The sequence below is a fragment of the Macaca thibetana genome, chromosome 3 (genome assembly GCF_024542745.1).
Source record: "Macaca thibetana thibetana isolate TM-01 chromosome 3, ASM2454274v1, whole genome shotgun sequence".
In the NCBI taxonomy this organism is placed as follows: domain Eukaryota; kingdom Metazoa; phylum Chordata; class Mammalia; order Primates; family Cercopithecidae; genus Macaca; species Macaca thibetana.
Window position 1 is genome coordinate 182,969,079 of NC_065580.1, and position 141,336 is coordinate 183,110,414.

Genomic DNA, 141,336 nt, shown 5'->3' on the forward strand with positions numbered 1-141,336 from the left:
GAAAGCTCCTAAGAAGGACTGATAATTCTGTATAATGATTCTGTATTTATCAACTGCTATTTGTCCTTCAGAAAGCTGCAGGATTATAATATAACAATTCTCAGACACATGTAAAACATATATTGCTCTTTTCTATTTCTCACTGCAAAAACAAATTCTGGAAAGTGTTTTAAACATCATGGTAGCAGACCAGATGATGAGTCAGAACACGAACATTGTCTTTGCATAGAGAAAACTGTAGAATAAAGTAAGATGATATGTTGAACACTGAATATCTAGTTATGTCCATCATCACTGCACTCTGGGATATGAATATAGCTGCCTTGGATTTGCTAGGAAGAATTTTAACTCACTGTTCCTACTGTATCACATTGTAGCAACATATCCTTCACAATCTGAATATGCTAGTTAGATAATGGACTTAAAAATTGAGGAAATGAGGTATAGTCCTCTTCTAATCCTGTTTTCTACAGGGTAAAGAAATATTAAAATAGATTCTTGCACAAATAACTTGAATTAAAGGATGATATCAATTATTTGATTCAATGGATAAACACAGGCATGGAGATATGGAGAGCTGAACATACTGTAGCATGTCCTTTTGTTAACATTGCAAGCTGTTAAACCATGCTGCTGTGTTAAGTCTTTTCTCATTCTTGGGGAACAAAGCTTTGCTTTTCAGTGTTTGTATTGACAGAATATTGGTCTATTTCCATGTGCGCTCTCATAAGTACAAATAGAACTCTTGAAATAAATGTGCCATAATTCTTGTGGTCTAGAGGGAAAATCATATTTACTAAGCATTTACATGGTACTTAGGACAATCTTAGTACTTTAGCCCCAACATGGGGATAAATCATTGTTTCCCACTTTACATGTAAAATTATGCAAATTGTATTGGTCCATGATTCTGTACTTAATATGGGATGGATATAGATTTCAGGTATATTCCATTTCTTGAAGAAATATTAAAGGACCTGTTATATAGGGAATTTAGAACTACTAGCATATGGTAATTTCTGGAAAAGTTCTAAGTAGCCATATAGGTCAAATTAAATGTATATGTACCTGCAATCAGATTACTTATCATTACACACTTGACTTAAGTATTAATAAACAATGAATCTTCAGGTGAGTGTTAAGAAGAATTAATACTCAGTTTATTTGATTTAAAGGTACCAAATAGCCCTCAAAAGTTATGGTGACAGGGCTGGCCAACATAGTGAAACCCTGTCTCTACTAAAAATACAAAAATTAGCTGGGTTTCATGGTGCATGCCTGTATTCCCAGCTACTCAGGAGGCTGAGGCAGGAGAATCGCTTGAGCCTGGGGGGCGGAGGTTGGAGTGAGCCGAGATTGCGCCACTGCACTCCAGCCTGGGTGACAGAGGAGACTCTGTCTCAAAAAAAAAAAAAAAAAAGCTATGGTGACAGAAAAGATTAGTTTACTTTCAGGATATTAGGCTGCCATTAAGATAAGTCATCAGCACTAATGTGATTTTTATGAAATGTTTATTTTTTATGTTTAAATAAATTGTGTCCTAGCATGTCTTTATATGATTTTCCTAGTTAAAAAAATGAAAATTACAGAAAATATCAGTAGTTTAAATTTACTTTTGAGATAATTTGAAAACAAAATCAATCTTTGTATGGCATTTTCCCCCCACCTGCTTGGTTTGATTTTTGTTTATTTTATAACTCACGAATAAAAGTGTTATTTAATAACTTCTTGTCATTTTAAGAACATGACTGTAATTAATTTGCTTCACTCAGCTTCTAAGATAACCACTAGTAGAAACAGAAGAAAATAAAACTCAGCCATGGTAGTATCTTGTCTGAGTCTGGGAGAATTTTCTGCAGACTGCCTGGCTGATGGAAGTAAGTGGCCAATGAGTTCAGCTGTGGGAAACAGCAAGTCATCTGTAGGGGAACCCACCCTCAATATTTCAATGTAGGTTCTTTCTATTTTTCCTAAGTGTCTGCCAGTCTGAGAAATAAAGAGAAAGAGTACAAAGAGAGGAATTTTACAGCTGGACCGCCAGGGGTGACATCACATATTGGTAGATCCATGATGCCCACCTGAGCCGCAAAACCAGCAAGTTTTCATTAGGGATTCCAAAAGGGGAGGGGATGTACGAGCAGTGAGTAGGTCACAAAGATCACATGCTTCAAAGGGCAAAAGGCAGAGCAAAGATCACATGCTTCTGAGGAAACAGGGCAAGGTCAAAATCAGGAACTCCTCATAAGGGTCCAGCAAAGATCACAAGGCAAAGGGCAAAATTAGAATTACTGAAGAGGGTCTATGTTCAGCTGTGCACGTATTGTCTTGATAAACATCTTAAATAACAGAAAACAGGGTTCAAGAGCAGAGAATCGGTCTGACCTCAAATTTACCAGGGCGAGATTTTTTTCCCCACCCTAATAAGCCTGGGAGTACTGCAGGAGACCAGGGCATATCTCAGTCCTTATCTCAACCACATAGGAGAGCCACTCCCAGAGCAGCCATTTATAGACCTCCCCCCAGGAATGCAATTCTTTTCTTGGGGACTTAATATTTAATATTCCTTGCTAGGAGAAGAATTTAGCAATATCTCTCCTACTTGCATGTCTATTTATAGGCTCTCTGCAAGAAGAAAAATATGGCTCTTTTTGCCCGACCCCACAGGCAGTCAGACCTTATAGTTATCTTCCCTTGTTCCCTAAAATCACTGTTATTCTGTTCTTTTTCAAGGTGCACTGATTTTATATTGGTCAGACACACATGTTTTACCATCAGATTTCATATTGTTCAAGCACATGTTTTACAATCAATTTGTACAGTTAACACAATCATCACAGGGTCCTGAGGTGATGTACATCCTCAGCTTATGAAGATAACAGGATTAAGAGATTAAAGTAAGACAGGCATAAGAAATTATAAGAGTATTTTAAGAGAAGTGATAAATGTCCATGAAATCTTCACAATTTATGTTTCATCACCACAGCTCCAGCTGCTCCCTCCATTCGGGGTCCCTGACTTCCCACAACAGCCATCCTCTCTTGATTCTCTGCCACTTTATTCCTGTTTCTAAATTCAAATATCTTTATTGAATAGTCACCTTGACAGCCATTTATCTACTGCGTAGATGCTACTTTGTCATGTCAACATCCAAATTTTAAGTGAACTTTTTCTACATTAAATTAAAGACCAAAATTCCTATTGCACAAATGGGATGGAACCAAGGGCTATCTAAAAGTAAACTGGTGGTGGTAGCTTACTATTTTCTGCAAGATGTAATGTCTACAGGTAAAGCACGAGAAACAGGGAGGGGGTCAGGAAGACCTTCTCTCATGGTGCACACTGGGGATTTTACAGATCCATGTGTGTTCTCTGGTAGGAATGTTAAAATGCCAGAGGTGAACATAGAAAGAGCTCATTTAATTTCTGCAGAACCCAAACAGATAAAAGCCTTCACAGCAATGAAAGAGCATATGAACTCAGCCCATGGTCCACACATATCCCTCTGATTCCAGGTAAGAATAGGATTTGTACCCCAGTTGAAATGCAATGGACATAAACTCACTCCTCACTTCATGTAACTGGATAAACACTGCATCTGGGAGAGTTCTCCTCATTTAGGAATGAGTGTACTTATAAAAGAGGGAATATTAAAATGTATTATACAGCAACAGAGAACAAATCATGATGTTTCAGAAAAGAGGCAAACTCCAAAAATATTTACTTTAAGAAATGTAGTAATGAGCATGTTTATTATTCTCTTCAGGACACAAGATGCTTCAACATTAATTAAATACGAGAAGAAGACTACAAGGAAAGAACAAGTTAGTATGAAAGTGAATACGATGTAATTTAAAAAGAGATGGATGAGAAAAAAAGTGTTTCTGTATACCCCATAAGTGGAAAAAAAGGCCAATTTAGAAGAATAAAATGTATTTCAGGTAAAATAAATGAGAAGAATGTCACATTTTAAATATTCTATAAATAAGATGGCAATAGTATTGATAGGGTTTGGATCTGTGTCCCTACCCAAATCTCAGGTTGGATTGTAATCCCCACTGTTGGAGGTGGGGCCTGGTGGGAGGGGATTGGATCATGAGCGTGATTTCTTCTGAATGGTTTAGCAACATCCTCCCTTGATATTCTATAGTGAGTTCTCAGGCGATCTGGTTGTTTAAAAGTGTGTAGTACCTCCCTGCTCTCTCTCTCTTCCTCCTGCTCCTGCCATATGAGGTGCTGGCTCCTGCTTCACCTTCTGCCATGATTGTAAGTTTCCTAAGGCCTCCCCAGAAGCTGAGCAGTTGCCAGCATCCTGCTTTCTCTACAGCCTTTGGAACCATTAGCCATTACACCTATTTTCTTTATATATTACTCAGTTTTTGATACTTATTTATAGCAGTGTGAGGACAAACTAATACAAGTGTTGAGAAAAATTCTAAAATTATCAAGGTAGAATAATTAATTTGATATAAAGAATAAAAGAATATTCATACTGGCTTCAGACTTCATCTTTGGGACATTTTTTCTTATATATCCATTGATAGTTTTTTTTTTTCTTTTGTAAATCACTGGTTAATGTTACTTGCTATTTTTAAAACTAAAAGTTTTTAGTTACATAACTGACTCATATATGATGGTTCTTATTTAAAAGTTCAAACAATACTGAATTATAGAGGGAAAAATAAGTCTTTTATCTGTGCAGCACTCATAATAATCATAATTCTTTAGATCAAAGCTAATCACTTTCAAATAATATAATGGGAGTACTAACATGAATCCTTCTGAATCCTTTAACTCTTGGAGATGTATGTTGTTGGATAATACACATACCAATCAACAATTTGCACAAAGATGTCTAGTATAGTATTATACACAGAGGTGAAAAATATTCAAATTTCTGAAAATAAAGTAGTAAAACAATTTTATGAAATGTGGTTTCTTTAGGCTGCCTTAGCCAAGGGTTTAAAACATGATCATATCAGCTCTCACAATCTCTATCTTGTTCTTGTCTATATCTGGTAGTGGAAAAATAGGAGGTGGTCAGCGAAGAATGGGATTCTTGAAATTTAAATATGGAGAAGTTGCATTTTTTATTGATGGGGCCAAATCATTACATACAATGATGAAAGTGAATGTATTAGGTCGGGTAAGAGGTGAAATCACTAGAGAAAAGTTTAGGAAATCAAAGGTCCAGTAATTTGGAAGGATCAACTAGGTCTTACACTTGAAATCACTGAGAATTTTGGCAGGAACAGTGTTGAAAAGACTGACAGTGAGCCAGGTGTTACATTCAAGACATGAGAGCACTATGAATGGTATCATAAGGAGGCATGGCTGGTGATAGTAACATATCACAATGGTGGGGAAGAAGGAGCATGATCTGGAAGTAGCAATGTTGAGCAAAGAGGTAACTATCCCTCCTCCAGGCCAAGTTGTATGAGGAGGGTAGAAGAGAAAACAATTACTACTCAAGAAAGCTGCCAGGGAACAAGTGTCTTTAGGAGAGAATCTAGTTTCAGACTAGGAAGGTAAGAAAACAAGTTAAGGCCACAGAGGATTTTGCTGTTGAATGACTGCGAGTTCTTAAAACGCAGCAGAAAAGCTCCGAAATGGGAAGGGGTGGGATATGAATCTGTGTAGGGATGTTCATATACATAATGGTGCCTATGGTATGGGAAATGAAAGACGACCTGTGTTTTTAGTAGCGATTGAGGTAAATAAAGACAAACAGCATAATAAGATTGATCTTAATGGTCTTAAGGAAAATATTGAGGAAGCAGCTTTGAGTACAGGGGTTGGAGTTGGGAGAAGAGAGAGTGGTGAGTCTCTCACCAGAACACGGAGATATGGAGCTCTCCTTGACCCCTGCTGAAGAAAGCATGGAGACCAAAGAAAGGAATGTCTTGTCATTACACACCTGTCCCTATGGAAGGAACTCCCACGTAATCCAAATGAAAGGTTTTTAGTGAGATAAACAGTGCTTTTGTAATTTTACTTCACCTGAGAAGATTAAACTAGGTTTGAAGCTTTCCGGGTTATGTGGCTTGTGGTAGCTGGGGTCTAGGTGTGAGGGAAGAAGTCCAAGAAGTAGCTACCCAGATGGCAACCTGAGAGGAAACCAAAAGCCAACAATAAGCAGAAGTTGTGAATTCTTCGAACAGCTTTAATGTAAATTATTTCCTATGACTTGTTCAGACTAAGTTTTAAACATATGGGTTTACGGATATAGCATATGATTAAATGGAATTTTTATGTTTAAAATGAAATGAGAGGCATACAAATTTATAGAATAAGTATTAAAGCTCTATAATTTTACTCGCCCTTTAAATACAGAGAGGGATAGATGTCTATGTAGATATAAACCTCCCAGTGAACAGATACGTATCAAAGAGATTAAAGGCAGGTCAATTTACAGAAAAGCATTTACATTGTTTAGAGAGCATATAGAAAGTTATTAGAGTTGGTTAATGGAACACGACAAATCAGTTCTTTCCTTTCATATTACTGATTTTTAAAAGCAAATAAAACTAATCTGATTGCATTAAAATTCTGAATGTTGGGCTTGGCAGAAATACTATATGCTGATGAAGCTTAGAAGGGGATGAAGAAAATACTCCTTTCTCTACTCCCATATCTACCTGAGTTCTGAAGGTAAGAGAAATACAGAAAAAGAGTGTAGACGGAGGCCAAAACACAATTATTGCTGATAAAGCTTGGGAGGGGGATATATGTGGGTACGAGATACAAATGACTTCCAATTATTGGATTCCAAAGTTTAAAAAGCTTACTAACCCAGTAAGAATAGTGCTGGTAAGATTTACAGTACGGGGAACAAAGAGTACCTACATCTTGAGGCCAACTCACTGCCAGGAAGGCCAAGGAAAGGGGAAGTGCTTTGCCTTTGCCATAATAGAATGATAAGGATGGCTTTTTTTCCATATCAGCAGCTGAAGCCCGGGATGTCTCACATTGAGATATAATTTCAGTTATCTATTTCACTGTAGTAAATTACCCCAAGCCTTATTTATTTATACAAACAAAAAATTATTATATCTCATGATTTGCTCCCTGTGATGTTGATGGGCATCCTGTGGTAATATGGAGCTGGTGGGCTGATTCAGAGGTCCAAAACAGGTTCGCTCACAGGCCTAGCCATAGCAAGAATTGTTGGAAGGCTGGGCTTACCTGGGCTCTTTTCCCTGTCCATGTAGTCTTAGAACTTCTCCACATGGTCCTTCTAGCAAGATAATTGTACTTCTTATGTGAAGACTCAAAACTACAAAGGCAAGTATTCCAAGATACAAAATAAAAATGTTCATCTCTTAAGTCCTGGGCCCAGGGACTGACGTAACATTATTTTGGCTGTGTTTTATTTGCTAAAGCAGTCAAAGGGCCCATTTAGGTTCCAGGGGAAGGCATGTATACCCCATAAGTACATGAGATGAATGTCAAAGAATTTATGGTCATCTTTAATGGGCCATTGCCTTCCCTATGACCATACACAAAATACATTCCAACCCTTCCCATGAGCCTTGTGAAGTTCTCATTGCATTATAGCACCATGCTTAGGCCAGGTTTCAAGGGGCTATCATCTAATTCAGATCCAGGTATGGATGAGGTGTTCTGGCCAGTTGGCCCTGGTTCCTCTGTATCTCATAAGCTGTGAACTAAAAAGACTCTTTCTACCTCCACACAATGGTGAGATGAAGAAAGGTAAGTGCAGTAGAAGCTCCAGTTCAAAAGTGAAGGGAATGCAGATGCACTGGCTGTTATTGGTCATTAGTAATTCTGACATTCAGGGTTGGGAAGAGGTCTGCTTCCTGCAAATGATTCCCCTTGTTTCTTGCTCCTGCCTTCTGTGCTATTGGTTCTGACCTCTGGGTCCTCATCCACATAGAATGGCCATGTTTTGCAATCCAATAGCTCAACTGAACAGCTGAGCCATACCCCTGTCACATGTCCAGTGAGGGGGATCAGGGAACTCTCCTGTTTAATCCTTACAGTTTTTGAGGTCTCAACAAAGGGATTTATAGCAACCACATACTTGTGATTTTTATCCTCAGTTTCTTTTAGTGTGCTGGATTTTATATTTGCTGAAGTTGTTTCTTTTCTTTTGGAGAATCTTTTGCTTGCAATAACTGGGGATGAAAAAACGTTTTCTTTTCAACCCAGCAATTTCTGGGCCCTTTATATTTCTTCTAAATTCCTAAAATACAAATTAAAATGGAACAGTTTCTCTCTTTCTTTCCTAGCCTCTCTCCCCCAACCAATGTTGTACTTAATTACAGGAAGCTAGAAAAAGCCTGGTGGCATTTTTCTCATTCTGTCTGCAAAGCTCTCCAACTAAATAAAAAAATTTGCTAGATATCCTATTTAATTTCCGTATTACAACAGGGAGCTTTGTGACCAAACTTTCCAATAACCATATCCTCAATGTTTTTAGCATCCTCATTGTCTCATGAAGCCCCTTCCAGCTTTAACGGTCTTCTCAAGTCCTTTTCATCTTCTTGCTATCTTCTCCCAGAGCCAATGTGTTTTGGGTTTTTATTGTGGTAACACCTTTATTTCAGGCACCCAATTTTATAGGTTGCAACCAGGGAAGAAGACTTACCGTGAGTGATGAGGAATCAGGATTTAATATAGGGTAGACAAATCATAGAAGAATGTTACCGCTGCATTTGGTGGTCCGCCTGAAGTTTCTGTAGATCAGTAGGGCCAGAAGTGGAAACACACACACACACACACACACACACACACACACACAAACACACACACACACGTGTGATTGGAGTGACCTAGGACAAACTGGAAACCATACCCACTTCTCAAAATATCCAACCATAATGATGTAAGTGATTTGTAGGCGTAGCTGCTGTGTTTACTACAGAACTGTACACATGCCTGCTTCAGGACTCAGAAAAGCTAAACTGGGAGATCCAGGGGATGTGGAGGAGCTGTGGGCTTGCCTGCTGCCCCACACCAACAATGTGAGCCAGCAGACCAGTAACAAAGTTCTTTGCGCTGCAACACTGCCTGATGCCGTACACACAACTATAAAACCCAATGGTGGCTGCTTTGGGGCCGTGTTCCAATTACCATTTCTCATATGGGTGGTCCTGGCCTGAAATTACAGAGAAGATAATTCTGGAAAACGTAGCACTAGCCTAGCTATATTCACACAGTACAAAATCGCTGAAAATGTATGTGATTTCTTAGAGACAAATTAATTCATCCCTAAGTCTAAATTTGTTTCTGTTCTTTTTAAAAGCATATATATTTATGGGGTGCAACATGATGTTTTGATATATGTACACATTGTGGAATGATTAAATCAAGCCACGTAACATATCCATCACCACATGTACCTATATTTTGTGCTGAAAACACTTAAAATCTACTCTGTAAGCAATTTTCAAGTATTCAGTACGTTAGTATTAACTGTAGTCATCATGTTGTACAATAGATCTTGAGTGAAGATCTTAACTGAAACTGTGTATGTACAATTTGACCAATCTTTTTTCATTTCTCCTCTATACCCCCATCACTGTGACCCCTGGTAACCCCCATCCTACTCTTCACTTCTGAGTTTAACTTTTAGATTCCACACAGAAGTGAGATCATGCAGTATTTTTCTTTCTGTGCCTGGTTTATTTCATTTAATATAGTGTCTTCCAGGCTCATCCATGTTGTTTTAAATAGCATTTCTTTCTATGTTATGGTTGAATAACATTCCATTGTGCATGTGTGTGTGAGTACATATATACCACATTTTCTTTGTTCATTCAGCCATTCATGGACGCTAAGGTTGATTCCATATTTTGGCTACATTTTTTTCAAATGTTCAGAGCGAATAGGATGCTCATGAATCTCACAGCACTGACCCGCCAATTCAGTCAAAAGCCAATTCCTAGTTGTGAGGGTTGTTATTACAGAACCCAGTATTTAGCATTACCAAGTCTATTGCAAGAAACTTGGCTGTAAATAAGTGAGAAAGAGTAGATGGAAAGTAACCTGGTTTCAGCTCTGACAGAATGTTAGGGCTGTTTAATACCAGGTAATCAGTGCTCATTGTATAGATACATAAATTGAAAAATTTAAAGTCATTTAAGGATGTTTCCTAGTAGAAAAATTATTCTGATGAACATATTTACCACATTTTGGGGGAAAATTCACCTAAACATATTCTCTTACTTTTCTGTAAGTGTCATTTGAAACATTGCTACTATCTTACAAAGACTAGACATTTGCAAAGGTGGATGTCTGTCTTTGCAATCCAGAAAATGCTCTTAATTTTCATTTTCTGAAATTTCATTGCTGCACTAAAGTGAGCTTTGTCAAGGAATGTTTCTTCCATAAGTACAAAGGCATTTTTAGCCTGCAGCCTCTACCCTTTGTTATAGATTTGCTTAGGCCTTATCTTAGTCAATTCAGGCTGCTATAACAAATATGCCACAATTCTGGCTGGCTTTAACAGTAAACATTTACTTCTTACAGTTCTGAAGGCTGGGGAATCCAAGATCAAGGTGCTGATAGATCTGGTATCTGGTGAGGGCCTACTTCCTGGTTTGCAGATGATAACCTTATATTTTCACATGGTGGAGATCAGAAAGAGAGAAGAAATAAGCTCTCTTGTGTCTTTTCTTTTAAGGACAGTAATCTCATTCATGGAAGCTCCATTCTCATGACTTAATGACTTTCCAAAGGCCTCACCTCCAAATACCATGACACTGAGTATAAGGCTTCAACATATTAATTTTGTGGGGACACAAACACTCAGTCTATAGCACACCTACAAAACTTTCCGGCCTTCATGTTTGTTTCAGCTAGGAAAAACTTCCTCAGCAGATTTCTCAGTTGAAGCTGGATTGCTGTTTCTGGTGTTCATAAATCTAGCAGCCTAGAGAGAACAGATAACTCTGCCACATGCTACAGTTCCTCCTCCATTTCAAGTACACATTCACTTAAGACACAGTGGGTATATACATGTCTACCTGTAATAATTATACCACCTTGACTCTCTCCAATAAGACTTGGTATTTCCATTCTTTAGCCAGAGGCCATGTTGTATGAATTCTAGAGCAGGCTCTTCCTGGTTTCTAGATGCCACAGAGTCACAGAATAAAGCTCTCTACGTAGTAAAATACTTTTTTAACGTAAAGATGTTCAAAGACTATGGGATGTATAGCCCTTTTTTCAGTATTATGTATCAATACCACTTGAAATAGGATTGGTCCATTTTTATAATTGGTAAAGAATATGCATAATGAAACAAATTTCCATGTTACAAGAGCTATCGGTTGAACAAAGATGAGAGAGAGAAGAAAAAAGTGAGAAAAGAAAAAAGAAGAGTGATTTGGATTGTTCATTTTCCTTTATTATTTATTTCTGATGATATATTTACATAAATGTTCAAAAGTATGGATGTTGTTTTATCCTCTTCACCCTGAAGTCTACTGAAAACTAGTAAAATTGGTAAAAGTGTGAATTATATTGTCACAAAGGGCAATCTTTTCATATATATTTTTAAATGAATTGCCAGCACTGTAGATCTTTCACCTCACATTAGAAAAGAGGGGACAGGAATTCAATGCAAAGTTAACTCTTCAAAGTGATTATTTTGTCAGGTTCTTTATAAAATTATTGGTAAGAAGTTATTGAATTTAAAGTATTTTACATCAATGAAATAAAACAAGGAGAAAAACACATTTTAACTGCAACAAAATTTTATTAGTTTAAATGTTTTATGGAAATGAAAAAGCCTATGGAAACAGTACATTATTTGGAAGCTAGAGTAATTAAAACAATGCAGTCTTGTTGTAAAGCCAGAGGGTTGAATGGATTAGAATAAAAAACACCGAAACACAAACAAGTAAGGATTTACTATACAACTGAAAGATCTCTTTAACCAATTGGAGAATAAATGAGGATAGGCCCTTAACTTACACCACACAAAAACATTAATTCTAGGTAGATTAAACATTTACATGTGAAAGATGAAATAACATGCCAGAGGAAAAGCTAGAAATAGTCACATAATTTAATAATAAAAAGCCTTCCTGAGAAAGATCAAACAAGGCATACACCAAAATAGAGAAAACAGAAAACAGACTTAGACTTGAGTACACACTGTAAATTCTCCAGCTCAAAGATATCTGAACAAAACAGAAAGCAAATGACAAACAGGAAAACTGTACCTGCAAAAATTATAGATGCCAATAATTGTTGCTCTTTCTATATAAGGACCTCTTAAAAGTAATTAAGAAAAACATGAGCCCCTAATAGGAAGAATGGACCAAGAATTTAATTCACATGAATCAGGAAATGATTAATAAACAAGAAAAAAATCAACCTTATTTTCCTCAGAAAATTTCCATTATTTTATAATAAGGCATATGAAAATGTAAATATCAACAAAGTAGCACACTTATTAGATTGGTGATTAGCAAATATTAAAGACGTTAAATATCCAGTGAGGGTAAAACTGTTGGAAAATATCTCATAAACAGCTGGTAGAAATGTAAATTACCATAATCATTCTGAAGAGAAAACCCAGAAAAGCACTATTAAGCAACTTCCTCTAAGTAAAAGATTAGAAGTGACGGAATTGAGATTTTAACAGAGAGATCTCTACCAGCTAGATTTATGATTTTTACTTTACAAAAAATATTTGTATTAAAGAGTGTATTACTTAGGATCCAAATCAAATACCTAAGCAAAAAGAGGGAACGAATTGTAAAACTACGAGGTCTAAGGAAGTCTCAGATGCCTTTATTATTTTCTTTTTTCCTGCTTTCTCTGAATATCAATGTTAATATATTCTGTAAAGGACTTTATGTTTCATTTATCCACAAGATGAAAATATGGCTACAGACAGCTCTTAGATTTACATTTTCTGAATACAGCCACTCATTCTCTTTCTCTTTTGTGTTTTCCAGCAGAATCAACCATGATTGGCCCACTTTGGATTGAGCACCAACACTGACGTATCACTTTTGGCTAGAAGAGGAAGATTGCAAGGAAGACTAGTCTGATGTGGGTCATGTATGCTTAGCTACTTTAGAAATATGTGACCTAAAGAAGTTGTGTCCTTTAATCAAAATGGTTGTTATAATGTCGATCATGGTGAGAGAGGGATTGGTTTGTAAATGAGATTATTTAATGTGAAGCAATCCATAATAGATGTGCAGATATAATCAGATTTCTGAACTTCAAAATGAAAGACTAGTCCCTGAACCATGCTGAATTCAGCAATTCCAACTTGTCAGGTGTCTTGTCAGGCAACTGCTAGGCTCTTAATACAGTCACTCCTCAATTTCAGATTTCTTTAAGCAAGTTTGCTTAAAGTTTGATTCAATAAAAATGGAATCAAGCAAAAACAAAAAGGTGAAGTATTTAAAAATAGTTAAGACGGTGACATTTCATTGTCATTCATCTTTGTAAAATGTAGGTTATTTTTGCATTCAAAATGTATTTGCATTGTTTTGCTTTGGTATGGTACTTCTTTTCCTAGGCACACAATCACTTCATTCGTTTTGTAAAAAAGTTTCCTGTGTCTATATTTTCTAAATAGTGCATATTATATCAAGAAAACACATTTTCTAAATAGTGAATATTATTGAAACTTGGGGAAATAAAGAGCTAAAGTAGGATAATTTAGGTGGTCAAAGAATAAAAATGCAGTTTTATCATAAAATGGTTCTCTTGCACAGAATATTGTAGGAAAGCCTCCATTTCATTTTCCTGAAGTAAGTTTAATAGATCTGATATTTACACTAAGCTAAGGCAGAATATTTACATAGAGCTTCATCCTTAGTCTAGTAGGCCCAGGATTATATCTAGGAGACTAGTGACAATGAAATCAGTTCTAGCAAGGGCTAATCATCATTTCTGCTAAGCAAATTTTCATTTGAAATCACTTTCCAGTTATTGTAGACCCTGCAGGTAAATCTTTAGTACCGCCAATGTGGTAATAAATATTAAGGGCGCTGGAACGAGTTCCACAAGATTTGTATTCCAGTTTTTCTTTGATGAAAAAAGATGTGTGTTTTGGGCAATTGAACTGCAATTTCCTCATCTCTACGGTGTTATTCTCAAGGCTAATATTTGGAATGCAATAGCCTGAATAAATAGTAGTTACTGTGATTATTAACCTCTTACAGCTTAGTCCCTCATTCATTCACTTTCCTACTCCCAAAATCTAGTAATAAATGTTACTCAATTACTCAGCAGTAAGCAAAGAAAACTTGATTAATATTATTTTCATACTATTGCCTGAAAATTTAGTTCTTTGACACAGTTCAGTGAATTCATCTTTAATGTTCTTCAGAAAAGTACACTATGGTATCCTGCATACATTTTTTTCATGTGGTTCTCAATTACTCCTAGGGTACAGTGGATCAGAATGACTGGCTAAGTTCTACTTGGATGGACTTGGTGAGGGGGAAGAAGCTAGTGTGTAGGTGGCTGGATATTCTCTGGGTAGAAGGTGGAGGTGGACCCAGTTTGCTGGAAAAAGAGGTCTGAGATTTTCATCAAAGTAATGGCCTGTAACTTCCCCTCTTCCATTTTCATGTAAAATTCACAGGCCGATCTTTTGGAGCTTCTTATATTGTTATTTTCTGAATGTGATATTTATTTTAATCAGGTTTTACTTGTATGCATTTATTTGAAAGCTGGAAATTGCAGCAAATGGCTGTTCTGATTTGCATCTTCATTAAGAAAAACAAATTATAGCTCCACAGATCCACAGTTTGAAAAAGAGATCCATTAATTTTTTGTGTCCATGGTTTCAAACACTTGTTTCTTATAATCAGATGTCCTGTAAGATGGGTCCCTTTGGAATCACCACTTGTCTTACAACAGGACCCAGCATAAACTTCTTACCATCCTACAGATGGGTTAAAGAATAGACTTCACTGGAGAAGTTTAGAGCAAGACAAGATAAGGCACAGTTTCCCATTCTCCATTTATTCCCTCAGAGAAGCTTGCTGAAGCTGTGTGCTTGTGGGTTTGTGTGCTATTGCAGAGGCCACTACTGCCTTGAACGTGAAGACCCTGGGCACATGGGAAGTTTCAGTCCCCACTTCTTGTGGGTAGAACTGTGGAAGCCTCTTGTTCCATTGGAAATCGGGCTTGGATTTTACTTTCCTGGCTAGTAGAAGTGGGAGAAAATCCTCATTTCAGCTATTTCTTTGTCAAGAGCAGATACCTGGGTTATTTTCAGAAAGTCTTGCTCCTTGCAAAAAGCTGACAGTTTATTTTCCTTAGAGACTCACTCATCTGTTAAAAAAAGTAATGATAGCAGCCAAATTTCTTATATTACTTTAAAGTATGTCATATTTCTTCAGATTTTTCTTTTTTTTTTTTTTTTTTTGAGACAGAGTCTTGCTCTGTCGCCCAGGCTGAAGTGCAGTGGTGCGATCTCGGCTCACTGCAAGCTCTGCCTCCTGGGTTCACGCCATTCTCCTGCCTCAGCCTCCCGAGTAGCTGGGACTACGGGTGCCGCCACCACACCGGCTAGTTTTTTGTAATTTTTAGTAGAGACAGGGTTTCACCGTGTTAGCCAGGATGGTCTCGATCTCCTGACCTCGTGATCCGCCCGTCTCGGCCTCCCAAAGTGCTGGGATTACAGGCATGAGCCACCGTGCCCGGCCAGATTTTTCTTACTTAAATTTTATTTAGTTGGCTTTCACATTTCAAAATGTCTTTAACCATATCTTACTTAAATTCCTTGAATTCCCCCAATATTATTTTCCATGTTTGTGTTATGCCTTTTATTTTTCTGCCTCTAAACTGGTCATTTAAATAATCTCACTCCGGATGTTTCAAAATACCACTAATTTGTCTACATTCAAGTTTAATGTGACCACCTGCATAAAACTTACTTTGTTACCTCAGGTGGAAATAGAATCTGCTTTACTGGAACCCCTTACTGAGTGCAGTATGTATACTATGTAGAAGGCTGGCATCTCATTCTATGAACTCAGCTAAGGTAAAACCTTCTTTACTTCAACTTACTTTCTGCTTCAAACTCCCGTTCCAATGGCTGAGGTGGGAATAAATTAAGTCAGTTGGAATATTCACTTCTTTCACCAAGACTGCATCCTCTGCAGGATTACGTAAAATCAGAATATAATTACTTATTTTGGTGTAATAAGCCTTCAAGCAGGCATCCAGGAAAACAAACAAAAGAAAAACAAATTCAAAATTGCTGAAGTTGTACTTTTTGAAATCTAAAGATTTTACTTCTTTATATCCTAATGCAATAGTCCATGATCCAATATTTATATTTAATATTAAAAGTAATAAAATTATAAAAGAAAACATAATTGATATTTTGCCTTAATTTTTGATTATAGAAGAGTTTTCCAAGCATAATTATAAAAACCCAGAAACCATAAAAAACACTGATGTTTCACTACATATTCATTGTATGAAAATTAAACTCTTCTGTTCTTGAAAGAAAACAAAAAGCAAACTGGAAAATTTTGTGAAACATACACAAAGAACAAACAGTTAATTTTCTTAAGACCTTAATAAAAAGGATTTTAAAAACAAGTGAATAAGTACACAGAACTTCCTTTTAAACATGACATATGAAAACCAGACAGTTTCAACTCCTCTTCCTCCAAAAATCCAATTACAACAAATATAAAGAATTTTTTAAAAACTATAAAATCACAGGGAATGAAAAAATAAACCACAAGATATTAGAACTTCTTTAGCTCTTTGATTAAACAAACCTACCAAAAATCTTTCTTGATCATTTATCCTGTTTGAGTTATGGTACTACTTCTCTGCACCACTTCACAACAAGACATTTGAGTAAGTTACCTCCTTTTCGCAGTCTTCCCCTTATTTACTTCTATTCTCACTTAAATAACTCCAATCATGCTGTTGTCAGAATCAAGACATTCAAAATGTCTTAGATCAAGGATCATGGCTAAATTTAATGGTCAATTCTCTTTTTTTTTTTTTTGAGACTGATTTTTCACTCTGTTGCCCAGGCTGGAGTGCAGTGACACAATCTCGGCTCACTGCAACATCCATCTCCTGGGTTGAAGTGATTCTCCTACCTCAGCCTCCCAAGTAGCTGAGAATACAGGCAAGACCCAGCACGCCCAGATAATTTCTATATTTTTTTGTAGAGATAGAGTTTCACCATGCTGGCCAGGCTGGCCTTGAACTCCTGAGCTGAAGTGACCCACCCACCTCAGCTTCCCAAAGTTCTGGGATTATAGGCATGAGACACTGCACCTGGCCAATGATCAATTTTGCGTCCTTACCCCACCTGACTTGTCAATAGAATATGACACAACTCACCGTTTCTTCCTCCTTAAAACATTTTTTCATTTGGTTTCACAGACATCGCATCCTGTTTGTCATTATACCTTGCTGGCTGTTCCTCATCTCCTTGAGGTACAAATACTGACTGGTAAGACCCAGGGCAATCCTTGGACTCATTTCCTTTCTCTCTTCACTCATGTCTTAGGCAATTTCATCCAGTCTCTAGGTTTTAACTACCATGAATATGAAAATAATTCTAATGCCTATATCTTCAACCTAGGCCTCTCCCCTGAATTCCAGACTTGTGTATACAAACTCCTATCTCCTATTAGATGCCTAATATGCAAATTAGAATGAACATGTCCAAAACTCTGCTCCTGATTTTTCTCCAAAATCTGCTCCTACATTGTTTCCTCCATATCAATAAGTAACTTCATTCTTCCAGTTGCTCTGACCAAAAACCTTGGAATCATTGTTGACGCCATTTATTCTACCTTTTGATCCAAGCAATTATCTTTTCTTGGCTGGCTAACTTCAGTGGTCTCAATATTTCTATCCTTGTCACACTCTAACTCTCCACTCCCATTCACAAAGCACCCTCACTAAGAATATATGTCAAAGTCCATATAATAACTTCTAAGGTCCCTTAGTCAACTTCCTGCACCACATTGGCTTCCTTCACTTTCTCCCAGGAATGCTTCCTCCATGGACCTTCGTCTGCTGTTTATTCTGCTTGGAATGCTTTTCCCTCAGCTATCCATACGGCTTACTCTCTCTCCTGCTTTGGCTCTTTAATCCTTAAACCTTTCCCTGCATTATTTCCTCAGCAGGTATGTTATTAAAATATAACTTTATATTTTATTTATCTTGATTATTCTATCTTCCTGATAGAACATAAGTTCCATGAGAGCAGGGATTTTTATCTTTTTTTTTTTTTTTTTCTCGTACTGCCATATCCCGAGCCCCTATATTCTCAAGGTGACAGAGTGGTAACTAGCAAGTGGCAAGTCATTTTACTTGTACAGGCTTAAAACTTGATGCCACCTTTCTAAGGAAAGATGAAGTGCAAAACTGAAGATATGAGAAAGGCTGAGAGTGTGTACAGAAAGCTGTCGAACTCCTAGATTACTTCCTGTATTCTTTACAGTCAGGTGATTCCCTCTTTTCTGCCCTGGACTTATTTTCTTAAGTAATGAAGCTTGTCTTGCACTCTCATTGTGCTCTATGTTTACCTATATTATGTTATAGCATTAACCTGATGTCATCTATCTTTCCATCAATACCAGTAGACCAGTAGCTTCTCGAATGTTGGGACCATATGTTTTCAGTAATGTAGCCTCAGCACTAAAATTAGTGTTCAGAATTACATTCATTCATTGTTGATTGATTTGCTTAATGGATATTGTAAGCAGGAAATAAAGAGAAACTGAACAAGGTCACAATGAGGAGCTAATGACCTCCTAGAAATGTACTTGGGAAGTTAACTAGAATAACTCAGGATTCTGATTGACAAGTTCTGATTGCAGAATGAGTCTGCATTGTTTTCCTTGTGATTAACCTCAGAGGTTGGAATAAAGTCAATGAAGACGTAGTCAGCTTGGGGTATGTGGCTGGGGTGAGGGTTATTTTCCTATCCAGGATGTTACTCTTCTCATATGAAAATAGAAGCAAAAACAGTATTAGGATTCAAATAGTGTGTTGGACTGATCAACACTATTCACTTAGAGAATGTTTTGATTATGTTTCCCAAACAAGGTAAAGTAGTTGAGCCAACTATTGTTAGATTCAGATTCCTTGCAGTAAAACTTGTTATAAAGGTTTGGGATCAATCTTTCTGAATTTTTAACACAGAGAGTACATTAATTTGCATCTTTATATACTGGTTATATTATCTAATTACAATGTAAGTATGTATGTGTTTTTGTCAATCTGCATATAACCTGTTGGTATGAAGATGGTATTAGAAGCTCAAAAGAAAATTTTACCAGGAACCAGATAAGAGATTGCTTGCCTTTGCTTGCTATGGTAGGTTCTGCATGTACATGAGGTAATTTTTGTAGGTTGGGAATGATTGATTGTGAATAAATAAACTTAGCCCACAGCTGGGGCATTTTGTGACTTTTTAGAACTCATTTTGACCAGGCAAAATAGAATCTTCACCAACTACCTCAACAAATGTCAGGGCAAATTGGAAAAACCGTACTCACTGAACTTACCTGGGCTTGAGGTGTGGAAGCAAATAGTATCCTTTGTTAAACAAACAAACAAACAAACAAAGCTTTTTGAGTTCTGTAAAGTAAAATAAGGCAGAGATTTATATATTAGTGCTCATTTTCCCCAAAATCAAGCCTGGGCTATTAGTTGACTTTTCTTAATGAGGATTAAATTAATGAGAGACGGACTTATGTCTGAAGTTACTGGCTTTACTAGGATGAATAGAAATAGAGATAGAATGTGGAAACTGTAAAGGATCTGAACTTTGACCACACACAAGAGCAGTGGAGATGATACTCCATTAGTTCTTTATGAATCTATATTCCAGGAGCCAACAGTACTACTGTAACCTTACCTTCCTAAGGAGAGGGAAGATGAGGAATCCAACAGCCAAACCATCCTACAAGAACAGCCATTTAAACATGTGCCCTGAACCATATCCACCATGAGAAATATGCCCAGCCCTTAAGCAAGTACATGGAGATGGACTGAAGCAACTGGTGTCACGTCTATCTTTTTATTCTGTTAACATTCCCAGTAAATGGGCCCATTTCCATTTATTTGAGTGACTAACATCAAGAGTGCTTCATTTTGTTGGAAGCATGTAAGTGGTCCAGGAAGGACTGAAACAGCTCTCTGAAGGTCATTGAAGCAAGGTCACTAGACTTGAACAAATGGTCAATACTGAAACATTGGCTAAAACTGAGTAAATAAGTAAATATTTAGGGAGAAAAATTAGCAATGGAAAATGTTGAATTTGCAGTGCTAATGAGATACCCAAGTGGGTATGTTCAGAAGGCAATGGAGAAAAAGATGTGAACATAGTGTTAGAAGTTTTTTCACCTGGATAATGCTAATAAAAATGTAATAATTCTGAACTCTTTTTCTCTCTTTAAACTCTAAACAGGTAACAAGAAATGTTATATCAGAATTTTATAATAATCATGCTACAACAAATTGCTTATAAAAACTTCGTTTAATGCTGAGATTTCAAAGGTGATACCCTTGTATAAACAGGTACACATTTGAAACAATAACTCAGGATTAGTCACTTCATCAAATTTCAAGGGATTGTTTGGCACACATATCTTTTTGACCAATTTTAATGTTTCTCTTGTTTTACCACTGCTTGATGCATTGCAGAAACTCATTTAAAAATAAATTAGTGAATATGAGAATATACAAAACGTCTGATTTTGTATATTCTCAAATTCCAAGCTTCTTCTAGTAGCAGCAGTAGATTGGATTTATACGTAACTAAAAATAAATAGATTTCAAGACTGAGGAATTAAAATCAGAAGATTTAAATGATTTTTAATTATGTAGCATTGAGAAAACTGGTAAGTTAAAATTTCATAGGATTGTAGTAGTTTAAAAGTTTAAGGGAAGTTTTATATATATTTTTATCAACAAAAGACATCATGCTAAATAGGTGAATCTCCTAGCCATCTGGTTGGTTCAAGTTGGTTGAGTTGTTAAAGTTGATATCTAGATACTCCTGCCTATGCTGGAAGGAGTTACAAGAATTTTTTTTCAGTTCTAACGTTTTAGTTCATGTAACAATATTTCAAAATAATTTTCTTAGACATATGTTTTCCTTAACTGCTAAAGACATTCCTTAATACATATTTCCTAAAATGCCAATCACAGTGAAATAATTTAGGGCTAAGGTAAACTTCAGAAGAACTAAAGGAAAGGCTGAGGGGAAGTTAATATGTTGTGTAAGATTTATTATTTTCTAATTACTCAGAAACATATTTTTCCCTTTAGCATGATTCTAAGTTGCAAAAATGTGAATTTTAAAAGAAAAAATCTTGTATTTTCCAACCTAAATTTTCAAAAACATGAATTATAGATAAAGCTACTGTATTAGTCTGTTCTTACACTGCTATGAAGAAATGCCTGAGACTGGGTAATTTATAAAAGAAAGAGGTTTAATTGACTCACTGTTCTGCCCTGCTGGGGAGGCCTCAGGAAACTTACGATGATGGTGGAAGGCAAAGAAGAAGCAGGCACCTTCTTCCCAAGGCAGCACGATGGAGTGAATACCAGCAGGGACATGCCAGATGCTTACAAAACCATCAGATCTCCTGAGACTCATTCGTTATCATGAGAACAGCATGGGGGAAACCATCCCCATGATCCAATTACCTCCACCTGGTCCTGTCCTTGATATGTACGGATAATGGAGATTACAATTCAACGTGAGATTTGGATGGGGACACAGACCCAAACTATATCATTCTGCCCTTGGACCTCACAAATTTCATGTCCTCACATTTCAGAATACAACCATGCCCTTCCAACAGTCCCCCAAAGTCTTAACTCATTCCAGCATTAACCCAAAGTTCCAGTCCAAAGTCTCATCTGAGACAAAGCAAGACCCTTCCACCTATGAGCCTGTAAAATCAAAAGCAACTTAGTTACTTCCTAGATACAATGAGGATACAGGCATTGGGTAAATACATTCATTCCAAATGAGAGAGATTGGCCAAAATAAAGAGGCTACAGGACCCATGCAGGTCTGAAATCCTATAGGGCAGTCATTAAACCTTAAAGTTCCAAAATGATCTCCTTTGACTCCACGTCTCACATCCAAGTCATGCTGATGCAAGAGGTGGGCTCCCATGACCTTGGGCAGCTCTGCCCCTGTGACTTTTCAGGATACAGCCCCCTTCCTGGCTGCTTTCACAGGTTGGTGTTGAGTGTCTGCAGCTTTTCAGGTGCATGGCACCAGCTGTCGGTGGACATACCATTCTGGGGTTTGAGGGACAGTAGCCCTCTTCTCATATCTCCACTAGGCAGTGTCCCAGTGAAGACTCCTGTGGGGCTCCAACCCCACATTTCCTTTCTGCAATGCCCTAGCAGAGGTTGTCCATTAGGGCTCTGACCCTGCAGTAAACTTCTGCCTGGACATCCAGGTGTTTCCATACATCCTCTGAAATATAGGAGGAGGTCCCCACACTTCAATTCTTGACTTCTGTGCACCCACACGCTCAACACCACATGGAAGCTGCCAGGGCTTGGGGCTTGCAGCCTCTGAAGTGATGGCCTGAGCTGTATGTTGATCCCTTTTAGTCACAGCTAGAATGTAGGGCACCAAGTCCTGAGACTGCGCAAAGCAGCAAGGCCCTGGAACTGGCCCATGGAACCATTTTTTTCCTCCTAGGTGTCTGGGCCTGTGATGGGAGGGGCTGCCATGAAGACCTCTGACATCCCTTGGAGACATTTTCCCATTGTCATGGTGATTAACATTTGGCTCATTACTTATGCAGATTTCTGCAGTTGGCTTGAATTTCTCTTCAGAAATGTTTTTTTTTTCTTTTCTGTCTCATCCTCAGGCCACAAATGTTCAAATGTTCCAAACTTTTATGCTCTGCTTCTCTTTTAAACAATTCCAAACAATATCTTTGTGAATGCATAAAACTGAATGCTTTTAAGAGCACCCAAGTCACATCTTAGAATGCTTTGCTGCTTAGAAATTTCTTTCACCAAATACTCTTAATTCATCTCTCTCAGTTCAAAATTCCACAGATCTCTATCTATAGAGAGCATGGACAAAATATCACCAGTCTCTTTACTACAGCACAGGAAGAGTGACCTTTACTCCAGTTTCCAACAAGTTCCTCATCTCCACCTGAGACCACCTCAGCCTGGACTTCATTGCCCATATCACTCTCAGCATTGTGGTCAAAAGCTATGCCACAAGTCTCTATGAAGTTTCACGTCTTCCCACATCTTCCTGTCTTCTGAGCCCTCCAAGTCTCTAAGGAGTTCCAAACTTTCCCACATTTTCCTGTCATTTTTCTGAGTCTTTCAAACTGTTCCAACCACTGCCTGTTACCCAGTTCCAAAGTCTCTTCCCCATTTTCCAGTATCCTTATAGCAGTGTCCCACTCCCAGTACCAAATAACTGTATTTGATACAAATAAATACCTGATACTGGGTAACTAATAAAGGAAATAGGTTTAATTGACTCACAATTCAGCACTGCTGGGGAGGCCTTCAGGAAACCTATAATAATGGTAGAAGGCAAAGGAGAAGCAGGCACCTTCTTCCCAAGGCAGCAGGACGGAGTGCCAGCAGGGGAAATGCCAGATGCTTATGAAACCATGAGATCTCATGACACTCACTCATTATTTCAAGAACAGCATGAGGGAAACTGCCCCCATGATCCAATTACCTCCACCTGGTCCTGCCCTTGACATGAGGGAATAATGGGGATTACAAGTCAAGGTCAGATTTGCGTGTGGACACAGAGCCAAACCGTATCAGCTACAAAAGGAAAATTGTTTTGCATTTTGATTAGCTAGAAATAGACTAATATTTATGTTTCAAACATCACTATATTATATATTTATAACCAAGATTAAAATTCAGTTACTCCCTTCATTAAAAACATATCTTTTTTTTTTAAATAATAAATATCTGTAAAATGCTAGGCAACATGCAAAAGAAACATCCAAGCATGGCTTTTACTATTGAATTGGGTGGTTAATTCCCAACTGAGTTGCATGACTCCTTCAATTAGCTTTAGTAAATACATATTTTCATCACTCTAGTTTGTAATGAGCTATAAACAAAAATGCTCAAATAAACAACACATTTTATTTTTCTTTTAAAATAAATAAACCAAAAATAGGAAACTTGATTTAGACAATAAGTATTACATATCATACATTAATAAAATATTATTCTATTTACTTGCTCATTTTCATGATTTATATATGTTAATATATCATCTCAAACCTTGCTAGCAAAAGAGGTGAATAATACACACTGACATAGCCAACTTATTTTAATGACATACAATTAATACATGAGAAGAGGCAGGTATCCCTATAAATACACAATTGTATAAAAAGGGAATGATCCAAAAGTTGGTTTCATGAGAATTATCTTTCCTTTGGTATCATTATCATATGTCCTCGCTTTATAAAATAAGCCTGAAGAAGAGTATGGCTCAGAAACATCTTTAGATACTAAAAGAAAGGGGTACTAATGTCTTATTACATCCTCATTAGGAACAATATGCAATCCTTAAATATCTGCACGACTTTCTTTCAGGAAATCCACCACTCCACATTGAATCCCAGCCTATTTGCAGTTGTGTGTTGGTTACAGGGTATAATTAAAGGGAGCGTGGTGCTTTATCAATGTGTTCAATAAGTGACTTTTGATTAACAGTTTGGTGAAATGTCATCATTGGTACTAATAAAATGACAATAGTCTATTTATTGCCAATGGGTCAAAAATATCATGACAAATACAAAAAGTGGTACATTACATTATTTTTAGAAAGCTTTTGTCATTCAAGGCAAAAATTGAACAGCAACCAGAGATAAGTCTTATTATTATATATTTCAAAAGACAAGATAGCCATGACATTGGTTATTTGATGGAATAACATCTTATTTTTTTCATAAGAGAACTAAGATCAGTATAGGTAAGTTTCATTTGTAGGTAATACTAGTATCTTTTCTTCTTCTTAGACTTTCGGAACTTTTGGCTACATTCATTGCCTCTGTTGTTGTCTGTGCTACTATCACTATCACTTGTTTGCTTTTGCCTCTTTCGTTTATTCATCTGATAAAAGTCAGAGTCACTTGGTTGTTGGTGTGTCCATTTATATGAGGTGAGTCCAGCCTCAAGATCGGGAACATGATTCAGTGAGGAAGACACGGATGCACTACTAGGAAGTGGAGCTGTCATCTGATAAAGGTCAGAGTCACCTGGTTGTTGGTGAGTCCATTTATATGAGCTGGGTCCAGCCTCAAGATCTGGAACATGATTCAGTGAGGAAGACACAGATGCACTATTAGGAAGTGGAGCTGTCATCTCATAGTAAGGAAGCTGCAGCACTGGATTATACGCATGCCACTGCTGTGAAAACAAAAGACATTCATCTACCAAAGCAAATCCAAAAGGTTAAGGAAAAAAGTTAACAGTTTACATGTATTATACAATAGCCATGAATAAACTAAACTGTGTTTTGGTATAAGAAAGACAGTGATCTCTCATAGTAGAAAGGTAGGTGTTTCATTAAAGGGCCAATATAAAGAGTTGAGGTTGTGTATAGCTCACTACAATACAGATTAGTGCTATCCAATGGAAATAGTATTTTGTTTGTTTGTTTGTTTGTTTTGAGACAGGGTCTCACTTTGTTGCCCAGGCTAGAGTGCAGTGGCGTAATCTTGGCTCACTGCAACCTCCACCTCCTGAGTTCAAGCAATTCTTCTATCTCAGTCTCCCAAGAAGCTGGGACTACAGGCGCACACCACCACACCCAGCTAATTTTTGTATTTTTAGTGGAGACAGCATTTCACCATATTGGTCAGGCTGGTCTTGATCTCCCGACCTCAGGTGATCCACACACCTCGGCCTCCTAAAGTGCTGGGATCACAGGCATGAGCCACTGTGCCCAGCCCTCATGTAGTTTTAAATCTAATAACTGCAATACAAAAGTAAAAAGAAACAGGTGAAATTAAACAATGTATTTTATTATCCCAATATATCAATTTAAATGATATAATTTTAATATGTAAATAACATAAACTTAATGAGATATTTCACTGTTTCTTCACATGAAGTCTTCAAAATATGAGGCATATTTTATACTTACAGCATATCGCAATCTGAATGCTAAATTTTTCTTGAAAATACCTGATCTGAATTTAGATTACATCAAATTTAGAGTTGAAAAAAATATACTCACATGCCCAAGTTGTTTCAAATATACCTAAAAGTTTTCTGAAAACTGAACCAAGTAGCGGTTTTAAATTTTAATTTAAATTAATTAAAATTAAATAAAATTTTAAAACTGAGCTTCCTAGGTGCACATGTGGCTAACTGCCCCCATATTGTACAGCATAGTTATTTATTGTTTAGACAGAGAGATACTTCCTTTAAAAACAAACAAGCTCTTAACTCAAATTTCTAACTATTCAAAGCAGATTAAAGATTAATAGAGATACCATGAACTTGGGTCTCTCTCCTACCCCATCTCTACCAAAAGATAAAAAATGCTCAGATGAAGACATTTAGAGTTTCAGATGAGAACTGATTGCTTACTAATGTTTTACCATAATTAAGAAAAGGTTTTTTTTTGTTGTTTTTTTGTTTTTTTGTTTTTACCAGAAGTTTAAAAGTATCATTTTACAGGAAAATTTTTTTCCGTTTAAAAATTGAAGATGGATATTTAACAAATCTCAACCTCCTGTATACGTTGGGTATTTGCAAAAAATAACAGTATGTGAGTCAGAAGACCTGGGTTAGTCCTACACCTGTCACTAACAAGCTGAAAATCTTGGGACTGTTGATTAACAACCCTGGACTTCAATTTCTTATTTATGAGGAATTGAAAAAAATAAGTTCCCCTTTCACAATGAAGTCCATAATTAAGATTTCTGGGTCAAAACCAATTTTTGGTAGTCTCTGGAAATAATTTAGTTTACTTGACCAATTGAGAACCTTCATATAGTTTTGTCTTTAATTAAAAAGAGAAATTTACTTTCAAAATCCATGTCCAAAAGCAATCTATTTGGGACTGATGATATCATATAAAAATACTTCACTAAGTGAAATTATTGAAATTATTCAATTCTGCAAACATCTTTTTTTTTTTCTCTCTCTCTTTTTTTTGAGACAGAGTCTTGCTTTATTGGCCAGGCTGGAGCACAATCTTGGCTCACTGCAACCTCCACCTTCTAGGTTCAAGCAATCATGTCTGAGCCTCCCAAGTAGCTGGGGTTACAGGTGTGCACCACCCTACCTGGTTACTTTTTTCTATTTTTATGATGGAGAGGGTTTCACTGTGTTGGCCAGGCTGGTCTTGACCTCTTGACCTCAACTGATCCTGCCCTGGCCTCCCAAAGTGCTGTGATTACTGGTGTGAACTACCACGTCCAGCCACTGCAAACGCCTTTTAAAATAGTCATTTACATTAGAACTCTCTACTCAAATTTCACTTGGACTGCAGTGTGTCGTCACTGCCATCCACCCCTTTTCTGTTGACACCGTGGCCATTTGCTAAGGCGTTAGAAGTGAAATTTAGGATGATTGTGTTAGGGCAGGACAGCACTGGAGGACAGTGCTGGGACATCTTGTGCCTTCATCCCAGTTTAGATTTGGGCACCGTATGTTACAAACAGTCTTCATGTTCTTCATAGTTTGTATCATATTATACACTGAATAAAATGCATATTAAGCTTACCATCTTCTGAAAGGGAAAATATTCTTGAGGTAAAGAAGTATTATGAATTGGTAAACACTGCATGGGAAAGGAAGATCTGCCCACCACCATTTCTTCATTCCTTTGAGGACATGAAAGAAGAAGTAATAAAATCTTAAAATTCCTCTTACAAATGTCATTTTCTCTTAAGAAAAATGTAAGTTCTTCATAATTACAAAGATAGAGAAGGCAAGCTTATCGGACAGCATTCAGTTAAAGAGTAATTAATTACCTTAAACACATACACAAATAATCAGTTATTATTACTGATAACACAGTGACACAGCAATAAATCAATTACTAAATATTGAAGCCTTGATACTTAGAGTCAAATCTGGCTTTCCGATAGAAAATTGCTGGACAGTATTCTATTTATATAAAGATGAATAATACTTAGATATTGAAAGAGCAAAGCAAGTTGTTAGTATTTACAAAGGGTACACTTCAATCTTTTCCAGATATAAAAAAAATTTAAGAAGCCAGGAATTTTCATCAGTTTTTTAAAATGTAACTTAATTTTTTAAAATTTTACCTTAAGTTCTGGGATACATGTGCAGAACATACAGGTTTGTTACATAGGTATACGTGTGCCATGGTGATTTGCTGCATCTAATGACCTGTCTTCTAAGTTCCCTCCCCTCACCCTCATTTATTTATTTATTTATTTATTTATTTTTTTTTTGAGACGGAGTCTCGCTCTGTCGCCCAGCCCAGGCTGGAGTGCAGTGGTGCGATCTCGGCTCACTGCAAGCTCCGCCTCCCGGGTTCACGCCATTCTCCTGCCTCAGCCTCCCGAGTAGCTGGGACTACAGGCGCCCACAACCGCGCCCAGCTAATTTTTTGTATTTTTAGTAGAGACGGGGTTTCACCGTGGTCTCGATCTCCTGACCTTGTGATCCGCCCGCCTCGGCCTCCCAAAGTGCTGGGATTACAGTCATTTATTTTTAAAGATACCTTTACTGTTTAACTATAAAAATTATGCTCTTTCCTAAACCGACTGCTAATGCTAACATGAACACATTTGCTGATGTCTTCCACACATTAATTAATGAAACACCTAATTTAAAAACTGTACCAAAGTTTCATGTATACATTTATAAATGTTATATGTGCTTCTATGGAGAGGTTACAAATGCTAGCCAGATTCTATGGCTACTCTTAAATAGTCTACTTGTTAATTTTAATGCTAATATTAGTAATTCTTAGGATAGGAAGTGTACCATGAAGAAGGCTAAAATTAGCACAGGAAGGTGGAGACAAAGATGAGTCAAGGAGAATGACAGGAAGCAGTCAGATGGCTAGGCAGAACCCCATTTACAAGTGGTGAGAGCACTACTACAGAAAGGCAGCAGAAGCAAAAACTCCATTAAGAAAAGAATTAGGTGTCTGTTGTTACAGGAGAGTAAACTGGATAAGCACTGGGTCCTCTGAATTGCTGGTCAGAAGGTACCCGATAACCTTCAAAAAGAGCAGCTTCTATATAACAATGAGTTTGAGGCAAGAATGGGAAGAAAGGATGTGAAGGATGAAAGATTTTTCAGTAACAGAAAGAGAAAAATATAACAGCCTGTTAAGGAGAGAGTGCTCAGGAAGACCAGAACGCATGTGGGGAAAGTGACGGCAAGGAACAAGATGAAAGGTAGAGTGAGGTTACCGAGTGGGGAAGATATGACTCAGTAGCAGAAGTGGTGATATTAGCACCATGATGAAAACAGCTGCAGATAAAACCACTGTCTTTCCTCAGGGGATGCAAAGTTGTCTGCATAGGGGAACCGCATGTAAATTTGGAAGTCTGATGGGCTGACATGTCTCCCCAAAATTTAAGTCCTAAACCCCAGTATTTCAGAATGTTACCTTATTTGGAAAAAGGGTCATTGCAGGTATCGTTAGTTAAGATGAGGTCATATTGGAACAGGATGGGTCCCTAATCCAGTATGAGTGGTATCCTGATAAAAAAGGGAAATTTGAAGACAGACTGTTTTAGTCCATTTTCTGTTGTTACAACACAATACCTGTTTGTTATAACAAACTGGTATCATATAACAAACAGGTACTCTGTTTGTTATGAAGAAAAGAGGTTTATTTCGGCTCGTGGTTCTTCAGGCTGCAGAGTCCAAGATCAGGTAGCTTCTGGTGAAGGTGGCTATGGTTAGCTTCCGGTAAGCTATACTATGTCATAATATGGCAGAAGTCCTCACAGGCAGGAGGAGCTCACGAGAGATGGCCAAACTGGCTTTTACGACAGATCTACTTGTGATAACAAACCCATTTCCTCAATAACCAATTAATCCAATAATCCATGAATGAATTAAAATATACATGAGGGCAGAGCCTTCATGACCCAGTCACCTCCCAAAGGTCCCCTGTCTCCACACTGCGGCACTGGGGACCAAAATTTCAACATATGAACTTTTGAGGGCCACATTCAAACTACAGTACAGATGCCCACAGGAAGAATGCCATGTGATAAAGGTGATCTCTTGGCAATGCTTCTACAAGCTGAAAAACACCAACGACTGACATCAAACCACCAGAAGCTGAGGGAGAGGCATGACACAGATGATTTCTGATAGCTCTCATAAGGAAACAATGCTGCTGACACCTTTATCTTGGATGTCTAGCCTTCAGAACTATGAGACAATGAACAGCTATTGCTCAAGTACTCTGTCATACTTTGTTACAGCAGCCCTAGCAAACGAATACAGGAAATATTCATAAAAGCAGAAGGTACAAGAAACAACAAGAAGTATAAAAATCCATTTCCAAGGAAGAGCAAAGACTGTTAAAAAAGCACCATTTTTCTCTGTAAATCACTTTGGGGACATGATAACCCATTTTTTTATCCTTTCTTTATAATATCAGAAATATTAGAAGAATAAAGTATTATTAATGAAATGTCATATCCAATATATACACATAACTCAGGTTGTCTACTCTAGAAGTTGTGATGACTTAGGGTGAGTGTACCAAACATAACTAGAAAATATCAGAGTTTTCCTGCTACATTCTAGTGCCCATCTAGTCTTTTCTCTTCCGTCTAAATCTTACCAATAGCTTGTTCCTTTCTAACTCCCAAGGAAGACGAGATCTCTTTTCCCACTTGGTACTAGTAGAAGAAAGAAGCTCTTACATTATATACGTGGTTCGACACACGAGTCTATATAGTGCTTCCCCCACCAAAGTAATACATCCCCCTTTATGCCAACATTTGCGGAACGTTGTATGCTCAGTCTTTTAAGCACCTTGCATTAATTATAAAATTCAATTCTCACAGTAACCTTTTAAAGTTTTATCCTCATTTTACAGATGGGGAACAGAGTGGTAAAATAACATATCCAGTTCTTGTCTGAATTTGCATCTTGCCTCTGCTACTTTATTAACAGTGTTAACGGACTGTTAATAAACTGTTAACTGACGTTAATAAAGTGGCAGAGCCAACACGCAAATTTAGGCAATCCAATTTCACCACCTCCTTTCCTAACTTCTGATTTCACTGATGTAGAAAAGTTGGGGTGAATGAAGACAAGGAGCACACTGTTTTATCTGGGGTGCAATACTGCTCTGAAAGGTAACCCTGCATATTTGACAGTCCCGAGGGGCCACTCTCCTATGTTCAGAGGGTTGATATAACACAAAGGGATAAAAGGGTCAGCTATTGTTAGTTTACTTGAGAATATTCACTTCTGCCAAAGAAGACAAGAAAAAAAGCAGTATGGACGATATACATGTCTAATGTCTATCATAGACTGTAAACAAGCTAGTAGAGCAATACTTCTCTCTATATATATAATATCTATATAGAGGTATGTAGATCTATATCTCTACTCTGAATAGAGTATATCTATTCCTCTCCTCTATATATAGATATAGATATCTACATCATACATCTATATGATGTATCAGAACATAATATACCCTGACCTATTCTATCAGCCCGTGTAAGTTAACCGGACAGTACCAGAGAGCATGATGAAGCCAAACATTAAAAAAAGAAGAAGAAATGCAAAGAGAATGCAAAGAGAAGCACTTTCCCTTTGCAAGAATGCATTGTTTTTGTTATTCATATTTGTTTTTAGCATAGCAAGAGAAATTTAAAAACCAACAAGTGATACATGAAAAAGCCTGACCCACTTAGAGAGGCTACAGAAGTACTGCAGTCAGGAAGGGGAGGCTGATACAGCAGAGAGAAACAGGGCATGTGTTTATTAGTGTAACCACAACTCAGCTAGTTGGTCCTTCTGCCTGCTTGCACCTTTTCCTAAGTGTGCTAAGTTATCCAATATCTTTCTTCTTGCTTTTCATTGTTTTTAGAATGGATGTAAAAAAAAAGTGTAATTTGAACATTTTCATTTAGTGTGGGAGCCTTTCAGTTTCATGACCTCTGGGATAGCTTGCCAGATAGTGTACGTGGAGGCTACGATTGCATCAATAACTCAGGCTATACAAAATTCTAGAAGAGTTTGAAAATTAACACAGAGACGTTATTTCAAAGAGTAAAATAATTAATTGAATGGCTTAATGCCAGAAGGCTTAGTTTCAAAGCCAGGACTTTATCATCCTGTAACCTTAAGAACTGGTTAACTTTTGCAACTCCATTTACTCAAATGTGAAGCATAAATAACAGTATCTCTATGATCCATGATGAAACCTTGTATGTTTAAATGATTTAACAGCTATGAAAAGCATGTGGAAAACTATTTAAAAAAAACTACAAATATAAGTCTCTATCCCCTACTACTGAAAATATTAAGACTGAACTTTAAATGAAAATATTTTCTATCACTTTTCATGGGCTCAGAAAAACAAATATTCCTTAATTTTATCCTATGCCTAAAAAGTAAGGTTTTACAATAGCCCAAAATATATAAAAACTCCTCTTAGCATAAGAACATATTTGCTTCACCTTTAATGAGGAATATTTTTAAAATTACCTGTAGCTGTATGAATTTATCTTAACACAGCTCTCAAAACTTTGGTTAACTGGTTCAGAAGAGTGAGAACTCCCTTTAAAAGAAACAGAGTAACAGGTTACTTCACGGTGCATTTTTCTTTTTTTTGAGTTCTAATATTAAACCATAAAATGACTCAAAATATTTTAGGACATAGTAGTGATTTAAAAATTCTATACTCAGAGAAGATATATGCATATCTGACCTCTCAAATCATATTTACAGATTGTTTATAGTACTATGTATCAATGAATTAAAATCAAGCTTTGTCTAAATCAATGACTGTAAATAAGAATGACACTGACATTGGACTTTGTAAGATACATGATGGTTTGTTCTAGACACCTGTAAACTAAAAATGGCAAATAAACAAATGTTATTTGCTTCCAGTTACAAGGCAGGAGTTTAACCCTCATGGACAAAAGCCAATTCAACCTTATACATGATGTGACAGAACATAATATACCCTGGCCTATTCTACAGACATTAAAAAGTAATGGCAAAGCCTCACTTACTTTTGCACCAACCTAATACCAGGCTGTGTAAGTTAACCAGAAAGTACCAGAGAGCATGATGCAACCATGTATTAAAAAAAAAAGAAAGAAAGAAAGAAAGGAAGAAAAAAAGAAAAAAAATGCAAAAAGATGCACTTTCGCTTTGCAAGAAAGCATTGTTTTTGTTATTACTATTTGTTTGCTTTTAGTATAGCAAGAGGAATTTAAAAACCAACAAGTGATAGATCAGTAAGCCTGAACCACTTAGAGGAGGCAGCATACATATTGCAAGAATTAACAGATGGCCTCTGTTAGTCTCCTGAAACATGAAAGGGCTGGAGTAATGTTATAACATTCTCTGGGCAGCTAAATCACGAATGATCTGTTCCTGACATGTGTGCAGGAGAAGGTGCTGAAGTCATTCATGTCAGGAAGTTTTTTCCACCACTAGGAAGGGTAACTCTACAGTTGCCTTTCGCCACTTTGCTCTTACAGGGGCTTAAAATCCTGGGCAACATGTATAGAAAGGTTTCCCCAGATGGACTAATGCCCTCTCTCTATCTTCCAAAGAGTACGGATTCAATACCATACATTAGCAGTGACAAGATTAGTAAATACTCTTGCTATATAAATGCTACAGTTGTGTGACCCCAGTTCATTTAGATTTGATCAATTTATAAGGGCCAATAGCAACCATCATAGCTATATGCTGGCTGATATTAAAATGAGTATCTTACATTTTATTTTTAGAAAAGATGCTATAGGTTTGTCAAGACTAATTAACTATATAACATTATGAATTAGACATGTGTTCTGAGAAAATTTAACAGCGACCAGATGGTACTTTTATTTTTTATTTTTATTTTTTGGTCTTCCACTATATAGGAAACAAATTGCTTACACCTCTGAGAATAGTACCAACCACAAAACACTTTGAAGATTAATCAGTGACAGGACCTACCAAATCGATACTGCACATTAATTGGTCTTCCATATAAACGAATTCCATTCAGCAAAGCTATGGCATAAGACACCGATTCTGGGTGTTTAAAGCAGACAAATCCAAAAGACTTCGGCTTTCCTTCTCTGTCTTTGCATATAGTCACTTTGGTTAGTGGCCCCGCCTATAAGAAACTTAAAAATTATTTTCTCATAAATCCAAAGATTTTTTTCATACTCAAATAATTCAACTTTAGACTAAAGAAATGTGTTAGCAATATCTTTATGTGGCTCTGCTGATAATGTATCTTTCTAATAATAAATATTACACTTCCTCACACTTTCTTTGTATTTTCTGGCTCACTGGGGAAACATGCATGGTGTTAAGAACAGGAAATTCTAGGTATTAGTTTCAAACTGTAAAAGAAATGGTAGACTATCCTTCTGTGAGGCTTAATAAACCAATTTAGAAAACACATAAATCTAAGATTAAAATACTACTTTGTCTCCATATATATTCACAGTGTTGAATTCAAAAATTAACTGAAATGAGAAATTCAATTTTGGTTGAGTTATCCTCAAAAAAGCTGGCAATGTTATATCATAGTTTAAATTTTCTGTCATGAAGATTACATATCTTTACAAGAATAAATAAATTTATTACGCATTTTGATTTGGAAACTCCATTTGGTAAATTTCCAAAGGAAAAATGTTTAAATATGTTTAAGACTTTTAAGTATATTGCATTATTTGTAAGTGTGAGAAATTAGAGACTCTAAATCTAACAACTGGAGATATTATTTCATGGTGTGTTATTAAAATGGAATAAAATATAAACTATAAATATTCAGATTATATTGACAGAAAAACCTATAATATGCAATGAAGATTTAAAAACACAGAGCCAAATATCATAGAAAATTGTTAATTACAACTAACAAAAAATTACATCACAGCCATGATAATGACGGGAGGAGGCACTTACAAATACAAAAACTGATTTAATGCTGAATGGTTCAGACTTTAATGACTGATTATTTTTCTCTGTAGAGTTGCATACATTAAAAAATTGCTTTTACTCTCAAGAAAAATATTAATGATCATATTTAAAATAATTCTGTGTGTTAAGATTTAGTCTTTTCCTTTCATTCTCTGTGCTCTCCCAGGGATTAGCTTCCCTTCCCATCTGGCTTTAAGGACCACCTCATCAACAAATCTACTTTTCCCGCTATGTCTCTTTCATGGAGACATCTCCTGGAGACATCTATGTTTTTGTACTTCAATCTCAACATATTTGAAACTGAATTCATTATGTTTTCTCCAAATCTCAACTCTAGTATTAAAAGTGCAATGATAATAAATCTGATTTTCTCATTTCCAATCAGAAATTGGAAAGAAAACAGTAAAAGGATAAATATACTGTAATACAAACAAAACTAATAAAATTGGTGATTTTTATACTGATATTAAATAGATGTAATCAGTATGGGACAGAATATGCTTACATGATTTGAATTTTGACATAAATTTAGATAATCCAAAGCATTTTTAAAGATAAAATTCAACATGAAGACTTATAGCAACAATCACATTATCTTATAGTATTTTTTAAACCACAATGAAATACATAGTGTGATAGTTGTCAAGTTTTGCTGGGTGTTGGAAGCCTAAAGTGGAAAAGAAATTCCACTTTGGCAATTCCTTTCAATATCTAGACAAAAATAAGAACTTATGCTTCTTACCTGATCTATTAAATAAAATTTACATTTTGCTTAGGTGGAAGAAGGAAATTATAAAAAATGAGAAGATAATATATAGTCTTGTGGATCCACACAACTGATATTGATCGAGTCCTGATTAACTAAAAATAATGGTTATTGGATAATGCAATCCCACCCTAGTCTTCCACTTTCCTTTTTTTTGAGGCTCAGAGTGAAAGAAGTCTTCTGGAGAAAAACAACTCTAAGTTTACTTTATATTTCTTTCGGTTTTTGGTTTTTTTTTTTTTTAACTTAATATAGTAAGTTTTAAATGATACTGAATGAAAAAACTGACATGGATTAGAGCTGATAAAAAAGGAGACACATTTACAAAGATGAATTAAAAGGATGAACCTGAAAGTCTTAAAATCAAAAATAGTTTTCAAATAATAAAAAAAAAATTTACGTCCAGGAAAGGAAACTGCATTTCTGGAAAGAACCCTCTCTACCAAATTGTATCTATAATCAAAAGAGGGTTGCTTTAGTTGTTTAGAGACAAAAGTAAGTCCTTTCACAACCAAATAACCCGTATGACCCATTCAATCCTGAAAATTTAGTTCTGCAAACGACTCCCTCGGAACCTTCTCTTATTCTGATAGGAGGAAGTAACTATTGATTTCTCTTGATGTTAGTCTTATCACTAATAACAGCAGTACCACTAGCAGTAGTAGCGGTAGCAAACAGTGAGTTATTATGGCTATCATAATGAGTATATGAGTGATAAATGAATATATAATGAGTGATAAATGAATATATCACTCGTAAATGAGTTAAAATGACTATCAGCTGTAGCCATTTTACCATTAGGCCATCTATTCCGACAGCCACATTATACTGCAGATCCTATTACTCTCTTTTGACATATAAGGAAACTGAGGCACTGAGGAATTCATTGACAGGCTCAAAGTCACACTGCTGACCTCAGAACTCGCACTCGGAACCACTTTTCTATCTATGTCCCCTTCACTTTTTATCTGTAATTTTAAGTTCTCCCTTTTAGGAAGATGAAAGGGTGTCTCTTCAATTTGTATTCCCAGCACCCTCCTTAGTATTTGGTAATTCCCGATCATTACACGGTTAGCGGAATGGCTGAATGACGGTATCTTTCTGGCAAGTGAGACCTAGCTGTATAGGACAATACGGTAAGTGAGCGTGTATACAGGACACAGCAGGCTTAATCCTAGAGGTACGAGGTCTCAAAGTTTCTGAAGGTCCTCTTGGCATAAATGAAAGGGCCTTGGCCAGGGAACCAACTGATCACAGTCACGGTAAGTTGGCTGCAAATCATCTCAAATCTCACTTCTCATGCTGGAATAAAAATACTCTCCGCATAAAAGGACTTGAAGGAAGAAGCAAGGTGTAAAAGGAAACATTATAAAAGCGACCTCTCTCCTTTTGCGGGATGTCAGCGTGCTTACTACTAGACGAACAGTGACCAGGCGGTTTTCGGTTCTGCCTGAGCACACCCGAGGCCCAGGCAGCCTCTTGAAAGCCCTTAATCAGAAACCGGGGTTGAGGGAACCCCGTCCCTGCCCACCCCCAGGACTCTGCAGCGGGAATGGGGACGGCGGAACGCTCCATCACTTCACTCCCCAGCCGCTCACCTGGAGACAGGTGCGCCAAAGCGAAACCAAATTAAAACCCCTGCTCAGGATAGGGCGGAAGGGGGCCGGGCTCCGGGTGGTCCAGGTGCGCGCTATGCTTCCGGCCCGACGGGCTCCGCCCCTCCGCCGCCCCTTCCCGGAGGACGGTACCTGAAGGAACAGCTCGTACAGAATCTCTTCCCGAACTCGGGCCTCTAAATTCCCCACAAACACGGTCCTGTCGGCCTCCTCCTGAGCAGGGAACATCCTCCGGTCTCGGCCGTAGAATGAAGTAGGAGCTGAGACCCCGCCCCTTCTCCGGCTTTACGGCTCCGCCTGGGTGAGGGGGCGCGGCCGGCGCCGGGAGCGCGCGCCGGGGCGAGGCGAGGTCTCAGGTCCACGCCCCCAGCGGACGTGGGGAACCGCCCACCGTACGGCTCCCTCGCCTGCCGTAGGGCTGGTTGGTGGGAGAGTGGGTGAGAGTAAGAAAGATGAATGCAGAAAGGGCCTTACCCTTTAGCTCCTGGGGTGGCTTCCTTTTTTTCTGGCACATTAATTGGTTTTGGATTTATTCAGTCAACATTTTAAATACAATGACTGTAGAGATTATTTAAATTGTAATAACTTCATTGCAGAAGCTCCCAGGCGAATGCAGGGAGATTCATTTCTTGGTGTCCGAAGAATGAAGGAACAAATCACGAAGATATTAAATTATAAATAATTTTTGAAAGAATCGATGTTTGCATGGATGTGGATACAACAGAAAACTAGAATTAAAGTTTATTTTCCTAGGAAGTGCTCCCTAGATGAGTTTTTGAAACTGGTCACAGAGGTTTTAAGTGGACTCCAAAAGGAACTTGAGAAAGCGAATACCAAGGGATATACTGGTGAGACTGAGCAAGTTTTGTGTCTAAGCCAGTTTTTGAGGATGGCAGCTGGGGCTGTGCTTTGTTTCAGGGCTATACTTTGTATGTGGTGTACCAGGCTAGAGGCTTAGTTCTTTCTTGGGGATAATTTTGTTTTTAATAAAAGTCTTAAGAACAATAAAATTACAAGAAAGGAGAGAGAAACCTTAGAATCTCAGTACTTTGATAAATCAACTGCCAACTGTTAACTTGGTTTCCTTTCTGAAGCTACCATACGTCTACATAGGACCTTGAGATCATCCCATGAATATCATATAGGTAATCAAAACATTATTTGACCTTTAGTTTCGCATCGTGATAAAATTTCATTTTGAATTGAGGAAGCATGCTTTTATCTGGTCGATGGACCAACAAAAGTCATCTTTTCTAATGAAAAGGTACACATTTTAGGAAATCCTAATTTCTAATTGATCTCTGACATTACATAGTTTTATTACTTTGAACAAGTGATTTCTCTTTGGAATTCGGATTCTGTTTCTTAAGGAATGGATTGAACTAAATATAGTTACTTCATTTAATAGGTATTTTCTGAATGCTTAGTTCATGGAAAACAAAGGTAAATATAAAAATCTGACCTCCTAAAGCTTATATTGTGGGAAAGACAGCCTTTCTACCCTCACAAATATAATATAAATGCTAGTGACTTCGGTAGTTACCTTCAACTGATATAAGTCCTGTCTCCATTTTTTTTTTCCTTTTTCTTTGCTTATCATCAGTATAGTTGTGGTACAGTAAGAAGGAGTTAAGGAAACACTCATATTGTAGGCAAATAAATATATGTTGATCAAATAAATGGATACTTGCAAGTCTCTGTTATGTGTAGACCTCTCGATTTATTAGTATTCATTTGCTTCATAAATCTTATCAAACCAACAGATTTCTTCCTTAAATTCACCTCAGACATTTCTTATATGGGAGCTGTATCTTCAGGTTTCACTTTAAACCACTGCATGCATATGAGTGTGTATGCTACAAACCTTTAACTACACTTGTAATTAATGTTCATATTATATTGTTCTATTGAAATTTGCATCCTTATTTGTCTACAAATGTGCATAATTTTGGTGTTCTAATATCCTCTTCTAGCTGTACATAAGTTTATAGTGCTTATAATTCTAGAGTACTTAGTTAATATTATGAACTCTGAAAGTCAGCTCCTGTAGTTAGCAATTTTCTCGGAATATGATCTCAATATATCATTTTTCTAATGTAAGCATACTGTGTTTCTTAACTCATATTGAATGCATGCATGGTAATAAATCTAGTAGGTTAAAAATAATTCACTTCACTTTCAGTATTTACTGGACCGTTAGTCATATATCAGGTTTTAATGGGTTAAATACATGTAACACTCTATAAAGAGCTAGCCTTTCTTCATTTATATCAGGATGTCTGATGTCCCTAACTGAATGAACATATAATAAATGAAAATATATGTATATGTACATGTATACCTCTCTATGTCTATATATGTATAATTAGAGCTTCTTTATCTTCTTTTGCCCAGCCAACTCTTTTTTTTTTTTTTTTTCTTTTATTTTGAGATGGAGTTTTGCTCTTGTCGCTCAGGCTGGAGTGCAATGCCGCAATCTCAGCTCACTGCAACCTCTGCCTCCCAGGTTCAAGTGATTCTCCTGCCTCAGCCTCCAAGTAGCTGTAATTACAGACAGGTGTGTGCCACCATGTCCGGCTAATTTTTGTATTTTTAGTGGAGACAGGGTTTCACCATGTTGGCCAGACTGGTCTCAAACTCCTGACCTCAGGTTATCTACCTGCCTTGGCCTCCCAAAGTGCTGGGATTACAGGCGTGAGCCACCGTGCCCGGCCTTGCCCAGTCAACTCTTACTCTCTCTTGTAGTTAAGCCCAGGCAACATGTCCTGCAATGCTTCTCTGAACTCTGCCTTCCAAATTAGCTGGCAACTCCACTTGTGTGGTTCCATAGTTCCCTAGGTACACTTCTGTCATGTCCTTCTCACTAGGAGCTAGTATAAATATTTCTCAGTACCTAGGACAATCTCTGATACACCTGTGGGTGTATAATAAATAGCTGTTGAAATAATTAAGATTAAATAAATGAACGTCTTTACTTTGTATCCCCAACAACAAAGTCTGTGCCTGGAAATCAATAGGTACTTAATAAAAGCATAAATGAATGAAAAACTGAAATGGAACAACTGAATGAACAAATGAATGAACAACTGAAATGGAAGGGAGGGAGGGAGGGAGGGAAGGAAGTTGGCCAATTACTATTAAGGGATTTTATTGGATGCTTTTTTAAATTGAACTCATTTTTGTCTTCACTTTTTTAAACCCTTATTTTGTCTTTATTCTGATTTTTTCCTAACCATCATTTTGTCAAGTAAATACAGTTTTTAAATTGTTTTACATGTATTAGATGTTTATTGTAAATAAATATTTTTAAAATTTAAGGAAATAAAGTAAAAATACTGACAGATTTATCATGCAGAGATAACTATTTCAGAGGAAAACCTTCCAGACTTTGAAATATATATCACACTTTAGGAAAATAGACCACGCTATATAATACTGTTTTTCAGCTTGCCCTCTGCCCTCTAAAACTGTAATGAGGCCTTTTACACCAATAAATACTGATCTATCTGTATCATTAGTTTTAATCCATAGTAGATACCCAATTAGACTAATCTCTCATTGTTAGATTTTATATTGCTTTCATTTTTTGACTGTTATTGGAATGGTGAGATGAACGTCTTTGCTCATATATTTGTGCACATGTGGGCCATTTGCCACATATAAGGACCTTGGATGTGTCTGTAGGAAAGTGTCTTGGATTTCTGTAGGAAGTATCTTTGATGCTTAATTGCTGAATCAAAGGGTAAGACTGTTAAACATTTTGACACACTGACAAATTAATAAAAGGTTGTGACAAAATATATTGTGATAAACAGTGATTTTTCATCTCAATAAACACTAATTAACTTACTTGTAAAGTGCTTGAAGAACGCCTGGTGCATAGGACTCAATAAATTTTAAATCTTCATCGTCATCATCACATCATCATCATGAACATCCCCTTTGAGTTAATGTTTATTGTGAGTGTGTATGTAAGCTACTTACAATCATTTTTTATATCCAAGGAGGACTAAACAAGTGCTTAAATAGATTATGTCTTACTAAACTATTGGAATTTTGTAACTTTGTCATCCCCCAATATTTTCCTGTTTAAGGCAATAAACATTAATAACCTCATCTTTCTCATATTAGCAGTATGTAAAATACATGATAATGAAGAAGCATAATTTTAAATTTTGAAACTCTGTATTATACTGCCTGATATGCCAGTATTTTTCAGTATGAACTCTTTAGAATTGTAAAGATGAAAGTAAATGTGCAAGACTCATAGTGCTGCGTCGAAAGCACAAAGAAAAAAGGAAATTATAAGTGACGGAGGAAAGATTTGTATTTTAATTTATTAAGTAAAGCTTGTTAGGAAAAATTTGTTTTAGGAGGTACGACACATTATCTTTCTTCCCATATTCTGAAATGATGTGGCTTATTTACATCTTTGTTAGAGAGGTGCAACTCTTACAGCTAAGCGCTGTGGAAGGACCTAGATTAGTTTTGGTCTCCAAACAAATTGTAGTGGTGGTATTGTTTTAAAAATGGAAATCTCGTGTAAAACACCCAGAGATCAAACGGTTCAAAATAATGATGCAATTTCCTCAGCAGTTAAATTTTCGTGATTATTTTTAAACTAATACCTCATTTTGTTTGTGAATTTTCTCAAATACTTCCCCAGACCTCAGATTAGTTTATGCAGATTTATAACATATAAAAAGCACTCCTGTTCTTACTGTGCTTTTGGAGCTTTAGAGAAACTTGAATTTTTGAAAAATGAATTTAATTTTTAAACTTGTAATTTACGTACTTAGAACAACTCCCAATTTTTCTTGCTTACTAAAAGTCCACTGCTGGTAAGAAAAGAAGATAATTATGTAAACATGTAAAAAGAAAATGCACGCTAATTTTAAAATGGTCATCATATTAAAGACTTTTTTTAATATAATTTTCACCTTTTAGCCTCAAGTGATGAGCCAAAATTTTGAATTTTAAAATAGCCTCTGCTTTGGGGATGTAAAATAACATAAATATGAAAAGCTCATATTTTATACTTGACAGAGCTTGGTGGATATGGATTTCATTACTGATTTATGGTATATAAAGATATCTTAGTTTGTAATCAAAGTGAATATAAACCACAACTTTTTCTGACTCTTTCCATTTCTAGCATTTTCTAACATCACATTTGCATATTTTTCCTGACCGCTTCTGAAATCCTGAGGTTAAAAGGATACAGAAAGATGTAATTAGATTTATCATTCCCTTAAATTCAACTTGTGTAGCTGAAGGTTTGTTTGTGACTTATTACAGAGCCTGTGACTTAAAAATCCTTCCCACAACCACAAGCTAAAATGGGAGAAAACAAACTACCTCACCTTTTCAACCAAGAGGGAGGAGCAAAAATCAGTGAACTTTTACAGTAGAACCTGCCAGCCTGTGACGATCCTACCAAAAAGAAACCTCAGTGAGTTACGGAATTTCCTTTTTGGTGAATTGAGTGCTGCTTTTGCTTTTCTCAGATTCCAAATGAGAGTATACATTTTTCTTTGTTTGATCTGCTGGGTAAAGTCTGGTAAGATATTAATAATTTGATTTATCTTTAAAAATTGCATATAAAATAGTGTGGTCTATATTCTGGGATAAAGACTGTTATGATATAATGGGATAAAAATGTGCTATGATTATTGGTACTAATTATAACAAACATTACTATCAAGAAAACTTCTGTGTGTGTGTGCATGTGTTTGTTTAATAAGTTGACATTTTGCATTTTATTTACTTGCCAGATAATTAGTAACTAGAAAACCTTTTTTTAAAAAAAAGATGTAACTAGAGACTAAATAGAAATACTCAAGAGAAAAAAAATTCGGTAATGGAGAAATTAATTCGGTATTTAAAATTATGCCTTAAATATCTTGTTTCAATTTTATTTGTTTCACTAGCTCTACTTTTGAAGAAAATTCTTACTTGGATAAATTATTGATTGCAAAACAAAATAAACATATACTACAACTTTTGCTCTCATTCAGTATGACAAAAAACAAAGCTGTTTTATGGTAATAAGGTAGAACTTTATTCTGGTTTATTGGTGTATAGTAATAAAGTTTATCAATATTAAGACTCGTTTTCTACTTTATGATAAAGTAGAATTACTTGTTCAACTTGATAATTTGTTCTGCTTTATGGTAATAACAGTGACAAATTTAAAATTGAAGATGAATAGTTTTCCATAGGGGTTTTATGAGAGCAGATTATTTCCTTTATGTTTTAAATTTATTTGAAATTTGTTAATGCATACTTGAATAACTTTAAAAATTAACTAGAAATTAACGTTATTTCTTATGTTTTTAATTGGCTATTTGAGATAACCATAAATTCTGGAACTATTTGAATTTTATATTTAAATATAGAATCTAAATAATACTGATATGCAGTTTATAATTTATATTATTACTCTGAAGTTTCTTGATAGGGATTTTATGTTATTATAATGTATAATAGTGGCATCTTAAGTTGAAAGCCAGAGAAATTTGAAGTCTAGGCCCCAATCTTATGTGTCATTTTTAATGCAGTTATAAACATTTTAATATCATAGTTTACATTAAAAAGTTATTTGGCAGACTTTCTGATATTATTGTTTTGATTAGTATTTAGTCAGTTGCCTACATTTTCAGTTGGGAAAATTCAAACGTAATTGCTTTGTATGTTTCTGTCTGCTAATTCTTGTATAATGGTGATTAAAATACAATAGTAGAACTTTTAGATATTAACAGTAGTAAATAGAAAATAAGTGATTTGGCCGGGCGCGGTGGCTCAAGCCTGTAATCCCAGTACTTTGGGAGGCCGAGACGGGCGGATCACAAGGTCAGGAGATCGAGACCAGCCTGGCTAATACGGTGAAACCCCGTCTCTACTAAAAAAAAATACAAAAAACTAGCCGGGTGAGGTGGCGGGTGCCTGTAGTCCCAGCTACTCGGGAGGCTGAGGCAGGAGAATGGCGTAGACCCGGGAGGCAGAGCTTGCAGTGAGCTGAGATGCGGCCACTGCACTCCAGCCTGGGCAACAGAGCGAGACTCTGTCTCAAAAAAAAAAAAAAAGAAAAGAAAAAGAAAATAAGTGATTTAAAAAGTTTACTGATCCTCAAATTCATTTTTACCCCATGTAGACTCTATGCTTTCTCTCATTTTCCTTGAATCTCTACTTCATTAAAAAATTTTGTTGATTTTCAGTAGTTTATTTCATACAAGTGTGTTTTATTTATTACACATGCTCCTTTCTTCTCCACTAGAGATTCTGATATATACCTCCAGGAGGGCATGTTTCATGTTTCTCAACATGAAAATCATTGATTACATCTGCCTTTAATAAAGAAATGATATTCTGAAAAGCAAATTAGTCAGGTGTTTTTAAAAATTATAAGTAGAATAAAATGGGAGGGGAGAGATAGGTCAAAAAACTTTATACAAATATACAGTACATTTGTGTATCTACATATTCAAATTATATGCATATATGCATATTTATTCTTAGTACAGTTGCCAACTTATTGTAACTATTTACATTGAAATTTTTGTTGTTGCTATTATTATATTGCAAGGGTCAGAAATTCTTTTTTTCTTTGGACAGGGTCTCATTCTGTCACCCAGGCTGGAGTATAGTGTGAAGGTCATGGCTCACTACAGCCTTGACCTCCTAGTTTCAAGCAATCCTCTGGCTTCAGCCTCCAGGGTAGCTAGGGCTACAGGCACACACCACCACGCCTGCTAATTTTGTAATTTTTGGAGAGACAGCATTTCACTATATTACCCAGGCTGGTCTCCAACTCTTGGTCTCAAGTGATCTGCCCGTCTCAGCCTCCCAAAGTGCTGGGATTATAGGCGTGAGCCACTGAGCTGGCCAGGAAATATTTTTGTAAATGACCAGATAGTAAATATTTTAGGTTTTGTGGGCCATACAGTCTCTTTTGCATCTACTCAGCTTTGTCACCAAAGCAAGAAAGCAGCAGTAGATAATGCATAAACAAGTAAATGTGCATGTGTGCTAATACAACTTTATTTATGGACACTCACATTTGAATTTGTTGTAACTTTCATGTCACCAAATATTATAATTTTGATTTTCTCCCAACCATTTAAACATGTAAAACACATTCTTAGCTTGTCAACCAGACCTGACCACAGGACATAGTTTCCCACTCCTGTGTGCTTTGAAAGAGATGTTAAAGACAGATTAATTCAAGTTTCTCATTTCACAGTCGAGGAAAGTGAAATGCAGAATAAAATGGAGTTATTTTTGTAAAGTCACACAACTTGGAGTATGTGGTAAAAATGCAAATTCTTATCCATAGGCTGGAGGTGAAGCCCAAGATTAGCAATTCTACTAAGATCTCACGTGATGCCCATGGGTACGCAGACCACCTTCTATAAGGAAGTTATAGAACCTTAGAAGCCTGTTTGTAGGGCAGTAATCTTTCTAGAACCCATGGGATCCTGAGCTGACTGCCTCAACAAAATCATTATTTTTCTCTAAATTGTGTCAGTATTTTTCTGGTATGATCTGTGATTAATTTTTCTTGACTTACTAAAATCAGATGCCCTCAAGGAATTTTAATTTATTGTACCACAATCTCTTTAAACAAGGATCATGTGAAAGAACATGAAATTTGGAACTAAAAGACCCAGTTTCATGTCCTGGTGGCATGTTATCTTGTGCCAAGTCACTTAACCTCTATGAACCTGTTTCCTCATTTCTAAATGCAGTTAATACCTGTAATACTATCTCACTCTATCGTGAAGCTCGAAGAAGGTAATATGAATGTTGATTTGGTCATGTAGAAAGCAATATTAATTAGGTTAGAATAATCCACTGTGTTTTCTTCCGTGTTCATTTTCTCTTTAATTCTTTTAGATAATTTCCAGATATAAGACTTCTCCATGTGTGGTTCATGAACTACCATATGAGAATTCTCTGGGTTACCCACTTATAGAGTGCCAATATATCTACCAAATCAGAATTTCTGGGGATGGCCCCAGGAAATTACATTCTGAAAATTCTGCTGTTCCCAGTCATTTTTTTTTTTTTACATCCATTTTTAAAATCATTCTTGAGAATTCCTGGTATAAAGACTTGTTAGACACCCTACTTTATTTTGCTTGTGTAGTCCGATTCATTTTCAACAGCTTTCCTAACATTTGCATACATGAGTTGCTGACTGAATATCTTGTTTTTTCATTAAAAATTAATCAACATAGTTGTGCCTATTATTTCTAGAGTACATAGTAATATTTTGATAGATATAATGCATAGAGATCATATCCAAGTAATTAGTGTATTGATATCTCACACAGTTATTTCTTTGTGCTGGGAACACTCAGTATCCTCCTAGCTGTTTGAAACTATATATAATTGTTAACTATAGTCATTCTACATGATGTAGAACACTAGAACTTATTTCTCCTATCTAACTATAATTTTGCATTCTTTTTAAATGTGTGTTTTTGATTGGTTCATGACTACATAATTAATGATATATTTGCCTTTTATTTTGCCTTCTGCCACTAGCGTTCAGGGATTTTAACGTTTTACCTACAGTGTTGTGTCTTAACTGGCTCTGTGGCCATAGAAGCCACTGTCTTTGTAGCATCAAGTGGGTCAATTGTTTCGTGCTTGGAATTCTGCTGGCCCAAAAGGGTCTTCTTTCTTATTACAGATGAATAAACAGAGAGCTAGTGAACTTCTGATAGGGTCTTATTTATGTTACTCAAATGTTTACATAATAACTTGTGCCAAAAATATAGTGCTCATGCTTTTCAGTTGTCACCCAGAAATGTCCTGTGGCTTCTAGTTGTGTGCCTGAGATCATTTAATCTCTTTTAACTTCACTTTCTTCATATATAAAATGAAGAAAAGAATAGGAAATATAAAACAACACTGGATTTGCCATGAAGTGATAGCTAAATATAAACTATTATCATATGATTAATATTGTTGTTGTTCACAAATCCATGTTTTTCCAGAAATGAGGAAAGAGAAGGAAGGAGGTTTTCATGTAGGATTTTTGGGATGAGAATGGGGGTTTAGATTATCAGAAAAAAAGGGTTAAATCTTTCTAAGATGCATAGGGATTGTAGCTTTTTATGACTAAGTTTTAAGGCTCTCTGTTCTTGACTTGAGTCAGCAAAACTAGTGGTTTTTTTGTTCATTTTGATTACAAACTAAATTCTTTATACACCATAAAATCAATAATGAAAACACTGAAAATTGCAAGACAAACTTGTCTCAGCAGCTTGCTCAGCATGAAAAAGCATTTGAAATCAAAGAATGTTGCAGTAACAGGAGATCATTTCTTTCAACTCCTTCCATTTAAACATGAGAAAACTGAGGCTCAGAGATGAGAGGTAAATAACTTGCTCAGAGTCACAAGAGATTTTTGAGAGAGGCTAGAGGTACTTGAGTCAGCTGTTCACGTGCAAGGCACTATGCCTGCCTCTGGACTGTCTGTTTTAATCTCCTTGCTCTCAATTTCACAGGCATTGTAACTGTAATGGAAATATGTTTCAGAGAGAATGCTGGACAACCTACAATGACTATTTATAACTTCCCCATGTGTCTTTGGCATTTTTAACATTTTTGCTGCTTCTATAATTTGAAACCTAACAAGATTTTCAGTATTACTTCTCAGCTTACCTCTCTGTTGAGGTTACTGCTAGAGTCATTATCTTCCTACATCTTTGGAAATAAAGTACTATATTATGTACCTGCTAGTGAATTTTGAATCACAATAGAGTTACTTAGTCTATTTCTCAGATCCTCAATTTGTTAATTTTTCAAACAGGTACAAAAATTAATACTAATCTTTCTGTTTTAGATATATTCAGTTTTTTGCTGATACCATTCATTTTGGCAATTTTTATTTTTAATTAACTGAAGTCTATTAAATCTATTTTCTCTCATTAAAAAACTAAGAAATGAATATTTTAGATATAGAAAACTAAAAAATATTAAAATAGAGACAATAGAAATCACGCAGAGAAATACAGATAGAGAACACAATTTAATCAGCATCACTGCAAACTACATTTGTGTTGGTTAATATCTTACCCAATAAATATGTGTGTGTGTGGGGGGGTGTGTGTACAAATATATGCATGTGTTTACAGTGTATTATATATATGCTATATCACGGATGAAATATTATATAAATATGGGCTGTATATATAGAAATAGATATTCATGTGGTTAGTGTGTATGGTTTTCATTATCTTCTTATTGTATTTCATTTTACATAATACATGTTTTCTGATGTTATCTTTAGTTTTCAGAAACATAATTTCTTTTTTTTTTTTATTATTATACTTTAAGTTCTAGGGTACATGTGCATAACGTGCAGGTTTGTTACATATGTATACTTGTGCCATGTTGGTGTGCTGCACCCATCAACTCGTCAGCACCCATCAACTCGTCATTTACATCAGGTATAACTCCCAATGCAATCCCTCCCCCCTCCCCCCTCCCCATGATAGGCCCCGGTGTGTGATGTTCCCCTTCCTGAGTCCAAGTGATCTCATTGTTCAGTTCCCACCTATGAGTGAGAACATGTGGTGTTTGGTTTTCTGTTCTTGTGATAGTTTGCTAAGAATGATGGTTTCCAGCTGCATCCATGTCCCTACAAAGGACACAAACTCATCCTTTTTTATGGCTGCATAGTATTCCATGGTGTATATGTGCCACATTTTCTTAATCCAATCTGTCACTGATGGACATTTGGGTTGGTTCCAAGTCTTTGCTATTGTGAATAGTGCCGCAATAAACATACGTGTGCATGTGTCTTTATAGCAGCATAATTTATAATCCTTTGGGTATATACCCAGTAATGGGATGGCTGGGTCATATGGTACATCTAGTTCTAGATCCTTGAGGAATCGCCATACTGTTTTCCATAATGGTTGAACTAGTTTACAATCCCACCAACAGTGTAAAAGTGTTCCTATTTCTCCACATCCTCTCCAGCGCCTGTTGTTTCCTGACTTTTTAATGATCGCCATTCTAACTGGTGTGAGATGGTATATCATTGTGGTTTTGATTTGCATTTCTCTGATGGCCAGTGATGATGAGCATTTTTTCATGTGTCTGTTGGCTGTATGAATGTCTTCTTTTGAGAAATGTCTGTTCATATCCTTTGCCCACTTTTTGATGGGGTTGTTTTTTTCTTGTAAATTTGTTTGAGTTCTTTGTAGGTTCTGGATATTAGCCCTTTGTCAGATGAGTAGATTGCAAAAATTTTCTCCCATTCTGTAGGTTGCCTGTTCACTCTGATGGTAGTTTCTTTTGCTGTGCAGAAGCTCTTTAGTTTAATGAGATCCCATTTGTCAATTTTGGCTTTTGCTGCCGTTGCTTTTGGTGTTTTAGACATGAAGTCTTTGCCCATGCCTATGTCCTGAATGGTACTACCTAGGTTTTCCTCTAGGATTTTTATGGTATTAGGTCTAACATTTAAGTCTTTAATCCATCTTCATAATTTCTTAAATGCTGTATAGTCCCCATCTTAGAAATACATGACAATTTATTTTTCCAGTCTCTAATTTCCATGGATTTAATTGAATCCTAAATATTCTGTATTGAAATGTTGCAATATACATTGATGTTAGTAGTCAATGAGTATAAAGGTAAAAATATGGTAATTTTACTTTAATTAAAATTTAGTGATTTTTTTAAGGAGACTAAGCATATGTTAATACATTTATGACCTCTCTGAACATTTTTAGAAAATGTCGGTTTATATCCCTCACCTGGTGTTCAACTATAGTATTCTTTTTCTTTTTTCTCATTTACAGTTTTGTATATCTGTATTAGTTCCTTTCCTACCTTATATTGAAAACACTTCCATAGTTCATTTTTTGTCTTTTGTCTAGTTTATAGTGTTTCTTTATGTACAGATGTTTTAAATGTATGTGCTATGAAACCTATTGGCTTCATGGTTTCTTTGTTTTTATGCTGAAAAATTATTCTTCAATCTGAGATCATATATATATTAACTGTATCCTTCTTCTAGTTTGTATAATTTTACTTTTACATGGACTACTTTAATATAACTAGAATCAAATAATTATCCTAACATTTTTTATTTAAAAATCCAACACCTTTGACTGCTTTTAATTGCCATAATTATTCTAGCTAAAATGGTGTATTTCTGGGTGTCCCCATTCTATTTCATTAAACTGTCTATCAATTTTTGGTTCTGTTTCACAGGCCTCTTTTTAATTGGTTTATTATGTAAACATAATTTTAATCATGGTCCTATTATCTTCAAAATATCATTTATTTTTCTTATACACTTTCTGCCTCTCCTTAGTTATAGTATTGAGACGTTATTTTAGAATTGCACTGCAGATATACATTAATTTGAGCAGAACTTACTTCATGATATTAATGCTTATATTCAATCATGATGTATTTCAGTACTGTATTTTTAAAAATTTCTTTTTTCATTTTTTCCTTTTTTCTCTTTTCCTCTTCTTTCTGTTTTCTTTTCCTTCTTTTCTCTCTCTCCTCCCCAATCTTTCCACATCTTTTTTTAAAGAAACTAGTTAATTTGCAAATCATAGGAACCTAGTTTAAACCAGCTTAAACCCACTCACCCTTCAAAAAATAGGAATTTATTATATCATATAACTGAAAAATTTTGAATTAAACACTACTACATTTATTTATACCACTGCACGTATTAAGCCTAGCATTCATTAGCTATTCTTCCTGGTGCTGTCGCTGCCCCTAACCCCCATGAACAGGGCCCAGTGTGTGTTGTTCTCCCCCATGTGTCCATGTGATCTCAGCGTTTAGCTCCCACTTAAAAGTGAGAACATGTGGCATTTGGTTTTCTGTTTCTGTGTTAATTTGCTAAGGATAATGGCCTTTAGCTCCATTCATGTCCCTGCGAAGGCTATGATCTCATTCATTTTTAAGGCTGCATAGTATTCCATGGTGTATGTGTACCACATTTTCTTTATCCAGTCTATCACTGATGGGCGTTTAGGTTGATTCAATGTCTTTGCAACTGTGAATCGTGCTGCAGTGAACATGTGTTTTTTTAATAGAATGATTTATATCCCTTTGGGTATATACCCAGTAATTGGATTGCTAAGCTGAATAGTTGTTCTGTTTTTTAGCTCTTTGAGGAATTGCCACACTGTCTTCCACAATGGTTGAACTAATTTATGTTCCCACTGATAGCATGTAAGTGTTCCTTTTTCTCCACAACCTTGTCAGTGTCTGTTATTTTTTGACTTTTTAAGAGCCATTCTGAATGGTGTGAGATGATATCTCATTCGGTTTTGATTGACATTTATCTACTCATCAGCGATGTTGAGGTTTTATTTTCATGTAATTGTTAGCCACATGTATGTCTTCTTTTGAAAAGTGCTCATGTCATTTGCCCACTTTTTAATGGAGTTATTAGTTTTTATTCTTGTAAATTTGTTTAAGTTCCTTATAGATTCTGGATATTAAACCTTTGTCAGATGCATAGTTTGCAGAAATTTTCTCCCATTCTGTAGGTTGTTTAGTCTGTTGATAGTTACTTTTGCTGTGCAGAAGCTCTTTAGTTTAATTAGATCCCACTTGTTAATTTTTGTTTTAGTTGCAGTTGCCTTTGGTGTTTTTGTCATGAAATCTTAGCCTGTGTCTGTGTTCTGAATGGCATTGCCTAAGTTGTCTTTCAGGGTTTTTGTAGTGTTGGGTTTTACATTTTATGTTTTTAATCCCACTTCAGTTAATTTTTGTATATGATGTAAGGAAGGAGTCCAGTTTCAATCTTCTTTATAAGGCTAATCAGTTATCCCAGCACCACTTATTCAATAGGGAATCCTTTCCCATCGTTTTTGGCAGGTTTGTTGAAGATCAGATAGTTGTAGGTGTGCAGCATTATGTCTGGGTTCTCTACTCTGTTCCATTGGTTTATGTGTCTGTTTTTGTACTAGGATCATGCTGTTTTGGTTACTGTAGCCCTGTAGTATAGTTTGAAGTCAGGTAGTGTGATGCCTCCAGCTTTGTTCTTTGTGCTTAGGATTGCCTTGGCTATTTGGGCCCTTTTTTGGTTCCATGTGAATATTAATATAGTTTTTTTCTTGTTCTGTGAGTAATCTCAGTGGTAGTTTAATAGTAATAGCATTGAATCTATAAATTGCTTTGGGCAGTATTATCATTTTAATGATACTGATTCTTTCTATCCATAAGCGTGGTATGTTTCTCTATTTTTTGTGTGTGTCATCTCTGATTTATCTGAGCAGTGTTTTGTTGTTCTCCTAGTAGAGATCTTTCACTACCCTAGTTAGATGTATTCCTAGGTATTTTATTCTTTTTGTGGCAATTGTGAATGAGAGTTAATTCCTGATTTGGCTCAAGGCTTGACTTTGTTGGTGTATAGGAATACTAGTGATTTTTGCATATTGATTATGTATCCTGAGACTTTGCTGAAGTTCTTCTTTATCAATTTAAGAGGCATTTGGGCAGAGACTATACGGTTTTCTAGAGATAGGATCATGTTGTCTGCAAACAGCAGTAGTTCGACTTCCTCTCTCCCTATTTGGATGCCTTTTATTTCTTTCAAATCTTGCCTGATTGCCTGGGTCAGGACTTCCAATACTATGTTGAATAGGAATGGTGAGAAAGGGTATCCTTTTCTTGGCTGTTTTCAAGGGGAATGCTTTCAGCTTTTATCCATTTAGTATGATGTTGGCTGTGGGTTTGTCATATATGGCTCTTATTATCTTGAGGCATGTTCCTTCAATACATAGTTTATTGAGAGTTTTTAGCATGGAGCAATGTTGAATTTTATTGAAGGCCTTTTCTGCATCAATTGAGATAATCACGTGGTTTTTGTCTTTAGTTCTGTTTATGTGATGAGTCACATTTATTGATTTGTGTATGTTGAACCAACCTTGCATCCCAGAGATGAAGCCTACTTGATCATGGTGGATAAGCTTGTTGATGTGCTACTGGATTCGGTTTGCCAGTATTTGTTGAGGATTTTTGCACTGATACTCATCAAGGATATTGGCCTGAAGTTTTTTATGTTGTTGTTAAATCTCTGCCAGATTTTGGTATCAGGATGATGATGGCCTCATAGAATGAGTTAGGGAGGAGTCCCTCCTCCTCATTTTTTCAGGAATAGTTTCAGTAGGAATGGTACCAGCTCTTCTTTGTACATCTAGTAGAATTCATCTGTGAATGCATCTGGTCCCAGGCTTTTCCCAGGTTTTTTTCTTTTTTTGGTTGGTAGGCTGTTTATTACTTCCTAAATTTCAGAGCTCATCATTGGTATGTTCAGGGATACCAGTTCTTCCTGACGTCTGTCTTGGGAGCATGTATTTGTCCAGGAATTTATCAATTTCTTTTAGGTTTTCTGGTTAATATGCATAGAAGTGTCTATAATATTCTCTGATGATTGTGTTTCTGTGGGTTAAGTAATAATATCACCCTTATTGTTACTGGTTCTGTTTATGTGACTCTTCTTTTCTTCTTTATTAGTCTAGCCAGCAGGCTATTTATTGTATTAATTTTTTCCAGAAAACCATCTCCTTGATTCATTGATCTCTTGAATAGTATTTCATTTCTCAGTCTCCTTCAGTTCAGCTCTGATTTTGGTTATTTGTTGTCTTCTGCTAGTTTGTAATTTGTTTGCTCGTGGTTCCCTAGTTATTTTAGTTGTGATGTTAGATTGTTAACTTGAGATCTTTCTAACTTTTTGATGTGGTCATTTAGTGTTATCAATTTCTCTCTTATCACTGCCCTAGCTGTATCCCAAAGATTCTGGTATGTTGCATCTTTTTTCTCATTAGTTTCAAATAATTTCTCGAAACGTTAATTTTACCCAGGATTCACTTAGGAGTAGGTTATTCTATTTCATGTAATTATATCATTTTGAGTGAATTTCTTAGCCTTAATTTCTAATTTGATTACACTGTGGTATGAGAGACTTTTTGTTATGATTTCATTTCTTTTGCTTTGCTGAGGAGTGTTTTACTTTCAATTGTGTGTCTGATTTTAGAGTATTTGCCATGTGGCCTTGAGAAAAATGTATATTCTATTGTTTTATGTGGAGCTATCAGATCCATTTGATCCAGTGCTGAGTTCTGGTACTGGATATCTTTATTAATTTTCTGTCTCAGTAATGTATCTCATATTGTCAGTGGATTGTTGAAGTCCCCATTATTATTGTGTGGGATTCTAAGTCCCTTGGAAGGTCTCTGAGAAAGAGCATGCTTTACAAACCTGGGTGCTCCTGTGTTGGGTACATACATATTTAGGGCAGGTAGATTTTCTTGTTGAATGGAACCCTCTATGATTATGTAATGTCTTTGTCTTTTCTGATCTTTGTTGATTTAAAATCTATTTTGTCAGAAACTAGAATTGCAACCCCTGTGTTTTTTTCTGTTTTATATTTGCTTGGTAGATTCTTTTCCACCCCTTTATTTTGAGCCCATGTTTGTCACTGTATGTGAGATGGGTTTTTTGAAGACAGCATACAAATGGGTCTTGGTACTTTATCCAGTTTGCCACCCTGTGTCTTTTAATTGAGGCATTTAACCCATTGACATGTAAGGTTAGTATGGATATATGTGGATTCGACCCTGTCATCATGATATTAGCTCGTTACTTTGCAGACTTGTTTATGTGGTTGTTTTATAGTGTCAGCAGTCTGTGTACTTCAGTATATTTTTGTAATGACTGGTAATGATCTTTCCTTTCCCTATCTAGTGCTTTATTCCAGAGCTCTTGTAAGGCAGGTCTGGTGGTAACAAATTCCCTCAGCATTTGCTTGTCTGAAAAAGATCTTATATCTCTTTTGCTTATGAAGCTTAGTTTGCCCAGATATGAAATTCTAGCCTGGAATTTCTTTCTTTAAGAATCTTGAATAGTGGCTCCCAATCTCTTCTGGCTTGTAGGGTTTCCGCTGAAAGGTCTTCTGTTAGTCTGATGGCTCCCCTTTGTAGATGACCTGGTTTTTCTCTCTTGCTGCCTTTAACATTTTTCTTTCACTTCAACCTTGTAGAATCTGATGATTTTGTGTCTTGGGGATGATCTTCTTTTAAAGTATCTTACTGGGGTTCTTTGCATTTCCTGAATTTGAACGTTGCCCTCTCTAGGTAGGTTGGGGAAATTCTTCTGGATGATATCCTAAAATATATTTTCCAATTTTGTTCTATTCTCCCCATCTCTTTCAGGTACACCAATGAGTCATAGATTTATTTGGTATCTTTACATGATCCCATATTTCTCTGAGATTCTTCCTTTTCATTCTTTTCTCTCTACTCTTGTCTACCTGTCTTATTTCAGAAAGGCAGTCTTCTAGCCCTGAGATTCTTTCCTTTGCTTGGTCTATTCTGCTGTTAATACCTGTGATTGCATTATGAAATTCAATCACAAGTAGGGTGTTTTTCAGTTCTAGCCAGTCAGTTACATTATCATCTATATTGGCTATTTTGTCTGTCAGCACCCGCAACATTTTATCATGATATTTAGCTTCCTACTTTTCAAATCTTAATGCTACATTAGAATATTAAAAAATAATACATAGTGTGATAGCAGACACTTTTTATACTTTTTAATTTTAATGGAAATATGCACTAGTGTTTTATCATTAGTATGATTATTCCAATTGGCATAAAATAAAAAAGCATTCTGTTATTTTATTAAGTTATACTTCTATTCTAACTTATATTTAAAATAGTATAAATTAATTTTTTGTTCTTATGCTCTGTATTTTTGTGATTTGGGAATTTTGCCTTTAGATTGTTGTATGGGTCGGAATGACATATCTAATTTATCTGGGGGTGTGTGTGTGTGTGTGTGTGTATTTGTCCTATCTTTATGTTTGACATTAGGATTATTCTAGCTTTTAAGAATTATTTGTTGAACTTTATATTTTTCTATTATTTGAAAAAGTTTTGGATCTTTAAGTTTCTAAAAATTAATTTTATTGATGTTGAGTATAAATACAATAAAATGTACACACATTTAAATGTACTTTGATTATTTTTTGTTGTTGATGCTGACATAGGTTCTTCTTCTGTTGCCCAGGCTGGAGTGCAGTGGTGCTACCATGGCTCACTGAGCCTTGATCTTCTGGGTTCAGGCAATCCTCCTACCTCAGCCTCCTGAGTAGGTAGGACCACAGGTGTGTACTACCAGACCTGGTTTATTTTTTACTTTTTTTTTTTTTTTTTTGTAGAGACATCGTCTTACTACCTTGCTTATACTGGTCTTGAACTCCTAGCCTCCAGCAATCCTCCTGCCTTGACCTCTCAGAGTTCTGGAATTACAGATGTGAGCCACTGCACCAGGCCTAATGAGTTTTGGAAAAAAAAAAAAAAATAGGTGCATCATACTTCTTATGGTATATAACAACCATAAAGTCAAGATATAAAACATTTCCTGCACCCTTAAAATTTAGCTTTTTGCAATTAATCCCTTCCACACCTCTGGTTCTATATAACCCAGACCTTCTTTATGACACTATATTAAATATTTCTTTTGTAGAATTTCATATACATGAAAATTTAAAATATGTGCTTTTTTGTTTCTGGAGTCTTTTGCTCAGCATAATGCTTTTGTGATTCATCCAAGTTTTTGCATGCATAAGAAGTTTATTTCTTTTTATTGCTGGGTAGTATTAATTTATTACAATTTAATTACCCGTATACGTCTTGTACTTCTTGATTGACTTTTTTTTTTTTTTTTACAATTTAGTGTCGTTATATAAAAACAAAACAAAACAAAACAAAAAAACACTATGAACTTGTAAATGTAGTAAGGACACGTTTTTATTTCTCATGCGTTAACATCCGCAAGTTAATTTTTGGGATCATGTAAGTGCATAGAACATTATAAAAAATTAACAATAGTTGTATCATTTTGTCATTTTCCCCAGCAATGTACAATGGTTTCAGTTGTTTTACATCCTAGTTGGTTTTGTCAGTTTTTAATGTTAGCCATTCTCCTGGATATGTAGTGGTAGATTATTTTGGTTTTAAATCACGTTGTTTTGATGACTAGTGATGTTGAGTATCATTTCTTCAGCTTCTTAGACATTATGCCATCTTTTGTAAAATGTCTTTAACTATTTTGCCAATTGAAACATTGAATTTTCTTATAATACATATACATGTTAGTCTAGATACAAGTGTTTTTCAGATACATAACTCTGCATATTCATATTTTTAACAATGTCCTTTTGGAAGATACGTATTATTATGTAAAACTCTAATTTATCACTTTTTTCTGTTTCATGCTTACTGTGTATCTTATATTAGAGTCCTTTGCCTATCCCAAGATTGTTAACATTTTCCTTAAATATTATATACATAGCCTGTCCTTTGTCGGAGAATGAGGCTGAATGAAAGCAAGCAGAGCTTGGAGAATAAGAGAAGGAGGATGGCTCTACATTCTCTTTTATTCTAGACCTGGTTTAGTGCCATTTAAACTAAAGTCTGACCATTCTAGGGATTCTGCTGAATGTTCCTACTGTTTATTAAGGTCTTCCTACTTTGCCTAGTTGGAACTTCAATCTCTCCTAGTCTAATGTAACCTCGAAAATTGTTCAGCTTTCAGCTCTTTGTGGTTCTATCCCATGTATGCAAAGGATCATATCCAGCAACATATGGATCCAGTAACATCCAGATATAAGCGACCCCTATGCAGATTTCAGAGCTTTTCTTCTGCCTGGTTCCTTCCTCTCTGGCACTTTGCCTTTCAAATTCTAGTTGTCTCAGACTTCCCAGACTCTGATGTTTCTCCCCAACTTGACAAGACTGCTATACTCTGATTAACTGAGCCCTTTTTACGCAGCAGTCTGGAAACGACCTCCAAGCAGAATGTTATGAGTTTATAGGGTTCAAATAAATTGCTTCCCTTTCAGCAATCACAATTCTATGTTTTTTGTTGTCCAGTGTCTAATTTTGTTCGCATATATTTTACCACTGTTCTCGTTGTTTACAGCAGTAAGGCAAATCTGGGATGAGGGGATGAGATATCTGTAATGACAGAAATTGGATTCTGAATGTTTTGTTTTGTTTTCTTTCAATTGTGGTCAAACACAGAGAAAAAATTATGATTTTAGCCATTTTAAAGTTTATAGGTTAGTGGCATTAACTGCATGCACACTGTCATGCAACCATGATCATCACCCATCGCCAGAATTTTTTAACTTTTCAAACTCAAATTCTGTACACATCAACTCTGTGCCTATTAAACGATTCCTCATTTCCCGTTTTCCCTCAGCCCAGAGCAACCACAGTCCTACTTTCTTTCTCTATAAATTTGACTGCTCTCGGTATCTCATTTAAATTGAATTATATGGTATTTGTCCTTTTATGTCCAGTTTATTTGCACTTGACATAATGTCTTCAAAGTTATTCTTATTGTAGTATGTGTCAGTTTAACCTTTTCAAAGCTGAACAATATTCCATTCTAGATATCTACCAGGTTTTGTTTATTCATTCACCTGTTGATGGATACTTGTGTGGCTTCCATCTTTTAGCTATTGCAAATAATGCTTCTATAAACATGGGTATACAAATATCTTTTCCAGTTACTGTTTTCAATTCTTTTGGGTGTATATACAGAAGTGGAATTGCTGGATAAAATGTTAATTTTATTTTCAACTTTTGAGGAGCCACCATACCATTTTCCACAGCAGCTACGCCATTTTATATCCCCATCAAGAATGCACAATGGTTCCAATTTCTGTACATCCTTACCAACAGTTGTTATTTTCCATTTTTTTTGTGTGTGTGTATTTTTAGCAAGTTATCATAATAGGTAGGAAGTGGCATCTCATTATAAGTTTGATTTATGTTTCCCCAATTATTAGTGATAGTGATATTGAGCTTCTTTTCATAAGCTTAGGGAACTTTTGGATATCTTCAATGATATGTCTATTTAAGTTCTTTGCCCAGTTTTAATTGGATTGTTTGTGTTTTCGTTGTTGAGTTATAGAAGTTCATTATAATATTCTGGAATTAATCCCATATCAGATATATGATTAATAAATATTTTCTCACATTCAGTGGGTTGCCTTTTTACTTTGTTGATAATGTCCTTTGATGCATAAAAGTTTTAATTTTGATTAAGTCCAATTTACTCATTTTTTTTGGTTGTCACCTGTGGTTCTGTTCTTGTAGCCTTCAATAAATCATTGCCAAATCCAACGTTTGAAGGTTTCACCCTTGTTTTCTTCTAAGAATTTTTACTGATTCAGCATTTTAATGTATTTGCCTCTTGTAACAGATTTTAACTTAGTTAATTTGCTTGATATTAGTGCAGCATTTCTGCTCGCTTTTTGTTACATTTTGCATTGAATATCTTTTTTCATTCTTTAAGTTTCAATGTATATGTCTTTAAATCTAAACTGAGTCTCTTGTAGATAACATATAGTTTGATCCTGATTTTTATTCATTCTGCCAATATGTTTCCAGTTGGGGGGGTTGTTTAGTCTACCTACATTTAAAATTATCATTGATAGCAAAGCACTTATTTTTACCACTTTGTTATTAGTTTTCTGTATGACTTAACGCTTTTTGTCCCTCATTTCCTCCACTACTGCCTTTCTTTGTGTTTAATCGATTTTTTTTTTTTTTTTTGGTAGCAGTGTGTTTTGATTCTCTTCTCATTTTCTTAAATATTCTATAGATGTTTTCTTTCTGATTACATTGAGGATTAAGACTCTTAACCTTCAGTGGGATTTGATGTTAAGCAGCTATTACTCACACTTGTGGAGTCATATGGGAGGTGGTTAGGTAACTCTCTTTTTCCTGGTTCAGTTCATGTCTGGCTATTGAATGACTGTCAGTCAGCTGGGGTGACTAGAACCTAGCACACTGGAGAACTTTACACTATTACACCTGTCTTTCCTTTTCTAACAGGCCAGACTAGGGATGCTTTTGTGGTGATAGCAGAGGTTAGAATGTCCAAACCCACATGCACAAGCTGATTTTAAGCCTCTGCTTGCATTAAGTTTCCTAAGGTTCTATTTTCTAGGGCAAGCCCTATATTTGTGTCCATATCAAGGAGTGGAACAAGTCACCCCACTTATGATGTAACTAAAATTTCCAAGAGAAATGAGAAGGATTCAGGAGTGGTAAATTGGATCACTTATGTTGATGAATTTTTGCAACAAGCTTACTTCTCTGTCATGTTTTACCCAGTTTCATAAATTTAAAATCAATATCTAATTTTATTCCATACTCACTTCGAATCTTTGTATACCGAAAGTTTCTCTGGATCTTGTCTTTGATAAATCTACATTTATTTAATAGTGACAATGTCAGGGACTTTACTATGCTTTTTATGAGTGGTGTACTTTAGGAAAGGTATAAAATTATTAGGGCACAAAACATTCCACTTGATGACATTTTTATCTATCTCATGTTTTATTTTAAAAAAGAGAATTATGAAGTCATTAGAACTTTATTCCTTCATACAATAGAAATTTGTAACTTGGATTTTCTGCCTTGATATTTTTAGGGTATTTTTCTCTTTCATCGAAATCCAAACCAGTTTCTAGGAAGTCTCTTGGTGAGTCTGATTTACCGATTTTATCTAGATTATGGTGAGCCTTTTCCATGTGCAAATCCCTGTATACAATTATTTCCTTAGTTGTTGTAGCTGCTACTTTCTCTTACCCTCAAATGATTACCACCCCACCTCAGGGAAACAGCAATCATTTTTAATTTGAATAAGCAGACCCTGTCCTCTATCTGTGTTTCCCTTAATAATTTTAATATCTTTCTTTCTTCAGTTCTTACTATAAGAAGAGCTTTCCATGGTTTGTTATAGCATTTATAATGCAGATTTTAATTTTGCAATTGCATTTTTACTTTTTCTGAATTGGAATATTTCATTACTGTGTTTTTCATCTGATCCTATTGTTGTTTTCTTAATTTTTTTTTTTTTTTTTTTTTTTTTGAGACGGATCTCACTCTGTTGCTCAGGCTGGAGTGCAGTGGCACAATCTCGGCTCACTGCAACCTCCGCCTCCCTGGTTCAATGGATTCTGCTGCCTCAGCCTCCCAAGTAGCTGGGATTACAGGCATGCACCACCATGCCCAGCTAATTTTTGTATTTTTCACTCCTGCTCCGGTTTTTGAGATGTAATTTTTCTTGCATTCTAATGAAAAATACTTGTGTATCTGTTAATAGATAGTAGATATCTTTGTTGATTGTATTAGGTGATGATTTATTTCTGTTATATTTATCACCAGGATCCTACTGCTTTATTCCTCATTACTCTTTCTAGGGCCAGGTAAAATTGACTTTAGCTTGGAGTGGACCAGGACTTTGGATGTATTGATTGGTGCTGATATGTATTAAATTCTTGTCAGAATTCCAGGTGGTGGGAAGGTGGATGTATAGATTTCCCACACAATTTGCACAGTGTAGCTTGCTTTCATATTGTATTGTGTTTCAATATATTTCTCTTCCTCATTCTCTGATATTTACAACAAATGAAATAATTTTTCCAAATATCTCTCAGCTGTTAATATAGGAATGGAATGCAAGTCTTGCTTCTCCTTTATTGCCTTCCTTATTTTTCTTCATCTAATCAATTGTGACAATATTGTGAATATACTTGAAAACTAGAATTATTGTAGGAAATGCATATTATCTCAGTATTAAGTTTTTCTGGGATAGATTCTTTAAAGTGGAATTACTGGCATAAAGTGCACTAATACTTTTGTTAATTTTTGGTATGGATTGAAAAATTATTTCCTAAATATTCTTATCAAATTAAAGTGCTAGAAGCAGTATGAACATATACTATCATCTGGAAAAAAACACTATGGGGATTATTTGCTTATTGTGAAAAAAAATAGAATCACAAAAATCTGTGAAAAAGAAAACAAAAGGCAGTCATCATTTCATTGTCTAGCAATGACTCTTACTATAAATCTGGTTTAGTTATTTTATTTTCTGTCCTAGTTCTTTCTAGGGTAGATAGATAAGTATATAGAGCAATATGTAGACAGATAGTTAATAGTGATAGAATGTACACATGGATGAAAATACTATAAGGATGAGATTTAAGATGTTTTACATTTTTGTCCCATTATACATAACCCAGTGATTAATGTCTTTACACTTATTACAAATGGTAAGTCCTAGAAAGAAAATTAAGAAAAAGATTTGTTAAGTTTATGTGTATAGTAAACACACACATGTAAAATTTCAAAGGAATGTTGTATCAACTTATGATCTCAACATTCATGTTATATTAATATTTATTATTTAATTTTCTAAAACATTTTAAATTTTATGAGGAAAATATTACTTTATTGTTTTGTATTGATGACCAGTTAGGTTAAATATATTTTATTCTAATGCTTATTATACAAGGACTATTCTGTAAAACTTTTGTTAAAGTTTATGATCAATTTATCGACTTTGATTAGTACCCATTGCACTTTATTAACAATCTTACTGTTTTCACTCACACCATTATTGTTACATTTTGTACAGATAAAAATCTCTTCTTAAATTTTTAACCAATCACATTTGTATTTTCCATTACTTTTAGTTCAGAAAATCTTTTTAGATAATTAATGCATTACCTTAAACATTGCAGTTGCTCAGTAAATTATGTTAAAGGGCTAATGAAATGAAGTCTTCCCTACACTCCACATTTAATTCTGTTCTTTGCAACAGCAACAGGAGTAAAATATTATTCCAGTACTTAACTTGATTGACATTTTCTTATTTCAGAGAATGAAAGACCATGCCTTGAATTCTCTCATCTAAGTATAAAGGATTCCTTCAGAGATTTATTTATTCCAAGAATAGAGATAATTCTGATGATGTATACAAGGAACAACCTAAATTGTGCTAAGCCACTGTTTGAACACAATAACTCACTTAATGTTAATTTCAACACACAAAAGAAAACAGTCTGGCTTATTCATGGATACAGACCAATGGGCTCCATCCCATCATGGCTTCAGAACTTCGTAAGCATTTTGCTGAATGAAGAAGATATGAATGTAATTGTAGTTGACTGGAACCGAGGTGCTACAACTTTTATTTATGATAGAGCGGTTAAAAACACCAGAAAAGTTGCTGTGAGTTTGAGTGGGCACATTAAAAATCTTTTGGTAAGTCTTGGAATTTTATGTATTATACATGCTATACAATATACAGTGTGCTACATTCAATACCCCAAAGTGATAATAAATGATATACTTTTCCCCATAAGCATTAACAATTACTGGTTTAATATACTAATGTATGCAGCCATCTTTTCTTTGTCTGCCTAAATGAATAATTCCATACCTAGAAATATCTTGTGTTATTTGTAAAACATTATATTAAAATTTAGTAGTTATTATGTTTTATTTAAAAATCTTCTGAGATTTCTTTTAACACTACCTATACCAACCTCAGAATAAAATAGTTATCCTATGTGGGTGGGGGAAATAAACTTTACAATTATTACATTCTTAAAGTATCTTTAAAAATATATGGCTAAAATATTGGCATATAATTAAGTGTGAATCGGTAAAAGTAAAGAAAAAATCCTTTTTTTTTTTTTTTTTTTTTTTGAGACAGAGTCTCACTCTGTCACCCAAGCTGGAGTGCAGTGGCACGATCTCGGCTCACTGCAGCCTACACCTCCCAAGTTCAAGTGGTTTTCCTGAGTAGCTGGGATTACAGGTGCCCACCACAATGCCCAGCTAATTTTTGTATTTTTAGTAGAGACAAGGTTTCACCATGTTGGACAGGCTGGTCTCAAACTCCTGACCTCAGGTGATCCACCCACCTTGGCCTCCCAAATTGGTGGGATTACGGGCAAAAAATCATTTCGAAAAGTAGCATACTTCTGTCACCTTTGGAGGCAGACCTCAGATTCATTCGAGTCTGCTCAGGATTTGAATGGATCAAATAAAGTTCAGGCCAGTTCTATGTTATCTGTATTGTGAATGATTTTTGTTTACAAAGTCAACCCTTTGGGAGATGCATGTCTATCCTAAAAGAAAGTAGGTAGTCGTGGGTACTTGAGAGAAGGAAGGGTGCTATCTGGTTTGGGGGCATTATTGGGCTTGAAATTTGAACTTGAGTCGTGTTGTGCTGAACTTTCCAGACTCTGCTAAAAACTGAACAAATAACAACATTTCCAAGAAGCAGTTATGTGTAGTGGCCAGGGGTCAGACTAGATGGGTTCAAAGTATATGTCCATCTTTTATCATCTGTAATTTTGAACAATTACATAGCCTCTCTGTGCTGCATTTCCTTATTTGTAAATATAGAATAACAAAATGTTACCAAAATATTTATATGAATATTGAATTAATATATATGTGCTTAATCAGTGGGTGACATTGAGTCATCGTTGAGTAAGATCAACTTTCATTATTATTTTTACACCCCCAAATTTGGACAAAACAATACCGTTGCTGTAGACAGAGGAGATAATTGATTCAACCATCCCCACCAACAGACTTAATTACATCACTGATTTTTCCTGATGTTACTGGTGTTTTCTCAACTAATAAATATATGCCTCAAAGTGTGGAGAATGTGAATGTTAAATAGAAATATTTAGGAAAATTTGTAATATTAGGTAAAATTCTAACAGTGCCTTTGCTTACAGAGGCTTCGTATTACAGAGGAAGATTTAAATGACCAGCAGCACTGGAGTCTTGAGAGATACTCCCTCCTATTTGGGGGCATGGCTGTGAGATCTGAAGGAAATCATAACCTTGTGCCTTGAAAGCCTGAGTGTAGTTTTTCATTAGTGGCAAGTGCTCCACATCTTTCTGTAAGCCATCAGACGTGTCACTGTGTGGGCTGGACCATGATCTGCCCACAAGTCTCACACTAGCTCCCGAAGAGTGTGGTGAAAGTACACTCTCATGTAGTCTCCTAATTCCCTTCCTGGAGCTGAGACTAAGAGGTATTCAGAGGTCGGCCTTGGAAGATTGGACGCATCACTCCTTAGCTGGTGATCAGGGGAAGTCACCTAAAATCCATGAAATTAATTTTATCATCTCTGAAGTGAGAATCATTATTCAACTTTTGTGAATCTTCCTAAGGTTTTTGACACAACCTGATCAGATAAAACAAGAAAGCAAATTAGCATAAATTTTGGAGTGAGACCTAGGCTTGTGTTTTAGTCCATTTGGGCCGCTATAACAAAATACCATAGGCTAGGTAGCTTATAAACAACAAAAATGTATTTCTCAGAGTTCCAGGGTCTGAGACATCCAAGAAGAAGGCATCAGCAGATTCAGTGTCTGGTGAGGGCCCAGTTCCTGGTTCATAGATTATGCCTTTTCACTGTGTCCTCACATGGTGGAAGAGTCTAAGGAGATCCCTCAGGTCTCTTCTATCTGGGCACTAATCCCTTTCATGAGGGTTCCACATTCATGACATACTTCTCCCAACCCACAAGAAGGCCTCACCTCCAAATATCATCACCTTGAGGATTAGAATTCCAACATATGAATTTTAGGGAGACACAAACATTCAGAATCTATCTTTTCGTCTTATGACTCTATGTGGCTTTGGGAAAGTCATTACTTCTGACACTGTTTCCTTAATAAAATAGGAATTGATCCAATGTTATTTATTTAGCATTTAATAGGTGCTGCTGACAGTTTTAGGCATTAGGATAAAAATGAATAACTCATAATGAAGTTGGAAGTATTAAATATGAACTTTATAAGGCCCATATCGAGGTAGCTAACAGAAAGTAAACACCTAGTAATGTTGATTATTATAAAACACTTTGCTAATTAATTGTATTTTGCATATACTGTTCTGCATGAGATGATACAATTTTAAAATAAAAAATATTGAAAATGAATAAAGAAAAATCAAATATTTTAGGCAAAAACTGAGCAAAGATATAGTTGTTTTGAAATTGTAAAGTCTCTTTCCCTATATCCTCAAAATGAATTAAGCCAGAAAAAATAATGAATTTTAAAATGTTGATATATGAGGGAGGCATGATTCGTTATTACTTGAAATGAATACTGTAATATTGCCTTTTTAATTGCAGAAGCATGGTGCATCTCTTGACAATTTTCATTTCATAGGTATGAGCCTAGGGGCTCATATCAGTGGATTTGTTGGAAAGATATTTAATGGTCAACTTGGAAGAATAACAGGTAAAATTATTTTTATAAAATTATTGCTTTAGCATACTTTTAAGTCTCAGAAGTTACTTTGCTAATTTTTTTTCTTTTTCCTTTTTTTTTTTTTTTTTTTTTGAGATGGAGTCTCACTCTGTCGCCCAGGCTGGAGTGCAGTGGCCGGATCTCAGCTCACTGCAAGCTCCGCCTCCCGGGTTCACGCCATTCTCCGGCCTCAGCCTCCCGAGTAGCTGGGACTACAGGCACCCACCTTGCCCGGCTAGTTTTTTGTATTTTTTAGTAGAGACGGCGTTTCACCGTGTTAGCCAGGATGGTCTGGATCTCCTGACCTCGTGATCCGCCCGTCTCGGCCTCCCAGAGTGCTGGGATTACAGGCTTGAGCCACCGCGCCCAGCCTTCTTCTTTTTTTTTTTTGAGACAGAGTCTCACTCTGTTGCCCAGGCTGGAGTGCAGTGGTACAATCTTGGCTCACTGCAACCTCTGCCTTCTGGGCTCAAGTGATTCTCCTGCCTCAGCCTCCCGAGTAGCTGGGATTAAAGGCACCTGCTACCACACCAGCTAATTTTTGTTTTTCTTAATAGAGACAGTGTTTCACCATGTTGGCCAGACTGGTCTCGATCTCCTGACCTCAAGAAATCTGCCCACCTCGGCCTTCCAAAGTGCTTGGATTACAGGCGTGAGCCACTGTGCCCAGCCACTTAAAATTTAGTGGGTACAATAATTACTCAATAGAAATTATGTACAAACATTTATTATTTTCTATGTTATATTTAAATATTGGCTTTGTTTTAGTTAGACTCTGAAGTTTTGTTAAGCTCTCAACAGAGCTTAAGTTACCCAAATGGAAATGGGAGAAAAATACCTATTTCTGTAGTCCCAGCTAAATTTTAAGGACATACTATCCTAAGAATACAGAAGTAAATGTGACCCATTGAACAAAAATACTTTATGTATTAGCTAAGAACATAACTATTTACTTAGTTATTACAAACTGATGCATTTCAACTCTCTAAAAATTTTTACTTGAATGCTACAAAGGAAACAGGAGTTGTATCCAATTTGAGGGGCTCTGGGTCCCCCTTCATATTTCTATAACAAAGTTACTGCATCCAGAAAACTCGGTCATCTAATAAGGCTGACATGGATTTTCATTCTTTCCTCTATGAGTGGTAGTGATTTTAGGATTAGGAGGATAATATTCCTTTCAACCAATTTACCTTTTTTATTTTGAAAAAAAAAGCAATTATTCATATATATGGCCATAAAAGACTTATAATAACTTTAAATGTTGATAAAAGAAAATAGTGTCTTTAGTTAAGTTTCAAAGAAGGAGGAGAGAGGTGAATAACATATAGATAGTTATCTTTGCAAACCTTAAGCATATCCTTACTCTGATTAGTTTTAATGTTAACAAACATGTGTGAAAACATTAACTGAATGAATGTAGGAGGGTCAAGAAGTAGCAGTTTAGCCAGGATTTATTTCTACAAAGTTCCCTAGTGCTTAAAGCCCATTCTATTTCAAAAACCACACTTGCTCAATTTGTACTTAAATTGTGTTTACACATATTAGTCTAGTTTGAATGGCCCCAAATACCAGGCAATCATCAGGGACTAAAAGGCCACCAAACATGGAAGTTCTACATCAGAATAATTTATAGGAAGATAGATGATTCTGTCTCATTCAGTCAAGTGGGTTAAATAAAATGGGGATAATAGAGGTGTTTGAAATGAAAAACATTATATTTTACTTTCAAATATCTTTTTAAGATGATTGTTTCTTCATTGTATAGATGTTCTCAAGAAACTGAATTTTATCTTCTCTCTCCGCTTTTTGACAGTTCCCAGAAACTCATGAGCCTAGAATTTTTATTTAGAAATTAGGATATCCCAGAAATAATATTCACACTCCACAGAATTTAAAATATATTTTCCTTTTCTTAAGAGTGTGTGAGAAAGTCTTATGAGAAATGGATAAGATAACATGGTTTATCCCATAGCCCAAATTATATTTGGCACCTGAAAAAGCTTTTCAGGTCTGTCTACAGATGAATCCAGAGTGAGCTAGTAAGGTACAGAGTTCAAGAGAGAACCAGATGGTATTCATTATTTTTTTCCTTCAGGAGAAATAGTTGTAGTTATTATTAAATGTAAACTACTGTATTACTCCTAATTCAGTCTCACATAAAAATTCTCCAAAAAATCCTACAATATTTTGTTGTGGCTTAACTTGAAAAGTTCTGAAGATTAGTATTATTATTCAAATAATGAAGTTACCTGCTATTCATCCACTTTCATTTGTTTTTAGATATGTTTTTGGATAGGTTTAAACTAAAAGTATAAATGCTTTTTATGTTTATAATATAGTAATAATGGAAGTATGCAATGTAAGGAGCTCTGTAGACTTGATTAGACTGGTAGTTTCTTTCTTGCTTTCCAGGTCTTGACCCTGCTGGGCCAAAGTTCTCCAGAAAACCACCATATAGAAGATTGGATTACACTGATGCAAAGTTTGTGGATGTCATCCATTCTAACTCCAATGGTAACAAATCAGGATTTATTACCTAATTATTTGAAAATGAAAAGGAAAATGTAGACCCTGGGCAAGGGGAGAGCATAAGAAGAAAAAACATCATGGATAAAATGATTTTAAATCTGTAATTATAGAATGATAATATTTCCCAAGTAATATTTCTTAGGGTTAGTGATTTCCTGCATTGTCAAATGGCACTCTTTGACTTCAGTTTGCCTCCTTCAGGTTTCAAGATGCGTCATGTCATCCTAAAACACTGAAATAAATAACGAAGAGTTCATTCTGTTCATGCTGTTGACAGTTTTATTGATTTGATCACATTTTCCCCCATGTTTAACGTTCCTGATGTATTTAGGATACCATTCTCCCCACTTATTTTCTTGCTGTGATATATATCAACTAGAACTGAACACAGCATTTCAGCCAAAAATAAAGAATAGTCTTCCTTAAATGTAAGGAAATAATTTTTCTGTTGTTTTTAAATTATCTTAGCTGAAAATCTCTAACAGGGTATTGGATTTTTGGCCAGAGTACAATTGAACAGACACTTTTAAGAAACAGACTGTCCTCATGCCTTTCCTGATTTGAATTTGTTGATACTAATATTTATTGAGCACTTCCTATACATTAGGCAGTGTTTTGAGTGCTTGTATGAATTAATTAGTGAATCCTACTAAATTTCCATTAGATAGATAACAACTATCATTCCCTTTACAGTTGAGGAAGCCAGAATAAAGGTTGTAAGGTCAGTAAGTGGCAGAGTCAGAATTTGAAATCATATGTTTTGATTCCAGATGATGCACTTAACCAGTATATTATTCTTATAAACTGAATCAGGAGAGGATATGGTGCTGAGATAGAGACAAGGGCAGTGACACTAAGATTGCTCCTCTGAATTAATCTTGTGGTAATCTATACTACCATACTAGGGTGTGTGTGTGTGTGTGTGTGTGTGTGTGTGTGTGTGTGTGTGTGTGTGTGAAATACGTAAATGCCATAGACGCAATTTTTCAACCCCCATGACTACATGTCAATACACTGAGACTCCAGTGGTAACAATTCTGCTCCTTATTTGGAATCTATGTTCACCTACTTCTATAAGCAGTCAAAACCAAAGGAGTCATAGTTGTAGTGTTATCCAAACCTCTCATTTCTTTATTATCTCTAACTCTTTATATCAGCTTGGCACATCCACATACAACACACCTATTGGCCAATTAATCTGTAATCTCTTGTCTGAATTTTTTCTGAAACTCTAACTTATTGGGAGAACCCACCCCCAATATTTCAACGTAAGTTCTTTCTATTTTCCATAAGTGTCGGCCGGCTGAGAAATAAAGAGAGACAGTATAACGAGAGGAATTTTACAGCTGGTCTGCCGGGGGTGGCATCACATGTTGGTAGGACTATGATGCCCGCCTGAACCTCAAACCAGCAAGTTTTTATTAAGGGTTTTAAAAAGGGGAAAGAAGCCAAGCGCAGTGGCTCACGCCTGTAACCCCAGCACTTTGGGAGGTGGAGGCGGGCAGATCACAAGGTCAGGAGATTGAGACCATCCTGGCTAACACGGTGAAACCCCATCTCTACTAAAAATGCAAAAAATTAGCCAGGCGTGGTGGCGGGTGCCTATAGACCCAGCTACTTAGGAGGCTGAGGCAGGAGAATGGTGTGGACCCGGGAGGCGGAGCTTGCAGTAAGCCGAGATTGCACCACTGCACTGCAGACTGGGCAACAGAGCAAGACTCCATCTCAAAAAAAAAGGGGGAAAGAGTATAAGAACAGGGAGTAGGTACAAAGATCACATGCTTCAAAGGGCAAAAAGCAGAACTACTGATAAGTTTCTGTGTTCAGCGGAGCACGTATTTTCTTGATAAACATCTTAAACAACAGAAAACAGGGTTTGAGAGCAGAGAACTGGTCTGACCACAAATTACCAGGGCGGAGTTTTTCCCCACCTTAGTAAGTCTGAGAGTACTGCAGGAGACCAGGGCATATCTCAGTCCTTATCTCAACCACATAAGACAGACATTCCCAGAGTGGCCGTTTATAGACCTCCCCCTAGGAATGCATTCCTTTACCAGAGTATTAATATTCTTTGCTAAGAAAAGAATTTAGCAATATCTCTCCTACTTGCACATCCGTTTATAGGCTCTCTGCAAGAAGAAAAATATGACTCTTTTTGCCCAACCCCACAGGCAGTCAGAACTTATGGTTGTCTTCCCTTGTTCCCTAAAAGTCACTGTTATTCTGTTCTTTTTCAAGGTGCACTGATTTCATATTGTTCAAACACACATGTTTTACAATCAATTTATACAGTTAACACAATGATCACAGTGGTCCTGAGGTGACGTATATCCTCAACTTATGAAGATAACAGGATTAAGTGATTAAAGTAAAGACAGGCATGAGAAATTATAAAAGTATTATTTGGGAACTGATAAATGTCCCTGAAATCTTCACAATTTATGTTCCTCTGCCACGGCTCCAGCCGGTCCCTCTATTTGGGGTCCCTGACTTCCCACAACACTAACTTCAATTCTGCCTATGGCCTTTTGACTTAGTTCTTCATACTTATTATTTTTGTTTGTATTTTTTACTTATCCTAATGAACTGTTTTGGATTTTCTTATATTCTCAACATCTTTTGATGATGCAACCTATCAGATCTAACCTGCCACTAGAGGCCACATAGTTGGAACATTGGATTGATCTTTATGACTATCACAAATAAGAAACACAGATTTTTGATGCTGCATATGTACCTGTCCTGAGGAATTTCTGAATGATATGCGTGGACTCAGCACATACCTGGTGAACTGCCTTTTCCTTGAATACTAGACAATGACCACATCTTCTACTTGCCAATAATCCTCATTTTTACTCAGTTGTGAGTGTTCAAAAAGCCATGTGGCCTTTCAAATTTGTGGATTAGATAATTAGGGCATACATTCTTGTTGAGATATTGGGGAAAATTATGAGTCCAATATCCAAAAGATAGATGCTTTTGAAACCTTCATATTGGGTTTGCAAAACATCTCATCTGTTATTCTTGTCTGGAACTCGAAAGGACATTACAGAATCATAGGTAAAGCTGAACAAACCAGCCTTCTTATGGTCAGCAGGAAGCTTCTAGTTATCTGAGTTGCCTCCGCCAAAATCACATTTACTGAGTTTTTGTTTAAGTAGATTCTGAATTGTTAAAGCTCCTAGTTATCTGACAGAAGCAAACAATAGCCTTCTTTGTAGGAAATTCACATAACTCAGTGTCAAATTAATTTTACAAAAACAGTTTAAAATAAATGTTTAGCATCCAAGATAGCCAGGCACACTTGAAGCAAGACAGCATGAATGAGAAAAAGCAGAAACAACAGTAAATAGACAAGACCCATAGGCCTCCAGATATTGGGATTATTATACACTGGCTATAAAAAAGTGCTTATTATTAAGTTGGTGCAAAAGTAATTGTAGTTTTGCTATTAATATTTTCAAAAAGGTAGAAGATAAGACCGAAAAATTTAACAGAAAATTAGTAAGTATAAATTTGATCAATTATATTTGACGAAAATAATGAAATTATTCTTACCCTAAAAAGTAAAATAATTGACTTCCATTAAATAGGTTTAACAGAAAATTAGAAATGGGTAAAGAGAGAGTGAGCAAGTGAACTAAAAAGTAGGTGAAAAATAAATTTCTAGACTGAAGCAAATGGGTACCAAAGAATAGACAATATAGACCAACAGTTAAGAGATGCATAGGATAGGCAATGAGATGGTATATTACATTGTCTTAGAATTCTGGAATAAAACTGCAGAAAAATGGAACAGAGGTTATATTTAAAGAGATATTTTCTCATAATTTTCCCAAACTGAGTAATATAATCAATCCACAAGTTCAAAATGCCCAATTAAGAAAAATAATAAAGATTAATCTCCATTTAGATGAATGATAGTGAATTGCAGAAAAGGCCATCATCAAACCATACAAGTTTATTTAAATAAGGTGAATAAGATTGACCAGAGTTACAACTGAGTTCTCATCAGAAACAATGGAATATAGGAAACAACAGAATGGTTGCTTCCATATGGTGAAAGGAAGCAACTGCTAAGATAGTATCCCAATCTGTTTCAAGAATAAATGTATTTTGTTTCAGACAAATTTAACTAGTTAAATCTAAGCATATGCTGATGGCATAAAATACTGTTAATAATTTTTTTATGGATTTGAAATATAGAGAAAATTAAAATAAGCTAAAATAGCATATGATTTTGGGCAATAAATGAATTTCAAGCTTTCTGTGTTCCTTTCATTGTATAGAAAGAAGGTGAAAGTGACCTTCAATAACTGAGGTTCATAAGTATAGTTTTCATGTTGAATCTTTAGGGTATCTAGCAAGAAAAGAATAAAAGAGTACTTCCAAGCTAATGAAGGACAAAAATTGAATAAACTTTTTATGAAGTCAAAAGAAGGTAAGAAAAGAAAGAAAGAATGCATAAAACAGCTAAAGCAAATAGAAGGTAGATAATAAGATAGTAAAATTAAACACAACTATACAATTAATATAAATGGACTTATGCTCTAATTAAAATATTGTGGTTGTCAAACTTGATTAAAAAGACAAAATCCAACTCTTATTTATTAAAGACATATATAAAAGCAAGGAAGCAAAATATTTGAAAGTAGAAGGGTGATAAAATATATGCAAATATTATCCTCCAAATGGTGGTAAATCTATATTAGACAAAATTGATTTTATCATAGAAACTAATAAAAATATGGATGGACTTTAAAATAATAAAACTTTGAACTCACAAAGAAGATACAACAATTCCAGTTTGTATCCATCTAATAACACAGCTTCAAATACGTAATGCATTATTAACAATAACACATTACAAAAAAAAGGCAACCGTATAATCATAGTGAATAATTGTAATTAACACAATTGATCTCATAGACATTTATAGAACATTACACTTGAGAACTGCAGAATTTACAGTCTTCTGAAACACACATGGATATTTTACCTAAAGTTCACCATATACCGAGCCTTAAAAAAATGCTGAAACATTTCGATATACCTAATGTAAATGACAAGTTAAAGGGTGCAGCACACCAACATGGCACATGTATACATATGTAACAAACCCGCATGTAGTGCACATGTACCATAGAACTTAAAGTATAATAATAAAAAAAGAAAAAAGAATACATAAATAAATATAATCAGAGATATGAGGGCATTAGCCAAATGTAACAAACAAACAAAAAAGAATTGAAAGCAAATAAAAATGTTTGGATCTGAAAAAAAACAATATTCTCAAACATTTCAAAGTGTAGAAATCATAGAGTAATCTTCTCTCTCTTTAATGCACTTAATCCAAATAAATAACAAAAATATAACTAAAATCCATACATTTTTGAAAGTGAAAAATCACACTTAAAAATAACTAATGAATACAATAATAAATAACATAAATATGAAATATTTTGAATTGAATATTCACATTATTGCATATTAAAACTTTGGATTCAGCAAAAGTCACGTCTAGAAGTTAATGTATAGTTTTGAGTACAGCTATTTTAAAAGGCTGAAAATCAATCACTAATCTAATAATCTTGAAAAATTAAGAATTAAACAACATAAACACACAGAAATGAAGAAGCAAATATTAAACATACCAAAGAAATTAATGGAATAAAAATTATGAATTGCAGATGCTTTAAAAAGCCAAAATTTGCACTTTAGAAAAGATAAAAATTAATTATTATTTTAAAATTTATTTATATCACTTTTGCCTTCTTTCCATACAATGAAAGGAACATAGAATGCTTGAACTTCATACGTCTCTTCTAAAAATAAATTCTTGGAGAGAAAAAACAGAAAGAACAAAAAGAGAAGACACAGCTAGTATCAGTAATTACGTGGTTCTGTTTCCGTCAACTGGATTCTGAAGCTGAAAAAAAATCTTGCACTCATGTAAAACACAAAAATTATTTCCTTGTGGTATGCATAAATGTGAAAGGAAAATAAATGGTTTATGAGCAATTATTTTTAAAGCCTTCATAACACTGGGATAATGAATAATATTTTCCCAAAGTACACAAAAATCTCTAACCCAAATGAAAACATTAAAATGTCAGATTATATAAAAATTGAGAATGTTATAAATACTTTAAGAATGTGAACAGCAAGCCATTAAAAAAAAGCAGGAAAAGAGATAAAGACCCACTATCAGTCAATAATAAAGACAAAGATAACCTCGTTAAGAAAAAGTCAGGACATTAGGAAGGATACATCTGAATAGGCAATAAACGTATAAAAAGTTCTTAAAGTTAGAAACAAATATAAATTAAAACCCAAATAAGAAGCCACATGCTTAAAATTCAAAAGTTTGACAAGAGCATTTATTGGCAAAGATATGGTACAACTATTCAGCATTGTGTATTAAATCAAAGATACTCATATTCTATAACAATTCCACTCCTAGGTATATAACCAACTGATGTACCTTCACATATGCTTTAATATATGTGTTCAAAATGTTCACAGTTTGAACACATTAGCCCCAAATTGGAAACAACACAAATGTACCACAATAGGAGAATGGAAAAATAAATTGTGATACGTTCATACAATGAAATACTATATGACAATAAATTACTGTTTTTACACCTGACAATGTGGATTAATAGCACAAACATAGTAATAATCTAAAAAGCCAGAAACAAAATCATACATAAAATATGAGTAAGTTCATATATTTTTTCAAAGGGGAAATCTAAACTATAGGGTTTTGGGAGTCATCCTTAGAAGGTAAAGAAGAAAAACAGGCTGGGTGCGGTGGCTCACACCTGTAATCCCAGCACTTTGGGAGGCCGAGGCGGGGGGATCACGAGGTCAGGAGTTCGAGACCAGCCTGGCCAGCATGGTGAAACCACATCTCTGCTAAAAATACCAAAAATTAGCTGGGCATGGTGGCACGTGCCCGTAGTCCCAGCTACTCAGGAGGCTGAGGCAGGAGAATTGCTTGAACCCGGTAGGCAGAGGTCACAGTGAGCGGAGATCATGCCATTGTACTTCAGCCTGAGCGACAGAGTCAGACTCCGTCTCAAAAAATAAAATAAAATAAAATAAAATAATATCAACAAATGATTTTATTTTAAAAAAGAGGATGGGTTAGCGATTAGGGGACAGAAAGAAACTTGTGACTGGGTAAGGGCACAATGGAGGCTTCTAGGTGCTATTTCTTTACATGAGTGTGGTAGCCCCATGGCTGTTTGCTTTATAATAATTAGCCTATAGATTTACGTTGAATGTTCTTTTTCTGCATGTGCCTTATATTTTACAATAAAAGGAAAATTAAAAAGTCATAGCTGCTCTCCCCACCCTTCTTGAAACCAAGAGAATGAATGATCTAAACAGACCAAGCTGCCCCCCACCCATCTGATAAAAGGGAAATAGCATGCCTGAATCAAGGGCTGCTTGTAAGTTAATGACAAATTTCTTTTTTTTCCCTCTGATTCCTAAGGAGCACTGTTGGTTTGAGTCTCCTTCATTGGCAGATTGGAGAAAATGACAGTTCCAAACTGGAAACCCCTAGTCTTGGAAATCCATGTGGAGTTCAAATATGAGGAAATTTCACAGATCTCTAACACTGTTAATTTTTTTTTTCTTGTTTTTAAAACTCCCCTCTCCCCAGCCTCAGCGTACATGCCCAGTGTTCTAACGTGCTACTAACAACTCATCAGAGGTTCTGTTACATCCTAGAACTAAGTCGAGTTGCAGCATCTAAACCCTTATTGTCAGAATCATCTATTTATCTTTGTTTTATACTAAATCTATGACTGATCTCTTTCATGAGTTCACTGTGTTGTAGGAAGTCTTTTGTGCCCCAGATTAAAGCATTGTAATCTTATTTGGCAGCACAATTTTATATCAAATCACAGTCCTGAGTATTCTGGGCTTGCTAGCCCTTTTCACTGTTAAGGCTTCTCTGAGTTATATGCTGGTAACAGGCTCAGAATCAGTACATTCGCCGGTGCCCCAATGATCTACAGGGCTACACAAGCCCTTGAATCAAAGCTTTGAGTTTCATGTCACTCTGACTCAAACTGCTCCAGCCGAGAGGCAGCTTAGTTTTTAGATTTTTTTCCAGTTAGTGCATCCAGCACCAGCAGATCTTAAAAATTATGACCCAAAGTGAAAGCAAATCATCACACTGATTGAAAAGGCTCTGTAGGACTTGGCTTCCTTTGCTCCAAAGCTCCCTGTTACACATTAGGCTTCAGCCACGCTGGCTTCTTCCCCGAGCATATTCACACAAATATCCACTGGGCTCACCGCCTCACATCCTTCACATTTTTGCTCCACTCCACCTTCTTCAAGTAGCAAATTCCTTAACCAAATAACTTAAACATGCAACTACCACCCTCACTAGACCCTTCCTGTCCTCTTGTTCTACTGAACTGTTCTCCGTAGCACGTATTATTGTTTCACATACTCTGTATTTACTTGTTTATTATGGTTTCCTTCCACTATAAAGTATTTGTCACTGCAAGTCATTTTGCTCTATTTCTTTTTTCACTTATGTGTTCATACCACAAAAAACTGTGACTGACCCATAGTAAACTGGTGACTGGCAAACATGTTACATTAATGAAATATACTTTTCATGAAGAATTTATAGAAGTAAACCTTCTCTTTATAAAAACACTTATTTTCAATTCTAATATTTAAAGAATAACTTTGAATGGATTTTATAGGATATTTTGTTTTGTGCAAGCTAGTCACCCGATTATATACACATGATGATCCTTGGTGCTTTTCTTCTCAGGTTTAGGCATTCGAGAGCCCTTGGGACATATAGATTTTTATCCAAATGGAGGAAGGAAACAACCTGGCTGTCCTAAATCAATTTTCTCAGGTATACTGATAGTATTTTTGAATGAATTATATAATATTTGAAATGACGAAAGAAAATAACTTACTTTCCCCCTCTTCATCTGTAGGCAGTGTTTTGATTTCATCACCATTGCCTATGACTCAGGAGAGTTATTGGTTAACAGTGGTTTAATTTGACCATGCTTAGTTCATAAAGGTTACCAGTAGACGTCCATTTGGTCATGGATGAGACCTCTTATATTATATTTTTAATAATTTTAGTTCATCATTTTGAACATTAGGAGAAGTTGTAAGTCACTGTGAGGAAGCACACGTAGCTAAAGTATCATATAATAACATTTTGATCTCAGGATTTAATCTTAACCATCACAATATTACTGTACAAAGACAAATTTAAAATCTCTTGACACTTGATTGTTCTGTACATAAAGATAGCCGAGCAGCTTCCCCAGGTGTGGAATTTGGTTCACGTCAGAGCCATTGCAAGAAATGTTCTCAGGTCCACAACGGCAGCTGGTCAAACAACACGTGACCAAAGGCCACTGTAGCTAAAGAAGTTTGGTGAAAAGCATGAGGATGTGCAAGGTTGGAAAAGGGGTTGGAAAAGAAAAGAAAGGTAATAAAGTTTTAATGTCACCTGGTTTCATGGTCATCTTTGTCATTAGGTGGAAACGTTAGGAGTACAGGATTAGAAGGAAAAGATGTGTACACTAGTGATTAAGTATAGTAGCACTGTGTAGAGCTTGTGAAACACTGAAATGAAACATTTTTGCTGTGTTAATTATTACTTTAAAATTTTATTATAAATCTCATGCAAAAGACATACTACATTTAAGTTTTCATTGGTACTATTTGTTTAGTGGTTTGACATAAAACTGTATTATAGTCAGTAATATTCATAAGGTACATAGTATTTAGCAAAACTTCATCTTTACTTTGTTTTTAAATGTACTTGAACATGGATTAATACATCTACAGTTCTTTGCTTTTTTTTTTTTAACTCTTAAGGAATTAAATTCATTAAATGCAACCACGAGAGAGCAGTTCACTTGTTCATGGCATCTTTGGAAACAAACTGCAATTTTATTTCATTTCCTTGTCATTCATACAAAGATTACAAGACTAGCTTATGTGTGGACTGTGACAGTTTTAAGGAAAAATCATGTCCTTGGCTGGGTAAGAGAGATTATTATAGTTACTATCACTCTTATTTAATATGAATAACATAATTTTTAGTATTTTCTGCTGGAAGCTAAACTGTATACTCTGTTTACTTGTTAATACATGACCATTTTATGGAAAAATTATCTGTAGAGATGTGGTACAGAGTAAATATATCATTCCCTACTAAACATTTTTAATATATTTAATGAAAGGAACATAATCAACTGCCTTTTTATGTTCAGTATAGTGGGCAGATTAGGTGGCTTTATAATGATCCTTGTTTCTGATGTACATCTAACTATCATCCAACTATATTTTCACTTAAAGAAAGAAACTTGCACAGTCTTGGCAACACCGAGGTGTGGTTTTTTTGTTTGTTTGTTTGTTTTTGTTTTGTTTTTTGGAGGTCTTAGGAACAAGTGAAGAGGTATGAGCCATGGTTAGCTTCTTATTTGCTATCAGCAAGTAGACATGAAACATGGTTACATGGTTCACACCTTCTAAATGGATAAAGCTTGCTAAGAGCAGTTCAGTATTGCTACTTCTGATAACTAAAACCTGCCAATAGGAAATTATAGAGAAAAAAATCCGCATAAAAATATAATATTGGAACTGGAAAGAATTTCAGAGGCTGTTTACTCAGGGTTTTTCAAAGAGAGCACCAGATCCAAGCATGCCGTGAGCATGTAAACATCTGGTCAGTATCGTGGCAGAATTCTCCAGAGATGTTTCCAAAGCCAAAGGGGTTCAAGGAATGGGTAGTGATTACAAAGGCTAAATTAAACCAAACTCTGAAGCACGATTAGCACACATTGAGAACACCCTAGGAAGGGGATGCACCGTTCAGGCATTGCCAATTTGATTTTTCTCATAGACCTTTCTGTCTGTAAGACATCATGTGGGATTAGTTTTCTTCAGACCTCCTGTTGTGGATTGCTTTTCTGGTCCCATCCTTCTTCCATGTAATGAGAAAATTGTAACCCAGAGTGAATATATAAATTACGTAAAGGCATAAGTTAGAACTTGAGTAAAACCTCTGAATTCTTAATTTACTATTCTTTCTACCATATTCAAATCTCAAATTTGGAGGTAGCAATATGGGAACAAAGAAATACATGAAGCATATTAAATATATATTAATATAAAGTTTATTTTATAAGTATTTTTTATCAACATATCAACATATTATAATAAATATGCTACATGTACACATAATATATTTATCTGAAATATGTATATTATATGCACAATATATAGTACATGTAAAGTATACCTATACATATATATATAATATATATAATGTATGCACACGCATGCCATATCTGTATGTATTATACGTATTGGAGAATTAGGGAGCTATACTCATGGAGCTATATTGTATGTTTAAGTTTTATGTAGTCAATTTACTCTGCTGAATTTATTAGAAAGAATTACAGGTAAAATTCTGAATTTATAACAGTAAAACTTCTACAAATGGACTATAGCCATATGGATGGAGTATGCTAAGCTCTGATAAGATTTTGAGGGAGCAGATTTATTTGTGAATCCTGAATTTAAGAGTTGTTATTGTAATTAAAATAAATGGAATGCTGCATTATTTGAAAAAATGCTTTTTAAGCTATCAAAATCCACGATGATCATGATGATGATTATACACACTGATCTTTTAGTTACTTTAGTGATTTGACATTTTTGTTACTTGATGGAAATCCAATTTCTAATGTTCTATTTCTCAAATCTCAGGTTATCAAGCCAAGCTATTTAAAGATGTTTTGAAAGAAAGGATAAAAGGAGGACCTGTTAGGACCACTGTGTTTTTGGATACTAGTGGCATATATCCATTCTGTAGTAAGTTAACACTTTCAACAAATAAACATATTTTTAGTTTTTTTTACACTAATCTACATTTGATTCAAAGTGTTCTTTGCACCCACTCAAATTCCATCATGTTCTTTCAGGCAAATTTAAAATTTGCTATAGCCAGTGGGACAAATTCAACTAAGGACTTGATCTTTTTTTAGATAAAATGGAGAGACGCTTGGGTAATATTTTCACAAAGAAACAATCAAGGTTGCACTCCTTCATCCTAAATTTACGTATTGCCATTTTCACCTCTAGAGTTATTTTGGCATATAACATTTTAAGGAGCCATATATATTTTATATATATATATATATTATGAACACCTATTTGGAAACCAAAACTAGATTATTAATATATAAATATAAAAAAGGACAAGAAAGTAGTAATCCTCATAATACATTCAGAGTTAGACAAGAGGAGAAAACTTGTAGAACAAGAGAGAATCTCATAGAAATATAATAAATCATTAGATTTATAAGGAAGTATTAAAGCAAAATTATTCTGTTTGGAAATGAAAAACTAGAAGTGGTTTGCAAATAAAATGAGTCCTTTTATGTGAAGAATCTTATGGAGGAAGTTTCGAATGACTGTCATTAATTTTGGTTACTGAGAGATAAGTACTTAAAATAGATTCTCATAAAATATTTTAGGTCAGTCATTTTTAGTGTCTTCCAGTCACAGTCACTACCAACTTCAATATATTATTCTTCAAACATTAGTGATGTGTCCTATCAAACAGAATTGGAGCTGTCCATTTTTCAAATTAAAAATTTTATTGAGTTAATTTTATTGAGTTAATTTTAGATTTACATGTTGACATAAGAAATAATACACAGAGATACTGTATGTACTTTAATTTCCTTAAATGATAACATTTTGCAATGCCATAGAGTAGTAGACATTGGTACAATCCACCCATCTTAATCTGATTTCTCTATACATCTGCCTGTGTGTGTGGCTATATGTGTATTTGGCTCCATACAAAATAGTCACATTTCTAGGGCTCTGTATCTACCACCACAGTGAAGATGCTGAACAGTTCATCACCCCAAGGAATCTTTGTGTTGTGCCTTTATAACTACGTACCCCATCCCCCACCTGTTGGTTTCCAATCCCTGGCATCCATTCATACATTTCTAGAACTTTGTTATTTCAAGATTGTTATATAAAGAGAATCATCCAGCATGTAACCTTTTTAATTGACTTATTTTTTCATTCAGCATAATACCCTAGCGGTTCATCCCTGTAGCATGTATCAATGATTCACTATACTTTTAGTCACTGAGTAGTATTCCACAGTAATATATCCAGAGATATGATATAGATATCACTATATATCGATCTATCTATCCTTAGGGATAGAGATATATTCCCATGGAATACTACTCAGTGACTAAAGGTATAGTGAATCATTGATACATGCTACAGGGATGAACCTCCAGGGAATTATGCTGAGTGAGATAATATATATCTCTCTATATATATAAATAGAGAAATACATATATCTCTATATTATATATCTATATTATATTAATATATGTAATTATATATAATATATAATATATAAATATAGAATATATCTATATTGCATCTATATATTATCGATATCTATATAGTAGACCTATTTCTATATGTAATGTGTAATATATAGATATTATGTCTATGTATATATAATATACATATATAACATATATAATATATCATATAATAGATATTATATATCTATAGATAAAGATATTACTATCTACATATATTAATGTATATTATATATAACTATATATTACATGTATATCTATAGGGATATATATCTATATATAGATACTATTTATGGAATATACATATACATTTCCATAGATATAGGATGTACCACCATTTGTTTAACCAGTCACCTGTTGAAGAGCAGCTGGGATGTTTTTAGATTTTGGCTATGACAAATCAAGCTGCTTGAATATTGTGCATTAGTTTTTGTGTGAATATGTCTTCATTATCTGTCATGAATTCCCAGGAGTGTTATTGCTGGGACAGAAACTAATTGCACATTTAGCTTTGAAAAAATTTGACCTTTTTTTTTTGGAGTGACTGTACCTCTTTACATTATCCTAATTAAAATATAAGTGATCTAATTTTTCTGATTTTTTTTCGAATTTGGTGTCATTATTTTAAAAATTCTTATGCATTCTGATAAGCATACAGTAATACTTCAGTGGTTTTAGTATTCATTGCCCTGATGACTACGAATGTTGACTATTTCTTCTTATCATCTTTGGTGAAATGTGTATTCATGTCTTTTGGACATTTTTCAATTGGGCTTTTTTTCTAAGCTGTTGACTTTTGATAATTCTTTATATAATTTCTAAACTAGTCCTTGTCAATATTTGATCTACAAATATTTTCTTACAGTTTGTAACTTGTCTTCTTATCTGTTTCACAAAAGCATTGGCAGAGAAAAAGTATTAGTTTTGATGAGGAGTAATTGATCATTATTTTCTTTTGGTATGTATCATGCTTTAGGTGTCAAGTCTAAGAACTCTGTGTTGAGCCCTAGGTCCTGAGAGTTTTCTCCTATAACTTTTTTTCTAAAAATAACATAGTTCTATGTGTTACATTTACATCTGAAATCTATTTCTATTTAGTTTTTTTATAGCTCCAGCATCATTTGTTGACAGGTTCTCTTTTATTAAGTGCTTTTGCATCTTTATCAACAATTGGTTAAAATATATCTCTGATAGAGATATATAATATAGATATCAGTATGTATCGATATATTTATTGACATATTTTTTGTACCTGTTTGTGTTGGGTCTATATTTTGATCTATATACTTTTTTCATTTATGTATGTGTTCATTTCTTTTTCTAGTACCACATAGCATTTAATTAATGTAGCTATATAGTAAGCATTAACATCACGTAGACTGATTATTTCCTCTTCATTCTTCTTTGTCATGATTATTTTCTAGTGTATGTGCATTTCAATATAAATTTTAGCATAACCTTGTGTATATCTGCAAAAATTTGTCTGAGGTTTCAACAGAAATTACATTAAACATATCTTTCAGTTTGGGGAGAGCTGATATCTTTACCATGCTGAATATTCTAATTCATGAATATGATATGTCTTTCCATATACTTTGATTCTTTGATTTCTTCAGTCAGCATTTTATAATTTTCAACATACAGATCCTGTGCACCTTTTGTTATGTGTGTACCACATATTCATTTTGGTAGTAATTCTAAAATGTATTTCTAAATTTTGGTATCTCCACATTCATTGTTAGTATATAGAAATGAGATTGCATCTGTTGTGTTGAATTTGTTTCCTGGGAACTTGCTGAATTCATTTATTGTTTCTAGGTTAAAAAAATAGATTCATTGGAATTTTCTATGTAAGCAATTATGTTTTCTGCAAATAAGAATGCCCTTATTTCTTCTATTACAATCTGTTTGCATTTAATTTTTTTAAATCTACTTACTGCAGTGGCTAGAACTTCCAGTGCTATTTTGAATAACAGTAGTAAGCACAGATACCTTTGCCTTAGAGAAAAAAAAAAATCCAATCTTTTGCCATTAAAGCGTGATGTGACTTATAGTTTTTTTTGTAGGTACACTATAAAATTGAGTTAGTTCCCCTCTATTCCTAACTTGCCAAGAATTTTACCTCATAAATATGTGTTGGATTTTGCCATATGCTTTTTATGCATAATTGATTATGATCATATAATTTTTTTCTTTAGTTTGTTGATATGTTGAACTACATTAATTGATTCTAGAATGTTGAACAAGCTTTGCATTCCAGTAATAAATTCTACTTGGTCTTAGTGCATATTTTTAAATACATTGTTGAATTTCATTTGTTAATATATTGTTGAGAATTTTACTAAGTCCATAAGAAGTATTTGTTAGTAGTGTTCCTTTCTTATTGTCTTTGTCTGATTTTGGCATAAGAGTAATAGTGTATTCATATTACTATAGTAATACAACGTCATAAAAAAAAGTGAGCAAGTTTTCCCTTCTCTATTGTCTGTTCTGGAAGAGATCATGCAAGATTTCTGTTAATTCTTTAAATGTTTGGCAGAATTTTCCAGTGAAACCATTTGGGTCTGGAGATTTTTTGGGAGGAAGTTTTACTACAAATTTAATTTATTTAATAACTTTAGGACTACTTGGATTATCTATTTCAGCTTGGTTGAAGTTTTGTAGTTTGTGGTTTTTGGGGAATTGGTCCATTTATTTTAAGGTGTTGAATTATGAGCAGCAGGTTTTTAAAATTATCTTTTTAATGATTGCATTATCTTTAATAATGCCTTTTGTTTTATTCCTAACAGTGATTTGTGTCTTGATTCTTTTTATTTTGTCTGTCTTGCTAGACAACACGGTTTATTGATTTTGTTTTTTATTCAAGAATCAGATTTTTGTTTAATTTTCTATCATGTTCTTTTATTAAATTTCATTAATTTCTGCTTTGTTCTCTCTCTCTATATATATATATATTTCTACACACACATATATATTTCTACATACACATCTTTTCTTCTACTCTATTTGGGTTTATTTTATTCTTTTTCTATTTTCTTGAGGCAGAAACAAACTATTGGCCTCAGATATTTCTTCATTTCTAATGCAATCATTTAGTCTATGAAATTTCCTCTTGTACTGCTTGAGCTGTGTCTTATGTGTTTTGATATATTGTATCTTTTTTATTCTGTTCTATGTATTTTTTAGAGAACTCTTCTTTGACCATGGGTTGTTTATAATCATGCTGTTTAATTTCCACTGTTTAGAAATTTTCCTTTTGTCTTTCTGTTACTGATCTTTAGTTTAATTTTATTATGGCTAAAAATCAAACTCTGTATAAATTTTTTAACAATGTCCTGAGGTATTTTTAGTAGTAAAGGATTGATTTCTTTAGGCTCATGCTTCATGGGTACTGGCAATACCCATTCGCATTTTTGGGTATAAAATAATATTTTGTTGGCTGATCTCAGACATCATCGTCATTACAGCATCAACTTAAAGTAAAAAATTCTCCTCTAAACTCAACAGGTCCAAAGTTCTAAATCTTGTTGTCTAATTCATCTAAATCAGATTTGGCTAAAGCTGTGGATATAAGTATTTGGACATAATTTTTCTTCATCTGTGAACCCGTGAATCTCAGGAATCAAATTACCTCCTCCTCAAATACAATGATGAGACAGGGATACAATACCAGTTATAGGCATTCTTGTTCAAAGAGAAGAAAAGTAGAAGAAAAATAGAGTCAACACTCCATGCAATTTTTAAATTCAGCCAGGCAAGCTCCATTTGATTTAAAGACCTGGGAATAATTCCCTGTGGTTCTTGGCTCTGCTCCCTGGGTTCATGGCTTCACATGTTGATCTCTTAGAGTCCTTCCCTCTCTCTTTCAGTCCCTTCTTCTTTAAATGTATAAATGGTAGCATATGCTTGCATCTGAGTAGTTTTTTCATCTTGCTTCTTGTTTGTAGAAATTTTCCAGGCCTCAAAACTTTCCCTCATTTTATACTCTGTTGCTTATAGTCCAAGTTGGCACTATTTATACCACTATAACCTTCACCAAAGTCTGGTGGATCTCTGTATATGTCACAGAGAGTCATTCATTAAAAAAGAGACTCCTCATATCATTTCTAGATGATCCTGCCTCTATTATTGGCCTCTGCTGAGATGGCTAAAGGAATCTGTGAGTTATATGCCTAATATTTTCAAAGACCCTTTTGTGTGACTAAATGCTCTGATTTTAAAAATCTTTCTGAGGGAAAAGGTTGTCCCAGCTATACCCTCAGCTTTTTCTCTAGAGCTTCATTTCCCAATAATAAATTTCTTAACTTGAGCGTCTTTAGTAAACTGGCTAGGCTGAGGATCTCCTCAAGTCAGGATTCTTTTTAATTTAACAGTTTCATCTCAATTTCTGTCTTTCCTCACACAATTCATGATGAGCACCAAGGAGAAATCTGGCCACACTTTCAACCCCTGACTTATAAATCCCCTTGGTTCAATTTCCGATTTCTTCATTTACAATTTCTGCTTCCCACATAAGTTGCAGTATGTAATTCCACTAAGCTACCTGCCATGATGTAGTGAGGATTCTTTTTCTACCAGTTTCCAATAATATATTTCTAATTTCCATCTGAGTCCTCAACAACAGCAAGATTAACATCCTTGTTCATTCCATTAGACATCCATATTTCTCACCAACAGCCTTTTTGCAATGTGGATTTTCTCTGCCATGTTCCTTATTTCCTCCTGTGTCCTTACTAGTATATTTCTACTAACAGTTTATTCAAGGAAATCTAGGTTTTCCTATTATGTTCCTAACAATTCTCCCAGCTTCTTCTCATTTCTAATTTAGAAGCCACTTGTCCACTTGTACATGTTTTTTATAGCTATATCACATCATTTGCATCAAAATGTATATTGATTTCCTATAATGACCCTAACAAATTACCACAAATTTGGTGGCTTAAAACAACACAAATGTATTATCTTAAAGTTCGGTAGTCCAGAAGTCTAATACAGATGGAACTGTGCTAAAGTCAAGGTGTTAGCAGGTGCATTCCTTTCTGGAGGCTCAGGGGAGAATATACTTTCTTAACTTTTCCAGCTCTAGAAATCGTTCGCATTCCTTGGCTTGTGGCCTTTTCATTCACGTAAGTGGACTGAGTCTTCATGTTATATCATTTTGACCCTTCCTCGGCACCACATCTCTTTTTCTGATTCTCTTCTTTTGTCTTCCTCTTCCTCTTTTAAGGCCCCTTGTGATTACATTGGGTCCACCTGGGTAATTCAATATAATATCACTATTTTAAGAACAGCTGGTTAGCAACTCTAATTTTATTTGCAATCTTAATTATCCTTTGCTATATAAGATAACATACTTGTAGGTTCCAGGGATTAGGACAAGGATATATTTGGGGAGGCCTACAACAATTACAATATGCATACATTATTTATCACTGTTTAGCAATTCCAACATTTAACCATTTCAAGTAAAATGTGGAAACCTCACTTCCATGTAGGCCCGTTTACATTCCCCGCTTTTAATTATCATGATTTTGAATATCAGATTGTGTAATAGTTTTTGTTTCATTCCTTAACATTTACAAAATCAATGAGAAAAAAACCTATTGTATGTACCCATATTTATTCTTTTCCCATTGTTCATTCTTTCTTCATAATGATTCATGATTATTTCAGCAATTCCTTTCTGTATGAAGAAATTACTTCTGAAAATCTCTAAGGATAATTCTGCTAGTAAGATTTGTTTTTTACTGTTTCTTTGTCTAAGAATGTCTCTGTTTCTCCTTCATTCTCAAAGGACAGTTTTGTTGGATGTAAGATTTGAGATTGGCAGTTATTTTCTTTCAGCACTTGAAAAATGTAATATTTTCTTTTGACCTCTATAACTTTCAGATGTGAAATCCATATGATTCAAATTGGTGTTCTGTAGGTAATGCATCATTTTCTTCTGGCTGCTTTCAAGACTTTTATTTCTTTGTTTTTACTTTTGCAGTTTTATTATGATGTGTCTTGGTTAGAATTTCATGAGGTTTATTATATTTCAGGTTCACTTAGCTTTTTCAATCTGTGGGTTTTTTTTTTCACCAAATTTAGAAAGTTTTCAGCCATCACTCTCTTCTCTTTCTGACACTCTAATAGCACAAATATTACATCTTTTATTATAGTCCCACAGATCCCTGAGGCTTTGTTCATTTATTTTTCTCCATCTTTTTCTCTCTGTCATTAAGATTGATTGGCCCTCAAGTTCACTGATTTTTTCTTTTATTATCTCCACTCACTATTGAGTATATCCTGTGAGTTTTGTATCTGCAATTATATTTTTTGTTTCTGTAATTTTAGAAGTCCAATGCACTATTCATTGCACAATGGAGCCACCTTTGCTTCTGTAATTTCATTTTTTCTTTTACAACTTTTTTTTCTTTGCTGAGGTTTTAATTCTTTTCTCATTTTTTCAAGAGACATGTTAACTTTGAATCATTATTGTGATGGCTCCTTTAAAATAAATGTCAGATAATCTCAGCATTGAATTTATCTCAGGGTTAGCATCAGGTAATTTTCTTAACAATGTTATGATTTTCTTTGTTCTTGGTATTTTGGGCAATTTTTGATCATATCCTGGACATTGTATCTCTTGTGTCAAAATCTGAGTTCTATTTAAATCTTTTATTTTAGCAGGCAGTTCCCCTGTTAGGTGTTGGCTTTAGATAGTCTAAGGCTATGATTTTTAGTTGCGTAAAACTTTCGGGGCTATCATATTTTCTCAGTAACTAACTTTTTTTTTTTGCTTTTTATGCATTTATACATGAATATAGATCTTGCTTCACAAACTTTTATCGGACTCTGTCACAGCTACAAGTTATCTCATAGAGCCTTTGAATCTTTTTTCTTCTTTTCTATCTTCAATATTATATCCTGTAGTATTTTACTTCCATTTCTCATTTAATAATACATATTAATTATAAATAGTATCATCAAATACTTCCTTATATTTACCAATTTCAGTTGTCTACGTTTTGTCTTATCCTTTCATTCAACTCCTTCCTTCTGGGTTTAACTATTTTCTTGCCGAGGTATATCCTAGTAGTAGCTTTTCAATAGTAGTCTCTCTCAGTCTTTTTCTTTTTCTTTTCTTTTTTCTTTTTTTTTGCCTTTCCTGAAAATGTCCTTATCCTTCCCTCACTCAGGAATGAAAAGATAGTTTAGGACAGAATTCTATATTGAAAGTTTATATGCTCAGCACATTGAAAATATGAATTCTCTTGTTTTCAGATATATTTTTTTCATTTATCTTCAATCTAATTTTTCCATGAAGATAATCTATCATTTCATCAGACTGAATGTATTCATTGATTTATTTTTTTATATTGTTATTTTCCAGTCTCAATGGTTTGTTCGAGTCTGGATTAAAAATTAATTTAAAAAAACTATTTGTGCTATTTCAAAATAGAGATTCATGTCTATCTTTGATATAAAAAACTCTCAGAAATCAGCTCTTCTTCAAAGTTCCCCTTCAGAGCAAGTCAGATTTTCTTTTTTCAGAACCATATTACCACAATCCTGAAGCATTTTAATGTAAATTTGTGGGAGTCTTTTAACATGTAACTAGTGTAAACTTAAATTTCATGTTTCCTGGAGTTTTATTTAATCTCAAGAAACAATTTATGTTTTCACCTAAGACTCACACTGAAAAAGTAGGAAGAATTTTCCTAGTTCCTCTTTCAATGGTGGGTCAGGGAATTTCAATTATAAGGTTCATGGCTCTGTGCAGGGAGCTCCATTTCAGCTTTGTCCTTTAACATCATGTCTCCTGTTCCTGCATGGAGGTTGACAGTTCAGCCTCCATCTTTGTGCCACAACAGGCTCTAAAGTCCCAGAGGGGTCCAGGGCTTCAGTTCTTCTGGCCTTGGTGCTAATTTCTCTTTGTTTCTGCTTTCTGACACTTCCCCTTCCTTCTTCTGAGTTGGTTGCATATTGAAACATGGATTGTACACGTAGCATTTTCATGTACTTATAGTGGGAGGGTGGCTTAATCTGTAACATCTCAATATTCTATGCTGTCAGAAATCATCTGAGCAAGCCTGAATGCCCATTTTTATGGGCAAGGTGAATCAAAGTACCTTGCCTAAGGCTGTGAAGTAACTTCAAAGTGAGAAGTGCTTATTTATGCCTCTTGTGTCAGAAATGGGGAAAATCCAATTATAAATCCATTGTGTTCTAGGAGGTGGGTGCACCAAACTTGGGATAACTCCCATAGTCAAAATTTCCTGTACAGGCCTGGCAACATATAGAAGTGAGTTCAGCATCCTTGCCTGTGAAAGACATACTATACCAAAGTTTAGTAAAGGCAATTTGAATAAGAACTGCTATGAACTTACCTTATATATGTATATATTTCACAGTCATTCTTGAACAACCAGTGAAATTAGGAATTACGTTTGGCAAGCAATAGCTGGTACTATTAATCAGATAATTAAGAAATCTTATCATATTTACCTTAGATCTGCTATTGAAAAGTAAAAGTTGCTTAATTGGCCTAATTTCTGGAAAGTTTTGGTTTTCAGACCAGCTAGTATTTAGGAGCTATTTGTTCAATACTTCACCATAACCATTACTGGCTAGCAGGCTTTTTCATCTCTCATGTTTAAGAGTAATCAAAAATTGACAAGCAAAAGGTAAAATATATTACCCATTTACCAAATGAGTCCTCTCAATAATATTATTTGCATATGTAATATGAGCCTAGATTATATATCTATCTATACATACACACACATATTTATACACACACACACACACACACACACACATATATATATATCTGAATATGTACCAAAACCAAAAAATTAAAAAATAATGTGAGTTGCATTCTACATTTTTATTTTGTAGCCTATTATTTCATTCTCAGTATAACTGTTCCGGATAAAACTGTGATGGATGGCTTTTTTTCATTTAAATTATTAAACCAGCTTGGAATGATTGAAGAGGCAAGGTTTTATAAGTAAGTAAAATTTACTATTTTCCTCTCTCATGTATTCAACGTTTGCTTTCTTCAGTATCCCATCCAACAGATAATTTAAAGAGTATAGTTTATTTTTAATCCAGAGAGTCTTAAAATGCTAAATATTAAAAGGATCTCATGTGTTATATTCTAATTCCTTTATTTTACAAAGAAAGATAACATATGTTAAAGACGCTCCCTTACTCTAAACAACTAGTGACTTTAAAAGTTATAGGAGTATCAGGAGATGGAGACCATCCTGGCTAACATGGCGAAACCCCATCTCTACTAAAAATTCAAAAACATTAGCTGGGCATGGTGGCACACACCTGTAGTTCCAGCTACTCAGGAGGCTGAAGCAAGATAATCGCTTGAACCCAGGAGGTGGAGGTTGCAGTGAGCCATGATCATGCCACTGCACTCCAGACTAGGTGACAGAGCAAGAATCCGTCTCCAAAAATAAATGAATAAATAAATAAATAAATAAATAAATAAATAAATAAATAAATAAAATAAGTTAAAGAGTAAAAGACGACTTTGTTTCTTTCTCTCTCTTTAACTCTCATTGCAGTGTTTTTCCTAACCGTATTGCCTTCTAACTCTCTCCAGTTTTCAGGCAATATCATGTTCACAGTGATGTGAATAAATGTTTAGTGACTTCTGTAAATAGAGTGACACAATTTTAGTGTTTCAGGGAACTATTCCCACCTACAAGGCTCCCAAATAATAGGGGAGGGTTTTGTTTTTTTCTCCATCTTTTATTTAACTTTTTATGTATGTACATATGTATGTGCAAGTGTGTATGCATATTTTTAAGGTTATATAATTATATAAAAGAATGTTCTTGGTTTCAGCTGGTTGAATATATATTTCTGTGTTTAATAAATTCTTAAACTAGAAAATTATTTTTTTTCTTAAATAAAAGAATGATATAAACTGGCACACTACTATATAGTTGTGGTTTCCAACCTGCTGTGCTAGACTTCTAACTAGCCATTAAACAATGAAATGATTTTCAAAAGGCTCACAGGCACCATATCTAGTGATTAAAAGAAATATCAAAGTGTATTTTGTTGTGGATAGAGCAATTTGGCTTAAGTTTTGACTGGTTATTGAACACATTAGGATTTCAGGAAGCATGGTTGGTATTTCCAACATTTACTGCTGTCACAGTATAGGTAGTTACAGTGCATGAATTAGCTAATTAACTAAATTATTGTGTGATGGACCTTGGACCTTGAGAATACAGTGACATCCAAACTCTGTGAGCCAGGAGAAAGTCCCTGACTACTTATTTATTTGCACATTCACCAACAATGGCAGTGAAAATATTTAATGTTACAGTATTATTAGCACAGGTAAAATCTGAAATGATATTAAAATATAAAAAGTAGCCATAGCTCGTAACAGTAGGTAAACCTTTCAAACGTTGGAATCCACAAAAAAACTAATGATAAGTTCTCCATAACAAAAATATAAAATACCTGTGTACTGAAGTAACATAAAGACCATTCCATCATGGGATGCCATGATTATCCTTAGCAATAATATCCTGGGTTACAAGTCCTGCAAAATTTTTAAAATTTTGGATAAACATATGTTTAATATTAGATTGTGTAAATGTAATTTTCTTAAAGTTAATAAAGACATTGCAGATGATTTAACAGTTGTATAGAACTGGTAGTGAAAGAGTAACAATTATCCGTTTTCCTTTCCCTTTTTAAACTAACCTTCAGTCACCCAAAGAAGATAAAATAAATTAAACAAAAATTCCAATCCAAATTCTTGACTTTCGTCAAGACCCATCTTTTATTGAGAGAAACTTTTTGGCCCTTTTCACCTAATTTTGAACACTGAATGTTTTAAAATAATAACTGACATTATTCCATAATTGTTCATTACTCTAAATTGCTTACAATTGTATTTATGTATATATATACATATACATTCACACAATATCTATTGTTTGTTCTTATCAAAAACATGATTTTTGGCTATTAAATTGATTCAATTACTTATTCAAGTTATTCAGCATCAAACTTATTCAGGTATTTCTCAAAATAATGAGAATCCAAACTGATACAGACAGCATTTTGTTCCCAAGAAAGTCACAGAATACTGGAGACTCATGCATAATTGCAGCGTTTAGTAAAATGTTTTATAAAAGAAGATCACTTAATGTACTGTTGGAGCACAGAGAAGAATCAAGGAAGTATTTGAAAGCAAGGCAAAACAGTCAAGGAACAGAAAGGATGTAACAAAAACCCAGAGATATGAGAGTACCTGATATAGTTTGGCTGTTTGTCCCCACGCAAATCTCACCTTGAATTGTAGTAATCCCCACGTGTCAAGGATTGGACCAGGTTGAGATAATTGAATCATGGGAGTGGTTTCCCCCATACTATTCTCGTTGGTCCTGTAGGTTGCAGAAGACAAGAATTAGGGTTTGAGAACCTCCACCTAGATTTCAGAGGATGTGTGGAAATGCCTGGAGTTCCAAGCAGAAATCTGGTGCAGGGGCAGAGCCCTCATGGAGAACCTCTGCTAGGGCAGTGGGGAAGGGAAATGTGGGATTGGAGCCCTATACAGAGTTCCCACTGGGGCACTGCCTCGTGGAGCTGTGAAAAAAGGGCTGCATTCCTCCAGACTCCAGATTGGTAGATCCACTGACAGCTTGCACTGTGCACCTGGAAAACCTGCAGACACCCAATGCTAGCCATGAAAGCAGCTGGAAGAGGGGCTGTACCCTGCAAAGCCATGGGGTGGAGCTGCCCAAGGCCATGTGAGCTCACCTGTTGCATCAGTGTGTGCTGGATGTGAGACGTGAGTTAAAGGGGATCATTTTGGAACTTTAAGGTTTAATGACTGTCCTATTGGATTTCAGACTTGGATGGGGCCTGTAGCCCCTTTGTTTTGGCCAATTGCTTTCATTTGGAATGGGTGTATTTACCCAATGCTTGTACCCCCATTGTATCTAGGAAGTAACTAACTTGCTTTTGATTTTACAGGCTCATAGGTGGAAGGGACTAACCTTGTCTCAAGTGAGACTTTGGACTTGGACTTTTGGGTTAATATTGGAATGAGTTAAGACTTTGGGGGACTGTCAGAAGGGCATAATTGTGTTTTGAAATGTGAGAAAATCAGATTTGGGAAGACCATGGTGGAATGATATGGTATAGCTCTGTGTTCCTACCCAAATCTCACCTTGAATTGTAATAATCCCCATGTGTCAAGGGCAGGACCAGGTGGAATCCTGGTTGAATCACAGGGGTGGTTTCCCCCATATTATTCTCTTGATAGTGAGTAAGTTCTCAAGAGATCTGACGGTTTTATATGGGGCTTCTCTATTTGCTTGATTCTCATTCTTCTCTCTCCTGCCACCATACGAAGTAGGTCATGTTGCTTTCCCTTCCGCCATGTTTGTAAGTTTCCTGAGGCCTCTCCAGCAATGCAGAACTGTTGAGTCAGCTAAACCTCTTTTCTTCATAAATTACCAAGTCTTTGGTATTTCTCTGTAGCCACATGAGAACAGACTAATACAGTATCTAAATTCAAAAATTGCACATGAACACAGGCCTAGAACAGATGTTTCAAATTTGTTCAGAAGGCAAAGAAACTGTTGGTCTTGAGTTAATTTACAAACATTATACTCTATGTGGAACAGCATGAAATAGTGATTTTTATTCAGATACTTGGATTAGTGCATTGTCATGAAGGAATGTAAAATATGGGAACATATACACATGTGTTATAATCTGTCCACCTAATCTTGGCTAATGGGTTTACTGTTTTTCTGTTAATAATTATTTGCTAATACAGTCATTCATCATTTAACAATGGGAGTATCCTCTGAGAAATGCATGGTTAGGCGATTTTGTCATTGCTTGGACATTATAGAGTGTATTTACACAAACTTAGATGGTATAGCCTGCTACACATGTAGGCTATATGGAATGTAGTATAGGTTTATAACCTAGAAGCAATAAGTCACAAACCTGTACAGCATGCTACAGTATTGAATACTGGAAGCAATTATAACACAATGGTACATATTTGTCTATGTAAAAATATCTAAGCATAGGAAAAGGTACAGTGAAAATATAGTGTCATAATCTTACGGGACCGCTATCATATATTAAGTCTTTTGTTTACAAAAACATCATTATGCAGCACGAGTATATATTTAATTATGTTTTGGGATTTAAATTGTCTTTAAGATGCTACAGGAATCAAAGAATTTTAAATGATCTTTTATTTTCCTTGGTAAAATGGAAACAGGAATATTTACTCACTGTAGAAAATGTATAATATTATATAAAATAGGAATCACCTATAATTATACCATCTAGGAATACCTACACTTTGCATTTGGTTTATAATCATTCTTCCCCTTCCTCCTTCTTGTACATGCCCCTATGTATAGACACATTATTTTTTTATTTAGCAAAATTAGGATCTGATTGAAATGTGTTCTGCATCCTGATTTTTTATACTGAATGTTATTTTTTCTGTGATACTAATGATTCATTGGACCAGGCATATTAATATGCCAGTATAGGATGCTAAATGGGAAATATTAATATTGGATATTCTCAGGCTCAGACATATGAGTAATGCAGAGATTAGAGGGAACAAGACATGAGATAGGAGGCTACAGAAGTAGTTACTTTGATAATTCATATGAAAGATAATGTGAGCCTGGATCCAAGTCAGTGGGAATAAAAAAACAGGCTAAGGGGGATTCTAGAGGTTTTGGGGCTGTAGAACAGACGTGTTGTGTGTTTGCATGGTTAATTGAATAAGTGAACATTAAGGAAAGAAACCAATCTAGAGTGACTTCAAGTTTTGAGCTTTGTGACTATTTAAAAAGTATAATGCTATTCTATACTGAGCTAAAAGGTACATGGAGAGAATCCAATTTAATCCATTCATTACAAATTATTGAGTTCTTCTATAGACCAGGATCTGTGCTAGGAATAGGGGATACAATTCTGGACAAATTAGATGTCTGCTGTTATATAAATTAGATGTCTGTAGCAGATAGATTTTTAAATAATAATAAAAATAAAACAATGATGCCCATCATTCTACTATTCAAAGAATTTTTAATGAGCATCTACACTGAGCCAGGCACTGTGTGAATTGCTGGGGATACTGTGGTGAGAAAATCAGTCATAGTCTTACCTTCATTAAGCCCGTAGCATAATGAGACATATAAGGATAGTCAAATAATTATAAAATTATATAAGTAAAATCTGCTCATGAAAAAATGTCTTGACATAAATCATAGTGTATATAGAAAATTAAAATAGGGGATGTAAATTAGTGGGGTGACTAAAAGTTTCTCTATTGATGCTTATATTGGTCGAGTCCTAAATGGTGAACAGGAGTCATTGCCCTTCTGCATTCCAGGCAGAAGGACCAATAAATACAGAAAATCTGAAGCGTAGAGAAGCATGACCGACTTCAGGAGCTGAAGGCCATTTAGTATGTTTAAGAATAGAGGTTGGGGCCAGGCATGGTGGCTCACACGTGTAACCTCAGCACTGTGGTAGTCCAAAGTGGGTAGATCACAAGGTCAGGAGTTTGAGGCCATCCTGGCCAATATGGTGAAACCCTGTCTCTACTAAAAATACAAAAATTAGCTGGGTGTGGTGGGACGCACCTGTAGTCCCAGCTGCTCAGGGGCTGAGGCAGGAGAATCGCTTGAACCTGGGAGTTGCAGTGAGCCGAGTTTGCGCCACTGCACTCCAGCCTGGGTGACAGAGCGAGACTCCATCTCAAAAAAAAAAAAAAGAAAAAAAAAAAAAAAGAATAGAATAGAGACTGGGAAAGCAAGAGAGAAAGGAGAAATGTAGAGAACACTTAGATATATCATAGAAATTAGAACTCATAGGCCATGTTCCAGAATTTATATTTTGTTCACTGGGCACATGAAAACCACTGAAGTATTTTAGTTGTGGTGGTCAGGTTGAGGCCACAGTTGGATTTTTCTTTTGGAAAAACAATTTAACCACAGTGGATTGGAGAGATACAAAGCAAGATGCTGTTGCAGGAATATAGACATGACACAATGGTGTGCTGGGCTTGAAGGTTTATCGTTGAAATGGAAAAATGAGGGATTCAAATCAGTTTTGATATTTCAGAGGTAAAGTCAATAGAAATTTCTGATAGATTGAATGTGGAGGTTGAAAGAAGGGTGCTATCAAGGGTGAATCCTATTTATTTGACCTGGGTAATAGGTGGTGGTGCCATTTAATACTCTGAGACAATGTAAGTTTTAGTTTTAGGGTTTTTTTTGTTTGTTTGTTTTTGTTTTTTTGTTGGAGAAAGTGTTGGAGAAGATAAGTCATTTAGATTTGAACCTAGTGAACTTCAGGCATCCTTCTGATATCCAAATGGACATGGTGAATGACAGTGGATACATGTAACTAAAACTTAGCATACAGGCCTTAGCTGAATGTAGAGATTTTGTAGTCATGAGCAAACTGTTGGTAATTGAAACCACTGCTGTGGGTGTGAGTTTGTATGGGAAGATAACATATTCCTGTCTGGATATGCTGAATTTGAATTATCTCTGAAAAATTTAGATACGTTCATGGAAAGACATTAGTGATACATCTAATGACATTGTAGTCTGTGAAATAGAAAGTGGTAACCCTGCCAGGAGGTAGCAGAGATGGACTTTGAGCAGAATGATCATGTCCTCTTTTTGGTGTCTAGCTGCTGCAAGGAATCAGAAAGAGAGCAGAAAAAAATATGAGATGGCAGGGAGTGCTGGGTGCCCCACTGGTTGCTCTTCAGCTGTTCTCTGTGTGATTGTCACCTTTGATTAACCAAGTTGTTCTTGACTCAAAAGAGAAACTTCCTTAAACTGATTTTTAAAAGAACTTTTGTTTCCTTCACTTCTGTCCTCTTCTTTAGTCCCTTCCCTTTCTCCTCCTTCTTCTCCTCCACCTCCACCTTCTTTTCTTCCTATTCCTTCATCTCCTCCTCCTACACCTCTCCTTCCTCCTTCTCCTTCTTTTTCTCCCCTTTGCCATCAGTTTTGTCTAGTGAGAAAAAGTGCAATAGAGTAGCTGGAGTTCCTCTTGGGGTCACGAAAGCCCATATTGAGATAAATGAGTCCAGGGACCCACATTTCTGGCACATAGGGATGAGAAATTGAGCAGAGCAGTGAGGAGCGTTATTAGCTTTGTGGCTTTGGGAAAGACTTTTACATGCTCTGATGTTCAGTTTTCTTATCTGTAAAATGGTAATACTCATAGTACCTAATAAAAGAGTCTTTCAGGTAGTTAAATGAGGTTAAGTTTGTAAAGCTTAATTATATTGTAAATGCACAGAAAATTGTACTTATTAAACACTGTATTTCTGTTTTGAATCTCAGGCCTTTATAAGTTATTGTTCTAGATCAAAAATATTTGATAAAATATTTTTAAGTTATCTTTTAATCATCTAGTCTATTTAAGGAACTACGATAGTTGTTAAACGGTCTAAAAAACACATATAGGATGACTTCTCTAATTCTAGTCAAATGTACAATCTAGACATCTACTCAGAAAGACATGTCACTTTTTCCCAAAAGAAGCATTTTCAAAATAGTTCTATAAGGGAATGCATTTATTATTATTTTGCATTTATTATTTTGTTCTGTTATAAATTAGTTTTAATTATTTTAATAAATATCCAATAATATTTTGTTTGGCCTTCTCCCCATAGTATTGTTCTCTGTGGCCTCCCTTATTAGGATTATATTGATTTTAGAATTGAATTATGTTTCAAATTATTAATATGCTAAGTGTATCAAATTTTCTCTCTAGAAAGAACAAACCACTTTGTAAACTTCAAGAAATCAAGATTCTTGCTCAATTTTACAATGACTTTGCAAATATTTCAAGCATTGGTTTGACGTATTTCCAGAGCTCAAATATGGAGTGTTCCACATGCACATACAAGATCCAGAGTCTCATGTTAAAATCACTTACATATCCAGAAAGGTAAGAAAATTAAATTTTGATTTCAACGTGTTATCTTTTAAACTTGAAAATATTGCTTTGTTAAGTAATGGTTTAAGAATTCATGTATTCAAATATCTGTTTATTGTGTATTTCAGACTATATTTTACATAAATATTAGAATCTCAAAAAGGTTTAAAGGTTTTTTTTTGGCTTTAATAAAATTTATTTGGGAATCTCATTGTCTAATTAAAGAAAAAACACACACAATCATTTCATAGACACAATAAAGATAAAAAACAAGTAACACCTATGCCTGCCTTAGAAGTTTACCAGTAATTTCTTTCATATACATACATATTAACAGAGTGGTGAGAGTCCTTTTCCACAATTTTTTAGATGAGGGTCAATGTCTAAAACTCTCTAAGAAAACATATGGTGACAGAAGATAGACTTTATCGTGACTTCCAGCAATATCTTCTTTCTCTTAACTTCATTGCTGTTTACTTAGGAAGACAGAAAAGCCCACTTTAATCTGCTGTATCTAAGATCCTATGGATCACTTGAGATTCAACCCCAAGAATACACTGACAGGAGTGAGATTCTCAGATGTTTACTATAACAGCGCGAGGAGAAGCTGACACTTTACATTGCCGTTTTATAGTCACATGTCTTGGTTTGTCAGTATATCACAAATATCTCCATTCCTATTAAAATGTAACACAATCCTGACTGGGCACCATTTTCTTGAAGGCGATATGCTCTAGAAGTGTTTTTCTTATCACATGTAATATGCTCTTCTCAGTTCTACATCCTCACAGAGGTTTTCCCACTATCCTTGTTCCACATGGTATAGATGTACATGTTTGCTGTAGAAAAATCTATATTTCCATTGACAACACCCTGTGAAATCATTAAGAACTATTAAAAATCTCTTTTATAAGTTGGTCATCTGTCAATCTGCATGTATGAGTTGTCCAAACAGTAAGCATCAGCTGAGAGCCTATAGAAATGGGTGTGTAGATTGTTGGGAATCTCTTTTTTTTAGTTGACTGTGGTGCTTCCTCTTTATTTCTCTTTATGTTCCTGTATTTATATATATTTATTTCCCAGTTATCTTCTTGTCAACGTTGAACATAGTACACAAAAACCTGTGGAGAGTAAAAATAAAAATAATAAATGATGATAATATACATTTAGATGAGGCCTGTATCAATAGAAGAGAGTTGGGAAGTCATTTTATAACTTTTGTTGTGATACTATTTAGTTACTGAAAAGTCAGTAAATCAGATGTCACTAAAATGGCAAAAATCTAGGAGTAATTGTATTGTTCCATGCCTTTGATTGAAATACTTAGATTATCTATAATCTATAACTATACTTATATAATACACAATTATTATAATCTATAATTAAACCATTGACCTAATATGCTGATATTTTTGCTTATTTCCTTTAGGTTAGTTTATGTATTCATTTATTTATTCAATGTTGTTTCAATTTGTTCTATTTTTTAATTATAATTTAAGTTCTGGGATACACATGCAGAACGTGCAGGTTTGTTACATAGGTATGCACATACGATGGTGGTTTGCTGCACCCATCAACCTGTCATCTACATTAGGTATTTCTCCTAATGCTATCCCTTCCCTAGCCCCCCAAGCCCTGACTATTATTTTGAAGATACAAAGCCTCCACTACACATAAGAATGGAAATTATATTTGTAGTCTACTAAGGCTAGGCTGTAAAGGGGCCAGGAGTTTTGCATCATTGTAACAGGGGTTGTTGTTCCCTAGTTGCCTTATTAAAACCTTCTAAATGTAAAGTTGGAGTATAAATAGAGATGTCTAGAAGTTATAGTGCATGCTTTCTTCCTGGGATTTAAATGTAAAGAATTTATATTATCCAGGGATAAAGTTTTCTCCCTATGGTATCATAAATACAAGAGAATTTCCTTCTCAGTCCAGAGGCGGCACACATTGTAAATCTTGGCCAGACATCAGAAATTTAGCTAAAATATTTGCATATAAAACAACCTGTAAGCTCAAGATGAGAAAGAGAAATTTAGTTCCATTCATGTGGACAGTAAAAAGAACCAAGGATAATCCACCCTCTGTGTACATGGGCAAATGCCAGGTCAGCTGCCACTTTCATCATTTAAGCAGAAGTGAACAGGAAAAACACAACAAAACAACAACAAAATGAGGCCTAATGCAGCATAGCAATGCAAGAAGAAAAAGCATAACAATCAAGATTTAGAAATATGGTTGACTTTTTAAAAGATTTACAACAGGAAACAGAAGAAAGTTCCATAAAGCATTGCTCAGTGTTCTCAATGGTATTTAACAAAACAAAAATCCATATAAGAACTGATGAAGAGTGAGATGATGAGACAACTGATTGCCGTTAAAAGAAGGTTGACTGAGTTTAAAAAAAAACAAACAACTAAAGTTATTTGGTATCAACATCAAAGTAGTAAATAATAGATTTGACCAATAATGTAGAAAATATATTTATTGATAACTTATGGAATAAGGAGATACAAAAATAGAGAAAATAGGGTCTTAGGGTGAAATAACTGAAATGCAATATTGTGGATACCTAATGTTGCTGAAGAGGAGACACAACAGAAGAACTAACTGCAGACGTAATGAAAAAAATTCCCCTTCAACTGAGGAAAAGAAGACACAGATCTCAAATGGAAAGGATGAACCAAAAACCGGGAACTAAAAGAACTAAAAAAACAAACACTTAGGCCTATTCTTATAAATTTTATTTTAAAACTTTGATGATGAAGAGAATTCTGCAAATATTCAAAAAATTATCAAGGGAGTAGAAGATTCAATGTTGTAGCAATAGCAACTCTTGTTAAATGCACCTACAAGATTCACATGACTCCAGTCAAAATCTAAGGTAGATATTGCATGGTTCTTCCTAATCAATTTGGAGTTACAAATAATAAGATGAGCCAAATGGTCTGAATAATGAATGTTGTTTACAGCTTTATGAAACAGTAATATTCCAAAACAACAATAACGATATTTGATACTTGAGGAAGAATATAATGGAATAAATGGAAAATTCCAAAATAGAATTTTGTAGATAAGAATAGCATTACAGAAAATGATGCCAGAATAAATGGCAAGTGAAAAAGACTTTGATATGCATTATATCAAGATTAATTTTAGATATGGTAAAGTAATAAATGTATACTGGTAAACAAAAAAAATGGAAGAAAATCTAGACAAATGTTTATATTTGCACAATAATGAAAGCCAAGACAGAAAACTGAAAGGAAAATATTACGGTTGCCTATAAATATACAAAATTAAAACTGTGTGTCACAAACAGAATTAACAAAATTAAACTGAAAAAACTTTTGTAATGTATATGACATAGATTGATTTAAATTATTTATATATAAATAACTTTTACAAAAATATTTTTAAAATACATTCTAGTTGAAACATGGAAAGAAATATCCTTCCAGTTGTTTAAGCCAAGAAACCTGGGTTCATCACAGACTAATCTTTTTCTTCTCACTCATCATCCAATCATGAAATCTCTTTGTTCCTACCTTCTGAAAATATCCAGAATTCTTCACCACCTGTATTACTACAAACTCACTAAGTTTTATCGTCTCTCCTTGAATTATTAAAATAGCCTCTTAAGTGTTCTCTTGCTTTTAGCTTTGTGTCCTATAATTTGTTGTCAGTACAAGTGTCCAGAGTGACCCTTTTAAAAGTGGGTTATGTCACACCTCTGCTCAACAATCTCAAAAGTCTTGCCTTCACACTTCAAATAAAAGCCAAAGTCTTCACAATAGCTTACAAACTCCACATGACCTAGCTAGTATCTCCACTGCCTGATACCTCCCAATCTCAATGCCTTGACTACTGTACTTGTAAACTTAGCTATATCCCAACAGCCTTCTTTGCTGTTCCTTGAACACACCGGGTAGTATTCTCCTTAGAACCTTTGCACTGGATGTTCCCTCTGCCTAGAAATTTCTTCCCCTTGAAGCGCCGATGGCCAGCTTTCTCACCTCCAAGCTTTTGCTCAAATGCCATTTTCTCAATGAAGCCTACGTTTATCATCCTGTTTACAGTTGTGAGCAGCAGCTCTACCACTCTCAATCGTCTTACCTGGAATTTTTTGTTGTTGTTCTATAGCAGGACGAGCTGCAGACAAAACTCCTCAGACACCAAGTTAAAGAAAGAAGGGGTTTATTCGGCCGGGGGCATCAGCAAGACTCCTGTCTCAAGAGCCGAGCTCCCCAAGTGAGCAATTCCTGTCCCTTTTAAGGGCTCACAACTATAAGGGGGTGCGCATGAGAGGGTCATGATCAATTGAGCAAGCAGGGGGTACGTGACTTGGGGCTGCATGCACCGGTAATTAGATCAGAACAAAACAAGATAGGGATTTTCACAACGCATTTCTATACAATGTCTGTAATCTATAGATAACATAACCGATTAGGTCAGGGGTCGATCTTTAACTACCAGGCCCAGGGTGTGGCACCAGGCTGTCTGCTTGTGGATTTCATTTCTGCCTTTTAGTTTTTACTTTTTCTTTCTTTGGAGGCAGAAATTGGGCATAAGACAATATGAAGGATGGTCTCCTCCCTTATTCCCCCCCCTTTGAGATGCTCACTCAATAGTGGAAGTTCTCACTTTCATTTTTACTACCCATGTCTTCTAGCAAGACAGATCGATAGTGATTCACATAGTACACTTGTGCTGAAGCATTTTGGTGAACTAAGGTAGCAGTGAGGCTTTTTATCATTTGAAGAAGTACAGGTAGCAAACAAGGGAGTAAGCAAGTTCCTGTTACTATTATAACTCTTATTATAAGAGTTTTAAATCCTCCTAGCGCTGGAAACCATTTTCCAAGCATGGCCCCAGGATGAAATCCATGCCACACTTGCACAGTCACATATGCCAGTTTTGTCATATCTCTAACTATGTCTTCAACTACTTGCCCTTGATTATCTATGTGTAGGCAGCAATTAGTAAGGTTAAATTTCTTACAGACGTCTCCTTCAGCTGCTACCAAGTAGTTGAGAGCTAATCTATTTTGATAGATAGCATTTCTTATCTGAGTTTCTTGCCAGACCAGAATAGACAAAACTCTGCTGGCTTTATTAGTGATTATTTTTAAGGCAGCTTGTAACCATATGATTCGGTTGATCATGTAAATGGGGGTCTGGTATCCCCATGAGCCGTCTTGTGCCTAAGTAGCAGGCCTATAATATTGTATGATTCTCTCAGGGTGCCGTTTATCATTTTATCAATTGCCTATAGCTATGCTTCTCTTTTCGCGGGAAGCACTGACAGGGAAGCTCAGGAATTTGCCTGTTTTTATGGGCAGTAGGAAGAAAGATGGTTTAATAGTGCCAATAACACAACTACCTGCCCACTGGTCAGGTAATTTGGCATAAGTTCTATGTCCACATATCTAGTATAATCCAGTGGGGACTGTCCAGTACCAGTGGGACTCCGAGTGGGTCCACACAGTTTGCAACTTTGGGAATTTACTAAATGGATTTCTTTCTGTGTGATTTGAACTCCAGCAAGTGACTGTTTTTTGGTACCATTATACAACTTCTGTCTCAGACAACTAAGTCATCCTACTGGGTGAGTGAATTATTTTCCTTCTCTAGCTATGCAATATTGTCCAATAATTGAGGCTTTTAGGACCCAGAAATTATCAGGGTCATTCTTTTGAGCCAGGAATTTATCAGGAACTGGGTCTGTAGGTACTAATTCTCTGGCTTCCCATGGCCATTGATCTCCTACTACAGTTCCTCCACATACATAACATGAAGCGACACTGAGAGACTGGGCTACATGCTCGGCTAATTGCAAAAACAAATTTCTTGTTTTTCCTGGAATTTCTGGTACTGGCACATTTAGTTCATCATAGAAAGTTTGAAACACTGGCTCAGGAGAGCTTTTGTAAACTTCTCCTCGAACCAAAATATTTACTCGAGGATCCAGTCTGGCCCCATCGATTCCTAAGGTCACATGCTCCTCTTTTTTCCAGCAAGGATCAAGGGAATTGATTATTACTAGCTCTAATGGGTTACATTGTCCTTTAGTACAGGAAGGGCCATTTTTTCCTTTCTGAAGGTGGACTGGATCCTTTTCACTTTTTTTTAATCCAAGTGGCCTAAATGACACAAGACTAGTATTTACATTTATTTCCACACGGTCTTAATTTATGACAGATGTATTTATTTTCTGCCATATAGTCTCTTTTCTAATTAAGAGAACCACATCTTATTTATTACTATTAATGACAGCACAGGCATCAAATTTTAAGGTAACTTGTTTGGGCACCTCTTTGTCTTCTGTTATGGCTAACACTTTAGCTCATATCATTTATGAGCTCCCACCTGTCCTCAGTCCTTAATCTTATTTTAAAAACTGTGGTCATGGGAGGCTCAGATGGGTCAAAACACACATCAGGTTGGTCATTTCATGGGCTACATACCTTGCATAGAATAACGTTATACAAGCAAGTTATTTTTACAGTTCCAGTACACTTATAATAACCATAAAATAATAGGACTGTAGCAACCTTTTGTCCTACCTCAGTAACTTGATGTATACACTGAGAATAGTCCTCAGTCTGAGGAAGGTCAGTCAAAGTCCTTACTGCAAAACTCCAAATTTTAAGGAAAATGAGTCCCGTGATGAGTCTCCTCATGCTTGGGCCGTGAGTGGACCAGTCAGCTTCCGGATGTGACAGGAGCAGGGCTTGTCGTCTTCTTCCGAGTCACTTTGCAGGGACTGGCGAAGCTGCTCCCATCCATGTACCACTCACAGTCTAGTGATGTTTAAGGATGGTCTTGGAGGTTGGGCCTGCTAGAATAAACTGAGTCCAAAACCTCTACACAGTTATGTTCAACTGGGCTCTCTGATACTGGGAGCAAAGTGGTGGGGTTTAGGGTGTGGCAAACTTCAATGGTTATGTGGGGATTTTCACATGGCAAGCTTTGATACTTGGTTAATCTAGCACTTGTTAACCAATGATGTCCTTTGGTAGTCATTAAAGTTACCATAGCATGGGGGGCCTTTATATTCAGGTTTTGCCTAAGGGTTAGTTTATCTGCTTCTTGTGCTAACAGGGCCATTGCTGCTAGGGTCCTTAGACCTGGGGGCCAGCCTTTGGAAACCCTGTCTAGTTGTTTTGAGAGATAGGCCACTGGCCTTGGCCAGGGCCCCACAGTCTGGGTTAAAACTCCAACTGCCATTTTTTCTCTTTCTGACACATAGAGTGTAAAGAGTTTTGTCAGGTCAGGTAGCCTTAGGACTGGGGCCGACATGAGTTTTCCTTTTAATTCATGAAAAGCTCGTTGCTGTTGGTTGTAATAGATGTAGTTTATCTAATCTACATTTTTATTAACTGTTACATACCAAAATATTGACTCAAATCCTGCAGCTCTTTGATTTCAAGCTGTAAATTGATCTGGTATTCCTAGTGGGACTCCAGTTGTGTCTAAATAGACATGAGAGTTGAAAGACCCATAAGGGGCTTCTCTCACTTTACGATGTCTTATTTTTTTCCTTCTGGTTAATGAAATGCCAGGGTGAAAGGGATAGCCAATTGGACTAAAGTCCAAGTGCCACTCCAGTTATTCGGCAGAGTGCCTACTAAAGGTCCACCACAATACCACCACACATCCACTCAGGGATGAACAAGGGCTGACTGATTGATAAGCTCTTGAAAATTCTTAAGGTCACTGCATCCTTTCAGGTCTCCAAGGAACGCTAAGTTTCCTCTCTGTCATGAGAGACATGAAGTGAACTTAATGTTGGGAGCTAGAGGCTGGATGGCCCTCGGGGGCTGACCCGCAGGGTGCCGGACTTTGGGATATAACAGAGAGCTTGGCATGACTTATTACTCCGTGCTGTAGAATCCTGGAAAACAGCTACCATGCAGCCCACACCTGGTCGACTGCAGGACCACCTTAGTGGAAAGGGGACAATCTGGGCCTCTGGCCTGCCATGTGCACAAGCATAACAATTGCTTTTGTTTAATGTGCAGATGGAATACTTGATCCATTTTCACCAGGCATTTGCATCATGGTATCCTGTCTTAACTGCTAAAGTTTGTTTTAAGTCTTTAACTTCTATGATCCTCTAGTAAAATGAATATATGATTTTAGGAAATTACAAAAACCAGTTGGGGCAGTCCATCCTTGCTCTTTAGTGGTCCACAGAACATTGGACTAACTATGACATGAAAGCTCTACATCGGGGGGCAAGACTCCTGGTTGGCACAGGGGTATTTATCAAAATCTCCCAGGATTAAATGGTCCTAGTTTACTAATGCCCAGTCTGAGGAGAGTCAGGAGGGACAGAAGTACTTTTCTGAAGTAGAAAGCTATCTTTGACTTGGCAAGTCCTTACATGGTATAACAAAGAAAGCATTAAATGCAATAGCTTGAGGCAAAATTGACTTCGTTATGTTAATAACCAGATGGTCAGCAATAGAACGAGGAAAGAAGAAAGAGTAATAGAACAGATAAAAGAATTAAATTTTTCTTAGCTTTAGTTTGGTAGGGTTTTCCCCTGGGACTATGGTGCATGACTCTGGAGGGGATGGCACTTTCTTGACTTGGGTGTGATAAGTCCATCTTTTTTTTTTTTTTTTTTTTTTTTTTTTTCCTGTACAAACAGCAGTCTTGGTGGTTAGCAGAACAAGGTAGGGTCCTTCCCAGGCTGGCTTGAGTTTTTCTTCTTTCCACCCTTTGATGAGAACGTGATCTTCAAGCTGGTGCTGGTTTATCGGAAATTCTAGGGGTGGTACATGTGCTAAAAGACTTTTAGTTTTTGAGAGAAAGGAAAGCGGAAGACAAACCAAGTATATAATTTTTAAGAAATTGACCTTTTGTTTTAAATGTGGGGACCTTGGCAGTGGATTTGATAGTCCTTAGTGCCTTTTTACTGAGAAATTTCCTTTAGCACCTAATTTTATTAGTTTTTAAACCAAAGAAAGCTAAATATCATTTTACATTTAACAATTTCTCATATGATTTTTATATCAGATAATCTAAATTTTATATTAGTGTGGTATTAATGTTAAACCTAATTTGAATAAAACCTTGTAGATATATTTATCTAATTTTTAATGTTTGACTATAAGGTAAGATTTTGTAGACACTTTTTAACCTTTTATAATTTTTGCTAAAGAGCAGGTTCGTGCTTTAAGAAAAACTTGTTATGCTTTTACTTTAATGTCCAGTTCACAGAAAAACTGGATGATACTTCTTTAACTTTAGCTAATATGTTTATACACAGAATTTTTTTACAATTAACGTTTTAAAACTTGCTTAAACCTTCAAAACAATAATTTTTTTTAACTTTTAAAAATTTATTTATTTATTATTTTTTTTTTTAGCATGATGCCTCCAGCTTTTTTTTTTTTTTTTTTTTTTTCTACTTTAAATTCCAGGGTACATGTGCACAAAGTGCAGGTTTGTTACATATGTATACATGTGCTATGTTGGTGTGCTGCACCCATTAACTCGTCATTTATATTAGGTATATCTCCTAATGCTATCCCTCCCGCCTCTCCCCCATGCCACAATAGGACCCGGTGTGTGATGTTCCCCTTCCTGTGTCCAAGTGATCTCATTGTTCAATTCCCACCTATGAGTGAGAACGTGCAGTATTTGGTTTTCTGTTCTTGCGATAGTTTGCTGAGAATGATGGTTTCCAGCTGCATCCATGTCCCTACAAAGGACATGAACTCATCCTTTTTTATGGCTGCATAGTATTCCATGGTGTATATGTGCCACATTTTCTTAATCCAGTCTGTCACTGATGGACATTTGGGTTGATTCCAAATCTTTGCTATTGTGAATAGTGCCGCAATAAACATATGTGTGCATGTGTCTTTATAGCAGCATGACTTATAATCCTTTGGGTATATCCCCAGTAATGGGATCACTGGGTCAAATGGTATTTCTAGTTCTAGATCCTTGAGGAATCGCCACACTATTTTCCACAATGGTTGAACTAGTTTTCAGTCCCACCAACAGTGTAAAAGTGTTCCTATTTCTCCACATCCTCTCCAGCACCTGTTGTTTCCTGATTTTTTAATGATGGCCATTCTAACTGGTGTGAGATGGTATCTCATTGTGGTTTTGATTTGCATTTCTCTGATGGTGAGTGATGATGAGCATTTTTTCATGTGTCTGTTGGCTGTATGAATGTCTTCTTTTGAGAAGTGTCTGTTCATATCCTTTACCCACTTTTTGATGGGGTTGTTTGTTTTTTTCTTGTAAATTTGATTGAGTTCTTTATAGGTTCTGGATATTAGCCCTTTGTCAGATGAGTAGATTGCAAAAATTTTCTCCCATTCTGTAGGTTGTCTGTTCACTCTGATGGTAGTTTCTTTTGCTGTGCAGAAACTCTTTAGTTTAATTAGATCCCATTTGTCAATTTTGGCTTTTGTTGCCATTGCTTTTGGTGCTTTAGACATGAAGTTCTTGCCCATGCCTATGTCCTGAATGGTATAACCTAGGTTTTCTTCTAGGGTTTTTATGGTTTTAGGTCTAACATTTAAGTCTGTAATCCATCTTGAATTAATTTTTGTATAAGGAGTAAGGAAAGGATCCAGTTTTAGCTTTCTAAGTATAGTTAGCCAATTTTCCTAGTACCATTTATTAAATAGGGAATCCTTTCCCCATTTCTTGTTTTTGTCAGGTTTGTCAAAGATCGGATGGCTGTAGATGTGTGGTATTATTTCTGAGGGCTCTGTTCTGTTCCATTGGTCTATATCTCTGTTTTGGTACTAGTACCATGCTGTTTTGGTTACTGTAGCCTTGTAGTATAGTTTGAAGTCAGGTAGCGTGATGCCTCCAGCTTTGTTCTTTTGGCTTAGGATTGTGTTGGCAATGCAGGGTCTCTTTTGGTTCCATATGAACTTTAAAGCAGTTTTTTCCAATTCTGTGAAAGAAAGTCATTGGTAGCTTAATGGGGATGGCATTGAATCTATAAATGGGCAGTATGGCCATTTTCACACTATTGATTCTTCCTATCCATGAGCATGGTATGTTCTTCCATTTGTTTGTGTCCTCTTTTATTTCGCTGAGCAGTGGTTTGTAGTTCTCCTTGAAGAGGTCCTTTACATCCCTTGTAAGTTGGATTCCTAGGTATTTTATTCTCTTTGAAGCAATTGTGAATGGAAGTTCATTCCTGATTTGGCTCTCTGTTTGTCTGTTACTGGTGTATAAGAATGCTTGTGATTTTTGCACATTGATATTGTATCCTGAGACTTTGCTGAAGTTGCTTATCAGCTTTAGGAGATTTTGGGCTGAGACAATGGGGTTTTCTAAATATACAATCATGTCATCAGCAAACAGGGACAATTTGACTTCTTCTTTTCCTAACTGAATACCGTATATTTCTTTCTCTTGCCTGATTGCCCTAGCCAGAACTTCCAACACTATGTTGAATAGGAGTAGTGAGAGAGGGCATCCCTGTCTTGTGTCAGTTTTCAAAGGGAATGCTTCCAGTTTTTGCCTATTCAGTATGATATTGGCCGTGGGTTTGTCATAAATAGCCCTTATTATTTTGAGATACGTTCCATCAATACCGAATTTATTGAGAGTTTTTAGCATCAAGGGCTGTTGAATTTTGTCCAAGGCCTTTTCTGCATCTATTGAGATAATCATGTGGTTTTTGTCTTTGGTTCTGTTTATATGCTGGATTACGTTTATTGATTTGCATATGTTGAACCAGCCTTGCATCCCAGGGATGAAGCCCACTTGATCATGGTGGATATGCTTTTTGATGTGCTGCTGGATTCGGTTTGCCAGTATTTTATTGAGGATTTTTGCATCGATGTTCATCAGGAATATTGGTCTAAACTTCTCTTTTTTTGTTGTATCTCTGTCAGGCTTTGGTATCAAGATGATATTGGCCTTGTAAAATGAGTTAGGGAGGATTCCTTCTTTTTCTATTGATTGGAATAGTTTCAGAAAGAATGGTACCAACTCCTCCTTGTACCTCTGGTAGAATTCAGCTGTGAATCTGTCTAGTTCTGGACTTTTTTTGGTTGGTAGGCTATTAATTATTGCCTCAATTTCAGAACCTGCTATTGGTCTATTCAGGGATTCAAATTCTTCCTGGTTTAGTCTTGGGAGAGTGTAAGTGTCCAGGAAATTATCCATTTCTTCTAGGTTTTCTAGTTTACATGCGTAGAGGTGTTTATAGTATTTTTAATGTAGGCGAAAATGTACATTCTTATGCTTCCTTATAATCCTTTTACCAAAGGTATATTTTACTTTTCTTATACATCTTGAACATAAACTGTTTTTTTTTTTCAATAGTTTTACATTCAGGAGGCCTAGTTACTTCCAAATTATACAATTTTTTGCATGCATTCTTTTTTATAGCATTTTTCTCTTTCATGACTTTCACAGACAATTCTTTGACATGCCTTAACTTTCTGAATTATTACAATTATTTCTTTCTTTAAACAACAAGTTAATTTATTTCAGGACAAGAATTTACAATATAATACTGTTTTTCTATAAATTCCACCCCTTCTTTTTTTTTCCCCCCTTTTTTCTTTTTTTTCCTTAGGATACTTCTGAACTGGTGAGGGGTGCTTACAATGAGGTTTCCTGTAAAAGTTTTTTTTTTTTTTTTTTTTTTTTTTTTACTTTGTTGTTGTTGTTGTTAGCAAAGCAGTTGCTGCTAGAATGCATTTGGGACATCTGTGAGTTACTGGGTTAAGGATTTTTGATAGGAAGGCCTCAGTGTTTTCGGGAAACACCCTTGTTTTCACTGACAACAAAGCGGTATTGGAGTCTTACAGGGGTAAGGACAACACCTTCAGTTATCAACTATAGGTTTTAAATTTACCTTGGCTTTTAAAGGAATAGGGTACACTTTTTTTTTTCTTAACTACTTGTGTATCTCTCTCTTTCTTTCTCTCTTTTTGTCTCTCTTTGACTTTCCTTTTGCCTCTGTCTCTTCTTCTCTCTGCCTCTCTCCTTCTTTCTCTCTCTCTCTTTGACTCCTTTATCTGTCTTTTCCTCTCTGTCTCTTCTCTCTCTTTGCCTCATTTCCTCTTTGTGTCTTTCCTTTCTCTCTTTCTGCTGGTCTTTACTTGCCTCCGACAGCTGCTTATGCTGCTGTTCTCTCAACCACTGTTTGTTGGGGGCGGGGGGCCTAAAACCAGCTGTAACCAAGTGTCTATGTATGGGAATTGGTCTGAGTTCCCTGCCTTACAGGTTACCTTGTGCCTTACCTTTGAAACAAGGGGCCTGTCCAGGCTTCCTTCTAATGGTCAACCTACCTCTAATGCTGGCCAGTCTATCTTACACAAAGTTTGAAGTTTTCCTGGTGTCATAGTACTGCATAGTATCCCTTAAATTCTGTTTTTTTTTTTTGAAAATTTTCAACATAGTTTCTAGTAGCGTGGGCTTATTTGTGCCTGGCCCATGCTTCTTCAAGACAAAACACCATGCTCATACCACACGCACACCACAAAAAAAAAAAAAAAAAACGGGTAAAAAGGGCACACACACACACTTTTGCAGTTTGTACCAAACCAAAATCAAAACCACAATCAGAATATCCAGAAATCCAAGCCAAGTCAAAACCAAAACCAAAGTATCAAGCAATCCAAATCAAGTCAAAAACAAAAACCAACGTTCCAGTACAGGAACACAGTGGGTGATCAGGCCATGCTTCCACTCAAATGGAGTAGGCAAGTTCCCAAGACCAATCCTGTCAAGCAATTCAAACCAAGCCAAAACCAAAGTGCTGATAAAGGCATGCCATAGGTGATCAGGCCATGCTTCCACTCAAATGGAGTGGGCAAGTTCCTAAGACCAGTCCTGTCCAGCAATTCAAACCAAGTCAAAACCAAAACTAAAACCAAAGTGCCGATAAAGGCACGCCATGGGTGATCAGCCCAGGCTTCCACTCAAATGGAGTGGCCAAGTTTCAAAGACTAATCTTACCAAGTTTTAAATGTCCAGACTCCAAGTGCCCGTTCCTGCCCAGTGTTCAGCCACTGCGTTGATCCTCCATGGGGGCCTGACACTCACTGCCCTGGAGAGGTGTCCTACCAGGGCAAATGCCTACCCCAGAGCGCTCTCAGGATCTGCTTCAATGGGGCTGGTCAGAGTTCCCTGCAGGGATGTTCCACAGGCCAGGCTTAAGCCACCTAAGGAGCTGCCTCGGCCATCTGCCATTCACCTGGCTTCCCAGTCAGGGAACCAAGAAATGCAGCAGGACAAGCCGGAGACAAAACTCCTCAGACACCGAGTTAAAGAAGGAAGGGCTTTATTTGGCCGGGGGCATCGGCAAGACTCCTGTCTCAAGAGCTGAGCTCCCTGAGTGAGCAATTCCTGTCCCTTTTAAGGGCTTACAACTCTAAGCGGGTGCACATGAGAGGGTCGTGATCAATTGAGCAAGCAGTGGGTACTTGACTGGGGACTGCTTGCACCGGTAATTAGATCAGAACAAAACAGGATAGGGTTTTTCACAACACATTTCTATACAACGTCTGTAATCTATAGATAACATAACCGATTAGATCAGGGACCGATCTTTAACTACCAGGTCCAGGGTGCCGTGCCAGGCTGTCTGCTTGTGGATTTCATTTCTGCCTTTCAGTTTTTACTTTTTCTTTCTTTGGAGGCAGAAATTGTGCATAAGACAATATGACCCGTGGTCTCCTCCCTTAGTTTTCATAGGAGTTATTATCGGTACTGTCCTCTGTACTTATGTTTGCTGCTTATTGCTTGTATCTCTGCAGGTAGAAGGTAAGCTTCTTGAGGATATTGAGTCTATGTATTTTCTTCAAAGACTTATTTCAAGTGCGTTGAACTGTGCCTGGTACATATTGAGCACTAAATGAATAGTTGTTGAATGAATAAATGCAGAAATAAATACATTGGCATGGAACAATTTTAAAAAGAAAGAAAAAATGATGAATAGACATGTTTTTAAATGCTTAACTCAATAGTATTGAAATAAATTAAAATTAAGACAATGAGACATAATATATCTCTTCCCAAATTGGAAAAAAAGTATTTTGTTGAAGTTATAGTGAAATTGCCATCTTGCTTCTCCAATTGTAGGTGTATAAAATTGTATACATATGCTGGAAATAAGGGAATAAAATACATTAATAATCCCCACTAATAATAAAATACATTAATATTACAATTTATTGTATACAATAAATTGTATACTGGATACAGTATACAATTTGGAAATAAGTAAATAAAATACTCTAATAATCCCCAAGTGTTAATACTTCTGGCCCTATCCTCTTCTGGAATTTATACTTCACAGACACAACAGAAAGTAACATTTAAGAGTATCAGCTTTGGAACCAGAGTATCCTGGATCAAATTTCAGTTCAGGTAATTACTAGCTTTATCACCTTGAAAATATGATTAACCTGTCTGTGCCTCATTTTCCTTACCTGTAAAATGGGAATAATTATAGTTTATTTTGCAAAATTGTTAAGAAGATTAAATAATGTAATATTTATAAAGAATGTAATATATTGCCTGGCATATAATAAGTGTTATGCAAATGTTTGTTAAATAAATAAAAGGAATGATCTAAAATGCACGTATGTCGTTCTGTAGAAGACATTTACAATTTGACATACTAAAATTATAAATAAGTTGCTCAATAATAGGGTAATTTATAAATGATTATGGAATAGCTGTAATTTAAATGTTACATAATCATTAAAATTGCAGAATTATCACAACATAATAATGGCTAAGGACAATATTTTCCAAATATATAAATATTCCATAAATGGAGAAAATTAAGTGACTTTTTCTTATAAAAATATCTTGATAAAAAAATTAGTAAAATGTATATGGATACCAAAATTTTGCAGCTTTAGTTTGAGTGCCTTGCACACTTGTTTTAACTCCTGTAGTTATTCAGCTTTAATTGGATTTAATTCAATCATTTCCAGATTCTTTTAAAAATATTACGCTGTTCTTTAGATAAATGAGAGCACATATTCACTGAAGAACAGCCAAAAAGCTGTCTTTAAATTAGAGAATAAACTCAGACAAGCCAATATACAGTTATATTATTTGTCCTGAAATCTTTTATTTTTCTATCTACCTATCATCTATCTATCCAGTTATATTATTTGTCCTGAAATCTTTTTTACATTTTTTAGTCTTTATTTTTATTTTTTAATATATGTTTAGAGGGTTCTGGTGCAGATTTCTCACATGAATATATTGTGGAGTGGTGAAGACTGGGCTATTAATGTGCCCAAAACCTCAATAATGAACATTATAATCAATAGGGTCTGATATCTATGAAATCCCTCAGGTTTTGTTTCTCTGGGAAAGTCTTTATTTCTTCTTCAGGTCTGAAAAGTATTTTCCCTGGATATACTACTGTATGGTAAACTTATTTTTTCCCTCAGCACTTTAAATATGTCGTGCCACTCTCTCCTGGCCTACAAGGTTTCCATTGAAAGTCTACTGCCAGGTGGACCGGAGCTCCATTTACATTTTATTTGTTTCTTTTGCTGCTCTTAGGATCCTTTTTTATCCTTGACCTTTGGGAGTTTGATTATTAAATGCCTCGAGGTAGTCTTTTGGTTAAATCTGCTTGATATTCTATAACTTTCTTGTACTTGGATATTGATATATTTCTCTAGGTTTTGGTGTTATCCCTGTTTTTTGTTATTATCTGGGATCTGTTATTATCCCTTTGAATAAACTTTCTACCCCTATCTCTTTCTCTACCTCCTTTTTAAAGTGAATAAATCTTATATTGCCCCTTTTAAGGCTATTTTCTAGATCACGTAAGCATGCTACATTGCTTTATATTCTTTTTTCTCTTCTGACTGTATTTTTAAATAGCCTGTCTTTAAGTTCACGAATTCTTCTTTCTGCTATATCCATTCTGCTATTAAAGGGCTGTGATGCTTTTGTTAGTGTGCCAACTGCATTTTTTTTAGCATCAGAGATTCTGCTTGATTCTTTTTAATTATTTCAATCTCTTTGTTAATGACATCTGATAGAATTCTGAATTTCTTCTCTGTGTTATTTTGAATTCCTTTTAGCTTCCTTGACACTGATATTTTGAATTCTTTGTCTAAAAGGTCACATAGTTCTGTTTCTCCAGGATTGTTTACTGGTGCCTTATCTAATTCTTTTGTTGATGTCATGTTGTCCTGGATGGTGTTGATGCTAGTAGACACTCTTCGGTGTCTGAGTATTGAAGAGTTAGGTGTTTATTGTAGTCCTCACTTTCTGGGCTTATTTCTGGTCATCTTTCTTAGGAGAGCATTCCAGATATTTTAAAGGAATTGGGTCACAACTTGAGTGTCGTGATCTAAGCTGTTCCTGCTTTAGGGAGCACCCCAGGCCCAGTAATCCTGTGGTTCTTGGAGACTCATAGAGGTACCACCTTGATGGTCTTGGACAAGATCCAGGAGAAATATCTGGATTACCAGCGGAGACTCTTGTTCTCTTTCCTTATATTTTCCCATACATACAGAGTCTCTCTCTGCTCTGAGCCACCTAAATCTGGGGGTGGAGTGACACAAGCACACCTGTGGCTGCCACCACCACTATGACTGTGTTGGGTCAGACCTGAAGCCAGTAGAGCACTGGGTCTTGCCCAAGACCTACTGTAACCCCTTGCTGTAAACTGCCTATGTCCACTCAAGGCACTGGTGTTCTACAATCAGCAGGTGGCCAAGCCATTCAGACCTGTGTTTTTCCTTTTAGGGTGGTGAGGTCCCCCAGGCCCTGAGTGGATCCAGAAGTACTGTCCAGGAGTCAGTGACTGCAGTAAAAAACCTTAGAAGGCTACCTGGTATTCTACTGTATTGCAGTTGAGCTGGCACTCAAATTACAAGACACAGTCCTTCCACTATTCCCTCCCCTTTCCAAAGACAGGGGAGCCTCACCCCATAGGCACCACCACCCTTGGATAGAAGAAGTACTGCCAGACTACCACTGATTTTCCCTTAAGTCCCAACGCCTTTACAGTCAGCTGGTGGTGAATGCTAACTAGCCTGGGACTCACCATTCAGGGCAGTGGGCTCCCTCTGGATCAGGGCAGGTCCAGAAATGCCATCCAAGAATCAAGTCCTGGAATTGTGAACCCCATGAGCCCACTTGGTGCTCTAACCTCCTGTGGCAGTTTTGGTCCTTGAAGCCAGCAAATCTCCAAGGCTCACCAAGACCCTTCATGTAGTATCTGGGTATTGCTGTTGGTTATTCAGGGCCCAAGGGCTCTTCAGTTAGCAGATGATGAATGCTGCCAGGACTGGTTTCTTTCCTCAAAGGCAGTGGGATCCCTTCTGGGCCAGAGCATGTCTAGACATGTTTTCTAGGAGCCAGGGCCTGGAATGGGGCAGAGGGGGCCTTAGGACTCTGACTGTTGCCTTATCCTGTTGTGGCTGAGCTGCTATGCTAGATGCAAGAAAAAGTCCTCCCCACTCTTACCTCTCTTTTCTTCAAGTGGGAAGAAGGGGTATTTTTTTGGAGCCAGGAGTTGTGCAGTCTGGGGTTAGGGAAGGGGTAATGCCAGAACTCCCTTAACTTTCCTAACTGATTTCTCAGTATGTCATGTGGCCCCTCAATCTATTGCCTCTGGGCCCAGTTCAGCCCTAGGACTCGCCTACAAGTTGCAGTCCTGAAGGCCTAGATTGCCTTTCACGTTTACTTAGAGGCAAAGAGTACTTTGGCCCTCAGTGGTGAGGTCATGACACTCAAGTTTAGACCACTGGGGTTGCTGTTTCCCCTCTGGCAAGGCATGGTTTAAATGCTCCCTCCGTGGGCTGGTGTCAACTGAGTTTGGTCTGGTTTTTCCTTTTGTCCTAACAGAACAGCACAGAATTCAATGCCTCCCAATTGCTGTGTTCTCCTTCCCCTAACACCCAGATAGGGTCTCTGCACCATGCTGCCACTCCTGGGGATGGGGGAGGAGAGGTGTCAGTGACTCAGGACTGGTTTTTCTAACTCCTCAATTCCTCTTTTAGTAAGAAGAAGTTAAAACTAGGTACTATGAGTGCTCATCTGATTTTTTGGTTATGAAGGTTTTTTTTTCCGTGTAGATACTTGTTAACTTGATGTCTTTGCAGTGGGGAATGGTGGAGCTTTCTATTCCACCATCTTACCCTGCCTCCCAAAATCCCACTATGCTTTTGATTTGCATTTATCTGATGATTAGTGATGTCAAGTGTTTTTTCATATATTTCTTGGTTGCTTGTATGTCTTCTTTACAAAAATGTATGTTCATGTCCTCGCCCACTTTTTAATTGGATTATTCTTACTCTTTTTCTTGTTGAGCTGTTTGAGTTACTTATAGATTCTGAGTATTAACCCTTTTTCAGGTGCATACTTTACATATAATTTTTTCCCATCCTGTAAGTTTTGTTTACTCAGTTGATATTTTTTTCTGTGTAGAAGCTTTTTAGTTTAATTAAGTCCTATCTGTCTATTTGTTTCTTTGCATTTGCTTTTGAGGATTTGACCATATATTCTTTGCCAATGACCAGAAGAGTTTTTCCTAGGTTTTCTTCTAAGATTTTTTTTTTGTTTGTTTGTTTCTGGTCTTATGTTTATGTGTTCAATTTATCTTGATTTAACTTTTGTATATGGTAGGAGACAGGGGTCCAGTTTCATTATTCTGCCTATGGCTATTCAATTTTCCTCTACTATTTATTGAATTGGGTGTCCTTTTATCAGTGTATTATTTTGTTGACTTTGTTGGAGATCAGTTGGTTGTAGGGGTATGGCCTTATTACTGTGTTCTCTATTGTGTTTCATTGATCTGTGTGTCTGTTTTTATACCGGTACCATGCTGTTTTGGCTACTCTAGTCTTATAGTATAATTTGAAGTCAGGTAATATGATGCCTCCAACTTTGTTCTTTTGCTTAGGATTGCTTTGATTATTTGGGCTCTCTTCTGATTCCATACAAATTTTAGATTTTTTTCTAATTCTATAAAAAGTGACTTTGGTAACCCAACAGAAATTGTATTGGATCTACAGATTGCTTTGGGCAATATGGTCATTTTAATGATATTTATTTTTCCAATCCATGAGCATGGGCCATTTTCCATTTGTTTGTGTCATCTATGATTTATCTCAACAGTATTTTGTTGTTCTCCTTACAGAGTTTTGTTTTTGTTTTTGTTTTGTTTTTTGACAGAATATCATGCTATCATCCAGGCTGAAGTACACTGGCATGACCACAGTTCACTACAGTCTTGACTTCCTGGGCTCAAGTGATCCTCCCACCTCAGCCTCACAAGTAGTCTGGACCACAGGCATGCACCACCATGCCTGACTATTTTTAAAAATTATTTTTGCAGAAATGCGTTCTCCCTATGTTGCCCTGTAGAAATAGGTTCTCCCTATGTTGCCCAGGCTGATCTTGAACTCGAGCTCAAGCACTCCTCCAGCTTCAGCCTTCCAAAGAGCTCATAGCCTCTCACAGTGGCATTAGCCACTGTGCTTGGCCAAGAAATGATTTATCTCCTTGATTAAGTACATTCCTAGGTATTTTAATGTGTTGTAGCATTGTAAAATGAAATTATCTTTTTAGTTTTGTCCTTGGCTAGATCATTATTGGTGTATAGAAACACTACTGATTTTTTTATGTTTATTTTCTATACTGAAATTTTTCTGAATTCATTTATTAAATCTAAGAGTTTTTTTGGTGGAGTCTTTAGAGTTTTTGAGATATAAGAAAATATCAGCAAACAAATAAATTTTACTTCCTCGTTTCCAATTTCTGTGCCTTTTATTTTGTTTTCTTGCTTGATTTATCTGGGTGAGAACTTACGTACTGTGTTGAATAAGAGTGGTGAAAGTGAGCATCCTTATATTTTTCCAATTTTTAAAGGAAATGCTTTCAACTTTTCCCCATGAAGTTTGATGCTGGCTGTGGGTCTGTCATTTATTGTCTTTATTATGCTGAGATATGTTCCTTCTATGTCTAGTTTGTTGAGAATTTTTCTCATGAAAAGGTGTGGAATTTTATCAAATGCTTTTTCTACATCTATTGAGATGATGTCTTTCATTCTATTTATGTGATGTGTCATATTTATTAATTTGCACATGTTGAACTGTCCTTGCATCCCCGTGATAAATTCCACATGATCACAGTGTATTATCTTTTTAATGTGCTATGGCATTTGATTTGCTATTTTTGCATCTATTTTCTTCAGCAATATTAATCTGTTAGTTTTGTTGTGTCTTTATCTGGTTTTCATGAGGGTGATACTTGGCCTCTTAGAATGAATTATAAATGATAGAATTCTCCCCTCCTTAATTTTTGGAGTTGTTTCAGGAGGATATTTATTAGTTTCTTGTGTGTTTGGTAGAATTTGGCTGGAATCCATCTGGTCCTGGGCTTTTTGTTGTTGTTGTTAGATTTCGTTATTGATTCAATCTTGCTACTCATTTTTGGTCTGTTTAGGTGTTTTATTTCTTCTAGGTTCAGTCTTGGGAGGTTGTATGTTTCTAGGAATTTACTCACTTCCTCTAGGTTTCCTAGTTTGTGAGCATATATTTGTTCATAATAGTCTGTCAAGATCTTTTGTATTTCTGTGGTGTCAGTTGTAATATCCCTTTTTTCTTTACAGATTGTGTTTATTTGGATCTTCTCTGTTTTTGGTTAGCCTAGCTAGTGGTATATCAATTTTATTTATCTTTTTGCAGAACTTTGTGGTTTTATGAGATTCTGTAGTGTTGCCATTTTATTCCTGTATCTTCTTCCTTTCTGTGACTGTTTTATAAGAACTGTGAGTTTTATATTTGTGTGTTTTTGTAATGGTGAATATTGACTTTTTGTTTCCATGTTTAGGACCCCTTTGAGCATTTCCTGTAGGACCTGTTGATTGGTGAAAAATTTTCTTTGCATTTGCTTGTCTGGGAAATAATTTACTTCTCCTTCATTTATGCAGCTTATTCTGGCAGAATATAAATATTTTGGCTAAAAGTTGTTTGTGTGTGTGTGTGTGTGTGTGTGTGTTTTCAGCACTTTGAAAATGTTATTCAATTCTCTTCTGGCTCATAAGGTTTCTGCTAAAAAGTCTGCTGTTATTCTGATGGGGCTTCCTTTATAGGTAACTAGACACATTTCACTTGCTAACTTAAAAATTCTTTCAGTTTGCCTTTAGGCCTCCTAAAGGTAATATGCCACAGTGAAGTCCTATTTGCAATGTATTTGCCTGGGAAATAGTGGGACTCCTGTATTTGCATGTCTGACTCTCCTGTTGGACTTGAGAAGTTTTTATCCACTTTCCTTAAGTAGGTTTTCTAAGCTTTGTTATCTCTCTTCCTCCTTTGGAATACCAATAATTAATAAGTTTGGTCACTTCATGTAGTAAAAGATGTTAAAGTCTCTGTTCTTGTCTTTTTTTTCTTTTTTCTTTTTTTTTTTTTTTTTTTTTTTTTTTTGCCTGACTGGATTATTTTAAAAACCTATCTTTGAGTTCTGAGATTCTTTCTTCCTCTTGGTCTAATTTATTGTTGAAGCTTATTGAAGCTTTTGGAGGTATTTTGTATTCCGTTAAATGAAATTTTTACTTCTAGAATGTATGCTTTTTTTCTTTCAAAAAACTTTGTAAATTTCTCATTAATATCCTGAATTGATTTTCTGATGTCTTTGTTTGAGTTTTCAGATTTCTCTTACATCTCATTGAGCTTCTTTAAAATCTATATTTTGGGCCGGGCGCGGTGGCTCAAGCCTGTAATCCCAGCACTTTGGGAGGCCGAGACGGGCGGATCACGAGGTCAGGAGTTCGAGACCATCCTGGCTAACACGGTGAAACCCCGTCTCTACTAAAAAATACAAAAAACTAGCCGGGCGAGGTGGCGGGCGCCTGTAGTCCCGGCTACTCGGGAGGCTGAGGCAGGAGAATGGCGTAAAAACCCGGGAGGCAGAGCTTGCAGTGAGCTGAGATCCGGCCACTGCACTCCAGCCTGGGCGACACAGCGAGACTCCGTCTCAAAAAAAAAAAAAAAAAAAAAAAAAAAAAATCTATATTTTGAATTATTTACCTGGCATTTTGAGGAATTCTTTCTGGTTGGTATCTATTGCTTGAGTACTGTTGTGGTTCTTTGGTGGTGTCAGATTTCCTCAGTGATTTAAGGTAGTTATTAGTTGATGTTGTGGCAAAGTTTTGATGGGGACTTGGATGCTAAATGAATGAGGTTTCAGACCCCGGTGGTGGCAGAGTGGGGTAAATGTGCCTGTTTTTAGGCCCCAGAACAGCTTATACTGGCCCCAGTGCTAGTTGGTCCTAGAGGGCTGATTTTGGGGCCTCCAAGTCGCTTGTTTAAAAGTTAGTAGTGGAAGTGGTGAACCAGCTTTGTGGGAAGACTCTCAGATCTCTGAAGGCATGTGGATGATGACAATAGTGGTGGTGGAGCAATGCACTGGGACACAATTGGTCCATGTTGGTGTTCCTGGTAGCTGTGATGGGTTGGGCAGGCTAGACCTCAGTCCCACAGCTGCTGGCATTAGGGCAGTAGTTATTGTCTTAAGTGTGCTTCGAAGAGCTTGATCTCTCCATCCCTCCTCTGGCTGGTTAGCAGCTGCAGCTGCATCCCCTCAAACTTGGCCCAAGGGTCAGGCACAGCATATCATTAAACTCTCAAAATGATGCCAGGTGTGGGCTTGTGACCAGAGAGGGAGGGGCTCTACTCAGGAGTGCAGAATGAGCATGAAACTGGGCAGTGCAGTCTGCTCAAATCTTGGTCTCTCAGCAGCCCATAGCATGGTAGTGGGTATTATTCTAGATACGTGGAGCAGAGAGAGTCTGGTTTCCTCTTCCCTCCTTGGTTAGGTGGTGGTTGTAGCAATGTCAACTTGAACTTGGTCCACAGATGCTAAAATATTTCATATTTCACTTTTTTTTTTTCCTCTCCCTCTCTCTCTTTTTCTTAGACAGAGTCTTGCACTGTTGCCCAGGCTGGAGTACAATAGCACAACCTCGGCTCACTGCAACCTCTGCATCCCGGGTTCACACAATTCTCCTGCCTCAGCCTCCCAAGTAGCTGCGGTTACAGGTGCACACCACCACACCGGTCTAACTTTCACTTCTGTCTTAAACATTATGGCTAAACTTTGTGAGTATGTGGGGATTGGGAGTCTAGAACTCTGAAGAGTGTTTAAAAGTAGCAATTTTTTAAAAAACTAACTTTACAATTTTACAAAGTTTGTTCATCCATCCTAAAATTTTTCCTCCACTGTCACTCTCCACCACCCCCCTCCCCAATTTTTCCTGGGTCCTCAGATGATGCTGTCCAGGTTCAGATAAATGTTGAAAAGTGATACAAATAAGGAACAGGAACTTCAAACCAAATCAACAGTGAGAGTAGTATATGTATGTTTTTCTATGTTGTGTGAGTTGTGGCTCACTTAAGAAGAAACAAGTTATTTAAGGAAGGTGAGAAATAAGCTTTTTAAAAAAAATACAATTAGAGTCATTATTGAAAATAAAGATTATTATACTTAGGTATTTTTAAAAATCAACATTTTACTTATATTAAGGGATATTTTAATTCACAATCAACTTTTAAAATTATGATTTTTTCTTTTTTCTTACTTCATTCTTCCATCACACTAAACTGTTTTTATTAATATTTTTTCTACAGTTACATTATGTAAGAATTTTAAAATACAAATAATTAAAATAAATGATTCTCTCTTTAGTTTGCCGAAAAGTTGTCATGACATAATTCTAGGTGGTAATTGTATAATTGGGTACACAACTTAATTAAGAATTTTTTAGTTTGAAATCCTGAAAATTACAACACATATATTTTCACTAACTGTTGTGGGACACAATTATAGTTATTACCCAAGTATTCAATAATCAATACACATCTTAACAAAATTTGATTAAGATATATTGCAAATATATAAAAATACCTTCAATAATTCTCATTCATAAAATGGTTGCTTTTCTTTCTATATTTGTCTTGCCATTCTGTATATTTATTTTCAGTGGCATAATATATGTAAAGTGTTTAGTTAATATTAGGTGCTAAATCATTTCTTCTCATTTTTCTTCCCTTCCCTGATTGGTCCCCAATTTGACTTTCATTATGCCTTCTCTTATCTATAAATACACAGCTCAATGAACAGACTGACCATGTCATACTTACATAAAACATACTTGTCTATTTTGTTGAAACAATTCATCAACAAAATTCCTTATTCCAAATAATTCTATGAAACTATGCCTCCTTTTCTAACTATATAAATACTCCTAGATTCTTGAAAAAATATATTATTACTACTTTCTAAACATCTTGTTCAAACTCTTTATTCACTTCTTCTACCCTTCTCAGTCTGAGAACTACAATGATCAATACTCTCACCCAGGAGAGTTGTTGAGGATATAGGAAGGCTTTGAGTACAGTTGACTAAGAAAGTTAGATAATAAAATCTGTGTTGATTGCAATTTTACCTCTTAAAGTAGAATTTATCTTTACAGTTATCTGCCCCAAAGTGAATTTAATTATTTCCTATAGAGAACTAATATGTAAGCAAGGAATTTTTAGTTTTCTCCAAGATGCATGCCTTGGATGACACACATGATTTAAGATATATTGTGTACCTAACATTGATGATTTCTTTGACTATTTAGGCATCTTTAAGGATATATCCTTGATAATTATTTTATATTAGTGAACTGCTTTCTAGATGAGTAACAGTAGAAACATTTAATTAGTGTATACTACATTACAAATGCTATTTTTTTCAGTCCTTGCAACAAATCTATGAGCTATCCTCTCTATTAGTTTAAGAAATAGAAATCCAGAGTTGATACATAGGCTAAGGTTTCTCAGCTCAGAAGCACCTTTGCAATGATTTGAAACTAAAACCTTCCTTGGAGTTTTTAATTTGTTCTTGTTTTATTTTTCTTTTGTTTTTAGTTATTATTATTTTAAAAATAACATAGGTTTTTCAATAAGAAATATAGTCAATTATTCCCATTGTGGAAGATTTGGAAATTTTAATTCATATGTAATTCTACAACTAAGAGATAGTAATTGTTAATATTTTGTTATATTTACTCATAAACACACGTTACAGTTGAAGCATGCATTTAATTTTTTACATTATATGACACAGTGTCTGTGTGTATACATCATTCAGCTGACACTGCAGTATCTTCAAGGCTCATTATTCACATAGAAAACAAGGTGAACACAACGTTATTTGTGCTATGTTATATCACGAACTGGGTCGTAAGCATTTTTTTCTAAGTTAATGGCTGCATTGTATTCTATCTTTTGTGGATTATTAAATTTAATTAGTCCTTTATTATTGGATCCTTCATTTTCCCAAAGTTTGTTTTACCATAAACAGTTAATATCTATGCATATGTAACTATCTTCATTTTAGACAATTTCATTTTTATATATACATAGAAGAGACATCAAGGAGGAGGAACATTTTTACATCTTCTATCTCGGGTTATGATATTTACACCTTGGTACAAAATGTTGGTGAGCACACAATCATTGTTCTCTGCATACATTTCTTTTTCTTAGCCACTTATAAAGAGAAAGGAAAGGGAAGAGACAAACAGGTCTGTCCATATTTTAGTTGTCTTACTGTCTTCTTAATCATTTTTACATAGAGAAATATTATATTTTACTGATTCATATGTTAGGTAAAAAAAGGTGAAATCATTTGGATATGCAACAGAGCAAAATAAAACAGAACAAGTATGTAATTTTAATTTTTATGTAAAATTTAAACATGGATAAACTATGAAAATTTATTAAATTTATGAGATCTGGATGCACTTGTTTCTACTCTGGGGAAAAAAGTACTAAAATACATTTCGTAGTTGTTGAGCAAAACGCTCTACATTCCGTGCTGGCTGGAGATGCTAACAGATGTTTGGATGAATGTATGCTTAAGTTTAATTACCTACATCATTGCTGAAACCATCTATCTGCTTTTCCTATTTAGATCTGTCCATACAGATAATGTGCAATTAGTGAGATTTAGTACTTCTAATTATTGGGCATGTGAGTTATAAAAATGTGATGCCTTATGGTCCAGATTAAACTATGCGTGTACTCAACAAGTAATTATCTTTCCATAACAAACTGTGATAGAGACAACAACAGAGCTCTCCTTCTAGGTGCTTCCAGTAGAGTAGGACCTCTGACCTTAGGCTGAGAGGGATTATGCATGACAGAGATGACCTGAGATGAATTCTAGAAATATTGGGTTAAAGTTACTTTCAAAAATTTTATGTAATAGTAAAATTTATTCTTCTGTTGTATAGTTCTATGGATTTTCATATATACAGAGAGTTATATAATCACCATCCCAATCAAAATTTACATTTTCATCAATCACAAAAACTTCCTCATGCTGCTTTTTGTGTTTCAAGTCCACCTGCTGGCAACCACTGTGCCCAATTTTGACTTCTCCAGACATACACATAGAATTAGAGTTGCTCCTCAGTATCTGTGGCAGGTTGGTTTCAGGAACCATGTGTATATAAAAATCCACAGGTCCTCAAGTACTGATATAAAATTATGTACTATTTCCATATAGTTTATGCATATCCTCCCTTATACTTTAAATTATCTATAGATTACTTACAATATTTAATGCAATATAAATGATATTTAAATAGTTGCTATACTAAATTATTTAGAGGATAATGACAAGGAAAACAGTCTGTACATGTTCAATACTGGCACAACCATCTATTTTTCCTCCAAATATTTTTGATCTGCTATTGGTTGAATCCATGGATGTAGAATCCATAGATACAGAGGGTTGACTGTATAGCATGAGGTCTTTTAAATATTGTTTATTTCACTTAACCATATACACATAACATTTATCTATGTTGTTACTTATGTCAATGGCATGTTATTGATGAATAGTATTCTATTGTATAGATATACTACAGTTTGTTTATCCATCCACCAGCAAGAGGACATATGGTTTGCTTGCAGTTTTTGATGTTTATAAATAATGCTGCTGTTAATATTGGACATATAGGTTTTTAAGTGAACGTAAGTTTTCATTTGTCTTGGATAGATATTTAGAATTGGAATATCTGGGTCATAAGGTAAATGTGCGTTGAACTTTATAAGAAACTGCCAGACTCTTTTGCAAAGTGACTGTACATTTTGCATTCCTACCAGCAAAATGTAAGAGCTCTATGGTCTCCTAAACCCAAACCGCACATTCACCAGCCTTTTTTTAAAAAAAAGTTTGGTTTTCATTTTATCTTTTCTAATAGGTGTGTAGAGGTATCTCATTTTTCTTAAAATTTTCATGTCTCAAATGAAAAATGATGATGATCTCTGCCATTTAATTGAGAATATTTACATCTTTTAATGTAATTTCACTACTGATATAGTTGGGTTTAAAACTATCATCTTGGCCAGGCACAGTGGCTTATGTCTGCTATCCCAGCACTTTGGGAGGCCGAGGCGGGAGGATCATGAGGTCAGAGGGAGACCATCCTGGCTAACATGGTGAAGACCTGTCTCTACTAAAAACACAAAACACACACACACACACACACACACACAGACACACACTACAAGCATGGTGGCACGTGCCTGTAGTCCCAGCTACTCGGGAGGCTGAGGCAGGAGAATCGCTTGAACCTGGGAGGCGGAGGTTGCAGTGAGCTGAGATCACGCCACTGCTCTCCAGCCTGGGTGACAGAGTGAGACTCCGTGTCAAAGCAAAGCAAAGCAAAGCAAAACAAAACAAAACAAAACACTATCATCTTGCTGTTTTGTTTTCTGTTTGGTCCATCAGTTTTTTGTTCCATTTTTCCTCATCGTCTGCCTTTTCGGATGAACCAAGTAGTTTCATGATTAAATTTTTTCTCTTTTGTCAGTTTGCTAATTATTATTCTTTGTTTTATTATTTTAGTGATTTATTTAGGGTTTATAACTTTATTACAGTCTAACTTCATGTGAGTTTTACCACTTCACATAAAAGATGAGAACTTTACAGTAGTATACTTACATTTCTCTCATCCCAGGTTTTGTGCTGTTCTATTGAAGAGATATAAATAATTAAGTGAACGCTTATTTATTTGCCCAAGGAGTTACCATTTCTAGTGCTTTTCAAACTCTTATGTACATGTGTATTTTCATCTGGTATAATTTAACTTCTGATTGAAGGAGTTTCTCAAACTTGTTTTTTTGTAGTATAGTGCTGGTAGTGAATTTTTCAACATTTAATGCCTAAAAATGTCTTCAAGTTATCTTCACTTTGAAAGATAATTTCTCTGGGTATATAATTCTAGTTTGACGTGGTTTTTTTGGGTTTTTTTGTTTTGTTTTGGTTTGGTTTTTTTTTGAGGCAGAGTTTCACTCTTGTTTCCCAGGCTGGAGTGCAATGATCTTGGCTCACTGCAACCTCCACCTCCCAGGTTTAAGCAATTCTGCCTCAACATCCCAAGTAGCTGGGATTACAGGCATGTGCGTGCCACCATGCCTAGCTAATTTTTGTATTTTTAGTAGAGACGGGTTTCACTGTTGCAGGACAATCAGAGATAAGAGAGACTGAACAGAGTTCAAGAAAGGTCTTTATTAAAAGGTGATCACCTGGCTCAGTTGGACTAGTGTCCAGAAAAGTCTGAGCCCCAGAAAAACAAAGCAGCCACCTTTTAAGCAGTCAGTGGCCAGGAGCTACTGGATGCAAGAAGGTAGGTAGGCAGTTGATCAGTCTTTTACATTTGTTTATACTACGTGTTCCACATCCCTGGGAAACCATGTTTCTGTATCAACCTTGTAACGTTGTAGCTGCACTAGGGAGGTGAAACAGGAACTCACTGAGCCTCAAGGAATGTGAAACTAGCAAGTACAGATAAGCCTCGCTGAGCACAGAAGGAAAAACAGGCAGTTAGTATTCTACTGGCGGTGGAGGAAGGTTGCTACACTACACTTAGCTTTTGAAGGAAAAAGTAAAAATGTCTTGTTTGTCTTTGATTATACTTGTAAAATTCCTGAATTCCTTTTTCATCCCCCCCTTTGGTGCTCACTGTAAACGTAGATTAATAAAGAGCACCACAGTCGTTTATCTCTTTCTGTGTAGGCACATATTCTTCCCAGGGGATTGGTTGGTATTTTTGTAGTGCCATCATTTTGGTGGTAGTTTTTTGGTCTACTATTGCTTCAATAGTAGACTGAATGCTTCTGATAAGGAGAGGTAAAAGACAAGGCAGTATGAGACCTCCTCCAATTAAAGCTACAAAACCAATTATCAAAGTTTTAAAGCCTCCAAACCACGAGAACCATCCTCCAAAAAATGAGTCTGGGCTCCACTTGGACCAAGTCTGGATTGGGACATGGGCCAACCTCCGCATTGTGGCAGTAATTTCCATAACAGCTCTTCCATTATCATTGATTTGTAAGCAACAGTTGGTAAAATTAAGCTTGCCACAACTCCTCCTTCTGCGGCTAGGAGGTAGTCTAATGCTAGCCTATTTTGGTATAAAACATCTCTCATTTGAGTGACTTGTATGGCTAACAGATCCAAGACTCGGGCTGTCTCATTAACTATGATCTCTAGTACTGCTTTGCAATCTTACAACTGAGTTTTACATGTAAATAGGGGTGCTGTAGCCTCATGATCCATCTTGGGCCCATGCAGCTGGCCCATAGTATTTGATAATTCTTTCAGGAGGCCATTCGTTATCTTTTCAGCTACCTATCTTAATGTCCTTCTTTATGTTTGTGGTTATCTTTTCTACAGTACTTATCTGAGTAAAGATGTTTCTTCTGGTCCTTTTTCTTTCTTCAGTATAGACCGGGTAACTTAAATCTTCCCCTTGTTTCAGTGGGAGCAAGAAGAAGGATGGTCTTATTGTCCCTAACACACAGGCTTTGGTCCACTTCTCGGGCAATAGTTGGTAGACTTTTGTCTTACAGATCCAATATAGTCCTGCTGGTGCTCTCCAAACAGTTGGAGTGTCTAGTTGATACTACAACTGATTCAGCGTTGGAAACTGAGAGAGAGGATTAAAATCTGGTACAGAGGAATTATCTATGAAGCTTCTCCACTGGATCTTGTTCTTAGACTCTTCAAAATATTGCTGACCTAAACAGGTTGTATCTCCTACTAGAGTTTGAAAGTCTTTTTCTATCATGCTATGCAGCATCTTCCAATGATAGCGGTTTCTAATAGCCAGACACTTGGGTTTGCATTGAACCTTGTAACAAATTCCAGTATGGTAAAGTTATTTTGTGGCATTAGTTTTCTAGCCTCCAGGGCCATTGGTTACCTATACTGGTACCTTCACATACATAACATGAGGTGACTCCAAGATTAGTAGCAATACTTTCAGCTAGCTGAGCGAACAGGTTCTTGGCTAACATTGGTGGAATCTGAACTTTTGGCTCCTTGGGGTTAAAATATTTATTGAAGGATTTGAAAAATCTGAACCGTGACATTGGACTGACTTGAACTTTAGCTCACTGAGTCTTTTTAATAATGACCAATGGAACACCTAGGTTTGCTCTTTCTCGATCAAAGCTTAGCTCTCCTTGATGTCCTTTTGTCCAAAAAGGCATGTTTGACTTTAATATGGTCAGATTAAGGGGGTTGCATGTGTTAGTCACACAACAAATCTTTACTTTTTGGCTGGCAAGCAGAGCTACTCTCCCTGTATATAGGTGTTGGTTGAACTCATGTGTGGTCCATTGAAAGTTACAATCAGGACATTCTTCTTCTGGTTCTCCTATTATGGTCTTAGCAGCCTTAGTGCTGACTCTTTCTTGTCCTAAGTTCTTGCAAACTTCTCCTAGATTAGGTTGCTGAGGTGTGCAGCCTGACAGGCATCAAAATATATAGAAACAGATTCTTTATGTGAATAAAGGAATACCTGTGTTTTGCTTTTGAGTTTCCCAGTTCCAACGTCATTACGATTGGCATATGTGGGTAACAAAGGTTTCCCTATTTGTATTTCAAACCAGAAGTTATAGGGTAGGAGGCCTGGATCATAACATACTTGTGGTTGCCCATGACCTGGGTCACAGACAGAGTAGCTGGTTTGCTTATAAACACAAGTCCCCAGGGGAGTTCCTGTACACTAATAATAAGTTTGATATAACAGGGTTTTTGTTATACCTTTACCAGACCAACCTTCCACTATATAATGATGACAATTATCTTGGTTTCCTCCTGTGCCTTTTAGCATTATTGTCACTAGTGTGATCAAGTTTACACTATGCACGGGCATCCTCCTGGGCAACAAGTTTGATAGCAATTGCAAAGATAGCATGACAGCAAAACAATCAGTATAAGTGATAGTATAACTACACTTGCAAATTTAATTCACATTAACTTATCTGGCACCAACTTCCTCAGGCTTCAGCCATGTGTAGACTAGTCAGCTTCTAGTTGTGTGACTAGCACAGGGCTTGATGTTTCCTCAAGCTTCATCCGTGCATTGATCGACCAGCCTCTGGTGTGGTTGGAGCAGGGCAGTCATCTTTTCCTGCTGTGCCTTGGTTCCTCCACAAGGTCAGTCCAGTTGGATGATCTGGATCTTGCTGACTCGTCCACTGATCTTGAACTGAGGCTGCAGGTTTTAGTCGGCTATGATGGATTCAAGGTGTAATACTTGCAACTTTAACAGTGGTAGGGTGAGACACGATTACAATATAGGGGCCATCCCATAAGGCCCCGAGGGTGGTAGGATTCCAGCGTTTAACCCATTCAGAGTTACCAGGTTTAAAGGGATGTGTTGCATCTGTAAGGCTAACAGGTATTCTTTCTCTTACGCACCCTTGAACTTCTTGCATTCCCTCACCTAATGCCTGCATTTGTCTTCTTAGGGCCAGTTCTCCAATTTCCTTTAAATTTCCTTTTACCTGAGATGTAAGTGGGGGTGGTCGGCCGTACACTGTCTCATAGGGTGAATGGTGAATACCCGTTTAATTTAGTAGGGGTACACCTGACTCAGAGAAGGACCATGGGTAATACCTGGTCCCACGTTAAATGAGTCTCTTGGCAAAACTTCTTCAACAGTTGTTTCAGTTTCTGGTTCATTCTCTCAACCTTTCCAGAACTTTGTGGGTGATAGGCTGTATGCGGTTTTCATTTAATCTTTAACATCTGAGTCAGTTGCTGTACTACTTCTGCCACAAACGCTGGTCTGTTGTCGGAGCCTAAAGTTAGAGGCAGTCCAAATCTAGGAATAATGTCTTTTAATAATATCCTGGTTATTTCTCATGCCTTTTCTGTCCTGGTGGGGAATGCCTTGACCCACCCTGAAAAGGTGCAAACGCTAACATGTATCATAGTCTCCAGCCTGAGGCAGCTTGGTAAAGTTTACGAGTAGGTTTTCACATGGCACTGCTCCTGTTTCCTGAATTCCTGGGTCTGAGTAGGCCCTTGCTTTAGGTTATTCTGGGTGCAAGTAACACACTGCTCACAGATGGCTCGAGTGATGGCAGTTAGGTATGGCACATAGAAATATCGCCCTATGAGAATTTCTAAAGCTGTCTTCCCCATGTGTGTTCCTTGGTGAAACTGCTTTATAAATTGGGGGGCAATGGCTTCTGGAATGGCAAGCCTCCCGTCTGACAACTTCCACCAGTCTCCTTTTTGATAACTCCCATTTTCCTGTGTGAACCACACCTTCTCTTTGGATGAGTAGTTAGGAGTCTCTGCAAAGGGAGGCTCTAATAAGGGCATAGCATAAGTCTCTTCTTCCTTTGTTATTTCTGTCATTGCAGCCCTTTTCACTTCTTTGTCTGTTTTTCTGTTTCCTGTAGCCTCATCACTTCCTCCTGTTTGATGTCCCTTACAGTGGATGACTGCTACTTCCTTTGGAGCCCATACAGCCTCTAGGACCTGCTGTATTTCCTTCTTGTTCTTTATTTCCTTTTCTTCAGTAGTCAACAGTTCTCTTTCTTTGTAAATGGCTCCATGAGCATGCAAGGTGGCAAAAGCATATCTTGAGTCAGTATAGATATTCACTGACTTTCCCTTTGCTAGAAGTAGCAGTCTTGGGAGAGCTATTATGACTTCTGTGCTGAGGTTCCTACCGCTAGGGGGCGGGCCTTGGCCACCGAGCTTAATGTGACTATGGCACATCTGGCCTTTCTGACACCCTTGGATGTGAAGCTGCTTCCATCAGTAGAATATTCAACATCTGGGTCTTTTAAGGGTTGATCCTTTAAGTCTTTCTGGCTTGAAAAGACTTCATCCACTGTTTCTACATAGCAGTGGTACCCTGGGGCACATAATGGGGGCTTCCCATGTTCCACATATTCTATTGGTAACAGTGTGGCCAGATTTAGGGTATTCACAGTCTCTAAGGTGATGTATGGATTCTCACATAGGAGCCCTTGGTATCTCAGCATCCTACCGTTAGAGAGCCAACGATGTCCTCTCTGTTCCATCAGGGTGACAACTGTGTGGGGCACCTGAATTATCAGCTTCTGTCCAGATGTGAGCTTGTTAGCATCCTCAGCTAACAAGGCAGTGGTGGCCAGTGCCTTGAAACAGGGTGGCCATCCCTTAGCCACAAAGTCTAGTTGCTTGGACAAATATGCTACCGGCCAATTCCATGACCCCAGCGTTTGCACTAAGACTACTGTAGCCATTCCTTTTCTTTCATGAACATAGAGGTAAAAGGGCTTTGTCATGTCTGGCAGCCCTAGTGCTTGTTCCTGGATTAAAGCTTTCTTGATTTCCTTGAAAGCCATATCCTGTTCTTTTCCCCAAGGGAGGGGCTCCTTTCCCCCGCCTTTCATTGCCTCATGTAAAGGTTTTGCTAGGACCCAGTAGTTGGGGATCCATGTGCGGCAGAAACCAGCTGCCCCTAGGAATTCCTGAATTTGCCGCCTTGTGTCTGGCTGAGGAATGCTACAGTCTCCTTTTGCTCCCGCCCAACCTCATGCTGCCCTTGTGAGATGAAAAAGCCAAGGTACTGAACTTCTTGGCCACAGATCTGTGCCTTTTCTTTGGACATTTTATAGCCAACTTTCCACAGCACTCAAAGGAGACTCTCTGTTCCTTGGATACATTCCTTTCTGGTGGGTGCGGATAGCAACAAATCGTCTATGTAGTGCAGTAAGACTCATCGGTCGCTAGGTGGCAAGAAAGCCTTTAAGTGTGAGGCTAGTGCCTCTTCAAAGATAGTTGGAGAGTTTTTAAATCCTTAGGGAAGTCTCTCTCTGTCACTCAAAGGCAAAAATGTCTCGGCTTACAGGGGCTAATTGGATGCAGAAGAACACATCTTTTATGTCTAAGCATGTGAACCAAGCAGCACTAGCAGGTACTTGTCCAAGCATAGCATATAGGTTAGGCATAATAGCATGCAGTGTAGCCACCATCTTGTTGACTGCCCTTAAGTCTTGTACAGGCCAGCAGTCAGTAGAAGGTTTTAACACCAGCAATATGGGAGTATTCCATGAGGAGAGACACCTCTCTATTATTCCAAATTCAAGGAGCCATTTTAAGTGCTTTGCAATCCCTTGGTTAGCCTCTTTGGGAACGTTATACTGACAGATCTGCACCAGGTAGGTTCCTCATAGTAGCTCTACTATGACAGGTGCTTGATTTTCTGCCAGCCCTGGGGGATTGTCCTCTGCCCAGACTCCTGGTAACTTAAGAATTAAGTCTGTGGAGAGTTTTTCTCCTTCAGCCACACTGTATCTTTTTCCATACTCCTGGCAACTACTTTCATAAAGTCTCCATTCCTGTTTTGGGGATTGTGTTAATACCATAACCTTTCTTTGCCTTAGGCTGAAGGTCATATCTCCACTAAAGAAGATCTGAGCCTGCAGATTTTGTAGTAAGTCTCTTCCTAGTAGTGGCACTGGGCAGTTTGACAAATATAAGAATTTCTGTTGGACTTTTCAGTCTCCAGTCATACATCTCTTTGATTTGAAAAAATGTGTCTTTTCTGTGATACCTGTGGCTCTGATATTAGCATAGTCTTTTGACAATGGCCCAATTGTTTGAGTCACAACTGAGCGTTCTGCACCTCTGTCTACCATAAAGTCTATTTTTCAGCCCCCTACTACCATTGAGACCATATGCTTCTTGGGGCCTAATGAGATGGAGCCCGGTCTGTCTCAGTCTTCAAGGTAGTCATTGGCTTCTGCTAGCCCAATTAGATCCATGTTGGATCTTACTTTGCCTTGCCCAGTGGCAGAAGGAGGCTCTGTCCAGTCATTCTGTCTCTGGTTGTTGCCCTTATCCTTTTCTTTCTCTGGACATTAATCTTTCCAATGCCCTCTTTGCTTGCATCTCGCACATTGATCTCTCTCTAGTCTAGGCCGACCTTCTTGACCTGTCCTTGTCTCCTGATCTGGCCTAGCTTGTCCTCTACTGTGACCACATCCATGACATGTTCACATCCTCTTGCAAATCCAGCGTCTCTTTCAACCAGGGCTGTGGGCAAGAACTCTGCCTTTTCCTTCACTCTACACTTGGCCTCCCACTTTGCTTTTTCACCTTGATTTACAAACACTTGGGTTGCCACCTGGGTAAGCTGGGGAATGTTCATACCTTCAAACCCCTCCAGCCTCTGCAACTTTGCTTAATGTCATCTTGTGCTTGACACACAAATGCTGCATTAACCATGCACTGATTCCCTGCTGCTTCTGGGTCAAAAGGTGTGTAGAGTTAGTAAGCCTCACAAAGCCTCCCATGGAACTCACTGGGGCTTTCATCTGGTTTCTAATGAACCTCTGAAACCTTTCCAATGTTTGTTGCCTTTTTCCCTCCATCCTTTATTCCTTGTATCAGAGTCTCTCAGTATCTCAGAAAGTTTAGCAGTCCTTGGGCCTAATTTCAGTCTAAACCTAGATCAGTTTCTACTGGTAAAGTCTGTTGTGCATACTGTTTGACATCTGCCATGCCTACTGGGGTGTTGCTTTCTAGCCACTTATTAGCCACTTGTATTACTCTGCAGCGTTTTTCTGTATTGAACAGTGACGGAAGGAGCTGCTTGCAGTCAGCCCAGGTTGGGTTGTGAGTTAAGAAGATAGACTGCATTAGATCAATAAGAGCCTGGGGTTTTTCCGTATAGGAGGGAGTATGCTGTTTACAGTTGAAAATGTCTGTAGTAGAGAAGGACTAATAAACATAAAGCTGTTCTCCTCATAAAGTCGTTCTCCTCTTTGAACCTCATTTTGTGCATCTAGATAAATCTGTCCTCTAGTTTCTCTGAGGGGCATCTGCATGGCTTGAGTGCGTCCTGGCCAGAGACAGGCAACCTCATCCTGGAGTTCCTCCTTTGCTTTATCGGGCAGTGGCCCTGGCTCTTCCTTACGTGGTGAAGTTTGGGGGGTATTCTCCTCTGAGTCTGACCCTCTATAGGCAGCTGCTGGAGCGGCTTTCTGCCTAAGCCTTGCCGGAGATAGATAAATTGGAAAATATAGGGGGTGGAGTCTCTAGTTCCGCTGGCCTGGAGGAACAGGTTTTTCCTGTTTTCCTTGCTGCTCTTTCTCCTGGGCCTGTGCTTTGTGGGTCTTTTCTATGGTTCCTTGTTTTGTTTGAGCCCTTAGAGACTTACAGTAATCTTCAAAGCAGGCCTGTAGTCATTTTGGACAGGTCTGAATCACACACAGCCAGGAGTCTATGTATGGGAACTGATCAGGGTACCCAGGCTATTGTCTGACCCCAGTGACCACCCAAAACACTCGGCCAATTATTTCCCTATCTATGGTTCCCTCAGCTGGCCACCCTACATTAGAGGGCCAATCTCAAAAAGGGTTCTTAGCCTCTACGATGTTAACTTCATTCCATAATCACCATCAAAGCCTTTCTTAAAGTTCTTCCACATACATTCTAATGGAGTTGGCTTCAATGCTTTTTCTTCCATTTCCTCCCTCACAACACACTTTCACTCTCACTTTCACTCTCAGATTCACCAGACCGAGTCCTATTATGCGGGCCCTGCTTGGTCAGGTCACACCCAAGTACAGCTGTGAAGCCATGACACTAATCCTGTTGGCCTTACACAGTGACCTAGGTCTGGCTCATCCCACACTTGCTTCGGAGGACACAGTCTGCTCTAAGAGATCTGCGTCTCCTCCATCACTCCCCACATTGGCCTCTCCTGAGACCATCTCTTTCACACACTGTCACACACCTCCCCTACCCTAGGACTCCTCATCGGATGAAACGAGCCTCTCCCATGTCCCAGGTGAGCCTAGTTAGGCTCCCACATTCACACACATACACACACCACTCCTACCCCAGGACTCCTCATCGGATGAAACAAGCCTCTTTCGTGTCCCGGGTAGGTTCACACACACCCACACCCAGTTGGAGTGGCAAGCCACTCTTGTCACCCTGCCAGGAAGCTCTACCTTGCTGCACTTGCCACTCTTTTGGCTCATTTTCTCCCTTTTTCCAGTTCCAGTGTGAGTGGGGACACGAGGTTCATCCAAATTGGCAAGCCACTCCTGCCGCCCCCAGCTGCTCTGGGTTGGATAAATGGTCATTCCCTGGGAGGTGATCAAGCTCCCCTTCTGTCCTTATGGGACACACTTTCCTAGGGACCACCCTTACTGTGGTTCAGTAGTCTGCCTGCGCGCTGCTCCAGTGATTCTCCTGCAACTCCTGAGTGGGTTCCGTTTGCGTTGTCAAGGGAAGACTCTAAGACACGGGAGAGCTGTTCTCCTTCTGGGCTAAGTCTTACCCAGTGGTGCCAAGAGTCCCAAATCTCCCACATCCTGGGGCTATAACCCATAGTCAAAGGAGACAAAAACCTGCCATCTCCAATCCCAGATGAGCCCCCAGAAATGCTGTGGGACAATCAGAGATGAGAGAGACCCAACAGAGTTCAGGAAAGGTCTTTATTAAAAGGTGATCACTGGCTCAGTTGGACTGGCATCCGGGAAAGTCTGAGCCCCGGGCAAAGAAAGCAACCACCTTTTAAGCAGTCAGTGGGTGGGAGCTATGTGAGGCAGGAAGCGTACTTACAGAAGTGAGAACAAAGGCAGTTGATCAGTCTTTTACATTTATTTATACTATATGTTCCACATCTCTGGGAAACCATGTTTCTGTATCAACCTTGTAACTTTGCAGCTGGTCTAGGGAGGTGAAGCAGGAACTCGCTGAGCCTCAAGGAATGTGCAACTAGCAAGTACAGATAAGGCTTGTTGAGCACAGAAGGAAAAACAGGCAGTTAGTATTCTTCTCTAATTTAGACTACGGGTGGGAGGGGGCAGGGAGGTTGCCACACTACACTTAGCTTTTGAAGGAAAAAGTAAAAATGTCTTGTTTGTCTTTAATTATACTTGTAAAATTCATGAATTCCTTCTTCACTACCATGTTGGTCAGGTTGGTCTATCAATTCTTTAAGGATGTTGTTTTGACATCTTCTACCATGCACTGAACCTAATGAGAAATCTGTTGCTATCCTTTCTTTGTTGCTCCAAAGATAATCTACTTTCCTGCTTGGCTCGTTTTAAGATTTTTCTCTGTCACTGATTTTGAGCAATTTTATTATGACGTACCATGCTGTATTTTTCTTCATACTTCTTGTTTTTTGAAGTTTGTTGGCTTTCTTGGAACTGTGGGTGACATGGTTTGCCCATGTCCCCACCCAAATCTAGTTTCTCTGAGGGGCATCTGCATGACTCAGGCACGTCCTGACCAGAGACGGCCAACCTCATCCTTGAGTTCCTCCTTTGATTTATCAAGCAGTGGCCCTGGCTGTTCCCTATATAGTGAAGTGCAGGGGGTACTCTCCTCTGAGTCTGACCCTCCGGAGGCAGCTGCTGGAGCGGCTTCCTGCCTAAGCCTTGCCAGAGAAGGGTAAATTGGAACATAAGGGAGTGGAGTCTCTAGCTCCTCTGGCAGGGTCTGTGGGACAGGTTTTTCCTGTTTTCCTTGCTTTTTCTCCTGGGCCTGTGCTTTATGGGTCTTTTCTATGGTTCCTTGTTTTGTTCGAGCCACTAGTCTTAACAATAATCTTCAAAGCAGGCTTGTAGCCATTTTGGATGGGTCTGATTGTAGTTCCCATAATCCCCACATGTTGTGGGAGGGACCTGGTGGAGATAATTGAATAATTGATTCACTGTGGTGGTTCCCTCATCCTGTTCCTGTGGTAGTTAGTTCTCATGAGATCAGAACTTTTTTTTTTTTTTTTTTTTTTTTTTGAGACGGAGTCTTGCTCTGTTGCCAAGACTGGAGTGCAGTGACGTGATCTCGGCTCACTGCAACCTCTGCCTTCTGGGTTGAAGCGATTCTCCTGCCTCACCCTCCCAAGTAGCTGGGACTACAGGTGCATGCCACCACGCCTGGCTAATTTTTTGTATTTTTTGTAGAGACGGGGTTTCACTGTGTTAGCCAGGATGGTCTCAATCTGCTGACCTCATGATCTACCTGCCTCGGCCTCCCAAAGTGTTGGGATTACAGATGTGAGCCACTGAGCCCGGCCAAGATCTGAAAGTTTTTAAAGTGGCTTCCCCTTTGCTGGGCACTCATTCTCTCTCCTTCTACCCTGTGAAGAGGGGCCTTCTGCCATGATTGTACATTTCCTGAGGCCTCCCAAGCCATGCTGAACTGTGAGTCAATTACACCTCTTCCTTTATAAATTACCCAATCTTGGGCAGTTCTGTATAGCAGTGTGAGAACAGAATAATACAGTGGGTTTATAGTTTTCATCAAGTTTCATCTAAATTTCCAGCCATTTTTTTAAGTTTTTTTCTGTGTTCCTCTACAACTTCTCCTTTTGAGGATTCCAATTTTAAGTATTTTTGGCTACTTGAAGTAATATCTAATATTTGATAGTACAACAGTGTGATGATAGATAGCTTTGTTAATTTTAAAATTCTATTTTCTCTTTGCATTTTATTTTGAATAGTTTCTGTTGCTATGTTATTAAGTTCACTGATTTATTTCTGCAATATCTAATCTGCTTTTAATCTCGTAAGTGTATTATTCATCTCAAACATCATAGTTCTCACCTCTTCGTATCTCTCATGTCTCCACATCTGAAGTAAAGGTATAATAACTGTTTTAATGCATTTATCTGCTGAGTCTCACATTTGTGCTAGTTCTGGGTTGGTTTCAATTGGTTGATTTTTCACCTTATATGGGTCCATTTTCCAGCTTTGCAATGCTTAGTAATTCTCAATTACATCATAGATGCTGTGAATGTATCTTATTGAATGTTCTATATTTTGTATTCCTACAAAATGTTACTGGGGTTACACCTTTCAGGTCCTGCTTTCAAAATTTATTAAGCTAACTTGGATAAGTGCTCAGTCTAGGTGTAATGATTCCCACTACTTAGAGAAGACCCTTCTGTGTGCCTTATCCAGTGAACTATGAATTGGGTTTTCCTACATGGCAGGTGGAAACAGGCACTATTCCTTTCCCTGGTTATTGCTGGAAACCTTATCCAAGTAATATTTTAAAAGAATATTAGGAATAAGTTACGTTGCAGAATACAAAATCAATATACAAGAATTAATTTTTCTTTTTTATATATTTAAATGTTTCTTTATATTCATGAAAAGATTCATAAGATATTGCCTGGTGAGAAAAGCATGATGTTTTATAAGAGTATGATTCGATTTTTAAAAACAAAATACATGAATATGTATAAATACTAATATAACATTCTCAAAGATAGCTTTGAAAATGCAATATAGCAAAGTATCTGAAAAATAAATCAAGAACACAAATATATTTACAATAGCTATACGATGATAAGATACCTAGGAATAAATTTAACCAAAAAGGTTAACAATTCTTACACAGAAAACTGTAAAACAGTGATGAAAT

At 36.3% G+C, this 141,336-nt stretch overlaps 2 protein-coding genes across 4 annotated transcripts; one reads left to right on the plus strand and one right to left on the minus strand.

Moving 5' to 3' along the window:
• Positions 1-23,885: 23,885 nt before the first annotated feature.
• Positions 23,886-37,719, minus strand: RBM11 (RNA binding motif protein 11). 3 transcript variants are annotated; one of them, XM_050782367.1, is made up of 5 exons: positions 37,624-37,719; positions 34,132-34,294; positions 32,659-32,731; positions 27,710-27,809; positions 23,886-25,380 (listed from the first exon to the last, which is right to left on the minus strand). In XM_050782367.1, the coding sequence occupies exons 1-5, from the start codon at positions 37,717-37,719 to the stop codon at positions 24,967-24,969; spliced, it is 846 nt and encodes a 281-aa protein (XP_050638324.1). In that variant the 3' UTR covers positions 23,886-24,966. The 3 variants fall into 3 exon arrangements, 1 of the variants encoding a protein (XP_050638324.1); XR_007723871.1 differs by lacking the exons at positions 23,886-25,380; positions 27,710-27,809; positions 32,659-32,731 and having other exon boundaries at positions 34,209-34,304; positions 37,624-37,711; XR_007723872.1 differs by lacking the exons at positions 23,886-25,380; positions 27,710-27,809; positions 32,659-32,731; positions 37,624-37,719 and adding an exon at positions 37,474-37,593 and having other exon boundaries at positions 34,209-34,304.
• A 5,080-nt stretch (positions 37,720-42,799) lies between these two features.
• On the plus strand, positions 42,800-103,415 carry LIPI (lipase I). Its single transcript, XM_050784875.1, has 11 exons — positions 42,800-42,943; positions 61,000-61,050; positions 63,235-63,620; positions 66,527-66,635; positions 69,060-69,161; positions 77,986-78,075; positions 79,062-79,229; positions 80,961-81,065; positions 91,499-91,610; positions 99,431-99,607; positions 103,256-103,415. The coding sequence occupies exons 3-11, from the start codon at positions 63,324-63,326 to the stop codon at positions 103,413-103,415; spliced, it is 1,320 nt and encodes a 439-aa protein (XP_050640832.1). The 5' UTR covers positions 42,800-42,943; positions 61,000-61,050; positions 63,235-63,323.
• The last annotated feature ends 37,921 nt before the right edge of the window (positions 103,416-141,336 follow it).

Excerpts from the sequence above, each read along its gene's own strand:
- RBM11 (XM_050782367.1), bottom strand. The coding sequence starts at position 37,719 with ATGTTCCCTGCTCAGGAGGAGGCCGACAGGACCGTGTTTGTGGGGAAT. Across the intron at positions 34,295-37,623 it reads TGTACGAGCTGTTCCTTCAG|GCGGGGCCACTAACCAAAGT; the intron begins GTACCGTCCTCC and ends AGTTTCTTATAG. Across the intron at positions 25,381-27,709 it reads ATTTTCCCTTTCAGAAGATG|CAGTGGCATGCGTATAATCC; the intron begins GTAAGCTTAATA and ends TTGTTTTCACAG.
- LIPI (XM_050784875.1), top strand. The coding sequence starts at position 63,324 with ATGATGTATACAAGGAACAACCTAAATTGTGCTAAGCCACTGTTTGAA. Across the intron at positions 69,162-77,985 it reads CATCCATTCTAACTCCAATG|GTTTAGGCATTCGAGAGCCC; the intron begins GTAACAAATCAG and ends TTTTCTTCTCAG. Across the intron at positions 79,230-80,960 it reads AAAATCATGTCCTTGGCTGG|GTTATCAAGCCAAGCTATTT; the intron begins GTAAGAGAGATT and ends CTCAAATCTCAG.